The 144,179-nt window shown below is 41.4% G+C and overlaps 1 protein-coding gene across 5 annotated transcripts; it reads right to left on the reverse strand.

Annotated features, from left to right (window-relative positions):
• Nucleotides 1–42,725: 42,725 nt before the first annotated feature.
• On the reverse strand, nucleotides 42,726–113,348 carry MELK (maternal embryonic leucine zipper kinase). 5 transcript variants are annotated; one of them, XM_020878220.2, is made up of 18 exons: nucleotides 113,233–113,348; nucleotides 108,126–108,221; nucleotides 106,422–106,507; nucleotides 104,268–104,384; nucleotides 103,242–103,385; nucleotides 101,968–102,036; nucleotides 100,115–100,207; nucleotides 95,024–95,122; nucleotides 79,241–79,309; nucleotides 77,616–77,714; nucleotides 71,947–72,033; nucleotides 64,246–64,374; nucleotides 59,963–60,085; nucleotides 53,517–53,748; nucleotides 50,526–50,622; nucleotides 49,257–49,425; nucleotides 46,016–46,119; nucleotides 42,726–43,242 (listed from the first exon to the last, which is right to left on the reverse strand). In XM_020878220.2, exons 2-18 carry the CDS (start codon nucleotides 108,181–108,183, stop codon nucleotides 43,065–43,067), a joined length of 1,953 nt encoding a protein of 650 aa, XP_020733879.2. In that variant the 5' UTR covers nucleotides 108,184–108,221; nucleotides 113,233–113,348; the 3' UTR covers nucleotides 42,726–43,064. The 5 variants fall into 5 exon arrangements, with proteins under 5 accessions (XP_020733879.2, XP_020733881.2, XP_020733880.2 ...); XM_020878222.2 differs by lacking the exon at nucleotides 77,616–77,714; XM_020878221.2 differs by lacking the exons at nucleotides 108,126–108,221; nucleotides 113,233–113,348 and adding an exon at nucleotides 107,493–107,576.
• Nucleotides 113,349–144,179: the final 30,831 nt, after the last annotated feature.

Genomic DNA, 144,179 nt, shown 5'->3' on the forward strand with positions numbered 1-144,179 from the left:
TGATTTTTATTTTCTTCTTTTTGTTTACCCATATTTTCTGACTTTTATAACAAATGTGCATTGGTTGTATAATAATAATAATAAAAGGAAACAAAGGGTTTAACACACTCACACATACACACAATAATAAAATTTGAATCTGAGATGCTGACCAAAGCTGAAGCCAGGACCCAGGTCTGGCTATGGAGGGAGATTGTGCCCTGCCGCAAATGGGACCTGAGGGTGGGCCTCTGCTCTTTGTTGCAGGCTGGAGTCAGGCAGAGCAGGCAGAACAGGATGTTGGAGAAGGGGCGGTGGACTGAGGTGGTGCCCTATTGCACTCTTAGGTCAAGTGATCTGGACAGCTGCCAGCGCCATGGGCACTCCCTGGCTGTCTCAGGCCTGGCTTTAGGGCAGAAGAGAAGTAGGAACCATATGTACAAGGATATGTTCTACTAGAACAAAAACTGAATTTCTAGCGTCTGAGCTTGGCTCCAAGAAAGGCAGAGTGGACAAAGCCAGGTCCACCCTAGATTCACCAAGTGCTCTGTCTCAATGAGGCCAGATAGCATTCTGGCCATTTGCTAGGGCGTTTGCTTCCATGTCCCCTAATAACATTTGTTTTTGCCTCACTCACATTACCGAAGAGGCAGAGGTGATTTCAGTAGAAGCAGAGAGCAATTAAAAAGAAGAAGGTGAGAACAAGGTGGGGACTTCCCTGGTGGTCCGGTGGCTAAGACTCCATGCTCCCAATGCAGAGGGCCTGGGTTCAATCCCTAGTCAGAGGACTAGATCCCACATGCTGCAACTAAAGATCCTGCCAAGCTGCAATGCTCCCACTAGGATCTGATGCAGCCAAATAAGTAAATATTGGGGCGGGGGGTGGAGAGCAAGGGGGAAATGTTTAAAGCAAAAGGATTGGGACTGATGTCTTGTTTGTCAGTCATTTTTTCCTACCCCAAAGGACATTAAAAACTCCCTGTACTGCGAGAGAAGAAGATCAAAGATTAGATACTGGAGGGGTCCTTGAGAAGGGCCCAGATGTCTGCCCCTCCCCTGGCTGCACCCATGGTTACAGGGATAACAGAAATCTCAGGTGAGTTTGGAGAGATCTGAAAGTTGGGGAGACCTGGGCCTCTTCCTTGGGGAAGGCCAAGGAGGCACAAACCTGGGAGAGAACCCATGTCCGTGTGTGGGCAGGAGGGACAGAGAGAGAAAGCTATGGGCGGCGTGCCCGAGCAGAGAGGGCCCCGGGGAACGTCGAGGAGCTTCCTGTCGTGGGAGAGAGCAGCGGGATTTTCCCACGTTCCTCAGCAGCCTCTGATGTAGCTGACATTGCAACACTTCTGGGAAGGTCTGCCTTGGGAGGGAGGGCTGGTGGAACCAAAGGCTGAAGGCATCAGCCACAAGGGCTGGCAGCACTGATTGTCTCAAGGGTTGACAGCTAGGGTGGGTGTCTCCCAGAGCACAGACAGCCCCCAGCTCATTTTGCAAAGACCCTAAGTGGACTCCCACCCAAAATTTAGACAGTTCAGCAGCTGAAGAGTAGGGAGAGAAACCCCAAAGTAATGAGATCACTTGGAATTCACTGAGACGAACTTCTCGCCTTGCAGCTCAAAAGAGAAAGCATGCCCTGTGAAGAAAGACAAAGTCTCCATTCTTGAAAACCCAAGTGTGTGGCCTGAGACGGGTGAGAGGACAGTAAGTTCCCACTGAGCACCATGTCCTATGGATCTGCACTTTCTGGGGTGTTCAGGTGGCCAGCAGAAAAGGCCAGGGTGGACAGGAGTGGAGAGATGGAGAGGGCAGGCTAACCAAGGCCCAGAAAAGCCGTTGGCTGGAGAGAGACAAAGTGAAACAAGGCGGTGCTTAGGGCACCACATAACCTCATGGCAGAGCCAGGCTTGGGACTCAGCTCTTTCTAACCCCAGGCGGTGCAAGTGGCCGCAAGACGAACAGAGCAGAACGGGGTGGATGTTTGAGAACTGTAGAGCCATCTTGGGGACATGGCTGGGTGGGCAGACAGTCTCCCACTCCAGGCAGCTCTCAGAAGACAGCCCGTAACTGGGGTTTCCAGGAGCTCAGGTGCACGCTGAGCCAGCTGCCTCCAGCCATGGTATCCTGTTAATAACTGTGCTAACTGTCCCCACACACGTCAGCACTAATATCCCACACAGCCTTCCAGGACCTGATTTATCAGGATGGAGGGCACACTCTTAAAGGGTCATAGCCCACTGCGGATCTCCACTTCTTTAGCGGTAAGTGGCGGAACATATTTTCTCTGCTAACACGACTGTATGTTAGAGGATAGATTATTTTAAGAATCAAGACTAAATTGAAACAAGGCAGGCTTGATTTTCTTCCCCCAGGACCATAGGAGAGGGTCATCTATCAGCGTGATGTAGTGGGCACAATACTAAAGAGTGACTGCAAATCTCAGGGTGGAGGACTCCGTTCCAGCACTGATCTACCAAAGTGACCTTGGGCAAGTCACTTACCCTCACCGAACCTCAGCTTCCTCATCAACAAAGTGGGGAACACTGTTCCCCATCCTGGTGCATAAAATGGTCTTACAAATATATCAGGGCAACACAAACTGGACATTTTACCAGGAAGTACATGTACACATATACATGGCTGGTAAATACCGAAGAAATGTTCCAAATTTCTAATCAACTTAGAAATAGAGGTTAAACCAGCTAGAGGACATTTTTGATTATCAAATTGACAAATATTTAAACGTGATAAAAGCCAGCATCAGTGACTCTGGAGAGATACAGGCACTTTCAAACACTGTTGCTGAGAATATAAATCAGAACAACCTTTGTGGAGGGCAAACTTGGCTGTTAAAAGGAGCTTACCCTCTGATTCTGTAACTTCAAACCCAGGCATTTCTCTGAAGGAAATAATAACTGTGTAAACAAAGATGTAAGAACTTTAGGAACTTTTTCCCTGTAATTTTATCCCAATTATAGGAATCTGCTTATAATAGTGGGGGTTAGGGGATAAATTATCTAAATATCTGATCTTTAGGGGTTGGGTAAAGGATATTCCAACCATCTAATGGAACATTATGTATCCAGTTTAGCTGTCAAAATAATTAGTGACACAAAATTATTCCTTGTTAAGGTGTTTTTTTTTTTTAAAAGCAGGCTATAAGATAGAATCTATAGTGAAATCTATGGAGGAAAAAATACTAGAAGAAAATACACCAAAATATGGACAATGGCGAGTCACTGGCGATGGGCTTCTAAGAGATTTTTATTTTCTTCTCTTTGTTTGTTTGCATTACCTACATATTCTATAGTGGGCTTTAGACTCTTAATTTTACAGCAATAAAAGTTATTTAGGAACTATCCTTACTCTATCTCCCGAGGGATGGCATGAGGATCAAGTTGGCGATACTAAGGCGCTAGGACCACAGAGAGGATCGTGATTCCACTGCCCTGCATGAAACCCCTGCCCTGGGTCAGACTTGGTCATGCCCTTCTCGGGCCTCCATTCACTTATTTGTGTTCTTCTCTTGGTACTGACCACATGCTGTCTTCTCTTAGATTATTTCACACCCATTTCTCCCTGTGACCTGCGAGGTCACTGGGGCAGAAGCCACCCTGTTTCGAGTTTGTCTCCCGCCCAGGGCTTGTCCTAGATTTACTACCCCCTGAGTGTCCGTTGAGTTAAATAAAATGGCCGTCAGCTAGAGCTGGGGCACCTCGGATGCACATCCTGCTTGCTGCCTTCCAGAGGGGTCAGTTGCCCTTGTCTGTGCCAGCCCCAGCAAAGCCCATATGCAGCACCTTCCATCTCACCAGCCTTCTTCCTGGAAGCCTGTTCGCAGCTTGCTGGCGCAGTGAAACCTTACCTATAGCACCTCCTCTGTGGGGAGCAGAAGTGCCAGGCCACCCCGGAGGCGAGTTCCTTGGGACCTCGTGACAGCTCAGGAGGGGGCGCAAGGGCTCTCAATCCCATTTCACAGACAAGGAAGCACAGGCTCTGAGGCTTAGAATGAGTTGCTCAGAGGAGCCTATGCTTCCAGACTCGAATCCCGTGCTCTAGCCCTGTGCTCAGGGCAACAGAAACCCAGACCCAAATGGGTACTCTGAAGTCTTCACATAGTAGCAGATTCAGATCCAACACTATCCTTCACTATCCATGTAGCTTTAGGCAGCGCCCTTTCCCTCTCAGAGCCTGTTTTCTCATTTGTAAAGAGGTGCTAATAATCTCTGTCTCAGAGGGCTGTTGAGGGGATTACATCAGGGGGGGAGGCTCCTCACAAGGATCCAGCACAATGTATTCAAGTGGCCTCAGGTCGGGCAAGCCTTGACGGAGGGCTGCCTTCAGACATGGCTGCCCAGGTGGGCTTTCTTTTGTGCTTCTCCAAGGGAATGGCTTTGCTCTTCATGTGCCCTGAGATCAGAAGGCACTGCCTAGGAGGCTGATGGCGATGCTCCTCCCCTACCTCTCACCCCAAAAGGGCTCCAAATTCCTTCTACAGCTTCTTTACTGGGCAGAGGGAGGGGGCGGCAATAATAAGAGAAAGAGAGTGGGAGGCTGAAAGAATACATTTCTGCCCCTGACTCACTGTGAACACATCACTTCTGGAGTGGAATGAGTCACATCCCTCCTAAAATATCAGAGCCTGATGCCAGGTGTGAATCTTACCTTACATGGCAAAGTAGACTTTGTAGACATGAGTAAATTACAGACCTTGAGATGGAGAGGTTACCCTCAATAATGTGCGTGTGTCCTAAATGCAGTCACAAAGATCCTTATATGAGAGAGGCAGAGGGAATTTGACACAGATGATAAGGCAATGTGAACATGGAGGCAGAGATTGGAGTCATGTGGCCACGAGCCGAGGAGGGCTAGCAGCCACCAGGAGCTGGAAGAGGCAAACGATGGATTCTCCTTTAGAGCAGGGAGTGTGGCCTTGTGGGCACCTTGATTTTGGCCCAGTGAAACTGATTTTGGACTTACTAGTCTCAAGAAGTGTGAGAGAATACATTTTTGTTTGAGGCCGGTCAAGTTTGTGGTCAATTTGTTACAGCAGACATGAAAAAACAAATGCACTTACCCTCTCTCAGCCCATGGAAAAGTTCTGTGATGACATGCGTGTATAAATAAACTCTCAGGGTTTACTAGGTCAGGTCAAACGAAGCTTTCAGTTAAATAATGAGGAAAGTGACTCACTTCTGGGTTGCGGTCTGCAATCATCTGATGTCAAAGGTCACCCTTTTCAATGCCAGAGGCCAGTGCAGGACTGAGCACAACCGGATACTCTGCAGTGAGGCAGCAGTCCTCAGAAGCGCTCCACCCAGCCCCGAGACCCTGCACCCGGCCCGGTTATAAACCGTGCACTCTTCTATGTCAAGGGCACTACGGCTACTTTTGTTTGAGAGAAAGAGTTCTGTTTCTCAAAGGAGCAAAAAAGAAAGAAAGAAATCTTGGCATAGTCCCTAAGAATGTAGTTTTAGGAAGCAAAACAGCAGAAGAATGAATTATTAAAACCACTAGTCTAGTCCAGTCCTTCCCACACATACCAAGAAACCCAGTGCCCAGAGAGGAGACAGGGTCTCACCCAGGGTCGTGCCAGCAAGCTAGGAGAGGTGGAGAAGTGGCTATTGTTTCATTTCTAGAATCACATTATTTCGGCTCTGCCTCCAGCACAGTCAGCAGCTGGACTTGGGGTACATCTCAGTCCTTCTGACTCCCCACACTCACACACACTCATAACACTCACACACTACTAGATTCCTCGCACTCCGTGGTGTGCCAGCTTTCATCCTCAGGAAGTCACCATTGGGCTAGTTTCCTGGGGTTGCTATAACACATCCCAGAAACTGGGAGGCCTAAAACAACAAAATGCATTCCCTCGTGGTTCCAGAGGCCAAAAGCCCAGAACCAAGGTGCCGGTGGGGTCATGCTCTCTCTGAAGGCTCCAGGCGTTCAGGTTCTTCTGACAATCCCTGGCACTCCTCGACGTGTGGCTGCGTCACTCCATCTCTGCCTTTAACATCACAGGGCCCGCTCCCCTCTGCGTCTCTCTGTTTCCTCTTCTTGTGAGGACATCTGTCATTGGATTAGGTTCCACCAGTGTGATGCCATCTTGACCTGACTACATCTCCCAGGGCCCTCTATCACATGACAAGTCTAGGCAGACATGAATCTTAGAGGGACATTACTCAACCCAGCACAGCCATTTGGGCTCTTTATCCTAGCAAATGAATAGCAGAGGCTTGAGAGCCTAGTCTTAGCCAAATTCTTAAACATCTGAAGGATTTTCTCTGTACCTCTCTTTCTGCTCTGTATGGTAGTAAAAGGAGGCCCATTCTACTCTTTCTGGATTGTGCATCCAAGGGTGAAAAATGAGTTCCCAGTCCCCTCACATAGCCCTGGCACAAAGGAGGAAGCTGGGAACATTTGTTGCACAAATGAAAAAGACATCGTGGACACAGCCTGAAGAATGCCTTTCCTGGAGATGGAGCCGCAGCCACTTCTAGCTTGCTGGTGTCACGGCAGGCAGCTGAGATGCTGAGAGTCCTCAGGATTCAGAGGCTCTGCCTGAAGGAGCAGGAACAAGACTGGCATCCGGCAACCAGCCAGCAGGGCTCAGAGTGGGTCTTATGGCTGCAGCCCCTGAGGGTTGAGTTTGGCCCCACTCATCCAGCAGACTCCCAGAATCAGAGCGTTTCTGATTGCAAGGGCTGAGGAAACATCTAGTCCAACTCTTCTTTGTGTCGATGGAGAAACTAGCACCCAGATAGGAAGGGCCTTGCCCAAGCTCACACACAGTTGGGATCCAGGACTCCAGACCACTCCGTGGGTCAATCTAGTGCTGCCTGCCTTATTGATCTGCCTGGAATCAATCCTTAACAAGTTAATTCAACAATGAGCTTTTAAAGGGATCCCTTCTTCGTTGAATTTGATGTACACAATGTATATCCTCTTTGACCTAATCATAGCTCTTCCAGAAACGGACCTCAGATATGCATAAGGATGTTCACTGTGGTGTTGTTTATAAGAGAGAAAAATTGGAAACAACATACATTTCAACAGTATAGGTCTCAGAGGAGCCTGATGGGCTACAGTCCAAAGGGTTGCAAAGAGTCAGACACAGCTGAGTGACTAAGCACACGCAGTTTAATCATTGATGGCGTATTTGGTTTTGGAATATTGTGCAATCATTAAAAATAAATTTTAAGAAGACACAAAGAAAATGTTTATGATATATAAAACTGGGGAAATAATACCTATAGTTTGTTCCTAATATTCCAAAATTTTACACACACACACACACACACACACACACACACACACACACATATCTTGATACCTAAGCAAAGATGGTCCTTGTTTGGAGTCACAATTTCGGGCATTCTACACCCTAAGTTTCATAAACACTCACACATGAATAGTTATCCCAGAAGACATGGGTGTTTCTGTTTCCTGGGATCTGATGCTTGGTGCTTCAAAGCGGCACCTTAAACACCAACTTGCAATTAACATCACTTAAGCCCTAGGAAATACATCTCCATTTCTGGTCCTCCATTTGTGAAACAAAAAGGGACTGAGTCCCAGGGCCACAATACTGTCTGGGGTGAGTTGCTGCTGACACCAGAGACGGACACTGCCTCAGCGCGGAGGCAAGATTTGAGCACTGGATATGCTTAAAGAAAAGACAAATTAATTTGTCAGATACTTCCTCTCAGATAGCAGGAAGTGCAGTCTTTTCTTGCATAACAAAGTATCATCTCCTAGTAGTGCGAAGTGTCCATTTCCTTGCTGTTCTTCTTCTTGTAACTCGTGGTTCCAGGACTGCTCACTAATTAACACATTTGCAACAGCTGCACAGAACAGCTGAGGAATGTTCTACAATAGCAAATAATTCATTTTACTCTTAAATTTGTATCCATGTAGGTCTAAATATAATATGCATGAAGCATGATGCCAGTTCTTTATATTGACAACTAAATGGACCTTGGCCATTAAAAATAGCATCAAATTTTACTATTTTGAATATTGAGTTTAATTTACTCAAACATCTGAAAATTAATTAAAGTTTTCAGCTTTATGGGAATAATTTTATCTAAATTTTCAACATTTACTAATTATAATTTGAAGTTTGCCTTCTCATCTTAATAATTTTGAATCTTTTAGAAGAAAAACAACTTATTTAGGAAAATGATTTAAACATGTGGTTTATGGGACTCCAATAGTATGCTTGCCCTTGTCCCTCAAGTGTACAGATTAGGCCTGTGTTTAGAAAAAGATCCTGAGAAAAAATATTTCAGAATTTTAAAGGAGGTTGAATATAGATTGCAAGACTGCCATGATTTTTATTTCCTTCTTTTATCTTTTATTTGTATTTTCCCAAGTTTTCCACAACAAAAAAACAATATTACTTGTCGGAAAAGGGACTTCTCTGGTGACTCAGCAGTAAAGAATCCACCTGCCAATGCAGGAGATGTGGGTTTGATCCCTGGGTTGGGAAGATGCCCTGGAAAACAAAATGTCAACCTATTCCCATATTCTTGCCTGTGAAACCCCATGGATAGAGGAGCTTGGCATGCTACAGTCCATGGGGGTCACAAAAGTGTGGAACACGACTTAGCGTCTAAACAACAACAAAGTTGGAAAAAACACAGTATATTTTCAAGTGATGCATATTTTCCAGATCAGCTCTCCAACCCCACCTCAACAAGGAATTTCTACCCTCAACCAGGATCCTGGAACAGGTTTCTGATTGTACCCCTCTACTCTCATGACCACACCAGACTTCCAGGAGGAGGGACCCCAGGGGAGCTCTACCTCAGACCACTCAGCGTTCTCCCCCTCAGCCAACGTCGGAGTCAGGTAATGAGACCCATAAAGGAGCTCCTGGATGCCCACGGACCACGATCCTGGCACAGCATTTTCAGCCCAAGGTTTTCCGGAGCAGTTAACTCAGTGCTACTTCTGGGCCCTGAGTAGGAACCAGCTCCCTCCCCAGAGTTTGCAGTGACCACACTGCCCCCACTCAGGGCTAAAACCCCCACACCTGACCTTCCAGAATTCTCCTCTGACCTTACAGGATTCTCCTCTGGAAGATGATCAAGCAGACAGGGGGTGAGCGGAGATGCTATGATGGGGCTATTCTCAATTCCCCAACAGACGGAATTTCCCCGTGTAGGGAATTAACAATAACGGGGGAAACATGTTTCTTCAGAGAAAACAGCAGTGGGATGTTCTCCCTGGCTCCCATCCAATCCCGGTCTCTGGCATCTGCAATTTCCCTTGCCCACTCCCGGGCACCTTCACCACCCCCACTCCCAGTGAACTTAAGTGAGGCTATGTTCCCTTGTCAGGCCATCTCACTTCGAGGAAATGCTTCCCAAAATTGGGAGAGGAAGCATTTACACCTTCGGGGGCCCCAAAGGGCAAAGCTGGGAGGACCTCAGAGCTGAATCAACCCCTCTCTGCATACATGAGGCTCAGATTTCCACCAAACACTGGCGCTAGGTCACAAAGCAATCATGACCCAAGGGGAACCCATGAATTTTCTCTTCCGGTACACTGGACAGCCTAGAACGTTCCTTCACATTGTGATGTTTGAACCCTGGGGACTTCCCTGGCCAACCAGTGGTTAAGACCCTGCTGCAAAGCAGAGGACACGATCAATCCCTGATCGGGGAACTAAGACCTCGCATGCCACACAGCATGGCCAAGTAAATACATAAATAGAATACCTGCCACATTCTTCAAGAAGATGTGTTTACACTTCAGGGTTTTTTAGAAGATTATCTCCACCGGGATGCTTGCCCTGAGCTATAAATTGAGCAAAGGCAGAGACTACAGTGCCTAATTCACCACAGTGGCCTCAGGGGGTTCCAGCGTGCTACCTGGTTCACTGAAACTAGATGGACGTTTGCTCATATTTTCACATCTCTGAAAGGGGGTTACAACTTGCAGTCAACAAACCACAGGTCAAAAGTTTAATTGGCAGCCTTTTTTTTTCCTTCATAGATCCATCATTGTGCACCAGACAATTGATGCATCTTAGATTCAAAGAAATATGGTAAATACGACAATCGTGGCCAAAACATATTTGTCAAATGAATAAATGTACCAAGTGCTATGCTAAGGGTCTACACCTATTTCATTTACTTCTCCTCAAAAATCCTCCTATGAAGGAAGCAATATTATTCTCAGTTAACAGGTCAGAAAACTAAACCCTAGCGCAGTTAAGACACTTGCCCAAGGTCACACAGGGCACCAGGTGGACCTGTAATCACCCCAGAAGAATGCGGTTCCCTTGTCAACAAGTAGGGTAACCAAGCAGCTGGGCTGGCCCCGGTCTGAGGGGTTGCCTGGAACACGAGAATTTCAGAGCTAAAACTAGCAAAGTCATTGACAAACCAGGATGCTTGGTCACCTTGCCACCAAGTCCAAGAGTCCCCCACCCCTCCGCCTCCATCTCCTCCAGGGCCTGACCCCAAATAGGCCCCTAGAGCCGGCAGGATTCCCACAGCTGAGTCCCCTCTGAATCAGCGGCCCCTCCACTGTTTGGTACTAGGGAAGCCACCTATGTCCCCGCTTCCCTCAGTGTCTGCTGTCAACAGGCAGAAAATCCAGATGTTCACTGGACTGGCTGGGCTGTTCTCACAGCTGATGACGGCACATCTGACTGGGTTCTTGAAGCTTCACTGAAATCAAGTACCAGGCTATATCTCCTTAATTCCTATTTCATGCTGCTATATGAATTTTGACAAGAAGCTCAATGTTTTCAGGCTCTGAGACGGTGATAATATTGGCACATTCAGATCCAAGAAAAAGGGTCCATTCCCTTGAAAAGCCTCCTAGCCTTGCTGACCAAGGTTGCTGGAATCCACGTCCTAAGGCCCAAGTTTGTTTACAAGGTCAAGTTGCCCATGGGCAGAACTTCTCATTGGTGGGGGGACCCCAACCTGAGGCGCTTGTTATTGGATTGACCAAAGAGTTTGTTCAGGGTTTTCCATACACTCTTACAGAAAAACCAGAATGAACTTTTGGGCCAACCCAATACAATGCAGACTCTAGGCCTTGGCCCAGACTTGATAAATCAGCCTCGAGGGATGGAGGCCAGATATCTATATCTGAAACAAGCTCCCCCAGTGGTTCTGATACATGCCAAAGTTTATGAACCACAGTAGAAGACAGTATCGGAAAATCTTGTGACCTCATGTCACCTTACTCAGATTCTCATATAGTTGGGCCCCCATTCAGGTGGGTCCAGACACTGGTGCCCCAACCACGGGGACCCCTGACCCGACCCTTGACCCTAGATCCTTCCTTCTGGGTCTGTCCCTGCTGTCCCCACAGTTGGCCCGGAGGTATTAAACAGCTCTGTTCCCCTCAGGGGGTGAAGCCTGCAGGACCTGGGAAGACTGCAGCCACAGATCAGGCACTCATAGGCGCAGCTGACCAGAGCCGAGCGCTTCTTTAGCATCTCCGGTCCTTCTCCCAACCAGCTTCACAGGGAACCGGGCTCCCCGTCCTCTCTGCCCCAGCCACCCCTGCCTCTGCTCACCACTTTCTCCCCTCCCCTGACCTGCTGACTCCTAGGGCTCCCCAGCGCCCTACAGGGACTCTGTTGCGGTACTGGTGGATTTTACATGAGAAATGAATATATCACTCTAGGTCATCCCACCCTGATCACAGCTCCATCCATGGGGCCACTGGGTCTGGGCTTTGCCCTTGCCCTTTGCTCGGGGCTCAGCCTGGCACGTTGTAGGAACCAGTAAATAACTGGATAAATGGACTATGAATAAATCCCCACATGTCCTGATGAAGCAAGAACTACTTTTATCCCCAGTTTCACAACTAAGGAACTGAGGCAGAGATGAAGAGATGTACTGCCCAATGACTATCTGGCAGAACAGAGCTGAAACCCATTCTTTGGGTCCCAGATCCCCAAGTTCTACCTCCACTTCTGAGAGGGCTCAGGAGGAGACAGACCTGGGCTAGTTTGGCAACTGGTTTGCTGTCTGTCCTGAAACCTGGCAATGTCATTTTAAAATCTCCCCTCTTTCTCCTAGATTTCAGCTTCCGCTTCTCTTTCTCCTCTCTCTCCCTTCCCAGACCTCACCTGCCCACTGTGTCCACGGCCTGATAGAGTCACAAAGACCCAGTGATCTCTTAATGAGGGACTTCTTTCTTTTTTTAAATATTTCTTTATGTATTTGGCTGCACTGGGTCTTAGTTGTGACATTTGGGATCTTTTTTAGTTGTGGCACATGGGACCCGGGGCCAGGGATTGAACCCAGGCCCCCTGCATTAGGAGCACAAAGTCTTAGCCACTGGACCACCAGGGAAGCCCCTCTTAATGGGGAACTTCTCAAAATAAAGGCAGAGTCATGCTGAATACTGAGAAAGCCTACCATCAGGCTCAGATGATTCACTGGCCACAGTGAGTTGGAGAAACAGAGATAAATAAATATTGAGAAGAACTAGTGCCTTTTTGGTTTAAAGTCTGTCCTCAATATGAAAGAAAAATAAATTAAAAAAAAAAAAAAAACCGCTCCTGAAGATGAAGAAAAAGAGTATTTGGAAAACTTAGAGAAACAGATATAATAATGATAATTGGAAACTGGCTTCCACCCTTTAAAACAAATCCTGATGAGATGCATCCTGAAGTGTAAACAGATTTGAACAATAAACTTATTGAACCATATACAATCATTTCTGGAGAGAAATGGATGAGCGGTTGGTTAGACAAATGGAAGAGGTGTGAATGATTCTTAATACTCTGATCTGGCAAAATGGTCCTTGGAAATTAATGGAACAAAAAATTATACCGGGGAAGAGAAGCATCATCAGGAGAAGGCACTAAACATAGGAACCATGAAATGAAAACGCATTCTTATGTATAAGAGAATTAATGAAATGAATTTAAGAAAAGGTCAAGTTGGGGAGAATATCGGATGGGCTGCATTTGCACAAAGACCCTGAATTTACTGTGGCCTTTAAAGCACAGGACTTTGGAAGTTCAAAGTCCCAGAGAAAATCATCCATTTCATGCTTTTTTTTCACATGAGGACCTCAGGTCCAGAGAGGTTAATGACTTGTCCAAAGCCACACAGCAATGAGGGTACCAGTCTTTTATGCTACACTGATGCGACATGTGGATCAAGGAAAGTCATGCTTCCATTTACTCTAAACTGCAATTTAGCAACTAAAACTACACTTCTGAAGGTGCTGGTAGGCATGAGACAGGCCTAGAGGAGCTGACTCAGGAGTCTCCATGCAGAGAACATGCTCTCTAGAGTCAGAGAAACCTGGGTTCAAATCCTGACTTTACCACCAAACAGTTATGACCTTGCACGTCATTCTACCTTTCCGAACCTCACTCTTCTCTTCAGTAAAATGGGGCCAACACTGCCTACTTTGCAGAATGAAATGAAATATCCCAGGAAAAGCACCTAGTACTTGGTAGGAACTCAAGAAACAGTGCTGATGTTATAGACATGACCAGAATTCATTGTCTTAAGATTCAAAAGTTCACCAAAAACAGGGTGGGGGGGGGACCCTTTAATGGCAATAGAAGGAAAGTAAAGCATTATGACAGATTGTCTGATCCACCCCCCAAAAAAATGAGAAATGGAGTGTGTCTCAAAAACTTGCTAACTTTCCTCAGAGAAACCAAATGGCCCAGGATTGCGGAAAAAAATACACTCAGTCAGTGTGCACCACCTGGGGAAAGCATCTCTTTATAGTTTGGTTCTTGAGATACTCTTGAGGATTTGGACTGCCCTACCCCAGCTCATACCCTGAGGGTCCCTCTGCAGAACAGTGCCCCTATAACTAGTGGGGCCCACTCTGGGAGAGTGGGTCCTTTGTCAGGCCCTCCACCCCCATCCCTGGGTGCGGCTCAGGGAAAAAGGCCAAGATGGGCCCTGATGAAGAGACTCCACTTACTATCGCAGGAGAGCACCAGGGAGGCACTGTCCTCCCAGAGCTGTCTCAGGAGCAGTCAGGAAGGGGCTATCTGGCTAGGGCACAGGATTTTGCAGAGGGCAACTATGAAAAATACCCACAGAGCTCCTGAGGTCTGCAGAGCCTATAGGGGACTCCACTCAGCAGCCCTATTTGCAAGGGAAATATGTGCCTGGCTAAGAACTAACTCCTGATCTATTCCTATGAGAAACCAAGGTGTATTTAGCTGGAATTATTTTCGCAAAAGGCTGCTATAATGAGTTTAACAGCTTATTGCCCAGTAAACTATCATGCTTTAGCTCTGTACAGATGTGAACTAAGAACTTGCAATCCGCAGGACAGACAGACTCAGGCACTCCAAGCTAAGACCATATGGCCATAGTTCTTTAGATCCTTCAGAATAAGCTTCCTGTTGTGACTGAATTAACTCAACAGCAATGACATCCAGTTCAAATCCCACCATATTCATAAAGCTTCCCAGATTCTCCCATCAGAATCAGCTTCTTTCTCTAGATCCTGGGGCTCTGTGTTGACCACTGTCTTTCTGGAATTTAAGAAGACGTGTCAAAAGATAGCAACTGAGGTCAGGAAACATCTTTTCCTTCATCCCCAATGCCTTTAGCAGCATCTAGGTAGGTACCTGGCACGTGGTCAGGCCTAAGAAGCATTCTAATAATTAAATGAAATGATTGTGGAAAATGTAAGGCTGGGCCAAAAGGACTCAGAAGCCAAATTTTCCAACAGTGACTTTATTGTTTTTATTTCCCATATTCTTGGTAGGGAAATTCAAGGTAGTTTATACCAAGGAACTTATAGTAAAAGGTAATGGACTCTGCATTCAGTTATGGCTGGAGAGTTGACATCCTAGCTCAGTGGGCTGCCTAAGGGAGGGTGGATAAGACTGTTCTTTGGTAATGGATGGACCCAGGGTCAAACTCTGACTCTACTGCTTACTAACTTGGGCTTCATTTTCCTCATCTGTAGCTAATAGATAACAGTGTTTGCCTTGTAGGATGCAGTAAGACTTAAATGTGATAATGTGCAAAGCACTTAGCTCACAGGAGGCCATAAGCACCATAGTCCCCTTCTCTGATGATGTTTTAAAGAGACATGGTGGGATAGAAAAGGGTGCAGTCTTCAGAGCTTCACTGCCCTGGACTAGGTTTGAAACTTCCCTTCCCCACATGTACTTGTGTGACTTTGAGCAAGTTGTTTATCTTATGCAAGCCTCTGTTTTCTCATCTGAGAAACACAGTATGTATTTTATGTGTTTGAGGGAAGGTTAAATGAGATTACTTAAATGCTGAGACTAGTGCCTGGAACTTATTCAGTCCTAAACAAGTGGGTGCTATTATGTTCTTCCTTAGGCTGTCTCAAGGCGTTTATCAGGCCCACAGTCAGAGCCGGACTTTGTGGTGGGCTCTGTGGATTTGGTGGTCCTGGCTGAGTGGGCCTGCCGAAAGGCCAAGGATCCAGTGTATGGCAGGAAAATCTCTGATTTGGTCAGGACCACGGACAGCTCCACGGGCACTGCAGGCTGGACTGTGGAGGTGCCCCAGAGGTTCACAGTTCCTGACGCTGTGTCTTTCCAGGGGATACCAAGAACAGATAGCTTTAAGGGAATCTATTTCCTGCTCATCAGCTTCCATAGGAAACATTTCCTAAAACTGATCTGCCTGTGGTGAAAGCATCATGCCAGTTTTCCATTTCTGTCTTCCCTTTTCTATAAAACCCCTTCTATTTTACAGACTCATGCATCTTTTCACCCTGAATCTTACGGTGCACTGTGCATTGAATCCCAGCTTCTGAGACATCAAATAAAGGGATAAGCCAACAAGTGGTGTTCTCAATGTCACCACTAATCAAGGTTCTACAAATATCCCTCACCAGGGCCACCATATAAAGCTGTGCAGGTGGTCCACTGCATAATTTCTGGGGTTGCCGTCTACATCGTAGTCTATGTAAATGACTCTCCCTGGAGACACAGATTGAGGGGCTGTATGAGGTGGTCTTCCCCGATCCATCTCATTAAGAGAAACACTTCTAGTAAAATTTAACTGTTTAATAATTATCAAAATTTGCAATACATTCATGTTATTTTTTTATTTGTATTACTAATACTTGAAGTGATAGTTCAGAAGAACCTTTTAATTCTTAGAAGCTTATGGTCACAAAAAATAAAAGAATTCAATTTATATACATCTTTTTGTAGCAGAGAACTATGATAGGAAAATCAATAAAAGACTTTCAAGCATAAAAATACATTACATTGGAATAAAATTCTGTGGGGGAAGTGGATTGGAAATACAATTTCCTACTGTTAAATAAGAGCTCATTCGTGTATTTTTTTAAAAGGATGGTCATGGGTCTCAAATTGCGATGATATTTGTATTTTATTGGATACATTCAAAATTGTAATGTGAGAGTTTTATCTTAAACTATCTATATTTAAAGTAACCATACATTACATCTTTTGTAATTATTTTTAATTGTTTATTTAAAAGCATTTAAAATTGCTTCAGATAGTCTAAATGTCAACTTTTAAATGCTCAAGAAGGGATATAGGTTTTTTAAATTATTTTAGGGAGTATTGAGGAAAAAATGGCTAATTCCACTGATATTAACCCTATTTTAGACACTGGCCTGTCCTGGCAAGTGGATGCCTCCTCTGCACAGCAGAACAGGTATCCCACATTGGAAGCACTAGTTCTTTGCTTTTCTTTAGGCCAAGCTCTGGTTCAGGGGCTGGGACATCACTATGTGAAAAGGATAGTCTTTGGCTACCAGATCAGATTTGCCTGGATGTCTGCTATCCTTTCTTTCCTCATCACAGAACTCGGGTTTTCTTCTGTGATTCTGGGCAAGGGTTCACCTTCCTTTGGGTTCCAGCAATCTGGCTGTCAGGAAGGGGCCAATCAGACCCCCACACTCATTCGGTTCGGGACTCCGGGTTCTCTTCCACCAGCGCTCCCTCACTGAGAGCCTGATACCATACCTGGTACATTGTAGGCTTGCAGTTAATATGTCTACCCATGTGACAGCCTCAGATATGGAGAGGTCTGCTTTTTCCCAGTAGAAAGTTCCAAAACAAAGCTTTTATTAAAAACTTTAAAAAAAACCTTTTATTTTGTACTGGGGTATAGCCAGTGTTGTCATAGTCTCAGGTGAACAGCAGAGGGACTGCAGCCGTATTTATACATATATACGAATCCATTCACCCACCAACTCCCCCCCGCTCAAGGCAGACACATAACATGGAGCAGAGTTCCATGTGCTATCCAGTAGCTCCTTGCTATCCATTTTAAATATAACAGTGTGTACATGTCCATCCCAAACTCCCTAACTATCCCTTCCCCGCATCCATCCCCTACCCCAACCCACACCAACACCCCCACCACAACCATAAGTTCATTCCCGAAGTCTGTAAGTCTGTGAGTCTCTTTCTGCCAAAACAAAGCTTTTGACCTATTTATATGTATAAACTTTTAGGAATATAGATGAGCTAGAGTGCCACTTATTTAATACATTTTAAAATTTAATTTCACATACATGTAAAGCAACTTATACAAGACATATTACTGTACCAATATGTTGATTATAAATTAATATATTAATTGAAAATTAGCACATTAATATAAAGTCTTACAAGTTACAAATATATCTAGAAATATTGTTTTTCCATATTTACATTTAATTCATGAAACAATTATATTCGTTCTCTTCACATACATCTTTGACATTGGTATCTTTGTCACCACTGGAACCACTTCCCAAGTCATCTGACACAGCTTTCCAGAGAACATCATCTTCACTTCCATTCAAGTCATTTAGGATACAGGCCAGTTTGCATATTAGGATGATGCTGTCACTGGAAATTATACTCCCAACCCCAAGTACCCATTCTCTATTCATGAGCTCTGCAAAGTAACCACTTAGAGTATATTGTCTTTTAAAGCAATCCTTAAAAAGCTTGTTTACAATATTCAACACTTGCAATTATAAGGGAAAATGACTAAATCTACACTTAGTGTTTTTGTCTCCATTTCTGCCTGAGTGACCTTCCTAAGCATTTGAAGCACAGCATTGGTTGAAGTTATCAGGAGCTAAAATGTCATCCACAAATAGTGCTTTGTGGGTTAAAATTAAGTGTTTGAGAGTGAGCCCTGTAACAAAAGAGACTTAGTAAGGACTTGAATAGAAGGTAAACCTCTCTTTTCCGAGAGGTAATGGGTGAGTGACTGAGTGGTGGATGGATAACTGGGTGTTGGAGTCTCCGGCTAAATTCAGTACCCTCTCTCCCAGGGTTGGGCTTCAGAGGGGCTGCCCAGCCCCCCAGTCCCTAGAGTCCTTAATGGGACTCTCGCCCAAGACTGACCCACCAGTACAATGGGTTCCATTTAGGCAGAGAGGCTGACAACAGCCTCATTTTAATCCAGAGCCAAGCCCAAGAAAGGAAGCTGTGTTTACCACATGATTCCTTGGTATAAACTGCGCCTTGGAGCCTTCTCCTCTGCGACCCTGTTACGTCTTCCAGCCAGGCTGAGAGGTGGCTGTTTAGCCACGAGGACACTGAAGCTCTAGCCTTTTTAAACTACATGTATAGAGACATGAAAATTTGGCCAATGATTAATCTCCCAAGTGGTTACAAACAGCCCAGTGGCTCAGAGTTAGACACCCCAGATTTAAATCCTGTTCTTCCACTCAAGAGACATATGACCAGTAATGAAACACTTAATCCTTCAAGGCTTTGCTTTTCTTAACTATAAAATGAGGATAATAATGTCTGCCTCAAAGGGCTGTCATGAGGATTAAAATAATGGTACCTAGCCCAGAACCTTGTACATCTGTAAGAACCTCAAGCTTCAAGACTCAAGCTCTGAGGGCAGAGAACATAATATGAAATGAACCAGATGCTCCTTAGGACAACACAAGTTTTCCCTGGGCAACAAGAGGCCACACTCCTTACCTTTGCATGTATGAAATGCAAAAAAAGAAGATAGCAAACTGGCCACCTTCCCAGACACACAGCAGTTCTAGCAGGGGACTTGGTGTGTGACAACTATGTTAAAAATCATGTTTGCAACTTGATTCTCTTATTACAAAAATGATACAGTTCATTATACAATTATACAGAGGAACGAAAAGAAAATTACAATCACCTCTAATTCCCGGAGATAACTTTAGTTATTATTTTGGTATCCTTCCAATTCTTTTTTGTTTGTTGGTGGTTTTTTGTTTGCTTGCTTGCTTTTCCTCTCTTAATTGCATCATACCCTCCATATTATTTTGTAACTTACTTTTCTCACTCAACACCCTGTGAACAGCTTCCTATAGGTGGCGCTAGTGGTAAAGAACCTGCCTGCCAATGCAGGGGACGCTAGAGACACAGGTTGGATCTCTGGTTTGGGAAGATCCCCTGAAGAAGGGCATGATATCCCACTTCAGTATTCTTGTCTGGAGAATCTCACGGACAGAAGAGCCTGGCGGACTACAGTCCATAGGGTCGCACAGAGTCAGATGTGACTTAACAGGCATGCACATCATTTTAATGATACATAACCTACTAACACGCTCTAAAAAAAAAAACCAAAAATTTTGGGACCCTTTTGAGTTGTTTGTAATTTTTCCCATCACTAAGAAGTCCTCTTAGAATTTTACAATTCATAAAGCACTTACTCCCATCACTTTGAATCTTCTCATTGACTCGAAAAGAAAACAATGTGATTATAATTCTCTCCACTTGACAGGTGATAAAACTGAAGCTCACAAAGAAAAAAAAATGGCTTGCCCAAGGTCACCCAATAACTGGTAAAGCAGTGCCCAGCCTGGGTCTTCTGGATCTCCAGCCTGGCCAACCTCCTGACCCTCCTCCCTTCCCGTCCTCCCTGCACAGAGGAATGAATCCTCCAAAAGATGCCATGCATCTTCCGCCTCCTCCTCTCCAGGAGCAGTGGGTTTAGAGGCACCACTTAACCCAGACCAGAGGCCTTGACCCCCTAATCCAAAGGAGCTCCTCAAATACTCTCCAGCCTCTTACCCAGCTTTCTTTCTTTCTTTTTTTTTTTTTTAATATTTATTCATTTTCTGTCCTGAGTCTTAGTTGCAGCATGTGGATCTACTTCCCTGACCACAGATCAAACCCAGGTCCCCTGCATTGGGAGCATGGAGTCTTAGGCACTGGATCACCAGGGAAGTGCTTCTTTACCCAGTTTTATTTTGATCATTGTATTTATCACTCCTCATTATTTTCTTGTTTATTTACTTGTCTTTTATATAGTTCAGCAGTTTTCAGTAGGACAGAGCTAACCCTCAGTGTGTGTAAAAGAAGGAATGGGTTGTCTCACACCATTATAGCATCTGAACTTTAACCAGATATCCATGTGAGTCAAAAACCACTCAGGATTATCTAAATCTAGACTCAGGCTCCATCTTACACACAAAGGCTTGTATGCTTGGTTTAACTGATACTGACTTTTCCAGGAACAGGAACAGAACCCCCATGGAAAGCAAGAAATTATTATTTGCCTTTCTTCAGCTTGGAGTTTCCTTAGTTCAGAAAATCATGTCGTCAGTGGCATTCATGATATTTGAGTCACAGCTACTATACCTGTATCAGTCCTCATTTGTAGCTGTCACATTCAAAGCAATTCTAAGTATATTTACCAGTATCTTTTTTTAGTCCTTATTTCAAATTGTTAAAGAGAAGATGTCAACACTCAGTTAGACATTATCTCTTTTTTTTATTCTTAAATTCAAACATTCATTATAAGTAAGTGAGCTTCACGGTGCTTTCTGGAATGTCCTTATGATCAAACATTTACATATTGAAATACATATTAGTTTTCTTCCCTACTGGCTCAGATGGTAAAGAATCTGCCTGCACCCAGGGAGACCTGGGTTTGATCCCTGGGTCAGGAAGATTCCCTGGAGAAGGAATTGGCAATCCATTCCAGTATTCTTGCCTGGAGAATCCCATGGACAGAGGAGCCTGGTGGGCTACAGTCCATGGGGTTGCAAAGAGTCAGACACAACTGAGTGACTAACACTTTCACTTTCACTTTAGTTTGATTAAAATTCCTTTCCTTTTATTTCTCTATTACATTACAGTGAAGTGCTATATTGATTTTTAAAATTATGTGAATAAGTAGAATGTGTTATCTGTGAATTTAATTTCAGGATGATAAAGGAGTCATTCAAGGGATTTGAGTTCCAAAGAAGTCTTTAGGTCCGATTGTGTTGAGAACCACTGGTGTGGTCTGTCTCCCCAACTAGAAAATCAGCTGCATGAAGGCAGGGCCTGGTCTGACTGAATCCCCACACTGACTCCTGGCATCCAGAAGAGAAGGGTACTCAATAACGACCCGCTGAATGAACAATGGAAACATTCCAGGCATTATCAAAATTGGGGGTGGGGAAGATATTTATGGGCACAGGTCAGCCTGTGACAAGTTGATTTGGTAACATTTCTGAAATTCTTTTTCTCCAAGAACCAATTGGGGTAGGAACCCTAATCTGCCTGGATGTTGAGAGATTCAAAGAGATCATGGATTTGCAGCCTCCCGGCACAGGGGAGGGCTGAGTAATTGGTTGCTGGTGTTGTTTTTGTTGTTGGATTTCCCAAACAGTGAACCATAATTCTCTATTCTCAGCTACCTGGCATCCTTCTCTGTTCAAAATCCGGTAGTTGTTATTAATATATTTTCCTAAGAACCTCCTCTTCCTATTCATCCCCCTCACCTCCCCCACCGCAGGCCTGCACTACCTTCAATAATCTCACTCTAATTGGACATTGGGGCTGTCAGGATGCCCTTCCAACCCCTCCCCAGTTCCCACCTTGCTCACAGATGCAAAGGTCCCTATGGCTCCAAGCAGAAGCCTTGACCAGGAGGACGAGGAGAGAGCCAGACTCCCCATGGGCGCCATGGCGGGACAGAGCCGGCGCCCCAGACTTCGGCGGCCCGGCCGGGCCTGGCCCTGCTCCCTCTGCCGCCGCCCCCGGGGAGCCGTCTCCAGCCTTCCGCAGTGGCTAGGCCGCAGGTTTATCACACTCGCTGAGAGAAGACATAATCAATTCCCCAGCTGGCACTTTGCGCTGAATACCCACTTTTTCAGCTTGATAGCAGGACTAAATTAGTTATTTAGCAACTAGGCCCTAATTTAGAGCGAGCGAGAGCCTTGACAAGGATCATTGTTCAAGGCCATCCCCCCTTTCCCTTCAGATAGGAGGCCCACAAATCCCCAGAAGGTGATAAATAGACAATTAGAAAATAGATATATTTGGTTAGATCTACAAGGCTCCCCGGTGCTGTCAGCCTCACAATGAAGGGGGCCGGGGTAAATTGGTGGCCAATGAACGCCAGCTGCCCGGCCATCCGTCCTGCAGACACTCAGCCATATGTGGCCATTTACAGGCCGTCCTGAAGAATAGATCGGACCAATAAGACCAGAGGGAACTAAAAATACTTGACAAAGTTGGCTGCTCTTCATTTAACAAGAATAAAATATCTAATGGGGTGTAATGGAGGCCATCAATCACCTACTGCCAGACCCCGCTGTAATACCACACTTTTAACTATTAATGCTACTTTTTTTTTTCTCTCTAATAAGTGGGACAGGCACAACCACTTTGTATACAGGGTGGCTGTTTGGGGAGTGGAGATGAATGGAAGATGCTGGAGAGCTGTGGCAGAGGATGAATTTCGACTGAAAAACAGAAAGAATGGTGGGACTGCAAAGTGATGCACCGTTGTTGAAAACAGCATGGTGGCTCCTCGGAAAGTTAAACGCAGAATTCCCACATGATCCAGCAATTCCACTCCTGGGTTTATACCCAAAAGAAGTGAACGCAGGGACTCTAACATATACTTGCACAACAATGCTCCCAACACCATATTTACAACAGCCAAAAGGTGAAAGCAATCAAGGGTCCAACAATGGATGGATGGATAAATAAAATGTAGTGTATACATACAATGGAATATTACTCAGCCTTAAAAAGGATGGAAATCCTAACACCTGCTCCAACTTGGATAAACCTTGAAGACATTATGATAAATGAAGAAAACCAGATATGACAGGGCAAATATTGCATGATTTCTTTTATATCAAGTACCTAGAATAAGCAAATTCACAGAGATAGGAGGCAAACTGGTGGCTGCCAGGGGCCAGAGAGAGCAGGGAATGGAGAGTTGTTGATTAATGTACAGAGTTTCATTGAGCAATGACCAAAAAGCTTCTGAACTAGATAGAGGTGATCATTGTATTAATACAACATTGAATGTACTTAATGTCACGAATTATACACCAAAATGGTTAAAATAATAACTTATATGTTATGTATATTTCACCACAATTTTTTCTAATTTCAAATAGGAAAGGCAGAGCAGGAGAAACATTCCAGTTCGCTTAAAGAACAGAAAGATCTTGTGAATTCAATTAACCTAGGAGTATCTTTTAAAGTCACCCTAGAAGATTGGTCTTCACTTGGCAAACCGTGTTTTCTTGCGGGGGTGGGGTGAGGTGGTGGTCTCAGTTTCCTTGTCAATAGATAATAGATAACAAGCCTTGACCCCTCTACTCCCCAGAGCTATTTTGACGTCCAAATGAGATGAATGAGACATGAGCATTGTTTGTAAGCTGTTAAGCGCTGCTGTCTAATTTGTCACCAGTACAGCTAAGAAACACTTCAGGAAACCTACTAAGGGTACTTCATCCACGTGGACTGATCCATCAGTCTGAAAAATCCCATGGATGAGAAAGTCAGATCCCCACAGATGGAGACCAAACCCTGTCCACAACCCACCACCCACCTGGGGAGGCTCCCCCTTGCCCACTGCTGGTTTCATGCATTATTCAGTCACCAGAGTCAGCCGACGGTGGCCCTGACGGTGTCCTTCACAAAGTCTGAGGGTGTCTCCAGGCAGGGCAGACGAGTGACAAAAAGCAGAATGGCTGTGAACACACCTGCAGGGAGCAGATGAGCCAGGTGCTGTGGCAGCGTGGGGCTGCGGGCTCTTCGCAGGGAAGCGGGAGAGGTCTGGGCATTAGCGGGACGGTGACGGCTGCAGAACGCCGGCCATCAGGTATCACGGAGACGCTTGTGCTGGGGGTTTCCGCTGTCTTTTTGCCACCCTTTACCACCAGAATGCAAATTTTGGTTTTATTGAAAAGAATCCTTCTATGTCACTTTTAAAGCACCTTTACACCTTTTAACTCATTTGATCCTTGAAACCACTGTGTGCATAAATAGATTAAATATTTCCTTCTGAAACTGAGCACGCTCTGCTTGTGTCCTAGTTCACCAAGTCTGAATTCAACTCAGTCCCTCTGCTCACTGTTTTATATACACTCATGAACCCAGAAGCCCTATATCCCCTTTCTTTTTACACCTGACCCATGTACAATAATTATTAATAATTCAATTAGCAAATTATACTATTAATATTTAGGATTCACAAGAAGCAGAAAATCAACTCAAATGAACTTAAACAAGGAAGAGGAAGTTAGTGTAAGGATTAAAGAGATTCTCACGAAGCCCAGGAACAGGAATGTGCCTGGGACCCAGGAAAAAAACCCAGAAGCTCAGCCTTGGTCACCACACTTTTCATCTCCCTTCTCTGGTTGGTTGTCTATGATCTCTCTCTCTCTCTCTCTCTCTCTCTTATTGAATATCAGTTTTCTATAATTCTCAGGTTCAAAGAGAAGGAAATATGGTTGCTAACAGTTCCTGACCTTTACCTCTTCTGTGTTTAACCACCAGAAGGAAGAAATCTGGCCCTTCTTCCATCCCAAAGTCTAAAAGCCCCAGGAGGAGGCTTACTGGCTTAGGCACCCACTCCTGGACCAGCTGTCAGCAGGAACCACTATGGGAATAGAATAGGGGGGCGGGAGCAATCCTAGAAGAAAAGGTTGGGGGATTAGTGCTAGGAAACAAAACACACGGTTTCTATTACCAAAGACTTCTATGGTCCACCATGTGGGAAGCATTCATTCATCCAAACGTAAGTACTAAGCGTCTGCTATGTGCTAGCCACTGTGGTAGACACTGGAGACAAAGCAGTGGACAAGAAACTACCCCTGTTCTCAGGGAGCTTACAGGCTCTTTGGTAAGGTTGATCATATATAATCATACCTGATAATTTATTGCAACTAGGAGGTATAAAGGAGGAGGACAGGATATATTCATATAGGACACATACCAAAATAGATTAGGAAATATATATAGATAAAATATTATATATATGTATCTTCCAACCTAGTTTGATGGATGAGACATCTTCCCTGAGGAGGTGAGACTGAAGTTATGAAGGATGAATGGCAGTTGTCTGGATAGTCTACTAAGTACTCTGGGAAATTTAAAGATGAAGATCCTATCTTCAAGAAACTTCAGTCTAGCAGGGCAGTGTTTGCTGAAAAGCCCCACAGAATACTGGTTGCATATTAACAACTGTCTGATTTATAAGAAAAGGTTCTATGCTCAAATATGTTTTGGAAATGCTGGGTTGGACAGTTAAACTGTTGTCTTTAGTGCAGAACTTGTTAGAGATTTTTATATGCCAAGGTACCCTGAGAATCTCCAAAGAGATTCTCTTTTCCAATTAAGACAAACCTTTATAAGTAACATCTTCAAATTCAAGCAAAAGTACTCTGTCAGAAAACTCTGTCAATTTATGGAGGGTAAGAGACCTGCCCAAGGACACACAGCTCATTAATGATAGAATTTGGATTCTACTGACCTTCCCACTGGGCCTTCCTCTCCCCTATCTTCCTTGCATGATAGAGGCTGCAAAGGCAAGATAACCACTTCCTCAGCCTTCTTTTTAGCTGTGGATGGCCACATGACCCATTTCTGCTAATAAGATGATAGAAGAATTCTGCTTGAAGACTAGTGAGAAAGATTTTGCTCCTGATGTAAGAGAAACTTAATAGGATGAGTCCTCTCACTGGCTTCCCTTCCTAATTTTGTGTTCTGTTGATAGAACACAGCAGCTCTGGGCTGCTGTGGACATCTTGTGATGCTGAGGGGAGCTATCACCAACACCATGAGTGTAGAAAAGCATAAAGCAGGTGGGAATAGCCATAGCCCTTGATCACAATAAGTTGCTATGACCATCCACCACTCCACTTCTTGCCATGAATACCTACTTAAATGAGGGAGAACGTTATGTTACTTGCTGCCAAAAAAAAAATTCTTATCAATTCAATTCTCATCCCTGCTCATCCAACTTGGACTTTTAAAATATACAATGTCTTGTGGCCTAACGTTATTCTGGTAGAATACCTCTTAGAATAAAAATACCCAAATTTCATAAAGCATTCATATCTTTCAATATATTTCAGTCAATATTCATAAAGGAAAAAATTTAATTAAAAATTAATCACAAAAATTCATCATGACATTATTAACAAAAGGATAAATGAGAAGTCTCCAGTTGTTTTTTTTTAAATATAATTGGTAGATCATCAGAATCCTATACAAAATTTTAAAAAGCAAATCAGGAGACAACAAAAAGGAGGTGTGTCTCAGATGGAGCGGCCCTAATAGAAGCCTTGTCACTGTGCCCAACTATTAACAACCTGATTTATCATACAATGTTGTGAGCATTTTACATCCTAATACAATCATTTGTAACTTAAATTTAAACAGGCAGTTGACTGTGTTTTACTTATGTTTCAGTAAAATTTGGTTGAGAGGTTTGGGTGGCGTATGATACACTAAATTTTTTTCCCATTTAAAATGATGGAAAATTAAATCCAAGTGGTGTTTGTGTGTAAAATGTCTGATTTTCAGGAATGAATTCCTGAAAGCACAGATGTGGTGAGAAAACTGAATCTGAATTGCTTTATAAATGCCTTTACTGAACTACAAATCAATACCCCTCTTGTATTAAAAGTCAATATGATAATTGGTTGTATTAAGTGTTTCTGCATCTTCTGCAGAACAGTGATTATTCATTTGTTCTCCTTAAGTTTCTGCACCACAGAGCCCCAGGCCTAGCTGTGCCTTAGACACACCTGGGGATCTTCTAAAAAATATAGGTGCACATGTGCCACTCCAGTTGGTTTAAACAGAATCTCTAGGGGTAGGGTTCATGCATCAGTATTTTTTTTTTTAACATCCTGGATCATTATTAAGTATACTCAGTCTGAGAACCACTGCTCTAAATAACAAATTCTTCCAAGAACTTAGAAATAGGAAAACACTGATATAACAAGTCTTATAAAACCTACTAGGTTCCTTTTTATCTTGGCTACCAGGAAGCTCAAACAATTATAGTAATTCTCTTGTCCCTGGTTCTTACTTCAGTTAATTCTCTCCTTCCTCCAGATGTTCAGGGGCTGATTCTTTTAAGTCACTTGTATTACAATAAAATCCAAAATCTTCTGTGCTCCATCATCAGAACCCACCCACTCTGACCAATCATTCTAGCATATGACCATACATGAACACACACACACCCAGAGCAGGGCTTAGCCTACTCCAGGGAGCCACACCTCTTGCTTTTGACTTAATCTTTTTTCCCTCTCTAGAAGTTAGATTGCCTTAAACATGTTCTACAGTGGTTAAAACCTTGACTAATCCAATTTTCTACGAATCAGGGTTATCAAATATTAATATCAACCTACTTTCTGTGACTTAAAAAATATTTTACTTTGGGAACAAAATATATGGCCTCATTTATGCTTGAGTTCATCAACCAGTTAAAATTTTTTGTGTTGTTCTTTTCATCAGCTCTGACAAAATGATATGGAATTAGACACCCTGTGAACTGTTTCTTTGCTCTAATGTGTGAGCTGCGCTTCACTAGAGGGTATAAAATAATCCACTGTCATTTCTGTTTTTATCATATTCATTTTTTTGGCAGAGAATTTATTCACTCTTCACTATATAGTTATTTATGTGCTACAATCTCGCATTTTTGCATTCCCCAGAGAATGCACCATTAAAACCCTTAATGTGACACCTCATATTTTTAGTAGACTAGAAAATAGTTACAATTTTAATTTAAATTGAAATGACTATGTAATAGCTGGACAAATCAGTTTGAGATCCCCAGAGCTCTTAATTGTAATTCTCCATTGTTTTCTATGCATAAATTTCTTTTCCAAAGTGTTCATTTTGAAATACTCACTCATTTTTTTTTCAGCTGTTCCATGCTCATTCCAGACTCACTTATTTAATAATTTTCTATGGTTAACAACTTCACGATTAAACTTTAATGTTAAATATAAATGGTTGAAATAATAAGCTTATTAGAGTGTTTAGAAAAGAGAGAGGATTAGACATTTAAGAAATGATGAATTTAAGTATAAAGTGTAAGAATAGGAGAGAAATTCAGTCTGGCCAAGGACAAAGCAGAGACATAGAATTTTTTTTTTGGGGGGGGGTGTATGTATATATATATATATATATACATCATACAAATATATATGTTGCTGCTGCTAAGTCACTTCATTCGTGTCTGACTCTGCAACCCCATAGACGGCAGCCCACCAGGCTCCCCCGTCCCTGGGATTCTCCAGGCAAGAACACTGGAGTGGGTTGCCATGTCCTTCTCCAGTGCATGAAAGTGAAAAGTGAAAGTGAAGTTGCTCAGTCGTGTCCAACTCTTAGCAACCCCATGGACTGTAGCCCATCAGGCTCCTCTGTCCATGGGATTTTTCCAGGCAAGAATACCGGAGTGGGGTGCCATTGCCTTCTCTGACAAATATATATATATATATATATATATATATGACTCTTGCAACCCCATGGACTATAGCCTGCCAGGCTCCTCTGTCCATGGGATTCTCCAGGCAAGAATACTGGAGTGGGTTGCCATTCCCTTCTCTAGAGGATCTTCTCGACCCAGGGATTGAACCTGGGTCTCCTGCATTGCAGGCAGATTCTTTACCATCTGAGCCACTAGGGACGGATATATATATATATAAATAAATATATATATATACACATCTCATATATATGCTATGAATGTCCAAATCTGCTCCAAGGATTGGACAGAGGGGCCTTCTCTGGTGGAATTCAGGGCTGGAAGCAGCTATGAGAGTATGCAGCAACCTACTCATTTTACAAAAGAAGAACACAAAGCTGTAGAAAAGGGAATGATTTTTTTTTTTTTCAAAATCAAATGATGTCTTAGCAAGACCAGGGTAAGAGAAGAATCAGAAGTGAACTAAAAAGGGGGTAAGAATTCTCCTAAAGGCAGTCAGATAGCCTCTTTTCTAGAATCCCCACATCCACCAACACAAGAGTCAGAGCAATAAAGGATATCATAGCCTCCCACTCGCTGTGCTGAGGATATTTCACAGCATCTGATTCTCAGTTTAAAAACGCAAACAAAAGACAACACCTGTGCTCCTGTCAGATCAGATTTTATTTTCACTTGGTCTGGCAATGCTAAGAAGGTAAAAATGTCTCCAATAGAAAACCCGGTAATGCCTCTCAAATAAGTCTTGAAAGGTCTGCTCGGCCGTTTTGAACATTACTGGGAGTAAGGATACCTACACGAGTCCCTCCGTGCATGCGTGCGTGATTAGCTGTTTCAGCCGTGTCCGACCCTGCAAGCCCACGGGCTGTATGTTGCCCGCCGGGATCCTCTGTCCATAGGGCTCTCCAGGCAAGAATACTGGAGTAGGTTGCCATGCCCTCCTGCAGGGGATCTTCCCCACTCAGGAATCAAACCCGTGTCTCCTGCATCTCCTACATTGCAGGCAGGTTTTTTGCCACTGAGCCACCAGAGAAGCCCTTGCCCCTCCATGCCACACCCCGAACCCCTAGGACACACACAGAAGACCTACTGAAGGTTGATTGCTGAGCTGTCTCTATTTAATGAAGAACATGTAAACCAGCTAGACAAGAGCCTTAGATAAATTCTGACAGATACGGGGTCTAACACTGACCCTGCTACTGATTGGCCATGTGACTTTGGTCAAGTTCATTGACTGCACTGGGCCTCAATTGACTTATATAAAATGAGAAGACAAGTCTAAAGGCCTATCTGTTCAGCTCTAATATTCTATGGTTCCGATTCTATCCCTTAATTTCATCTTCACGGTCTTTCTGTGTTTAGTCATTCAGTTGTGTCTAACTCTTTGTGACTCCGTGGGCTGTAATCCGTCAGGCTCCTGTGTCCCTGGAATTTTCAGGGCAAGAATATTGGAGTAGGTTGCTGTTTCCTACCTACTCCAGGGGATCATCCCAACCCAGGGATCAAACCCAAGTCTCTTGCATTTCCTGCATTGGCAGGCAGATTCTTTACCAGTAGCACCACCTGGGAAGCCCTCATGGTCTTTACTTGACATTTATTGAGTGTGTTCTATAGCCTAGACTCTTGTTTGACGGTGGGAATATCAAAGTGAAAAAGACACATCTCCATTCTCCAGAGTCTCAGTCTACTGGAGTGAGATGAACAATAAATAATGTGGAAATTAGTATTATTATTATCTAATAATTAACATTATTAATATGCTGGGACAAGAGATTTAAACTGAGACTATCCCAGGCAAACTGGGATGTACGGTCACTCTAAAGACGGGGATTATAGGAGAAAATAGAGTTTGTGGACATAATAAGTTTAGGTCTAGAAATGTTTCCTTTTAAGTGCCTGTGGGACATCCAAATGGAGGACAATGGAAAGTTGGACTCCGGGGCTGGGAGCTGAGGAAAGAGGACTGGGCCAGAGATTTAGATGTGGGAAGCATCATGAGCCACAGGACAGATAAGAGCATCTGGAAAAGTGTGAAGAGGAGGAAGAGAAATGGCCAAGCCGAAGCCTAGAATTAACATCTAAGGGACAGAGGAAGAGGCTGGAAAGAAGACTGAGGAGTGGAAGGAAAACCAGAGGAGAAGATAATCAAAAGCAGAAGGGGGTTCCAGATGGAGGAAGTGGGCAACAGGGTCAGGGAACAGGAATAAGGTGGTCACTGAATTCAGCAGTGGTGTTCAGGGGTGGTGTCCTTGGGGACTCTACCTCTGGGCAGTTTCCTCCATAGCCACACACTAATATCCCCTTCTGACCATAGGATTTCTCCTTAAACCTCAGCCCACCTGCTTGGAGTCTGTGGGTCTGAAAAAATGGAGATGATATCCGAAGACTGTAGAATCTATTACTTAAAAGATCAAATTGCATCAAGAATTGCTACTTGTAAAGCACTTTGCAAACCAGAAATACCACCCTGAGGTTCTCTTTTTCTCCTATCCAACATCCTTTCTGCCTCCAAGATTCACTATTTGTCCTCATCTTCATTCTCCTTCCCTTGTGCCTTCAGTCTTCATCTTCACAGGTCTTACCTGTCTAGGCTCCATCCAGTTGTTCTTGCCACCAAATCCATGAGCATGTGGTCTGAATTTCTTGCCTTTACTTCTGTTCATGTGGCCCTGAGGTCAAGCTTCCGCCCCACCACACTCTTGAAGCTGCCCCTGGTTCCTCCTTGACACATCTAACGCCCTCTTCTCATTCCTTAGCGTCCTTGTCCTCTCTGTAGCATCAAGCACCACTGTTTATCCCTCTTTCAAAGGTCTTCTCTCTTAACTTAAATGACTTATTGTTTCTTCTCCCATCTCTTTTCAATTCCATTACCTGTTTTTCAGAGAAGTAGCTGACACTGGCTAGATCCAGCTGCAGTTTGCCTGAGGTGAGACAATATCACCCTGGGGCCTGGGGATATGCTGGGCCATTGAAAGGGCCATTTCTTCCTTCCTAAGGCCAGATCCTAGACTTGGACTCTCTATCAAGAAAGCCCTGGGGCTCCCATTCTGCAACATAAAAATCAGACCCTAGATTCTCATGTCAAGAACCACATAGAACTATTGCTTCTCGGGGTTACGAGGGATTCTCAAATGATTTAATTCAAAAGTCACCAAATGCATATAATCCTTCCTTCATAGTCCCAGCTGAGGGCTCAGTGGGTAAAGAACTTGCCTGCAATGCAGGAGATGCTGGAGATATGGGTTTGATTCCTGGGTTGGGAAGATCCCCTGGAGGAGGGCACAACCCACTCCAGTATTCTTGCCTGCAAAGAGTCAGACACGACCGAAGCAACTGAACACAGCACACAGTCCCAGCTGAGGGGCTGTCTTGTTTCTGCTGGAGCATGCCAGGGATAGGGAACTGGCCACTTCTAGGCAAGCATCTTTCTTCCCAAATAGCTAAAGAGAAAGGCCTCCCTCATAGCAAACCTACAAGGGTTCCCCTGTAGTTCAGTTGGTAAGGAATCTGCCTGCAATGCAGAGGACCCAGGTTCGATTCCTGGATCCGGAAGATACCCCTGGAGAAGGAAATGGCAACCCACTCTAGTGTTCTTGCCTGGGAAATCCCATGGATGGAGAAGCCTGGTGGTCTACAGTCCATGGGGTTGCAAAGAGTTGGACATGCCTGAGCAACTCAGCACAGCACATAGCAAATCAAGACCAGCTGCTTCTTATACCTGTGCATTTGGTAGTATTCTTCTCTATACCTAACGGGTCCATCCATAAAAGTTCAAATCTCTCTTCCATAAATCTTCAGATTTCTGAAGATGCGTGTCATATCTCATTCTTGTCTTCCTGAAGCCTGGCCTTTCCTTCCACCATTCCTCACATCACACAGCTTCAATTCCCCTCATGACCCTGACCTACTTTTCTGAAAGTAACCATTTCCAATAGTAAAGTGTGCGTGTATGTGTGTGTGTGTAAGTGAGTAAAAGGAATTTTTTTTAGTTTTCCTTTAAGTAGTTCATTTTTGCAAACATCAGGGAACAATTTCCGAGAGGCAGCATGACATATGATGACATAGGAACAAGGTTACCCAGAGCCCAGCACATCAGACAGTCTGGAAAACCCTTAAGTGAAGAACGCTTGTCTCCATGAAACCTTGATAATTTAAAAGGGACAATGACTATCTGAAGCAGTCAAGGTCTCCATTAAATTCTGCAAAGCTAGACGACTGGGAGGGGGGGCTTCTCACGCAAGGGGACCCTTTGGTCTTTAGCGACATCATTATCTGTGGGTTATTACCATTACTACAAATACTAATACACTTTTATTAAGCACTGGCAATGACCCAGGGCAAGTGAGTTTAAGTTCATATTATATCCATTTTCATTATCGAGAGAAAAGAGGAGAATGAACAAAGGACTGTAATGTGAAATTCTAAAGTAGGAAAAATGAAAAAAGGTTAATTAAAAAAAAAACCCACAGAGTAAAGAGAAAGGCTCCAACTGTTCGTGGTCAGGAGTCATGATGGATGGTGGATCTTGTCACCCTGGACTTGCCCCCTATGATTTCTTTCCATCTCTCTCTCTAAAAAGAGCCTCCTCTCAGCTAAGGACACGGCAGGGACAGGGCAAGGGTGGAGAGAAGGCAGTAGACTTACCTAAGGGCCCCGGAAACTCTAGAAATCAATGTTTCCTAATTCTAACGTCCAGCCCCAAACAGAATCAAATTTAACATTTAAAATACAGTAAAATATAAAAATAAAATGAAAAGACTAAATCCTGAGGGACACTCCCTTGCCTTTTCTTTGCACCCTTGACTCAAAGTATTCCACTCTCACCCTGGCCTTCTGGATGATTTACATGTCTTAGGAAACATATCAGAAATTTCCCACTGGACTTCCCTGTTGGTCCAGTGGTTAAGACTTCAGGCTTCCACTGCAGAGGGTTCCCTGGTCAGGGAACTAAGATCCCAAATGCTGTGTGACACAGCCAAAAAAAAAAAGGAAATTTCCCATTAACCACCAAACTTTTCTCAGTCTCCTATGCAATTACACCTTTCTGCTCTATAACTTTCTGTTTGGTAATTCAAAACACTTTTCTGTGGAAGATATTTCTCTCTATCAAGCAAATGCCTGAGGCTTTTTAGAGTGCATAAGCCAGAATGGGAATTCAGAAAAATAAGCAGATCAGCAGAATGGACATCTGAATACAGTCAGCTTGTTGCCCGAGTCAGAGTGTCCTTATGTTTATATCACCTGTTGAGGTGTTTGTAGCCACTCCATCAGAGCTACTTTTCTTGGCTAAATTTTAATCCATCATTCCAAATTACACATCAAACCTTGGCGTCAGCTAAGAGGGACCCTGAAAGAGGTGTGTACATCTCTGTGGTCTGTGTTTCCATGTACATGTCATGTTTACAGAATCAACAGAGTGACTTACCCACGGTCACACAGCCGTGCCAGGTCTGCGGAGCCCTCCCGGGGCCTGAGTCCTAGCATCCAGTGCTCTTCCTGCCAAAGTGCACAGTCTCATAGACAGTGGCACCAACTCCACAGCTGGGCGTAGAGAGGTCTTCGCAATGCCTCAAATTTCAAATAAGAGGTCATAGCCGGGCCCTTCTAATACGCCATGAGGAACAAGTGCCTTCTGTAACGCTGACTTAGATGAGGACTGGGCAGGAAGGAGACACCAAAAAGCCACTGTGAGCTTCTGTGCATCTGGGTGCTGCCCAGTGTATCTTTCATTGAGACCCATAGCACCTTGATGGCAAGATAATACATGTATTCTTTCCCACATTCCACCTAGTACCAAGTTCAAATTCAGTAAATGTTGCCTGAGTAGCTGAACCAAATGAAGTTAAAAGTGAGTCAATATAGGGGGACACATGTATACCTATGGCAGATTCATGCTGATGTATGACAAAAACCATCATAATATTGTAAAGCAATTATCCTCCAATTAAAATAAATTAATTCAGTTCAGTTGCTCAGTCATGTCCAACTCTTTGCGACCCAATGGACCGCAGCACACCAGGCCTGCCTGGCCATCACCAACTCATGGAGTTTAGCCAAACTCATGTCCATTGAGTCGGTGATGCCATCCAACCATCTCACCCTGTCGTCCCCTCCTCCTCCTGCCCTCAATCTTTCCCAGCATCAGGGTCTTTTCAAATGAGTCAGCTCTTCGCACCAGGTGGCCAAAGTTTTGGAGTTTCAGCTTCAACATCAGTCCTTCGGATGAACAGTCATCAGTTCGTCAGTGCTTCTGATCAAACAGTCATCATTCCTTCTGATCAAAAATTTCTTAAAGTGAGTCAATAACAAATATTCAACAAATGGCATGAGGTTAACTGGCTAATCATTTGGGGGTTTTAAATTTGGTAGAGGAAGGACTAGGGCTGGCCGTGTGTATCAGATCTGTTTTGGCAAGGCCACGCCACAGATTCCAGTGAGGAGGACATTGCGAAGCTTGTCTGTGGACCTTTTCGGGGGACCCTGTGCTGAGTTGTACTCATAGTCTAACAATTCTTGCAATCCCTCTTCATGGAGGGCATTATTTCTTCCATTTTACAATTGAGAACCAGAATCTCTCAGACGCCAAGCAATGGCTCAGTCTCCCAGCTAGGCCATAAACAGAGCTTTTATAGTAATGGCCATTTTAAGCATCTTAAATATTTTAAAATTGCCAACAACTCCAATGCTTCCACTTAATGACATACCCTTATCAATGTGGGTGTTACTGTTGTTGTTAGCACCTCCTCACTTTCTGGCACTAAGAGATGATCCAGACTCATCTTCCATATTTCCAGCCACAGTCCCAGAATCAGCCAGTTCTCCAAGGAGCCCTGGTTCCTTCTTTAGAGAATATTAGGAGCTGAGATCTGAGCCTTAAGTCTGCTTGCTGCTACCAAGTGTCTTTGAAACTTTCTCAGCCGACAGAAGAAATAAATACACACAGGAATATGAACTTGTGTGTTTATATATAGGTTTATGTATTTCTATATGTAACCATCTATATCTATATTAAGGTAAACACTGCATAGATCATTCTAGTTTCCTTCCCTTGTTTATCTGTAAATTCTTACTCCAATGGTGAGAAATCTGGCTTCCACCACCCAAAATCCATTTTTTCAGTTCCAATATCAGAAGTATCAGAATATCACAAGTATCACAAGTGTTAAACTGTGTTCCCATGAGAAACAACTTTATCACTGAGAGTAGAGTGCTTATGTGTGGTTCCTTTTGCACTGAGTCTTACACACTTCCCTCATTTCCGAAGTTACTTAGGTCAGTGCCTTTTCCTCCACTCCCTTTAAAGAGGTCGTTTCATAATCTGTAATACAGTTAGATCCTCTTGTCACAGTGTACATTTCTTCCTGGGTTATCCCACCTTCTAAACGATTTTTAAAAAATTCATATTACAGTCATGCTATAGAATAAAGACTTGTGCCTGTCCCTTACTCCCCAATTCATATGTTGAAACCTAATCCCCAATGTGATGCCATGTGGGGGTGGGACCTTTAGAAGCTGATGTCATGAGGATGAGGCCCTTATGAATGGAATTAGTGCATTTACAAAAGACCCCAGAGAACTCACTCACTCCTTCCTTCATGTGAGGTCACAACAAGTAGACATTTGTCTCTGAACCAGGAAGCAAGCATCTGCCAGTGCCTTGAGCTTGGACTTCCCAGCCTCCAGAACTGTGAGAAATAAATGTTTAAGCCAGCCAGTCTATGGTTCATGGCTATAGCAGCCTGAATAGATTACAACAAATATTTACTCACTGTGCTGAAAGTTTGGTAGATTTTGACAAATGCATATTATGGACCCACCACTAAAGTATCACACAGTAGATTTACCACCCTAAAAACTCCCTGCGCTTTGCCTATTCAACACTCCTTGCCATCACGTTGATCTTTTTAAGTCTCCAGTTTAGCCTTTTCCAGAACAACTGCAACCACACAGCAGATAGTCTCTTCAGATTGATTTCTTTCACATAGCAATCTGTTTAATGTTCTTCCATGTCTTTTCATGACTTGATAGCTCATTTCTTTTTATTGCTGAATAATTTTCCACTGTATGGGTGTACCACAGTTTGTTTATCGAGACAAATATTGAAGGACATTTTTGTGGCTTCCAATTTTGGGCAATTATAAATAAAGTTATTATAAACATTCACATGCAGATCTTTCTGTGAAACTGTCTTCAAATCAACTGGGTAAAGACTTAAGAGCACAATTACTGGGTTATATAATGAGATTATGTTTAGCTTTGTAAGAAACTATCAAAATGGACATGAATTGGAACAAACTCCGGGAGACGGTGGAAGACAGAGGAGCCTGGCACTCTATAGTCCATGGGGTCGCAAAGAGGCGGACATGACAGAATGAATGAACAGCAACAAAACAAGTCCAAGGTCGTATTTAATCTGTATTTTTAAAGCATTTTTATCATTTTACCTTTCACATTTAAGTCACTGATACACTTTATTTTTTATATGGTGTGAGGTAGGAGTCCGAAGAACTAAAGAGCCTCTTGATGAAAGTGAAAGAGGAGAGTGAAAAAGTTGGCTTAAAGCTCAACATTCAGAAAACTAAATCATGGCATCTGGTCCCATCATTTCATGGGAAATACATGGGGAAACAGTGGAAACAGTGTCAGACTATTTTTTTGGCTACAAAATCACTGCAGATGGTGATTGCAGCCATGAAATTAAAAGACACTTACTCCTTGAAAGGAAAGTTATGACCAACCTAGACAGCATATTAAAAAGGAGAGACATTACTTTGCCAACAAAGGTCCTTCTAGTCAAGGCTATGGTTTTTCCAGTGGTCATGTATGGATGTGAGAGTTGGACTATAAAGAAAGCTGAGTGCTGAAGAATTGATGCTTTTGAACTATGGTGCTGGAGAAGACTCTTTGAGAGTCCCTTGGGCTGCAAGGAGATCCAACCAGTCCATCCTCAAGGAGATCAGTCCTGGGTGTTCATTGGAAGGACTGATGCTGATGCTGAAACTCCAATACTTTGGCCACCTGATGCTAAGAGCTGACTCATTTGAAAAGACCCTGATGCTTGGAAAGATTGAGGGCAGGAGGAGAAGGGGACGACAGAGAATGAGATGGTTGGATGGCATCACCGACTCGATGGACATGAGTTTGGGTGGACTCCGTGAGTTGGTGATAGACAGGGAAGCCTGATGTGCTGGGGTTCATGGGGTCACAAAGAGTCAGACACGACTAAGCAACTAAACTGAAGTGAACTGAGGTAGGAGTCCAACTTCATCTTTACATGTGGATATCAAAGTATCTGAGCACCATTTGTTGAAAATGCTGTCCTTTCCTCATCAAATTGTCTTGACCTCTTTGTCAAAAATCAGTTGACCATTGTGATAGGCAAAAGAATGCCCTCCAATCAAAGACACTGCAATCTAATTTCTAGAATATATGAGAATAAAGCTTTCAGATAAAGTAGCCAAACAGTTGGTCCTATAACAGGAAAATAATCCTGCATTGTCTGGGTAGACCCAATATAATCATCTTTGTTTGAAGATGGAGGGCGATGGCCACGAGCTGAGAATTGCAAGCAGCCTCTAGAAACTGGAAAAGGAAAGGAAGTGGATCCTACTTTATAAGAAAGGCTTTAAAATATATAATTCTACAGGCCTGTATTACACAATAATCATAATTATAAAAATAAGCTCTTTAAAAAAACATGAAATGAAATCATTGTGGAATCCAGAAGCTGAAAGTCATTCAATTCTTACTCCCTTAATAGACTGTATTCTCCTTACTCAGGAAGACTGTGAACTCGTTACTTTTACTAAAGAGAATCACATAACACACTCAACTGTAATATACTTATTACACTGTAAAGTCTGAAATAGTGATGTTTTTCCTGTGTCTTAACCATTTTGTGTAAAATTGCTGCTATAAGAAAGCAATATTTTAATACATAGCCTATATAATAAATGCTTTATATTTATAATTATATATTATATTTATAATACAATCATGCTTTCCTACATGGCACAATTTCAGGAGAGAGGTATTACCTCCATACTTTGGAGCCCGTCATGCCTGGTTCAAATCCAATGTGCTTTTAAGCTTTATCCAACCTGAAGAGAGTTATTAATTTGCCTTTCTGAGCCTCATTGTTCCCTTCTGTGAAAAGGGATACCACCGGCCTTGAAGAGTTAGTGTAAAGCTAAAAGAGTTAATGTGTGTAATATGTAATACATGTTATGATGATTTGAAAACACTGATTTAAGTCAGGGGTCAGCAAACTTTTTCTGTAAATACTTTATGATAGTAAATACTTCTGTTTTCTTGGTCATACATTATAAAAACCAATCAACCCCGCCACCAAGAGACAAAAATAGACAATATGAGCTAATTTACATTGGCCATGCTCCCATAAAACTGTGCCAAAAAAGACTGCAGGGTGGCCCACAAGCCTGTTTGCTGACGCCTGATACAAATCCAGCACAGTATCCGGCACACAGTGGGCCCTCGGTAGCTGACAGCTCTGTAATCTCCTTTGTTTCTCCCTATCACAGTCAACAAACACAATCTTTTATGGCTCCTGAGATTCAGTCACCATTCTATCATTCCTAACTTCCAAAATATTCAAAACTACCTATAATGATGCCACGAAAGCTTCTGGGGCTCTCTCTCTGCTGCCAACATCCAAACAACTGATTATCTTCCATGATGTTACTGGACCACAGATGCTAAGGTAGACAGGAACTTCAGGACTGTTGGTTCAGCTCATACTTAAATCCCTTCTATGACCCATCTCACAAATAGCTGTCCAACATGTCTGAATACCTCCAATGAAAGGGCAGTAGTCTAAGTGTCTTTTCTCTTGTCTGGTAGCTTGGAGTTTTTCTGAAAGCTCTCTATTGTGAGTTTAAGTTCAATATGGCTCGGGGACTTCCCCGGTGGTCCAGCGGTGAAGACTCACGCTTCCGCTGCACAGGGAATGGGTTCAATCACTGGTCCAGGAACTAAGATCCCACATGCCACGCAGTGTGGCCAAAAGAGTTCAATGCGGTTAAACTTGATAAGCATGTACTGAGTCCCTACTGTATTCCAGAGACTACTACATGCTGCAGACACAAAGATGAATAAAATATGACCTCTACCTCCAACTCTTCACTGGACTTTCTTTGCCTGTTATTCTCACTAAAACAAGACACATACTCTCTCCCCTTCTGAGTCCTCCAGTTTTCAACTCCCAATTCCTTCAACAATCCTTTACAAATTCCCTCATCCTCCTTTACACTGCCTTCCTCTGGACATAAAATCACACAGGCCCTACAAAGAAGCCCAGCCATGGCTGGATGATGGAGAACAAAGCCAACTTACCACTATGTAGATTTAGTGTCAAAAATCTAAACCGTATTTGCCTCTTGAGAACTAACCCAGCCTCATTTACTTAACTACACCTATATCCCTTTAATTCTCCAAATTGTTCTACAGAATTAGAGCTAAGTGATAGATTTTTAGATGATACGGCAACTATTAATATTTTTTCTTAAAGAAAAGGAAGATTTTAGCCCAAATAACAATCAGGGAACCTATTTTAACTTGATCCAGTCTGATGGGCAGCAGAACTAATAACAGCATTTCTAGACTGAATTGATCCCCAAAAAAAGATTTTTAATTTTAAAAAAATTTTAAAGGTAAATATACTAAAAACTCCAATTTAAGGATTGCAATTGTTAGACCAGATGTTTAAAAAAGAAAATAAAATATAAAATAGTATTTCTTATATTAAGGTTAAGCAGTGTTTTTAAAATGTGTCTATGTGATGGATCCTAAAGCAAAATGTGCTTCTTACTATGGTTCATGGTCAAAAGTTATTGAGAATCACTGTTCTAGACCATGCCATCTGCTACAGAAACAGAAGAATGATCCTTCTCTTATGTCTTGTAAAAATAGATAAATTGGGCTTTAGAAAATTAAAACTTCTATTCTTCAAAAGACACCATCAAGAAGTACAAAGACAACCTACACAATAATTAAAAAATTACAAATCATGTATTTGAAAAGAGACTTCTATCTAGAACTATAGAATTCTTACAACTCAACAGTAAAAAAAAACAGCCCAAGTAAAAATGGGCAAAGGATGTAAACATATATTTCTCAAAAAAAAAAAAAAAAAATGTATAAATGGCCAACAGGCACATGAAAAAAATGTTCAATATCATTAGTCATTAGGGAAAAGCAAATGAAAACCATACTGAGATACCACTTTGTACCACTTTGCAGGGCTAAAATAAAAAAGACAATAAGAAATGCTAGAATATAAATGTAAAAAAATTAGAACCCTCATACATTTCTGGTGGAATCATAAAATGATAAGCAATTTGTCACTTTCTCAAAATGTTAGATGACTCAGCAATTCCAATCCTAGGTATACACACAAGAGAACTGAACACCTATGTACACACAAAAACTTGTACACAAATATCCAGAGCAGCATTATTTATAATAGCCAAAAAGCAGAAACAACTCAAACATCCATCAATTGATGGAAAGATAAATAAAAGGTGATATATCCACACAATGGAATATTTTTTTAGCAGTAAAACAGAAAGAAGTCCTAAAATATGCTACAACATTCTGAATCTTAAAAATACTATGCTAAGCTGAAGGAAGCTAGACCCCAAAGGCCACATATAAGATTTCATTTATATCAAATGTCCATAGTAGTCAAGTTCATAGAGGCAGAAAGTAGATTAGTGGTTGCCAGGGGCTGTGGGTGTTGCGGGGAGGTGGGGTCGGGAATTGGGAGTCAACACTAATGGGTACAAGGGTTCTCTTTCAGGTCGTGAAAACTAAAATTAGATTGTGGTGATGGTTGCACAAATGGGAATATACTAAGAACCACTGAACTGTATACTTTAAAGGGGTAATTTTACAGGATGTGAATTGTATTTCAGTAAAGCTGCTATAAAAATTTTTTAAACTCCTTTATCAAAACAGTTTAGTGGAGGCTTCAAGTTCCTTCAAGTTTTTATCACTTATTTCCAGCTAAATTTTTGAATCCTCATCTCCCGCTATCCTCCCTGTAGCACCTTCTACCTGTACCCTAAACACACAAGCCATTTTATCATCCCATGCCTTTGCACATTCATGCTGCCAAGAATGTCATACGGTTTTCTCTTTCTATTGAACTCATGTATCTTTCAAGACCAAATACAATTTCCTTCAAGAAGTCACCTCTTACTCCTCCAGACAAAGTTGATCATGCCCTCTATACTGTAAGTACTGGCTGATTTATGTGCATCTGCCCTTTTAATGGGCTTCCCAGGTGGCACTAGGATGCAGGGATGTAGGAGATGGGGGTTCAATCCTGGGTCAGGAAGATCCCCTGGAGAAGGGAAGGGCAACCCACTCTAGTGTTCTTGCCTAGAGAATTCCATGGACAGAGAAACCTGCCGAGTTACGGTCCACAGGGTCACAAAGAGATGAACATGACTGAAGTGACTCACACATACACAACCTGCTAACAGACTGAACTTGAATTTATTAGACAGTTTGATATTCAGAACTAGAACCTAATGCTTATAAATACTTAGTAAATGTTTACTGAACAAATGAATGATAAAACATTTCCTCACTACTGACGAGAAACACTCCTATTTTCTTCTCCAACTAGTTTAACTCGTAAAATCCATACAAATATAACTTTAGTGCTGACCTTTAGAGACCAGTAAAATGAAATAAAAAGACAAATTTGAGGCCAACCTTGAGACTTATGGAAAATTACTATAAAGTAACATTTCATGGGGGTTCATAGTTTAGATACTTATCATTGTTGACTGAACACACTTACTGAAGTCAACACTCTTTTATTCAACATATTAAATGTGTTGTTTAACTCTGGTAACCACAGCTGTGACTTAGTTAACGATCTCAATAAATCCTACTTAAATCAGAGACAGGAAAAAATTATGCAAATGAATTCTTATCTGTTTTTCTGCCCAAGGCATATTTGATAACAGATAAAACATACTCCAAATAGTCTCTACTTAATAGTCAAGAAGCCATTTGAGGTTTTATTTGGATCAAAATCAAAGAAGAAGAGAAGCCTGCTATGTTCACAAATGATTTTATTTCAGAAAGAAATTACACATTAAAAAGACATAGTTAAGAGCTTACATTCATGTATGAAAGTGACTCTAAGAAAGTAAACAGTTATTAATATATAAAGCGCATGATTTAAAAGACAGTAATAGATAATGACAGATGGCCTTGCCTTAGGTTCACCCACAAAATAGTATCTTTTGTCTAAAAACAAAGATATTGGTCTTTGAGACAGCTTTTTAGACATGAGTTTGTACTTCCAGTGGACTTGAAAAATCAAACCAATCACACCAGGCTCCACATAGGCTATCACACCCATACTCATCAAGCAAGGAGACCATCCATCAATTAAACCTTGCAGCTAGATAGGATGTCTTCCACTAATCTCTTGTAAACCCAGGCATCACCCTTAAGCCGCTGCCTCCTGATACCCACCACATCGGGTTTTTGAAGCTGGCACACTTCTAGTTCAAACTGCATTGTCACTTTGCCAAAATCTGACTGTGTTTGACACTTCAGTGTATAGCTGTGAAAAACAAGATAAGAAGCCAGTTAGCAGGAGAATCATGAATATTCTGTATAATACAAGAGACTTCTAAGCCTCTAGGAGGCCAGTGGGGAAAATGAACCATGATTTCATATTAAGCATTGTAGTACTGCTTACAGTTTCCAGATGACCTAGCTATGCATTAGTGATGGAGTATGACTAGTGTTTCCCCAAAAGCTGAACCAGAATCTTTAAAAAGAAAGAAAGAAAAGCTGAAAAGGCTTATGTCAGAATTCTCCCTTGCTCCAAAGAAAAGTGCTTTATTCAAAGCTATACAAGCCACTTATGCTTAAGAAATCTTCTGGCATCCTTTATGCAACCCTTTCAATGGTGTAACCTGTAAACATTAGGCCATTTCCACAATGCTGACAACAAAAGAAAGCAGAGGGAACATGAAGGATATTTTATTTTGTGCACTTCATCAGAAACTTCTGTCTTTCATACAAATTAAGCTGAAGCCACCAACTGGTTAGTAAGAAACACGTTTCTGAGGTTTTTCTAATAGTGAAGCGAAAGTCGCTCAGTCGTGTCCCACTCTTTGCAACCCCGCGGACTAGACAGTCCATGGAATTCTCCAGGCCAGAATACTGGAGTGCGTAGCCTTTCCGTTCTCCAGGGGACCTTCCCAACCCAGGGATCAAACCCAGGTCTCCCACTTTGCAGGCAGATTCTTTACCAGCTGAGCCACAAGGGAAGCCCTATTTTCTAACAGTAATAAGAGGTTATGATCATTACAACACTTTAGGGCAGAGTTATAAAATATATCGCTCTTTTTCTTACTTGCATCCTTTGGGGCTTGATCTATTAAAAATAAGCAGTCGATACCAGAAATGCCATAAGGTATACCCTGCAGTTAAGGTTTCTGATGGGAAGAGGAAGCACAGAGCGATGTAGTCACATCAAAGATAAAACGTGATTCTTCCTCATTGGAAAAAGACAGTAATGGAATATAACAGAGATTAGTGACACCATACCACTGAAAAGTTCGTTATTCTGTTTTGTCACAAAGAAAGTAAAAACAGGTATGATAAAAAGAAAAATAAGGGATCAAGGCAGACCTTTGGGTGGATCAGGAAGTTCAAGGAACAGATTATTGGTTAATAGCCAGTAAGTGATCTGACAGACTATATGCTAAAGGAAAAATAATTGAAAGCTTTCTCATATAGATGCGGTGAGAGGTTCTACAACTGTGAATAAACCCCAAGCATGAAGAGCAAGTCAGGGTTAGATGTGTTCTAATGACATCTGAAGAAGAAAGCCAGGGTTCACATAAGGAGTGCTTGCCAACACTTAGAGATAGTGAAAAGTAAAATTACTGTTGCAAAAGATTCTTTCTTAAAATCTTCTATTGACTGTTCCGTTTAAATATTTTTGTTAATTTATTAGTGGCTCTTCTTTGTCCTTGTTCAGTCACTAACTCAAGTCCAACTCTTTGCAACCTTGGACTACAGCACACCAGGCTTCCCTGTCCATCACTATCTCCCAGAGTTTGCTAAAATTCAAGTCCATCGAGTCAGTGATGCTATCCAACCATCTCATCCTCTATTGCCCCCTTTTCCTTTTGCCTTCAATCTTTCCCAGCATTGGCAACTTTTCCAATAGGTCAGTTCTTTGCATCAGGTAGCCGAAGTATTGGAGCTTCAGCATCAGTTCTTCCAATGAATATGCAGGGTTGATTTCCTTTTGGATGGACTCATTTGATCTCCTTGCAGCCCAAGGGACTCTCAAGAGTCTTCTCTAGCATCACAATTCGAATGCAGCAATTCTTTGGCACCCAGCCTTCTTTATGATCCAATTCTCACATCTGTACATGACTACTGGAAAAACCATAGCTCTGACTATACAGACCTCTGTTGGCAAAGTGATATCTCTGCTTTGTAATACACTGTCTAGGTTTATCATGGCTTTCCTTCCAAGGAGCAAGAGTCTTTTAATTTCATGGCTGCAATCATGTCCGCAGTGATTCTGGAGCTCAAAAATAAAATCTGTCACTGTTTCCATTTTTTCCCTCTTCTATTTGCCATGAAGTGATGGGACTAGATGCCATGATTTTAGTATTTTGAATGCTGAGTTTTAAGTCAGTTTTTTCATTCTTCTAGTTTAGTGCTTTCATTCTTCTATTAGTGCTTTAATAATGCAATTTTAGAGAGACATAACTAAGTGGAAATGCTTAGAAATATGAACATCTTCAGTAACCAGAAGAGTTCTGGCTGTCCAAACCAAGAGATCATGACCCAGGAGGTTCTGAGGGCAGTTCATTCAACAGTGGGAAAGAGATAAAGTGACATACTTTCTAAAGTACTGAAGACCAATCCTATCACACAGACATCATAAAGAGGAGTGCATGTGTGTGTGTGTGTGTGTGTGTGTATATATATCTCTCTCCTTGATTTGTTTGAGGTATCTCATAAATTTAGATTACAACTTAGAAATATTTTTTTTTTAGAAATATTATTGTTAAGCAGAACATTAAAGAAAAATAGAAGATGCAAAAGAAAACTGGAAGAAATTCAGATTTTTCTATTTTGAAAAGTCTAACTTTGAACGTGGTGACAATATGGTCACTTAAAAAACTTCTAAAGCCCATATAAAACAAAAGAGAATAAATTATTAACACAGACTATCAAAAAAGCTTTTTTGGAAAAAATGAGATGGAAGAAATACATACTTTTAATAAGGGGAAAGGGGACTCAAACTATATTTTCTCAGAGTTCAAAAAACATCAAGTAATAGATGCAGACATGCTTCTTACCCCTTCTGGACAAAGTCAACGTGCTTCTTTGGAAGAACAGACATTATTTCATTCAAGAGTTGATCTGGATTCACTAATCTGGTTGTAGTCACATTATAGTGAGGCTTAAAAAAGAAAAAGGAAGGGTGAGAAGTAAATCCTTACATCAACACAAAGACCATCCTATCTGATTTAGAGATCCCAAACTCCTCAGTATAGTACCATTTCAAGTGGAAGTATTTCAAGACAAACAGAATTTACAACCAACTCTTAGTAAGTTGGACTGAGATGGTACTGGGAGAGCCTAAAGAAATCATGTTTATTAGTAATAACCTCCATATCATCATTTTTATACTTGCATCTTCCTCTCCTACCAGCTTTTTAAATAAGTAAATAAATATTAAATAATGTCTATCTCTCTGAGCTCTATCTATTTCCCCCTTCCTACACTGTGATAAAGATTCCTGCAATATAAACTGTGAGAAAACAAATGCCCTGGAAAATTTCACTTGTATATAGTTGGATGCGTTTCCTTAATTCTTTCTTGATTACTTAAGGAATTTTATAGAATCCCAGGAGCTGAATGGGGTATGACAATTCTATGAAGGGATGAATGTAACAGGTTTTTCTCATTCACTCACAGCGTACTTCTCAGAAATAATTTCATTCCTAATTCCTAATTCCATCCATTCATTCAACAACTGTTTACTGAAGGCTTCCTAGGCGCCAGGCACTGTTTTAACAGGTCCCAGGACAAGAGTCCCTGCCTTCCTAGTGCCACCTTTATTGCCAAACAAAATTACGCCTTCTATGTGTTTAAGATTTAAGTTCTTTCCATAAATAACAAAATGCTGAGGTGGAAAAGACCCCACTACCTTACGTTTCAAATGAAGAACCTATGACCCAAAGAAGAAATACAAGTTTCTTAAGATGGCGTTTCCCAAAATGTGATAAAAAACCATAACTGGACTTGTATACCTTTATTTGGGTCACACTGCAGAGCACGCAGGATCTTAGTGCCCTGACGAGAGTTCAAGCCTGCACCCCGCACAGCAGGAGTATGGAGCCTGAACCACTAGACCACCAGGGAACTCCCCAGATAAATATTCTTATGTATTTGTTCCAATCTGATTTAGAAAAATATAATTAGCAAAACTAATAATATATGGTTTCCTTTTAAATAAATACAAGCTTTTAAAAAGTTAGTCATCTTGATTGTGGTGGTTTCACAAGTACATTGTGTATGCCAAAGTATATGAATTTTACATTTTTAATATATGCAGATTATTGTATGTCATTTATACCTCTAAATCTATTTTAATTCTGCATCACATAATGCTCACTTTGGCAGCACATATACTAAAATGCATCATATAAAGAAAGTATCAGAAAAATAACAGTGCAGATTATACACTGATATGCCGATATAAAGGTGACTATCAAATGACTGGCATTCAGGAACCTCAGTTTCAGGTTATAAAAGGAACAAGAGGCACAGCTGGGACAAGCTCCTCTGTCTCTTGGCTTCCAACTCAGGATTTTTTTCACCAAATTAACTTGGTCTTCTCAAGATAATAACAAACTACACACTTTCAAATCACAATTCAAGTGATTCCTTTTGTAAAATAAAGAAGTGATCTTATTTTATCTATTTAAAATTCAGATTTTTAAAGACTGCTTCCTAAAAGAGGGCTTAACCACATACAGTTTGCTATCTTAAAAAGCTAAGGTGTTCTTCGTACCATCTTTTACCTTTTTTTTTGCCCCATCTCACAGCTTGTGGGATCTTAGTTCCCCAAGGGAGCAAACCTATGTTCCCTGCAGTGGGAGCACTGGACCACCAGGAAAATCCCTTTGTACTATCCTTTTAATTTTCTGTAAGTTTATAATTTTTAACTTAACAACCAGGTGGAAAAATGAGGCTAATCTCCTAAAGCAAGTCCTTTAGTTCTGAAAAACTTTAAACATTAGAAAGGGTTAAAGATCCAAAGTTATATAAAGTTTTAGATGCTCGACATGTGCTAATTAGAACTGTGGTTCTGCTACACTGGGGTTAAAATGCTCAACACTGACAAAAATAATGATATTTGACACTGGAACACCTTATATCAATAAAGCATTTCATATGCAATGTAGCATTTCATACAGTCTTGTTTACATACCCCAACTCTGTGAAGCTTCCAGAGTAGACATTCTCTCCAGTTTTTACAAATAAAGACATTGAGAAAGTCAGAGATCAAATGACTTAGCCAAGCTACACTGTATGAAGCTGAGGCTGCAACCCAGGCTTCTCATTCCTATCTTGTCATTTTTCTCCCACATCTGGAAGCACTGGGAAATGCCTCGAAAGCCAACTAATATCACAGCAGTTCCTACCGAAAAATGCATTCAAGTTCCTAACAGTTTACATAGGTGAACATTTCAAGGATGCTATCCATTAGTATTTGATAACTGCTTAACATCTCAATAATTATATAATTGGACAAGTTTCCTTAATCTTCTTCATTTACTATTCTCATAGAAATGACATATGATCTTCATAATCCCACTGTCAGGGTTTGAAATACCTCACAACTGTCTCCAACTAAAGAAATCTCAGAATAAAAGGATAAAATATGCCTAATAAACAGTCATATGAAACATAAAACTCCAGTGAATTATGTAAGTTCTACAAGGCAACAGACACTAATGGAGAAGTCCTATCTTCTCTCACTTTAAGACAGAACATAAATGGGATCTCAGAACATTCTCCCCTGAGGCACCCAGCCTCCCTTCTGGGCCTGTTGCTATTCTCCTCACACACACCACACTCAGAGTTCAAATTAACTTCCCCTGCATTCAAATATTTTGTGAGGGCCTACAAACACACCCATGTGTCAGGGACTCTTCTGTGTACCAGAAACAGGACAACTCAGCACAAGCTCCCACCCTTAAGACAACTCCTCACATACGCCCCGTGCTTCCTCATCTCCACGTTGCCTCTGAGATTAGTCCCCCTACCTGAACCCGAGTATTTCAATTTCAGTTATCTGTCCCCCCAAAAGACCAACTGTATGTAATTTACCTCTGCATTAAGCCCACTGCATAGCAACATGTATACTTTAGGTGCTCAAAAAATATGTACATATTAGCTAAACAGATGAATAAGTACATTAAAAATACTAATCAATGCACGCATTCAGTTTTTCTTTGGGGGAAAAAAAAATAGTACAATTAGCAGTCAGCTTCTAAAATCCATACTAAAGAATTTCGCCCCACCTACCTTTAGCCTTCTTGGCCCATCTCTGACAGAGCCTTTCCTTTTGCTCCTGGTAAGCACTGTGATGACCTTATCCAACCCCTTCTCGAGGCTGCCAAACACTTTGGTTCCTTTTCTTTTTGGAGTTTCCTCCACATGTACTTGGTTGAGATTGAGTTCTACTGAGCGACACCTGAGGGGAAAAAAAAAAACAAAAACCTCATGAGTAGGAGCTGGACTTCCACCTGTTGGCCCCTCACAGAGGTGATTTTGTCCTGCCTGACAGGTGCCAGGTATGCCCAGGCCAGGACATCTTATTCTGCAGGCAGCAAGAAAGCCATCTCCCACCCGAATGCAGTCATCACCTGTCCCCCGAGCCAAATGCCAAAATTATTTTTCCCCTACCTTTTTTATTTTTAATGTCAAATCTGTAGAAGAGTTGAGCAAAATACATAACAACCATTCACAATCCTTCTAGATTAATATTATATTAATATTTTGTCACATTTGCTTTATGTATATATAATAAATATATTAAAAATAAGCCATCAAAGTAACCCATCTGAGGCTATCACAACCCTTTATTCTAAAACACTTCAGTACACATCATCAATGTATCAATATTTTCCTACAGAACCACAATCTCATTATGATACCAAGAAAATGAGTAACAATGCCATGCGTGCCTGCTCCATCGTGTCTGACTCTGCTTCTGTTAGTAGACATCCACACTCCACTGGCAGGAGTGTAGGGAAAGACAGGCCTCAGCACAGGAAGCCTGGCCCCAGCCTCCCAGCCGGCTGTGTTTTTTATTTTATTTACTTATTGTTGGCTGTGCTGGGTCCGCACTGCGACGCGGGCCTTCCTCTCGTTGTGGCAAGCAGGGCCTACTAGTCTCCAGTGGCAGCGCACGGCCTTCTCACTGAGCGCGGCTTCTGTCGGGGAGCACAGCTCTCGGGCACACAGGCTTCCGCAGCTGCAGATCATCCCAGATCGGGGGTCAAACCCGTGTCTCCTGCACTGGCGGCGGGATGCTTCCCACTGAGTCACCAAAGAAGGCCCTGCTGCATTTTAAGTCAAGGCGTCAGTCCTGCTGCCGCGGAGTCTCAGCACCGCCCCTGAGGAAGGCGTTGTCGACAGACTCAGCATGAGCACAGACGATGTTCATGCAGACGTTCCTGCAGTCCTCGCCAGAATTCCAAGCTGGCTTACCTCAACTGGATTTATCATGTATGAAAAAAGGAAATCTGGTTAGAGACTACAGAGCAAGAGTCTCAAAAACTGAACACTTACCGCCTCTCAGGGCTAATGACTCCTGTTATTAACTTCTCTATTCCTGTTGAATTTACCGGCGTTTTAATTGGGGTTTCTTTCAGGAACTGGTTTCCAGCTATTAGAAAAACAACAAATACAAACCATATGTAGCTTACATGCTATGGTTTCAAAATTTTTATCAATAATGCATGTATCACCTCATTCACTGGCTCAGAAATATTGTAATCACTTGCCCAGTGATGTTAACACTCTAATTCTTTAAAGAAATGTTTCCATGTGATTTATAATAAAAATAAAATCATCTTGCTTTACAAGTGTGACTCTGCTTTTTCTTCACTGTAAAACCATGCTTATGATTTTGTTATAAATATCACATAACAAATCTAAATGGAACATATAAATAATACTTCATGATTACTGATTCTCCTTTCTATAAACAAAAGTCAATCTGTATTTATACCTTTAATTGATATATTACTGAGAGGTGTTAACTCAATTCATAGCCCTTGCAACTCCTGTCAGGCAAAGAGAACAGTCCCCTGTGAAAGCTGACACAAATTATCACAGAGGCTGTGAGCTTTAGTTATTTTTATACTCCACATTCCAGAATTTGGGGTTTTATTCTAGCAGTGTATTTCCAACTGATATAGTTTGTGACAAATCTGCATTAACAATCTGGTTACTGCTAATTAGCTAACTTTTTGTTCGTGATCTAAAAGTTATATACTGCTTAGAAATATAAGATACCACAGTTTTAAACAGAGATTAGGGGTTTTGTTTTATTTATGACTATATAGCATTACTCTCACTGGTTCCCCAAAAACAAGAAAATAAGATTAATCAGCAATACCTATGAAAAGAGTTTTCATCTTTGTGTACTGAGGGTATCTACTACCATACCCTTCAACAAACTCTCATTAAATGGATTAGACAGGATTCAGAAAAATAAAACTAATTCTTAGGTCACAAAATGACTCAGAGGGGCTGCCCTGGCGATCCAGTGGCTGAGACGCCATGCATCCAGTGTAGGTGGCTCAGGTTCGAGCCCTGGTCAGGGAGTTAGATCCCACATGCTGCAATGAAGACCCAGAGCAGCAAAATGATAATAAAAAATAAATATTAAGACTCAGAGCAAAAGTAAAATGCAAAGTGCTAATGGAGGCTATCAACTGGGGCTTCAGCCACTGCTTTTCTTGGCAGCCCTTATGTTTAAAGAAAAATGGCCAAAACCAGCTTCTGACCAATGTAATCTCTCACAGGGACAAGATATATAAATTAATGACACTTTAAGATTATAAATTCCAACTACCTGTATTTTCAAAACTTTCAGAATTATATAAATTTTTTATTTAAAGTCACTAATAGAAGGGACTATTTTTTTTAAATAATTAAAAAAAAAAAAGCCCTGAATGGGTTAAGATGAGTTAAAAGTCCATTCTAGTTCCCTGCCCAACCTCATGACTCACAGAGGACCTTATAGGTATGTTAAGAGAAATAAGAGAAAGAGATGCAATGCAACAGCAGCAATTACTGAGGTCCTACTATGTGCAAATATTATCTGCTTGACACTCATAAATAACCACAGGCTTCCACACATCACACCAAACCAGTCTCATGATTTTAGGGAAAGTGTTGCTTCAACTGGATAATGCTATCAACAGAACTTCCAGCAAATATTCTCACCAAGTGTTTCATAATATCTTTATGTATAAGAAGCAGACTCTAGAACTGGCTATCAGTCAGTTAGCAAACTGGGACCACAATGGCAGGATGTGGGCAGCCATTCACAAGGCAATGTTTCACAGTGTGGATTTATTAAGGTTTTAACTTAACACACAAGTAGGTCACAACTGCTGGAAAGAAAACTAGTAACGTTTAGGTGTCATTTCTTTAAAGTAACAAAGGCTAGATCACAGTAAATAAAATCCCTTCAGGCTCTCTCTAATTTATTCATTTCTTCATTCGACAGAAATGGCCCCCATTATATACCAGGCAGTAGGTTTCCAGCTGGCACTAATGGAAAGGAACCCGCCTGCCAATGAGGAGACATGAAAGACGCAGGTTTGATCCCTGGGTCGTGAAGATCCCCTGGAGGAGGGCATGGCAACCCACTCCAGTGTTCTTGCCTGGAGCATCCCACGGACAGAGGAGCCTGGTGGGCTGCAGACCATGGGGTCGCAGAGAGGAGACAGACTGAAGCAACTTGGCATGCACGCAGGCACCGAGTGGGTACAGATACCAAGCGCGGCTCCAGCTATGTGCCACGCCACGCCACAGGGAGGCAGAGCGCTGTCTCATCCTGGTGAGACCGCGTACTAGACGCTGGACTCAGTTCTAGGCACTATGTTTTAAACAGAGCGACAAAACAGAATGTGCCCAGAGAAGACCAGCAATCAAAACACGGAGGTGTCACCAAGGAGACAGCTTGAATAACTGGTGATGATTAAAATGAAGAGGAAATCAGGGTGAATGAGAGGTCTGTAATATGGACGCGGCTCTAGGTATCCGGAAGGGCATCAGTGACAGAACAGGCAGAACAGGATCAGACACCAGAACTGGAGCTCCAGACGAGTAAGAAGGGCTCAGCAAAGACTTGAACGGAGTCACTCTACGCGGGGGCAGAGGGGCACACAAGGTCTCAGCCTGCATGTACGACCTTGGGCAGGCCCCTTACTCATCCCAGCCTCAGGTTCCTCGGCTGTGAAAAGGGCAAGGGGATTAAATCAGCAATAACTTGCCTTCCACCTTGGATATTCTGTGATGCTGTGATTCAACTCTATAAATGTGGGAAAGAGAAAAACTTAATAACATTTGAGAAAAATCTGAAGTTGATTAATATGCTTTCATTCCAACTAATGCAAATAACATACGCTTAAAAAACAGCCTGGCTTCTCCTATAATTCCTGAGGGCAATGCTAGCCATTTCTGATCTGCTATATGTTTATTTAGCAAGGTAAGAAGAAGGAATTTCGAGATATTTTGCTACTGTTTAATCTAAACAGCAAATACCTTTTGAGGGTGTACTGTAATGATTGGGTGTAGTGAGTATTTCTCTTTTATACTGGTTCTTATTAACTGGAGTCTTTGGCTCAGGAAATACAAAGCACTCTTCATTCTTTACAGTGGACTTAGGAGTATATACATTTTCTTTGTTCTTTAATTTATTGGCAGATGCCCTGCATAGTACTGGAGTTAATGATGTAGATTCCAGGCCATTTGATTCTGTCCAATGCTTGGCAAACTGGAAAAAAAAAGTTACTGGATAAAGCACATTGAAGAAGAAAAGTCAATTTCTTTACAACATGCCTTAATCATTTGCAAATTACCTTGCACCATCTTTATTAAAATGAAACACTATCAAAAGGATATTATTGGTGATACCAGGAAATTTGAAAATGTATATTCAGTTCCCTTTAGTTAGTACATGTATATCACTTTAGGCTGGTCTATTGACAGGTAATTTTCAACATGTTTCAAGATGTATTTAATCAAACACACCCAGATTCTAGGCAATTGAGGACGGCCACAAATAAATCCCTAAGAATTGCTTCCCATATCTAGACTGCCAGTTTGTTTTTAATTTGTACCAAGAAATAAAAGTTTAGTCAATGACCAGCACAGAAAAACTATGTTAAAATGCTCTAACAGAAATGTTGCATAGAAAATACATCTTAATCCTTTCAAATTTATGGTTGAGCTTGCAAAAAAGATAGGAAAATCCTCAGAGGTCAAATGAAAACCAGGAGCATGAATGCAGAAATGTAATCAAGGCTGAAACTGTCTGCTGCCCTACGGGCACCTACCCACTCTCCCACATAATCTACAGCAGGAGATGAGACCTATGCAGGCGCGGAGTTACAGCCAAGCTTCCAGGTAAGCCAGGAGGGGCCAGAACGAAAATGAAAGGGTGGGTAAACTCAGACCTGCCCTGTAAAGGAGTTGGCAAAAAAACCTGTCTGTCCTGGTTATGGCTCTGAACAAGAAAAGAGAGTTTCCTTTAACAATTGCTAAGTAACCACAGGACAGTCTTCACACAGGTTTGGAGCTCAAATTCATATCCCAGAAATTTCAGCCTTAGAATTTAATTTAAAATAGTTCTAGTCCTAAATGGCTGTATTCCAGGAACATGACAAAAGGAAACACAATTCCTATCTGAAAGACAAGCTTCAATCCAGCACAACCTAAGACCTCAACCCTTAATCCAAGTCTCAAAGCATTCCCAGAGTTCCAGAAAAATGAGCCTATTAAAAAAAAACCACAAATGATACAAACACCATGAGCAAAAGTCAGGAGAAAAAAGAAACAAAAGAAACAGACCCAAAAAGATGTAAGGTATTAAAATTATCAAGTACAGAACATAAATATGTTCATATGTTCAAAGTAATAAAAAATTAAAAACATGAAAAGAGAAATGTTAAAGCAATTTTGAAAAAAGAATAAAAATCTCTAGAAATAATGCAATGATAAAAATGAAAAATTCAATGGACATGTCAAATAGCAGATAGATAGAAATGAAAAAAGAAAGTGAATGTGAAATAAATCTGAAGCAATCTAGAATACAGCCTAGAGAGAAAGATACGGGATATATGAAAGAGAATTTAAAATAAACGGAAGACGAAGCTCTATGGTCTAACATGTATCTATTATACATTCCAGGGATAGGTAAAAGAGACAATGAAAAAGCAGTAATTACTCAAGGTATATTATAAAATTAATTAAAAATACAAATCCTCAAATACAAGAAACACAATGAATCGCAAACAAAAAGAAGTCCATATCTATATTTACCAGGTTGTACAACTCTAGAAGACACTACTCACCCAGACAGTACACCTAACAATGAGACTGCAGAACACCAAAAGCAAAGAGAAAATCCTAAAAAGAGCCAGGGAGAAAAGACTAACTAGAAAGCAACCTGACTGACACTGATTCAGTTCACTCGCTCAGTCGTGTCCGACTCTTTGTGACCCCATGGACTGCAGCACGCCAGGTTTCCCTGCCCATCAGCAACTCCCAGAGTCCACCCAAACTCATGAATGCCATGCGATGGCATGCCAGTCGGTGATGCCATCCAACCACCCCATCCTCTGTCGTCCCCTTCTCCTCCCACCCTCAATCTTTCCCAGCATCAGGGTCTTTTCAACTGAGTCAGTTCTTCGCATCAGGTGGCCAAAGTTTTGGAGTTTCAGCCTCAACATCAGTCCTTCTGATGAACACTCAGGACTGATTTCCTTTAGGAAGGACTGGTTGGATCTCCTTGCAGTCCAAGGGACTCTCAAGAGTCTTCTCCAACACCACAGTTTAAAAGCATCAATTCTTCAGCACTCAGCTTTCTTTATAGTCCAACTCTCACATCCATCCATGACTACTGGAAAAACCATAGCCTTGACTAGACAGACCTTTGTTGGCAAAGTAATGTCTCTGCTTTTTAATATGCTGTCTAGGTTGCTCATAGCTTTTCTTCCAAGGAGCGTCTTTTAATTTCATGGCTGCAGTCACATATCTGCAGTGATTTTGGAGTCCCCAAAAATAAAGTCTGTCACTGTTTCCATTGTTTCCCCATCTATTTGCCATGAAGTGTTGGGACCGGATGCCATGATCTCAGTTTTCTGAATGTTGAGTTGTAAGCCAACTTTTTCACTCTCCTCTTTTACTTTCATCAAGAGGCTCTTTAGTTCTTCACTTTCTGCCATAAGGGTGGTGTCTGCATATCTGAGGTTACTGATATTTCTCCCAGCAATCTTGATTCTAGCTTGTGCTTCATCCAGTCCAGCATTTCTCATGATGCACTCTGCATATAACTTAAATAAGCAGGGTGACAATATACAGCCTTGACGTACTCCTTTCCCTATTTGGAACCAGTCTGTTGTTCCAGGTCCAGTTCTAATAGTTGCTTCTTGACCTGCATACAGATTTCTCAGGAGGCAGGTAAGGTGGTCTGGTATTCCCATCTCTTGAAGAATTTTCCAGTTTGTTGTGATCTACATAGTCAAAGGCTTTGGCATTGTCAATAACAGAGAAGTAGATGTTTTTCTGGAACTCTCTTGCTTTTTTTGATGATCCAGCGGATATTGGCAATTTGATCTCTGGTTCCTCTGCCTTTTCTGAATCCAGCTTGAACATCTGGAAGTTTATGGTTCTCCAAGCCTGGCTTGGAGAATTTTGAGCATTATTTTGCTAGCGTGTGAGATGAGTGCAATTGTGCAGTAGTTTTGAGTGTTCTTTGGCATTGCTCTTCTTTGGGATTGGAATGAAAACTGACCTTTTCCAGTTCTGTGGCCACTGCTGAGTTTTCCAAATTTGCTGACACTGAATACTCAACGGTAACTGCAGAAGCAAGAAGACAGTGGAGGAGGAGGAAATAGCAACCCACTCCAATGTTCTTGCCTGGGAAATCCCAGGGACAGAGGAGCCTGGTGGGCTACAGTTCATGTGGTTGGACATGACTTAGCAATTAAACAATTCTTGATTAATTAAAAAATAAACAGATCTCTAGGAGAACAGAGGGGGGGGAAAGAGAGTAGAATAATAAGTTCAAAATGAAGAGTGTAAAATAACTGATAAACTAGAAATCAATATACAGAAAAACTATATTCCAAAAGTGAAAGTGAAAAAAAGACAATTTAGAAAGAGTGTTTGCCATCAATTGTGACTTCCACTAAAGGAAATTTTAAAGGATACACTTCAGGAAGAAAAAAAATAATTCTAGAATGAGGATTTGAGAGATAAGAAGGGTAAGTAAATGAAGGAAAATGTGAGTCAATCAAAACAAATATCAATAGCATTACATTCTAAAAATGTAATTTATGAAATTAAAAATGTATAGGGCCAAAAAAAATTGGACCACAATTACGCAAAATTAACTACTGTAGGAGAATGAGTGAAAGGTTCATGGGACCATAGTATCCAGTGATTTTATGACAAAACTTTTTAAAACTTAAATGAAGCAGACACTAGAAAAAAAAATTCACCAAACTGACAGGAAGAAATTGAAATACTGTGTAGTCCTATAAATACAAAAGAAACTGAATCAGTAGTTGACTAGCTTCTCACAGAAAAATTCCAGGCCCAGATAGTTACATAAGCTCCATCATACATTCAAGGAAAATATAATTAATAGCTCTTAAATACCATTTCAGGGAATAAAAAAGAGAGACTATGTTCCAAATCATTTTAAAAGACAAATTAAAAATAAAATAAAATAAATTATAATCTTAATATCAATCAGATACAATTAATATAAGATGGGATGGGATGCAAGAACAGGGGAAGAAAGCTTTTCATTCTTTATTCAACATAGTTCTGTAATGTTTGAATTTTTTTACAAGATGAATATACCTATGTATTACTTATGCATAACAAAACTAAAATTTTCAAAAGAAAAAAAAGTCATTTAAGAACGAATTGGCCAATCTCACTTAAGAACATAGAAGCAAAAATTCTAAATGAAAATTATTAGTAAACTAAACCCAGCAACGTGTAAAAAAGATAGCAATGCATCATGACAAACTGGGCTTATGTAAAGAATGCAAAATTGTTTTAAAATAAAATCTATTAATATAACATAGACTACATTAACAAATGGAAAGAACAAAGCCAGATGATTATCTCAACAGATGAATTCTATCTAATCTTTTTTCCTGCAACAGAGATCCATAATTTTTAAGCAAACCAGGATAGATGAGAAAATTTTCTTAGTCTGAAAAACATGGGGTGGGAGGCACAGAGGAGAGAGAGAGAAAAGGAGGGTAACAGGAAAAGGGAAAGGAGGACAGAGAACGGGAGGGGAAGGGAGTGGAAAAGAAAAACCAAGCAGCGTATTTAACGATAAAATATTAGCAGCATCATTCCACAGTCGGGAAGAACACAAGATTGTCTGCTATGTTGTTAGGACTACTAAGTACAGTAATAAAATGACACCAAAGGCATGAGAATTGGAAAGGAAGTAACAAAACTATCATTCACAGCTAATTTTTCATAATATGTGAAAGAACATATAAAGTATAAGAATTTAAGAGTTCATGAAAGCTGTTGAATATAAGATCAATACACAAAAATCAATTTCATATCTATACACCAGTATTAGACAGTTAGAAAATGTGACTTTAAAAAGCCTACTATTCCAATAGCAACAAAAAATAAAAGTACTCAGGAATAAATCTAGTAAAAGATATATAAGATCTTTTGGGAGAAATTTATAAAATTTTATTGAAAGCAATTAACTAAAACCTAATAAATAGCAAGGTACACTATGTCTACAGATGAGGGGGTTTGAGAGTACAGACCTCAATTTTTTCCCAAATTGAACATTAGAACCAATGTAATTTCAATTTTTAAGTGTATGTAAATTTGTCAATTTATCAAAAATTTATCAAAATGACTCTAAAATGTACAAGGAAATGTAAAGGAACAAGAAATAGCCAAGATATCCCTACAGAAGCCTAAGATGGGAGGAAACTGGCCATCCAGATAAAAGAAATACTATAAACTGAAGAGGTAAGACAGATGGTAATGGTGCAAATAAACCAATGAAACAAAATATTTCTCAGAAGCAGACATACATAGAACAACTTGATATCTGACAAAAGTGCCACTGTAGATCAATACAGAAAGACTGGACTTTGTAATGGTGCTGGCATAACTGGTTATAAGAGGAAGAACTGATTCCCTACCTCACACCATACAAGAGAATTAATTCTCCATAGAGGAAAGACGTAAATGCGAAAGAAAAAACTTTAAAACTCGAGAAGCAATATGTGTGAATGCATTTATAACTTTTGGAGAATGATTTCTTTTAAAAGATACAAAAGCTACAAACCATAAAGAAAAATACTGACAACTCATTAAAATTAATGACTCCTGCCATCAAAGTATAAAGACAAGTGACAAACTCAGATGAGATACTTGTTCACCAGCAACACACAACCAACGAAGGGCGAGAATTAAACCTAGAATTCCCTCAATACCACCAGAGAAAAGAAACAATCCAATAGGAAAACAGGCAAAAGACACAAAAAGACATTTCATAAAACAGAAAAAAAGACTGGCTGAAAACATATGAAAAGATACAAATGTAATCAAAAAAGTACAAATTAAAACCACACTGAGATATCACTTCTTATTCATCAGATTAGAAAATATTAAATACAAAAAATATCAAGTATTGATAAGTTTGTGGAACAGGGACGTTTAAATTATACCTCATTTTGTAAACAGGAGGGGAGGGGAGGAAAGGAAATTAAAAAAGAGCTGTAAAGTGCTCCAAAATGAAAAGAATTCAACTTGGAAATAATTGGTTTCCTTTCATTTATATCCCAACAATCTCCTGTTAATATTTTCAGTGGTTTAGGAATTCATGAAATTTGCAAGCACAAATTAGATCTCATGTTATATAGCCTAGATATTTTTTATAATTGAGACAACATATTCTACTTTAAATAATAGAAATAACCAACCTGTGGTGTTTGTGGAGTAGCCACACCTCTTGATGAAATGTCTTCACACCATTCATAGTTTATTAATCCAGCCACATAATTTTCGTCACTGGTGATCATATCTTCTAGACTCAAATTCTTTGACTATTCAAAAACAGAAGAACTCAGAAAACAATGCCACCATGATTCAGTTTTAAAAGGTTACGTTACAGGCACAGGGCAAGGCCCTGGAAGCAGAAACAAATGAGAGACAGTATATAGAAGGAGCTCACATCCAAAACTGAAAACAAGAAGTCAAAAGTCTTTAATTCAAATTATTAGATAGGAGAATCTCTGACTCTCAAATAAGATGCCTTGGAATGTTCTTATGTTATATGGCTAAGTAGCTTATCATTATCAGATAATCACTACAACACCAGACAAATGACTCCTTTGCAAATCCACAAATAAGCGGCTCTCTGACAAAGTAGAAAATGGAAGGGACTCTGAAATAAAGGTTTCTTGGTTGGAAGAACATACTGAGTAGTTAGCAATTTCTACTAGGAATAAATTAGCCTTATGAAACATCTCCTGGAGACAAGATATTGGGATCCTATGTTAATAATGCCACCAGAGTCACTTATTTTCCTTCATTCTTCTTCCTCAATAAACTGTGCTCAGTTGCTCAGTCATGTCTGACTCTTTGCAACCCCATGGACGGTAGCCTGCCCGGTTCCTCTGTCCATGGCATTCCCCAGGCAAGAATAGTAGAGTGGGGATCGAACCTCCATCTCCTGCAGTGGTAGGCAGATTCTTTACCACTGAGCCACCTGAGAAGCTAAATAAACTAGGAACGCACTAGATATACCCTAGATTCTAAGACTATGCAGTATCGTTGGATTTTTTATTTTTCTTTCCTTCAACATCTATTTAGCCTGGTCAGGCAACTGTACTTGAATTTCTCACACCCCCAAAATCCCTTCTTTTCTAATTTTCTAATTCAAGGACAAATCTTCTCATATCTAAACTATTCAAGCAGACAATACAATCCCCACCACTAGTCTTTCCACCCTCTCAACCAGTGATGACAGAGTTCTCCAGGGTTGTCAATTTCCATCAACTGGAACTAGTTACACAGAGTGCCAGGCTGAGAAAGATACTAAAACTTACGTCTGGGCTCAGTGGGGAGAAGCGCAGTGCTGTCTGAATGAGGGCTACATCAGGGAGTAAAGGCACACACACACCCCTGACTGAGTAACCCTATATACAGATGGTGAATTCTGAAAATCAGTCAAGTCGGTGATTTGTCATTGTCATGGCTTGCTCAAAAATCCAGTTTCCCATTACCTATAGCATAAAGTCTAACCCTCTGACCTGGCATTTCAAGGTTCTCTACAATCTAGCTTTCAGCTACCCTTCCAGATCACCCATTCTCTCTCTCTCTCTTACTTTTCCCCCTTGAACTCTATTTTAACCAAACAAATCTAATCATTGTCAAAAGAATACATCAAGCACATTTAGGAGACTGAGTTTTTGCTAATTCCATTTATCTTGCCCTAAATTCTGTGCTCCTTCTTTTCTGCTTCCCTAAACTTAACAATGGCTCCAGTTTGAATCACCATAGTGATCATTCCCATGCTCTATAAAGCCCCTACCATACATCTCTAGCGCTTACCTGGTACCCACCATCTACTATGATGTTGTGTTATTTATATGCGACTTGCCTCATCTTATCTGTTAGATAGCAAGCACTCTCCTTCATATAGACTGTTTCCCGAGAGCTAGCACAGGGCGTGAAAATGCTAATGATGCTGAAAATATGTGGTCTTTTTTGTGATTCTCAGATCAGATTGTATTATCATTTCACTGAAAGTGTCATTCATTGATTAATAGTTCAGAATTACTTACTTTTTTTTATAAGGAACACTCTAGAGAAAAAAAGAGCGACTCTATCAAGGAGGAGAATAGCAGGAAGAGACTATATAGCTTGCTTCAAGCCTTAGTGAGTTGCATAAAGATCAGGGAGAAAAAAAAATTTGATTTCTACTTCATTTCTTGTCATTAAAAACTCTCTTTATTGGCTATAAAAATTGACTCAATAATATAAATGCCCAAATAATTAAATTATTGGGTAAATGCTCATTAGATGGAAGATTAAATACCTTCCCAGATCATTTTTACTTGGATACCCTATGACTCATATAAGCATATCAATTGAGACCAGGCCAATCCAGATATAAGAAAATCTAATGGCTCAGGAAAATGTCTAAGACCTTTTAACTAGGGTGTCATAAACTCAAAAACTTAGGGAGTTCCCTGGCAGTCCAGTGCGGTTAGGATTCTGCACGTTCACTGCTGAGGGCCTGGGTTCAATCCCTAGTCAGGGAGCTAGGATCCCACGTGCCACACAGTGCAGCCAAAAAATAAAAAATAAATAAAATAAAATTAAACTGAGGTTTATTATAAGTATGGAGGTATCTAACATCTCTCTGAAATTAGCTTGATCAGAAGCAAAGTTTATGTTTTTGCGTCCTCCTGAACCCAAAGGTACCGACTTGAGTATCAGACTTGAAAGAGTTCGCTCTGTAAGCAGGATGAGGGATGGGATGATTCATGGAGTTGTAGATAAAAGCTCTGCCTGGGCATGGAATATTCACCAACCCAGTATAACCGAGAACAGACCAGAAAAACAGCTCACCCTTTGCTGTCCACCCGAAACTATCACAACACTGTAAATCGGCCATGCTCCAATACAAAGCTAAACTTTTTGTTAAAAGAAAAACAGCCCAGCAGTAAGATTATCTCACTTTAGAGATTTCTTCACACAACAGCCCCTTATACTAACACTTTCAGTTTTTAATTTGGTCAAAAGACCAACTAGGGAGAGAAGGGAGACAGGTTAGGTCTCCCAGGGACAAAAGAACCACTGGACATGCAGCACATGATTGACAAGTGCCAAAGAGAGGTCTGCATGCGCTGTTAAAGGAGCCGCCAGGGCTGCGGGTATGGGTGGATTCGACAAAAGATTATGAAAGGGGTAGCATTTGAAGATTTTTAAAACACAGTTTTGAGAGCTAAAGAAAAAGATATCTGGGAGGTAGGAGGGAGATTCAAGAGGGGGGAACATATGTGCGCTTACGGCTTATGCACATTGTTGTGTGGCAGAAACCCACACAACATTGTGAGGCGATTATCCTCCAATTTAAAAAATATCACTGCGCTCACACAATCATTCGGGCGATACTGGATTCCCGGGTTCCCAGGCAGCACAGCGATTAAGAATTCGCCTGCCAATGCAGGAGATGAGAGAGATGCAGGTTCAGTCCCGGGGAGATGATCCCCTGGAAGAGGAAATGGCAACCCACTCCAGTATTCTCGCCCGGGGAAGCCCCACGGACAGAGGAGCCTGGCGGGCTACAGTCCATGGGGTCGCAAAGAGTCAGACACAACTGGGAGACTGAGCAAGCATACTGGATTCCACGGAGAGGGCACACTCCCCCTCTCTGAGAAGAACAAAAGTACAGTTTTCTAGTGCTAAAATCATTTACACTGCAACCTGAACTCAGGGAAGGAAGATTATATCACAAAGCTCCACATCCATGCGGCAGAGTATTTGGAAGGCAGAATTTTAAGCCGTGGGAAATACAGAGAATCACACAGAAAAGAGACAGGTGAGCACTTAGGAATGACGCAGTGCTTCCACACAGGTGAGGTTTCTCCGCCATTCTACACATTCATGACGAAGGAAAATGAGACAAAGGCCACAGAACAGAAAAAAGTAAACTGGTTACAAGTCATACGAGAGATCTGAGTTGCATGAGCAACATTGACTATTCAAAACATCCTAACCCCCTAACATAAATAAAAGAGTATAAAAATATTCACTGAAACACTTCATTTGCATAAAGCATATGTAATTTGTCTTATAATTTACATTAGATATAAACAAGCATACTAAAAAAGACTGGGAAGACAGTAAAATATAAACTATTTTATCTATAGGTGGCAGTAACTTTATAGATAAATTATATTCTCCTTTAGCATATCTGTGGCTTAAAATTATTCTACAACAATCAGGAGTTACTTTCATGGGAAAAAAGGAGGAAGGGAGAAATTTTGCTTTTAATGCCATGCAGACATTCAAAATTTTAGCACTCAAGCTGAGAATTTCTCGTTTCCCTTAACAGAAATATTTAAATCACAAGACGCCTTGCCTCCAGGTCCTTGACATCAGCAAAGTTCACCTTCCTGGAGTGTATTCACTCATGAACAGTGAGCACATGGCAAGAGTGGATGGCACTCACACAGAAGGTTCTAATATTCACCTTTAGGTTCATGACTGGCGTTGAGCTGGCCTGTCCACAGGAAGAAAGAAGCCTTAAACGAACCGGTTTTCCCCGAGCCTTCTTGGCTAGGAGCAGAAGGTAAGTAGCCGTGAGGTGATCATACTGCCACTGGAGAAAAGAAAATCCAGTTGTTTAGAAGACTAAACTTTCTTTTGACATCATCTTTATTTTAAATTAATATTTTTCCCCAATGTCATGACATTCAGAATTTAGAACTTTTTTTTTAAGCTTTAAAAGCATACAATGAGAAACAACAATCCCCTACACCATACCCCACACACAATTTCCACTCCCTAAAAGGTACCACTTTTTAACACTTTCAGTTATTTTCTCTGTATTTCTAAATCAATTGATTATACAGCTTTAAATTTTGGTTTAGCGTCAGATATTGTCTCTAGCTTTCTTACTATGGAAAAAAGAAGCTCTATTTAGCTCTATTTAAACTCCTTCCTTTTCCCGCAACATATCTCCTTCCTGTACCCTCCTACTATAATTTTATCACAATTTTTAGTTAAATCACATTTATGTTATTATAATAATGAAAATAGTCCTTACAACTAAGTAAAGGTAATGTCCAAAATATTTAATTGGTACCCTGACATCAATCAGAACAGAAGCCAAAGGGTGAGTAGAGTCCGGGGGAACCCCTGCCACGCCAATTACTAAACTTTTTAATTACTGGATGAATGGGAGGTAAGCTTTTTGAGATTCTGCATGTCTGATAAATGACTGCATGCTGCTCACACACTTGATTCTGGCTTGGCTGGGTATGGAATTCCAGGCTGACAATAACTTTCACAGCTTTGAAGGTACTATCCCATGGTCTTCTCACATTAGTACAGTTACCGAAAAATCAAGTCTTTCTGATTCCCAAACCTTTGGGTGTGACCTTCTGCCTCCTGTCTCTAGAAAATCTGGATCTCCTTTTTCACCCCTAGTTTTCTGGAAGTTTACTAAAATAGGTTTTTGTGCAGATTTATTTTCATCCATTTTGCCAAGCCCTAGTTACTTACACTTTCACTTCTGGGATATTTTTTCTCATACTGTTTCTTTGGTTTCCTTCCCCTCCTCTGTTTTTTATTTTCCTGCAGCTTCTATTATGTGTATGTTGGACCCTTCTTACCTTCTCTTCTCTTTGTGCATCTATTTGTCTTTAGGTTCTACCTTTGAAAGATTTCACATTAACTTCATTTTGAAAAATGTCTACTGAGCTTTTCATTTCTCTGGTCATATTTTAAATCTTCAAGAGCTATCTCTTAAAATGTTCTTTTTAAGTCATCTTATTCCTATTTCGAAAAAGAAATAGCTTCTCTTATCTCAAAGAATAGTAATTATTGTTTCTTAGCCATTTTCTTCCACTCCCTGCATTATCTGATTTTTTCTGAGTATCTATACTTTTGCTTCACTCTCTCCCCGACCCCATTGTTTTGATCTTTGACTTTCATGTTAGAGGATGTCCTCAAAGGTCTGGTGACCTCTGGCTGATTGTCTCTAGAAGCAAAGAGCATACTACACAGCTAAAAGACTCTATGTGTAGTTTGGGGCAGTTCATTACCTTGGGGGCTTCTCTCTAACACAGCAGTCCCCAACCTTTTTCACACCAGGGACTGGTTTTGTGGAAGGCAATTTTTTCACAGACAGGGATGAGGGGAGGATGGTTTCTGGATGATTCAAGCACATTTATTGTGCACTTTATTTCTATTATTATTACACTGTGATACATAATGAAATAATTATACAACTCACCATAATGCAGAATCAGATTATCTGGTATTAGATTCTAATAGGTATGCAACCTAGATTCCTCACATATGCAGTTCACAGTAGAGTTCACATTCCCATGAGAATCTAATGCTGCTGCTGATCTGACAGGAGGAGCTCAGGCAGTAATGCAAGCGATGGGGAGCAGCTGCAAATACAGATGAAGCTTCACTTGCCACTCTCCAGCCTGCTGCTCACCTCCTGCTGTGTGGGCTGGTTGCTAACAGGCTATGGACTACACCAGTCTGTGGCCCAGGGGTTGGGAAGCCCTGCTTTAAGGTTAACAGGCAGAATGTTGAACTCCCAACCATTGGTATAATAGGTCTTCTCTCTTGGCTTTTCCCTAAAGATGAGTCTCCCAGTAATTTTCCCAACCCCACTGCAGTTAGGATAAAATTCTGATCCCAGCATTCTCAGAGCTGAGTAGGGAAGGGAGTTAGAGATGGCGGTTCACTGTTCAGTAAGGGGACTGTGTGTGTCAACGCATCCATTTCAGAATGGCTCATCACCCCCACCGGAGCTGCATCTGATACAAGAGCATGTCTTGTTCACTGTCCCTCCAGTCTTCTGCTGGAGGGGGGGAGGTTATCATACAGCACAAGGTAAAGAACGGGACCCAGCAGCCTAACTGCTCCTAACAGAGACTCCAACCAACCTGACTCCAGAGGTTCCTGGGACCTCTGGCTCCTGAGCCTTTCTGGAGGTCCAGGGCGCTAACAATTTGCTTACTGCCTTTTTCCACTCCACGCACTCTGCTTTCTGTTTTCTCCAAAATGCTAGGTCAGCTGCCACTTAGCTATTTTATAACTTCTAAAATTTTACTGACATTTCTTTTATCTCCTCTTTCAATCTTTTCATTGTGAAATGTTTGCCTTTTTATTCCTTTATTATTATTTTAGTGAGGTTTTAGGAGGTGTTGAATATAAACATGTCTGTTCAATCTTCGTGAAAAACTAAAAGTTTCTAAATAATGTACTCAAGACTAAGAGACTCTCTGCCCTGTAAAAGTGTTAAAATTTAAAACTAAATAATATTTTATGCCATGTATCTCTCACAAAGGGGTTATGTCTCACATGTCATCTCTCATATGACCCAAAGAGGTCTACTATCACCTCTGATTTTATTAATAAGTTTTATCTGTTAACATTTTAGGTAGCCACAATTGTAGTATATGCTTTGAAATTTACATAATGGACAAATCAGTCTAGTGGAAGAAGTGTAACACTGTGATAAATTATCATGGAATGTTACCTTTCATTCAGATAGGTTGGGGAGAAGGAAGGATGGGAAAGGTTTCATGGAGAAGGTACTTGGAAACTAGGTGACAACTAATTCTCTACTCTCCAAAAGTTATGTTAAAGATTTTATTTATTTAACTGTTTATTCATTTATTTATTTGGCCGTGTGGCATAGCTTGTAGGGGAGAAGGCAATGGCAGCCCACTCCAGTACTCTTGCCTGGAAAATCCCATGGACGGAGGAGCCTGGTAGGCTGCAGTCCATGGGGTCGCTAAGAGTCGGACACGACTGAGCAACTTCCCTTTCACTTTTCACTTTCATGCACTGGAGAAGGAAATGGCAACCCACTCCAGTGTTCTTGCCTAGAGAATCCCGAGGACAGGGGAGCCTGGTGGGCTGCCATCTATGGGGTCGCACAGAGTTGGACACGACTGAAGCGACTCAGCAGCAGCAGCGGCAGCATGCTTGTAGGATCTTAGCTCCCCGACCAGGTACTGAATTCTACACCCCAGGAAGGAAGCACCAAGTCATAGTCACTGGACCACCAGATAATTTCCACGTTAAACGGTTTTGTCGCACCTTCCACATCTATGGTCTCATGTGTGATAAATGCCTTTTTTTCCCCATTTTTAAAGAATTATATTAGAAAGTTTTCTTTTTAGCAACTAAAACACACATCTTCTTGAATCCCTTGGTTCCTGATGTGTACCTTGTTGAGCAAATCTAATACTTTTCTGCAGCAGCATTCTTCAAATATTCTTCAGACACAAAGAAATTGTGTCTCCCTGTACCCTCAAACTTATACACAATATACCCTAAGACTTGTATCATCATTCTCCAAATACTGCTGAGTCTTTCAAACGTCTTCTACTATTTCTGTATGTTTCCATTTGTCCAGTATTTTCTCTGCATAAAATGGCAAGTATTTTATTACAATATATGTTACTGAGTTTTCATTTACATGGGGGAGGATAAATAAAACCTATTAGATAAATGCCTTTTTGAAAAGGATGCCATAAACTGATTAGAGACAACGTCTCAGAAATAAGTTGCCACTTGCTTGTTAACAATGGCTAACCCAGGCATTGTAAACAATACTGGGAAAATGCTGAGTTTCAGGTGGAGTTTTCTAAACATACCTCAGAGCTTAATAATCATCCTGGAAACTCTCTATTCCCCTAGGCAAAAAAACATCCTTTTAATAACTTTTTTTGCCATAGCCATTGCATACTACTTATTATGATAATATGCACAGGGGAGTTCTGTGTTTAATAACAGATAAATCAATGCATTAGTTACGCTTTCCAGGTGATGTCAATCCTCAAGTCTAACACAACCAATGTCTCTCTTATCTTTTAAGCAGCTCCCTCTTTAGAAAGTCAAATGTCTGAGAGTAAAGCAAAAGGTTTACCTGTTATAAAGAAGGTTCTACTTCCAGGAAATGAAAAACATTTTAAAATCCCCAGTTATTGTTCACGCAAACCAAATGTTAAAGGAAGGCCTGGGCGCCTTGGCTGAGGACAGGCAGCTACTGGATCACAGAGCTTGATAAACTGAGGGACGGCTCAGTCTCCTTCCCCTGACCTTGCTCCTGGGGTGTAGTGGTGTCGTCCTGAATTAATTCTCACAACCACACAGGATTATGACAGACAGTGAAGGGACAGCTCACGAAAGAGCAACTGCCCGAGAAAATCCTGAGTGCATATTTACTGAGCCTCCTTCTTGGACAAGGAAGTCAGGCAGTAAGGCTTTGAAGGTAAGCAAGTTTGTTCTACGTGCAGAACAACACCTGCTGAGGCTGACGTGTCAGCCAAGACATCTGTCTTAAGCGCATGAGAAACAGCACGTAAGGAAAGAGTAAGACAGAACAGTCTCCAGAAAACAGGGTCTTGAGAAAGGAACAACATTTATATTCCCACAATGGGGCCCTCAATCTTTAAACCTCCGTCACCAGAATACAAGAGAGTTTGCACCACAGGGATGAGGGGAAAGGATCTGTCTTTGTCTGCAGGTCCTCGTGTGCACATGGGACCTTTAGTCAAGTTCCCCAACCAGATGACTGGCTGCTCCACAATCCAGAGCCACTCACAGCTGGAAGACGAGGGAGAAAGTGAAGAAAGCAATGAACTGGAAACTCTAGAACCACTGGAGGAAATCTCAAGAGGGTTAAAACAAGATGGCTCAAAATCATGACACATGAGAGATTCTCACTTCCAACACAAAAAGCAGTTTAAGAATGCTCAGGTATATAATATATAAGTGGTAGTTCCAAAAGCTGAATGTTTGTGAATAATATTCTCTCTCTTTACACAAAGATCAGCAGCTCCATACCCAGCATGGATCACATTAAACTGATCTCTGTCCTGTCTAGCTAGCCTGAAAACTAACAGCAGAGTGCCCAAGACATCAGAAGAAAAAAAAAAAAATTAACAAACCATGGCTGATCTCAAACCTGGTTTTCCCAAGGCTCTTTAAACTGGAAAGTACCTAGAACCAATGTGAATTCTCTGAGACGTCCCAGACCAGGATTTCTCAAATTCAACACTGTTGATAATTGACCTGGGTAATTTGTGGCCAGGGCCTATTCTGTGTACCATAGGATATTCAGCAGCATCCCTGGCCTTCACCCACCAGGTGACGTTAGCTCATACACACACCCTAATTGTAACAAGCAAAGATGTCCCTGGAGGGCAAAACCCTCCCAGCTGAGAACCACTGACTCAGACCAGTGCTTCACGATGAATCACTTGGGTTCTACTAAGATGCAGGTTTTGATTCAGTAGGTCCAAGGTGCACAAAGTGAGCTGCATCTCTAACAAGCACAAAGGGACGCTGATGCTGCTGGTCACAGATCACACTTTGAAGAGAGGAATCTAGAGTAGTACCTCCCAACCTCAGTCTACATACTGCAATCATTTGCGAAGCTTTTAAAAAATTCTGATGCATAGGCCACACCCCAGGTCAATGAAATAATAATCTCTGGGGTTGGGATTTAGGCATCAGGATTAAAGTTCCTAGGTGATTCCAATGTTCGGCCAAGGTTTTGAAGAGGTTGTCTACTCATCGCTAGGACTGGAAAATAAGTACATGCCCAGCTTTCAAGACAACTGAGATGATTTAGAGAGATGTAATACAGAAAACTATCTCTATCATGCTTCATTATATTGCTTTATAATTCCTATTTCCATTTCAGTTTCAAGTGTGAAAATTATATGTAGAGACCACACAAAGGACACTATTTTAAAGACTTTTTACCCAAAGATTCTTGACGTTTTGAGTATGTTACTTTTCCGATTCAGATTTTAAAAGTTTGTGAATCTCCTGCCAAAGTTTTTCTGCATAAAACAACATGATACATGGGATTTGCTTTGAAATGTCTTAGCTACAAAGGGCAGATGGAAGACAGTGCTGGGATATAGATAAAACTGGCAAAACGTTAATACCTATTCATTAAAGCTAAAAGATGAGTACATGGAAAATCATTATTACACTAGTCCCTCTATAGATATTTGAAAATTTCTATAATAACAATTGAAAAGCAATTTCTTGAATCCAAAATACAGCTTTCTATTAAAGATCATCCCAAAGAAAAATTCACGTTTATATGAAACTTGTCTGTGAAAACTTCAAATTTTCACTGTAAAAGACGAAGGACCTGGGACTTCCCTGGGGGTCCAGTAGCTAGGACTCCTGCTCCTAATGCAGGGGGCCTGGATTCAATCCCTGGTCAGGGAACTGGATCCCACATGCCATAACTAGGTGTTCTCAGACTGCAACTAAGACCTGGTGTAGCCAAATAAATAAATACTTTAAAAAAAAAAAAAAGAAGGACCTGACACATCTAGCAGCAGTTCCAAATTTTTGCCATTTCCTTTCATCCCACTGAAAAAGTAAATTATCACTGTTTTCCAGATATGTTCCATTTGTCTGATATTGTCTTTCAAAAGACTTACTGTGTCATTCAAAAGAATTCTTTCCTGTCTCCTCACTGAAAAAACTTGTGGCTTAGCAAAGCTTTGGTTAGTTCTTTAAAAAAAAATCTGCTTAAGGCCTTTACCTTTCAAGTTAGAAAAGAGGAAAAAGCAAACACAATTCATAAAAACTGATGAAAGACATGGTACTGAACCAGGAGGTAAGGTGGGTGCAATCCCTGCCCATCATATCAGACTGTACTCAGAGACAGCCTGTTTCCAGCAGAAACTACATATAAGATCTAGTTTTTAAGCATCTGAAACAGCTAAAAATGACCCAACACCAGAAATCATGATAATCATCTCATGTATCTGGTACATATGGCTGGGAGTGATGCGATGCTAATGGGATGCTTTCAGGTAAAATGAAAGAAAGCTCATTGCTATGGCAGAATCACACTTCTGTGTTAAAGAATTTAAAGTTGTCAGAATTGGAACTCTGAAAATTCTCTGGACTCATTTGATCTCTTTCTTAATTTTTCTTCCACTGTAATTCTCTTTGTTCAACCTCATTTCTAAAGAGAATATCTAGCAGACATCAGAAAAGAGTTGAAAATATACACAAACATAAACTAAGTGCAATATAGTATTTTCACCTGGAATAAAATCTTAGGCCTGAAAAATGCTATACTATTTTTAATGTACTGATAAAACAAAAAAAAAAGATGAAACAAAAGATAATACTTTCAAATTCATGCTGTATTACTTACCAGTGAAATTAAATCCTCCATAGTTTGCCTGTTGTTTCTGTGATGTACAGAAAGTTCCGTTACACAATCTTCATCAAGGTGAATAAGCTAGAAAAAAAATTTTATCGATTTTATTAACATTAATAAAATATTTATGGCTTTGAAACCTTTAAATTATGACAATTACCTTGTAAAATCAAATGCCAACATGTAAAAACAACACGAGTTTGTCAAACTCTTAGGTAAGAATAAACATCCTCCACAATTTTTAGATGTAAGCAGATAACAATAGGCAGTTCAAGAAGGTGATGAGGTCTCTTCCCTAGCTCTTCACGGCCCCATCATCATCTGACCGACGTCTCCAATTCTGCGGTGCAGCCCAGGGGCTCTATTCTCTTCCCCTCCTGCAACACAGGGACCGGCATTTGCACCAAAGAGCAGTCATCTAGGCATCAAAAACTAGTGGCTGCACAAAAGACCGCGTAAACAGTGGGTCAGCTTGTAGCAGATGGTCTCCCAGGTTATGTTTGGGTTTGGCGCAAGCCAAGGAGCCCTTCTGACGGTGCCACAGATGCCGTACAATCGTCATTATGACGAAGGTACTGGCAAAGCACAAGTGTTAGAAGGAAGAAGTAATACTGCCTCTACACAAACATTATTTTGATTAAGGACAGAAATGATCCAAGTAGTCTGACCCCTGCATGATAAGACCTCACCAGAGACGTGACCAGAAATAGGTTCTCAGAACCAAACAAGGATCACTGAGAATGAAAAGGCAGGCAGGGTCTGGCCTGTCCCTCCAACAGGAGTTCAGAAAATCACATAGGAAGAGAATTATAAGGAATGTAATTATAAAGTCATATTTCCAATGTAAGAATTCACTTCACAACAACCCCAGTAAGTAAGGTTTCACTTTCTACTTAGTCTTCATCTCCAGAACAGCTGGGATGGCTAGCTTCGTCCTCCTCCCCTAAGATTTGTCTCCTTCTGATTCCTACCCACTGTGAACCAGTACAATCCGACAGCTGACAGGCTTTAGAAGTAGACGACCTTGGTTTTCATCATTTTATCACAAAAGAACTGTGTGATCTTGAGCATGTTATTACGCCGCCCTGTAAAATAGAGATGGCACCTGCCATGTAACGTATGCAAGCTATGTGGAGTACCTAAACGAAGAGGCCCTCAAACAATGGTGAACTATTTTTACTAACAGTCTTAATTCTATTTCCTCTTTGGTATAAGAGCCTTTCATAAATTTGAATATTCCTATTATCAGCAACCTTTCTTCTCCAAGCATTCTCTTTTCCAGTCCCTTTAACCACTATTTCAATGATTAACTCCTCCCAACCATTCTGGTCCTTTCTTTAGATCATAGTTCAGGTTGTCACTGACCCTCAAGATCCAAGAGAGGTTTGCCCAGCAGAAGGCAGAGCACTGCCATGACCTCCCCTTGTTCTGGACACCACAGTTGTCACAACAGACTCAAGGGAAAACCATGCTGCCACCATGAAACTGCAGGGAAACGGTACAAACAATGACCTGCACGACTGGCTGGTGCCTCACGGGCTATGGAGAATGTGGAGACCACAAAGGTTTATACTCATGGTTCCAGGAAAGTCAACAATGCCACAAGTAAGTTTTCTCGTGATTCTTTGACCTTAGCAGTTCCCCAAACTGTAGATTCCCACTTCAGGAAGAACTCAGACTCAGAAGCCCAGACATTTTACAACTCAGCTGGCTATCTTCTCGTTGATATCACTGCTCAAGCATGAAAGACAGGATTTCTGGGGTTCCCACCATGACCTTAGGTTACTCCCATAAAAACAAAAACCTCTCCCCACAGCCTCTTGCTCTGTACTTTCACCACAGGGTATGTGGAGGAAGGGACTTGACGCGGTCTTCTCTGCTGGGCTCTTAGACTGGAACGAATGAAAAGAGTGGGACAAAACACCAAAGTCTGAAAAACATGGCTTCTCAAACTGGGTTTTTCAAACAGGTTCAATACTTTAAGTACTCTGAATTCTCAGCCACACACGCTCCAGTTAAATTAAATACAAAAATGTGTACCAAAAGCTAGCCAATTATTTTGGATTATCCGTGCCTACTACATTTCCTGTTCAGTAGGGCAGAAAATGGAACTGAATATAACTTCTATTTTATACAATACTTGAGTACTAAAGCTACGTGTGAAAATGATAGAAGATCATGTATACAGTTACAGAATAGCATCTCTACCTTAAATATCCAAGTAAATCTGAATTATTTTTTATAGTTCACCCTTGATGAAAGACAATACTGAGGCAGACAAGCGAATACTTCAAAAAGCAATAATCCCTTATAGCTCTTCTGTATATAACTCATTTGATCCCTGCAATAGCTCAGTAAGGCAGATATAACAGATGAATGACATTGCATTTAAAGCACTCTATAAATGACAAAACATAATCCAAACATACAGAAGAGACTGACATTAGAATACCCACATTAGAGGTGAGAAAATGAAGACTCAGAAAAATTTATGCCATTTGCCCAAGATGGGCATTTTTCACCCTAGCCTAGGGTTCTTCCTACCACACCACAATGCCACCTCTCCAAGACTCTGTTCCAATAGCTATTCCAACAGAGACCAGACAAGCAACGCTCACCACAAGGCTACCGCTACACAGAACACAGGACCTGAGTTTCAGCTGCTGACCTGTCAGATCCATTACATTCTGGAGCCCTTCTGCCTGGGTTAAGAGCCTGGTTCTACACTTACTAGCTATTTGACCTTGGGCAAGTTATCTCATGATTCTGTGTTCAACTGCTTCATCTGAAATGGGGACAAGAGTACCCAGTTCAGAGGGTTTATATGAGGGTTAAATGAATTAAGAGAGTTAAAAACAAAAAGCCCTGAAGGGTTCTATCCTAGGGGCTCTATTGTTATACTACAGCGCTATGACTGCACACTCCTCTATCATAGTAAGCATTCAATATACATGAGCAATGATTATACTAATATGTAAGGAAAATCATATACATTTTCAGAACACTCAAAACTATGTATCCTACTTTACACAATGCCCCAATTTAAAATAATCTTCGTGCTGTTGAAATCAGACAGTCTTCATTTTGGCAGCTACTCTGTTGCCAACAGTAGCATATCCTCCCCTGTTAAGGATCATGGCTGAGAAGACATGCAAAGCCCTCCCACACGTGGAGAAATGATGACCCCCAATGGCTGAAAACAGGCACTGGCACCACGCATGGTCACCATCCCGCAAGGGGCACAGCATAGCTCCCCGGCCTGGCTGCCGCGCTGCTCGGAGAGCAAACGTTCTGCTGTCCGTAGGCTCTCAGTTATTGGCATTAAGCTGCTGATTGAAGATCTTAAAGGGTGAAAGGAAACAGGGAGAAGAGAAATTTCAGAGACTGACAATCACAGGAGAGTCAGCAGGGACTTCAGGTCAGGCTGTGTGATCCTCACAGGGGACAGTGAAGGGTGAAAGAAAACAGGGAGAAGAGAAATTTCAGAGACTGACAATCATAGGAGAATCAGGAGGGATTTGAGGTCAGGTTGTGTGGTCCTCACAGGGGACAGACTAGTGAGAAGGGGTTAAAAACAAACAGCCTATTTTTCCAGGTATTTATATTTATTGGTGTGACTCTTCCTGAAAGCAAATATCCTACAGCTGCATCAGGTCTACAATGTGGCGTGTCTCCAAACTATTCTGTTGACCCATTCACAAACTCCACTTCACTGTAGACATTTTAGATGATCAGAAAACATCCCCAATTATCTGATAAGTATTAAAGTATTAAAATATTTCTCCTTTAAAGCATTAAAATGTTTTTCGAACTACATACCTGTGTGAGGCTACATTTTCTTTATATGCTTTAACCAAAACAATGTATCAAAAGAGTGTAGAAGGAGATGAGTTCCCAAGTGTCTTCTATTAAGCTAGACTTTAAAGAAATTTGCAAAGACGTAAAGCAGTGCCACTCTTCTCACTATATTTATTTCTTAAATAGTTATGTTTAACTTATTGATTTCCTTGTCTATGAAAATGGGATAAGAATTGTACCAACTTTGATGCCTACGCCTTCCATACTGGCTCTGGGTTTTGCCTTGTGGCTTGCTTTGGCCAGACATTACTAAGTACAGTGAAAACAGAGGCTTGAAAAATGCTTGAGTGTTAGGGCTTGCCCGCTTTCTTGCTTCTTTTGGAATCTAGCCACCATATCAAGAAGCCCACAGTAACCTGCTGGACACAATGTGACCCAACAAATAACCAGCATAAACAGCTGGGGTTTTTTTGGCCATGCTATGTCACATGTAGGATCTTAGTTCTTTGACCAGGGATCAAAACCGTGCCTCCTGCAATAGAAGCATGGAGTCTTAACCACTGAACCACCAGGGGAGTCCCAATAGCTGGTCTTTTGAGTGAATCTTATACAATCCAGCCACGTTAGAGTCACCAGTTGACTGCAGCCACACGAGTGACCTCAGGTAAGACCCACACAAGAGCAGCCCAGCTGAGCCCCAAATTACTGATCCACAGAAACTGTAAATTATTATTAATTCACTAAATTTGTTTTTTTTAATGTAGCAATAGTTCATTAATATGCCAAATGTGGCTACCACTTACATAAAATAAACTGTAAAGATTTACTGTGTAACACAGGGAACTATCAGTCAATATCTTATAATAACCTATAATGGGAAATAATTTGAAAATATATATGTACATGCATAACTGAATCACTTTGCTGTACATCTAAAACTAATACAGTATTTTTAATTAACTATAATTTTTTTAATTACATATATTCTTTAGTAACGCTCACATTTTTATCAAGTTCAAACTGCCAACTGTTAAAAAATATTCTTAAAACAGTAATGTAGGAATACTTGTTACTATAATTGCTTAAACTTGCATAGCACCCTGTATTAAAGTTCTTTCCTATATATATATTAAACCAACTCTCAGGGTGTAGTGTGGTCTGCAGACCCCGGAGAATCTCCAATCAAAACAATATAACAAAACAGACAATGCAGAAGCAGGTGAGATCCAAGTGCCCTCCTTTAAGCTAGGCTTTAAAGAAACTTGCAAAGATGTAAAACAATGCTATTCTTCCCACATTTATTTTTTAAATAGTCATTTTTCATAAAAATATTCATTTGTGATAAACTGTAACAGGTATAGTACTGTTACTTTTAAGTGAATCAACTAATAAATATTTTAATAAATTAATATTAAGAGCATTAAAGGGGGCCTCAGACTTAAAAGTATGAGAACCACTGCAACCTCGTAACTACTCTGGGAAGTAGACAAATAACAAGTTTAACCTACTTTTTACAGACGAATGTACAGGTTTGGAAAAGTTAAGTAATCTGCCCGAGATTCTCAGAGCACTGTTCACAATCTGACTATGTCAGAGACACCTGGGAGCTTTTTAAATATCCATTAACTGTTGTGGGAGGGAGCACAGGCACTTTTTAAGGTCCTTGTGATTCTCATGTGCCGGCCTGGTTAGGAACCACTGTCTGGGAGGTTAACAGGTGAATGTATAATTCAGTTGCAGTCTCCCAAACAGCAATCTGATGAATAAGTCTACAAAATATATTTTCTTTTATACTTAGACCACATCACTGTACATCCTGAATCCACACAAAGTTTTTTGTTTGTTTGCTTTTTAATTCTACTTACAGGAGCCTTGCTTTGCCATTCAACAGGACAGTTGTAATCGTGCATGATCCAGGGGTGGTTCAAGAGATTTTTCATAGAAATCCGTTTCTTTGGGTCCACCTAGTGGCCATTGAGAGGTAGCTGGAGATTAACATTTCAAATGGAGAGCGTAGAACACCTTTTTCTCCTTAGAACTCAAAATTCATCAGAACAGATGTAAACTTTTATCATCACAAAAATGCTGTCAAAGACCTTAAAATGGCCTTGGAATAAATTCTTTTAAAAAGGGAATAGAAGCAAGAGAGCTATAGCAACCAACACGGCTTAGAAGATGAATGTTCAACAAACATGAACTTCATTGGTATGGACATTATTCATGAAGTTCAGTCAATCTATTGTATGATGTAATAGTCTTTTGCTGGAAAACCTATTCACAGGAAATATTCACCAATTTAATATTCAAGCAGCCACAATGCAGGGCATTCACACTGAATATGCAATCTCTACCTCCGGTGAGCTTACAATCACATAGAACAAGTTGAAAAGCATACCTTTCTTTTCCATTTGTAATTTTCAAATGTGAGGAAAGGAAAATTAATCAACACAGATTAAGTTTTGGGGAGTTCAGAAGAAAGGATGAGGTGTTTTCAATCTCATTATGGAGATTTGGTGGTCTGGCCTACTTAATCAAGGTGGGTGAGCTTGAAGTAAATTTTGAATAAAAAGTAGAGATGGCTTAATAGATGGAAAACTGAAATACATAATAATGAAAAACATACTGCACTAATAAGGTACTCATATTTTCAAAGTGTTTCCTATTAATCTCATTTTATCCACATAACACTATGTAGCAGTGAGGCCAAGCTCAGAATCCCCATTTTCAGGTCAGAACCAGGTTAGGTGGCATGCCTATTGATCTGTAGGGAGGATAACTAGCCTTCAGCACTCCTATCTTTCACCTTCAGAGGTCAATACACCAAATCAGTGATTCTTAAATGTGGACCCCAACAGACCAGCAGCATCAGTGTCATCTGGGAGCTTGTTAGAAATGCAAACTCTTAGTCCTGCCCCAGATCTATAGAATCAGACACTCTCCGTTTGAAGGCCAGCAATCTGGGTTTTACTCAGCCCATCTGGCAATTCTGGTAGATGCTAAAGTTTGAGAACCACAGCACTAGGTCAAGGGCGCACTCAGCTGTACATCAGCTCATTCAAGCCTTTATTCCACACCTACTATACATCTCGCATACAAAGATGCGAGCAAGAAAACAGAAAACAGTGGAGCAAGAGATGATTAAACTGACAGTTCTCAAGAAAAGGGAAGAAAAACCAAATCACCAGACATATATTAGCTGTCTTTAAAAAAAAAAAATGCAGGTCTTCCCTAGAGGTCCAGTGGTTAAAACTTCACACTTCTACTAGGACAGGGGTTCGACCCCTGATCAGGGAAGATCCCACATGCCACATGGTATGGCCAAAAAAAAAAAGTTGCATTTGCAAAGAAAGCACTAGTAGAAAATATTTGCAGAATAGATATAATGAATAGAATTTTTTAAAGGTGATGTGTAAATGTAGTAGCACAGACATCTTAAAATCAAATAACTGCAATAGACTTCTATTATTTAAAAGTAAATAACAAAGATTACCTGTAGCATTTGCTGAAGAAGTAGAATGCTACTGGGAGAGAGCCACTTAGGAACGTCATATTTCCCTCCCTACAAAAAACAAGAAAAGCATTAAAGAGATTAGGTTCAACCAGCCTTAACAAAAATTTCTACAGTTATCAACATGCTAGAGACTTACTTCCAAGCTTGAAGACTTCACCCAACTTTAAGACATGGCAAACATGTATCTTACAGGCCTTTGGAATCTACAGTATTACCAGTGGACAGAAGTATACACTGTAGACATGTTCATACTGCTAAAGCAAATTTTAGTTTATAATCCCAGAAGAATTGTCAGTTGACAAAGTTAGGTCACAGAAAGGTTTATTTGGTAACTGGACACAGGCTGTGGTTACACACGGGTCACGTGTCACCTACAAGGCAGAATTCACTATCACTGAAGAAAGCCACCCCTTTAGGGAATGGAAGAGACTCAGGAGACAAATGCTTACAACCTGTTAGACATGACAGTCACTAAGTCATCAACCAAAACAAGACTAGAGGCTTGCTGAACACTAACACATGATAGAATAGTACCTCTTCACGCAGCCTGTCACACACCCCTCTTTCCCAATTCAAAGGAAATGACAGAATCATTTTTCTTAGCAGAGAACAAATTGTTTAATGATGCTAGGATAACAGGTTAATTGTATGAGAAAATTAAGATTGAACTGTAATTCAAAATCTACATCAAAATTATTTCTACCCAGATTAAAGAGTTAAATGCAAATACAAAACCATGAGAATACAGAAAGCATCGGTGATTAGTTTTTAGAACCTGTCTAGACATGACAGCAACACCAAAAACTATAAAGATTAACAGATGACAAAATTAAAAACTGACATTTCTGTATAGCAAAACACAACTAACAAAGTTAATTAACAACAAAGTGAGTAGGGGAAAGCCTTTCCACCTAAATGACAAAAGACTTACCTACTTTATCATGTACAGAGCTCTCACAGATCACCGCCGACCCTCCTCTCCCAACATTTCCCCTTCACAGCAAATGGCGATTGCCCTACCCACTCCTCAGGTCAGAAACCTTGGATCATGGGCTTCCTTGGGGGTCCAGTGGCTAAGACTTCACACTCCCAATGCAAGAGGCCTGGGTTCAATCCCCATCAGGGAACTAGATCCCACATGCTGCAATTAAGAGTTTGCCACACCACTACTAAAGGTCCTGCTGGCTGCCAAGTAAAGAACTTCAATGCCACAGTGAAGATCTGGCTTCAGGCCCAGCGTGGTCTGTGCCCCAAATCTACCAACTCCTTGCTACCTCTCAAACTCACCTGCTCACTCTCTCCCTCACTCACCAAACTATGATCACAAGTCAAACACAGGGCCTGCCTTAGGTCCTGTGCACATTGTTCCCGCCACCATCGTGCTTTCCTCAATATCAGCAGAGCCTGTACCTTCTTCAGGTCTCCCCTTAAATACCAGTGGTATCAATGAGGTCTCCCCAAACCACCATTATAAATGGCATCCTCATGCACCATCATCTCTACCACCCTTCCAAGGCACCTTCTGTACAGTCCTTATCTCCACTTGCCATACTACATATTTATTTTCTCTATATTTATTTGTTTATATGTCATACTACATATTTGTTTATTTTGTGCACACACACACACCCAGCATATTTATTTTGTTTAAATATGTCATACTACATGTTTATTTATTTATAAACACATATTTGTTTATAAACATGTCATACTACATATTTGTTTATACATTAGAAAATATTCTAACGTATTCTATTTACATTAGAATATAAACTCTTTTAAAAAATCACAGGGATTTTGTCTGTACTGTTCACCCAGAACACTGTCTGGCCCTAACATAAAAGGTGCTCAATTAATATTTGTTGAATAAATGAAGAAATAGGATAAAAGCATATACTCCAAAAGAAAATGGACAAAGAATATTCACAATTCCAAAAACAAGAGCTTTTAAACGGTCAATAAACATGATAACATGTTCAACTAATCTAGTAATAAAAAAGTAATTAATTTAAACAAAAATATGATCTAAATTGATAAACTTCAAAAAAAATTATCCAGTGTTAAGAGTCCAGGGGCAAGAGCACTTATATATACAACGAGAGAGTATAAACGTTTCTGAAGAGTACTGTGGAAATATGTATAAAAAGCATTCAAGATCAAATATCCTTGATCCAGCAATTACACTTCTAGCAATTTATCCTAAGCAAATAAATTGGCATAAAAAAGTTATTACTGTTATGAATAGTAATATTCATCACACAATTGTTTGTGATAACTATGGGGACTACGGAACATGGTCTGGGAGAATCCAGAGGGTCCCCAAAACTAATCAAAGACAAAATTACGTGAATAAGGATCCTGAGTTAGAAATCTATTACAGGTCCAGGGAGACGAGGGTGTTAGGTAGTTAGAATAGGAGAGAGTAGTCCAGAATGGCGTCAGCTAAAGGACAAAGATGGGAAAAGCCCTGGAAAATAGAACAAAGGAAGGTCCAAGGACGGGTGTGAGGACCGCAGGTGGAACAAACAGCCCTCCTGGCGAACCCAATTTACACAGGGCAGGCTCAGGGGGAGGAGAAAAAACACAGAAAAAGAGGTGCCAAAATCGAGCCCCTGGCCTCTCTTCTCAGCATCTTTTGGGTCAGCCCGCCCTCATGCCTCAAGGATGTATTTTCCTTTGCTTGCCAAATAAAACAGCTGTAACACTGGTCCCTCCATTGCTTCAAATGTTTGCTGCGGTGAGACAGAACCAAGGAAATTACAGACTCCCCTGACCACGGCAAGCGCACACATGTGCATGCATGCAGGTACATGCACACGCGCGTGCACACACACACACACCCACACCCAGCAATGACTGGACTAGGCCGGGACGGCAGAGGCGGGCAGGTGGAGAAGCCATTGGCTAGCAGCTGCATGGCCTTCTCTGTCCTCATGAACTGTCTAGGACACAGTTCTCACAGGAACCAGTCCAGCTTAAAGGTGAGGCGAGGAATGGACAGTACAGACCACTCAGAATCTGAGACCTACACGACAGGCTGGACTTTGATTGTGTTAAAGAAACAGTCAAAGTTCCAAAGAAATGCTATCAAGCAATTTATTTAAAAAGAAAACGTGCTAATATTAAAGCAACTCAACCTCTTACTCAGCCTCTCTGATGGGAGCAGACAGGTTGACCTACAAAGTGTTTCCTAGGAAGGGCAAGAGTTTTCATTTTACAAATGACATTTAATGTTATTAAGTTTTTCACTCTCCTTTAGCTAAAGCACTCACTGCTACCTGGAGATCCCATGCCTACAGGCCTTGCCAGGGCACCTACACACATGCCAATGTCAGGTGCTGACGTTTGTTTCTGAGCCGTAATGCGAAGCCTCTAATTCACTTTTCCTTACTACCCCTCATCCAGCAAGCACTGAGCCTCAGTGCTGCCTAGGCTCAGGCTTATCCCTGAGAAGGGGGACTTTTAGATGCTTCAGCCACCTTGCTGGGATTCAGCACCAAGTCACATGCAAGACAGGCCGTGACTTGGCTGGCCCCACTCTCTTATCTCAGCTTTTCCCTATTCCTGCATCCAGATGTCTCTCATGAGTCAAACCCTGGGTACCTGACATGTTCTTTTTCCTGGCAAACCGATCGTTTGCCTGGTACCTCAAATACCATAGCCTGCTCTTACCAGGGTCCTGCAGAAAACAGAGACAGCCTGGGGTTGTCTCTACTATCTACTTACACTGATCAGAGGGTCGTGATCTGAGTCTGCAACCACAGCCTGCACGGTTTCAAGTGTCCTCTGTCTTGCTCACGGGTCAGAACCTCCATGGACTCCAGTGGGTCTCTGCTCATGCTGACTGCTTACTCTCTGGATACCAACTGCACAGGGTTGAACAGCGTCCCCCCAAAACTTAAGTCCACCTGAAACCTGTGAACGCACCCTTATTTGGAAACAGGGGCTTCTGCAGAAGTAATCAAGTTAAGATGTCCTGGGTTAGGCTGGGCCCTAAATCCAGAATAACTGGGGGGCATTCTTATAAGAAGGGGGACACTTAGATGCAGACACACAAACACACAGGCAAGAAGGCCACACGAACACAGAGGCAGAGGCCGGAGTGACACACCCATAGACCAAGGGCCGCCGAGGACCGCCGGCAAATACGAGAAGCCAGCGAGAGGCAAGAGGAGTCTCTCCAGACCCGTCAGAGGGACCATGGCCTGCTGACACCTTGGCTTTAGACTTCTAGTCTCCAGAACTGAAAGAATAAACAGCTGCCATGTTAAGCCACCACCTTGTAGCACTCTGTGACAACCACCGCAGAAAACGAACAGACCATCTCTAAGGGTTTAATTTACTTGCGCTACCTCTCTCCTGCCATCACCTACCCACCCAGGGAGAATTCTGGTTCCAGATTCCAGCCCTTTCTGGTCTGTTCCAACACACAAACAACAGTTCCTAACCAGAACTATGTTAATGAATGCTATGCCATTAAATCCCCAAACTACCATCCAAAACACAAGTACTCTCAACTAAAAATTGCAGAATTCTACAGAAATCAGATATAAAAATGAGTTTTCAGACCAAAGAACTGAATAACAAGAGCCACCAGGCTGATTCCAAGTTTCCCTTCGCCTCTTATTTCTCACCCCTTCAATCACCCTAACTTGAATTCACGAAGTCTCTCTTCATAGATCCCCTGTGCTGTGTATAAGCTAGTACTTACAGAAGCAACACCACCCACAGGGAGGCAGGGAGGACACGTGAACGAGACGAACGGTGCTCGGCGCACTGGACACAGGCAGCGCCGGCAGTCATGCTCTGCATCTGAGCCCGTCTGCCTCTCATCTGCTCCTTGAACCTGTACAACTTAGGTCATTTTTCTGACCCTGTTTCCTAAGAGTAGGCTCTGGAGACAAGCTGTCTATATCCAAATGGAGGACCTACCACTTACTAGCTGTGTGGATGGGCTATGTAACCTCGCTGTGCCTCAGTTTCCTCATCTGAAAAATAAACACAATAATAGTATCAACTCCGTAAACGGCTGCTAGCATTCAATGCCTTAATACACATAAAGCACTTAGCACAGGGCTAGGTGCAGAATTAAGAACTCCGTATCTGCTAGTCTGTACTTTAAGGCTGCCTTCACTACTATTACTGCTACTAGTATTACTACTGTTACCGTCTGGGAAACAAATACAGGGATGCTACTTACAGGGCATTACTGTATGTGGGATGATTCCACTAAAAGGATTAAAAGAGAATGTATGGGAAAGCACTTGGTAAAGTGGCTTGCACAAGAGGCAATAAATGTTTGTTCAATCGGAAATAAAAAGAAGTGGGGGCTACTCAAAGGGCAGAGAGATAGGGCAGACCAAAGACGGCATGGCGGCCAAAGCCACACATGCCAGGGCGCTCAGTATCCAGCACAGTAAAAACGGCGAGTCATTCTGAGGATGCACCCGCCCCCTCAGTAGTGCTCTGCCCCATCGCAGCTGCCTCAGGCTCTCGGGATCGCCTGGTGAGAACAAATCAACCAGTCAAGTCCTGCTCACATCACCCGCCCACTTTCCCAGTTTGGACAGAACAGCTCTGTAGGGCGCCATCGACAAAGGAAGCACGAAGCCTGTGCCCCAGCACCATGACCTGGCATTCTCAGCTTCATCCTCGACACTGAACTAGAGTCCAGAGCTGAGTTCTGCTGCCAGGCTCACCCCAACCGCTTATCTGTACACAGTACTCAAAACCACACAAAGCACTTGTACACATATTTTACCTTGTGCGGTGGGCAGGGGTTACTAACCCATCACACAGGTGAGGGAACTCTGTCTCAGCCAGGAAATCAAATACCCATTCAATGTCATAAGGCACTGGCTCTCCACCGAGGGTGACTCTGTCCCCCGGGGGACACCGGGCGGTGTCAGGAGACATTTCTGATTGCCGTGACTGACAGGCTGCTATTGGCATCTAGTGGGTGAAGGCCAGGGATACTGCTGAACACCCCGCAATGCACACGACCGTCCCCCACCACAAAGAATCATCCAGTTCAAAATGTCAGTGGCGCCAAAGTTGAGAAACACTGTTAGAGTGATAAAGGGGCAGAGACAGTAAAGAAAGATACAATACTTACTGTACTGCACTGGGCTAGAAAGTCTAAGGGTACCTAGAGGTAGGGAGAAAGGTTCCATCTTTAAGTATTCAAAGGATGTGTCTATAAACGGTGAAACAGAAAAGGCCTTAAAGGAGCAGATTCGCTGGGGAAGAGCTCCTCCAACAAAAGGCCCTGTGTCAGCCACGCCCGTGCCCCTCAAGCCTGGTTTACGTCCAGTCTTTGGGGAGCGCTCGTTCATTTAAGAGCTGACTACCTTGCAAACGAGAGCAAGAAATGGGTATTAGAGGGTGAAACTGACTGGGAGGAAGGTGTGCTAATAAGCAAGACAATCCTGGGAATATTGGCGAGCTTGGGATTGTTCATTTTTCACACAGTGCTAAGAAAGGCAGGTGATCTCTCCAACACATAACAGTACTGGAGTCAGCTCTATAATAGTAAAGTATTATCTCATAAAGAAATAACTTGCTCATTTTCTTTAAAATTATAAACCATACTTGTTAGAAAGCAATTTTACTTTCAACTACTCAACTTTCATTTACTAAATTAGTTATATTTCCTTAATGTTGGTGTACCCAGAACTGGAGTACCGTCATGCTTGTCTTCGAAGGCGGTGACAGTGAATGAACACAGGTGACATTAATAAGATGAATACTCAGTCTATTAGTAACCCTGCTGGAAACTGCAATTTAGCATTTTGGTTAAAATAGTCAAAAAACACAAAAGCTAAACAAAGTCTGCCTTTTAAACAAGAGTTACATACAGTATGTCAAATACTGCTGGGTTTTTCAATCAAACCAAGAACTGAGGGAAGCGTTATTCCCAACTGAGGAATTTTAGAACATTCTAGGCAAAGATACATACTGCATGCAAGTGATACGACACCTTAATTAGATTCAACCAGCAGACTGTATTACACTGTGACTCGGAACAATAGTTCTGAGCCAAGATTACAATAAATTTCAAAATCTATAATGTGTGAAATTAAATTCCACAATAATGCATAAAAGTCCTAATTTGAATCAATTTTCAACTTGCAAATACACGAAAAACTAAAAAATGAAATTCAGAGTAAGAGAAGCAAAGAATATACAGTATTAGTAAATAATATTAATTAGGAAGGCTAACTCTCCATTGAACAAGAATTAGACATTTTCTACTCATTGCATGGCAAAAATATTTGATTTACCCCAAATATCAAAACTTGGATCTAACACCTACTATTAGGATATAACACTTTTATGTTATCTTAAGGTAAGTCTTCTCTCCCAAAGGATTCACCCAGAATCCACTAATGCATTCAATAAATGAATAAAAGTAGACAACACTGAAATTTGTATGTTAGTACTAAATCTGTATGTTAGTATGTGTATTGGTAAAACAATACATTAGTAATTAGGAGCATTGGGAATTCCCTGGCAGTCTAGTGATTAGGAGTTCTCAATTCCACTGCAGGGAGCATGGGATTGATCCCTGGTCAAGAGACTAAGTTTCCTCCAGTAGCATGGAGCAGCAAAAAAGAAAAAAATTGACTGAATCAAAAAAAAAAACAACAAAAAAACTTCTGCATAGCCAAAAAAAATCTTAAACACAGAAAAAGGTGATATAATATATTGATGGAATTATGAAGAAATATGCATCTTCATGCTATTGCTGGTGACTGTATAAATTGATAGAACTTTGCTGGGAAATAATTTGGCAATATCAAATAAACTTACTAATTCACATACCTCTGTCCCATATATAAGAGGACATTTCATGCAAAGACAGGCACAACAAAGGACAGAAACAGTATGGACCTAAGAGAAGCAGAGATATTAAGAAGAGGTGGCAAGAATACACAGAAGAACTATATAAAAAAGATCTTAATGACTCAGATAACCATGACAGTATATCATTCACCTAGAGCCAGATATCTTACGATGTCAAGTGGGCCTTAGGAAGCATTACTACAAAGCTAGTGGAGGTGATGAAATTCCAGCTGAACTATTTCAAATCCTAAAGGATGACGCTGTTAAAGTGCTGCACTCAATATGCTAGAAAATTTGGAAAACTCAGCAGTGGCCACAGGACTGGAAAAGGTCAGTTTTCATTCCAATCCCAAAGAAGGGCAATGCCAAAGAATGTTCAAACTACTGCACAATTGCACTTATTTCAAATGTTAGCAAAGTAATGCTCAAAATCTTCAAGCTAGGCTTCAATAGTATGTGAACCAAGAACTTCCAGATGTACAAGCTGGATTTAGAAAAGGCAGAGGAACCAGAGACCAAATTGCCATCATCCATTGGATCATAAGAAAAGCTAGAGAATTCCAGAAAAACACCTACTTCTGCTTCATTGACTATGCTAAAGCCTTTGACTGTGTGGATCACAAAAAACTGTGGAAAATTCTTAGAGATGGGAATATCAGACCACCTGACCTGCCTCCTGCGAAACCTGTTTGCAGGTCAAGAAGCAACAGTTAGAACTGGACATGGAACAACAGACTGGTTCAAAATAGGGAAAGGAGTATGTAAAGGGTGTATATTGTCACCTTATTTATTTAACTTATATGCAGATTACATCATGTGACATGCCAGGCTGGATAAAGCACAAGCTGGAATCAAGATTGCAGAGAGAAATTTCAATAACTTCAGATATGCAGACAACACCACACTTACGGCAGAAAGCAAAGGAACTAAAGAGCTTCTTGATGAAGGTGAAAGAGGAGAGCAAAAATGCTGGCTTAAAATAAAACTCAACCTTCAAAAAACTAAGATCATGGCATCTGGTCCCATCACTTCATGGCAAGTAGATGGGGAAACAATGGAAACAGTGATGGACTTTTATTTTCTTGGGCTCCAAAATCACTGTGGATGGTGACTGCAGGTATGAAATTAAAAGATGCCTGCTCCTTGGAAGAAAAGCAATGACAAACCTAGACAGAGTATTAAAAAACAGAGACATTACTTTGCCAACAAAGGTCTGTATAGTCAAAGCTATGGTTTTTCCAGTACTCATGTACGGATGTGAGAGCTGGACAATAAAAAAGGTTTAGCACCAAAGAATTGATACCTTCAAACTGTAGTGCTGGAGAAGACTCTTTAGAGTCCCTTGGACTGCAAGGAGATTAAACCAATCAATCCTAAAGGAAATCAACCCTGAATAGTCACTGGAAGGACTGATGTTGAAGCTGAAATTGCAATACTTTGACCACCTGATGCAAAGAGCTGACTCACTGGAAAAGACCCTGATGTTGGGAAAGATTGAGGGCAGGAGGAGAAGGGGACGACAGAGGATGAGATGGTTGGATGACATCACCGACTTCAATGGACATGAGTTTGAGCAAACTTTAGGAGTTGGTAAAGGACAGAGAAGCCTGGTGTGCTGCAGTTCATGGGGTCGCAAAGAGTGAGACATGAATGAACAACAACTGACCCATAACTCTTCCAGGAATTTTCCTATAGATATATGCACAATGTACAAAATGACTACTTAGAAACTACTTAAATACCCATTAACCTAGGATTTAGATAAATTAAGGTACATAATTTATCATTTAAAATTTTTAAATTTATATTTTAGATAAATTAAGGTACATAATTTAAATTAAGGTACATAAATTAAGGCTGGTTTAGATAAATTAAAGTACAATACACTGCAATTCTATGAAGTGAATTCTATGAATATATGGAATTTACAAAGATGGTAACGACGACCCTATATGCAAGACAGCAAAAGAGACACAGACGTAAAGAACAGCCTTTTGGACTCTGTGGGAGAAGGCAAGGGTGGGATGACTTGAGAGAATAGCATTGAAACATGTATATTATCATATGTGAAATAGGTCGCCAGTCCAGGTTCGATGCATGAGGCAGCGTGCTCACGGCTGCTGCACTGGGATGACCCAGAGCGATGGGATGGGGAGGGAGGTGGGAGGGAGGTTCTGGATGGGGAACACATGTACACCCGTGGTGGATTCATGTGACTGTATGGCAAAAATCACCACAATATTGTAAAGTAATTAGCCTCCAATTAAAATTTAAAAAAAGGAAAAAAAATCTATTGAAAAGCTCTGAGCTGGGTATGAATGGTAGGATTTCCAACACCGACCGTTAGAAGACAAGACACAGAACAGTGTTTGTGGTATGCTGCCATCTGTATGACGAAACCGGGAAAGGGGTAGCATAAAGAGATAAAATAAAAGATTCCTTACATAGTACAGATTAATCTGGAAAAAATACATAAAAATCTGATATGCACTTTGTAAGGGGTTAAACAACATTATGCCAATAAACAAAAATTTAAACAAAACACATTCATTATGCTCAAAACTGAACTCCTTATCATCCGTGCTCCACCAGGAATCTTCTCCATCTCGGCTGATGGCAGTTCCAACTTTCTAGTTGCTCAGGTTACTACCCTCATCCCATCCATCAGCAAATTACACTAGCAATACCTTCAAAAGACAACAGATAAGTCTAAACATATATCCTGACTGTGGAGGTGGCTACATGAATCTCTGTGTGTTAAAATCTGTAGAACTATCTGTAGCCTGGCTGGCTCAGTAGGTAGAGCATGAGACTCTTAAAATCTGTAGAACTGTTACACACAAAATTTTTATTTTACTCTGTGTTCATTTTTAAATAATTAAAAAAAAAAAAAAGACACCTAGAATTCAACCACTTCTCAGTACTTCAATGGTTACCATCTCTTGTCTGAAAATTACTACATCTCCCTCACCCACCTGCCTGGTTCTCCTCTTTGCTTCTTATAGCCTATCTCCACACAGTAGCCACTGTGGTCTTGATAAAATCTGAACAAGACCAAGTCTGTTTTCTGCTCAGAACCCTCTGGTGGTACCCTATGTCACTTAGAGAAAAAGCCAGAATCTTTGGCAGCTCCAGAGCCCAAGGCAGCTGGAGCTCCGAGCCCGAGACTGGTTTCTATGGCTCTGCGACTTCACTCCGCTCCAGGGGCACGGGCCCTCTGCTCTGCCGTGACCACACCAGGCATGCTCCCACCTACTAGCCTTTGCTCTGCTTTCTTGCCTGAAATATCTCTGCCTCGATGACCACTTGACTAACATCCTCACCTCCTTCTCACCAAATCGTGCTCAAATCTCACCTCCAACTACCTTATTTAATATCTAAAAATGCAACCAGGATCATGGCATCCGGTTCCATCACTTCATGGCAAATAGATGGGGAAACAGTGGAAACAGTGGCTGACTTTATTTTTTTGGGCTCCAAAATCACTGCAGATGGTGATTGCAGCTATGAAATTAAAAGACGCTTACTCCTTGGAAGGAAAGTTATGACCAACCTAGACAGCATATTAAAAAGGAGAGACATTACTTTGCCAACAAAGGTCCGTCTAGTCAAGGCTATGGTTTTTCCAGTGGTCATGTATGGATGTGAGAGTTGCACTATAAAGAAAGCTGAGCGCTGAAGAATTGATGCTTTTGAAATGTAGTGTTGGAGAAGACTCTTGAGAGTCCCTTGGACAGCAAGGAGATCCAACCAGTCCATCCTTAAGGAGATCAGTCCTGGGTGTTCATTGGAAGGACTGATGCTGAAGCTGAAACTCCAATACTTTGGCCACCTCATGTGAAGAGCTGACTCATTTGAAAAGACTCTGATGCTTGGAAAGATTGAGGGCAGGAGAAGGGGACGACAGAGGATGAGATGGTTGGATGGCATCACTGACTCGATGGACATGAGTTTGGGTAATTTCCGGGAGCTGGTGATGAACAGGGAGGCCTGATGTGCTGCGGTTCATGGGGTCACAAAGAGTCGGACACGACTGAGCGACTGAACTGAACTGAATGCCCTTCTTTTTCCCTTTACACCCCTCCATCTATTCTGATTCCTCTTTACTCTGCTCAATTTTTTCTTTTTTCTAAAGCACATGAAAGTGAAAGTGAAGTCATTCAGTCATGTCTGACTCTTTGCGACCCCATGGACTGTAGCCTACCAGGCTTCTCCGTCCATGGGATATTCCAGGCAAGAATACTGGAGTGGGTTGCCATTTCCTTCTCCAGGGGATCTTCTCGACCCAGGGATCGAACCCGGGTCTCTCACATTATAGGCAGATGCTTTTACTGTCTGAACCACCAGGGAAGTCGATCATCTTTTAATATAGTTTATTTATTATACCTATTATCTCTTTCTACCACTATCAGCATTTTTTTCCCTGCCACTGTAATATAAACTCCATGGGGGCAGGGACCTTCCATCTGTTCTACTCACAAATCATGACATATCCCAAGCATCTAGAACAGTGCCTGGCACAGACAGGTGTTCAGAAACTGTTTAAGATTTAAGAATTTCATCCTAAGATGAGTAAGCAATGAGGACGCTGAGATACTGGGAAGCCAGTTCACCTAGGATGATGCATACCGCTTACATTCTGGCTTGAGTAAAATGGAGAGCTTTCCAGAAAGTAACGGGATCTTCCTATTTTAAAATCTTCCCATAAAGAAGTCACTGTCGGAGATGGATTTTCAAGCATATTCCATAACACCGCAAAATTCCAAGCTTAAACCACCTCTCCACACACACACACACACACACACACACACACACACACACACACAATAAACAGTAAAAGGAAGAATAGTCCCCAATTAACTTTATGTGGCTAGTAAAATCTTGAAGCCAAAAAAAAACCAAAAGAGTTCTAGAAAGGAAAACTACATATTAATCTCTGAACAAATTTTAAAGTCCTGGACAAAATATTGGCAAACCAAATTTAGAAATGTATGTCAGTCATAATAGCTAACATTTACTGAGTATTACACTAAATGGACTAACTCATTTAATCCTGACAACCCTGTGTTGTGAATACTATCACCTATTTTACAGATGAAGAAGCTGACACACACAGAGAGGCTAAGTAATCTGCCAAAGTCCATAAGCAGAAAGTAGAGATCCTGGATTTTTCAAATATCAATGAGATTCTGACTTCACTTCTCTGGGGGTTGGACCTGATGCTTTTTAAAGCACCCCAAGTGATGCTGTTATGTTGCCAGGGTTGTAAACCAGTGCACAAAGTCCGTAGCTAAGGCTTCCCCCGCCCTGAGAGTGATACATGGACACAGCCAGGGTGAGAGATGTTTTAGTGAAAATTTAAATATGAAACAAGAAACAGAGAGGAGAAATCAGGGTAACTCTATGACCATGTGTCCCCACATTGTCTTTCTAGAATTCTAGAAGGTTTAAGATTTCATGCTATTAACACCTAACAGATCCATTCTTCTTCATCTTTGGAGAAATTTGTCAGTTTATTTCTTTAGCGTGGAGTACCCCCGACCCCCAAAAAGAGTTTGGTAAAACATACTAGCAGCTTATAATACTAAAGTTATTTTCAGAACAAAAAAACAGAGTGCTACTTTAAAGAAAGAGTAGCAAAAAGCGGGAATAATTCAAGAGGTCAGCCAAATATTTTTCAAAAGTATAACTGGAAAATTGTCCCTGAGCTGCCCAAAGACCAAGCCTCCTTCCCCCGCATCTGTTAACTGAAGCTGAAGCTGCAAAGGGATCTCGACACTGTTCTCCCTGTATCCCGCTGCGAGGCAGGGGGCTGTGGCTCTGCGAGGCCATGACTGCTGTCCCAGGCAGCACTGCTAGTAGAGACAAGGCAATAACTGCTACCCCGCAATCTAGAGGAGGCTTTGTGAGACGGGCTGGGGAGAAGCACGTGCTGTCTCGGCTACCCCGGGAGGCTCCAGCCCACTGCCCCATCCATGCCCCTCTCCAAGGAGAAGCACACGCGCTCACAGTTCCCCAAACCATGAGCAACAGCTTCGGCTAACACCACTTCTCCCTGATCCTGCAGAATCAGAGCTCCTCAGCCTTCAAGAAACTGGCACTACTACGACTCCATCACTTCCCAAAGCTATTCTTGTAGTTTCGGCACTGATTTTTACAGCGTTTTCCAGGGTGGGATACAGGAAAAACTATTAAGTCAAATAAATAACTGCAGACGGAACTCTGGGCCCTTAGCCTTGGTTGTTCTATAGAGCAGGCAACGAGCCAACCGCCTCTGCCACTTTCAACCCTGTGTGCTACTTCCCAGAAATAAGAGCTGGTGTAGGCAGCCTCCCTACAAAAGGGAGTTAGAGACCTAACGGTCCAGACACAGAGAACTTCTGATCATTTCTCCCCATGCTACTCCCATTGTGCCTTTGCTGATACTGTCTACCAGACACGCTCTCTCCCACATCCCTTTCTCAAGTGCTTCTAACCTTTCAAAGCCCAGCTCAAACCTCACTTCCTGTAAGATGTTCTCCCAAATCCCACATCCACTCCTGCATTAACTTCACTTATACCCTGTTATAAAAATAGCATCCCTCACCCTTTCCCCTTTCTATTTTCATTTTTTCCTTCTGAATTTTTAATTTTGCGTTGCGGTATAGCCGATTAACAATGCTGTGACAGTTTCAGGTGAGCAGCGAAGGGACTCAGCCAGATAGACACATGTTAAGGAGTCTGGGAGGTCATGCACACCCTGCTGTATTTAAGATGGATAACCAACAAGGGCCACCGTACAGCACCGGGAATTCTGCTCAATGATATGTGGCAGCTTGGATGGAAGGGGTTTGAAGGGAAAATGGATACATGTATACGTAACTTTTCCCCTTTTTAGATAGCCATATATCTGTCTCCAGCAAGAAATCTGGCCCTGGGGGAAAATGACCAAGTTTCATAGATCTTTGTTCATGCTTTTCAGTATCTCCAAGAAGACCTTCCGGAAGTATTTGTTTAACAGAACGGAATTCCAGTTGCATTGAGAAGCTGCTCTGCTGGTCTGACCTTGGTTTGCTATGGACACAACGTGGTGCTCTTCCTCTTTACAAGTCTTCTTTTGTTAGCGTGCTTTGAATATAACCGTTAAAAAGAATTTTACTACTTTCCTTCCCATATGATTTCTTATTTTTTTTAATTGAATACAGTTCATATAACATAAAATTCACTTTTAAAGTATACACTTTAGTGGTCCTTAATATATTCACCAAGTTGTGTAATCATCACCACTGTCTAATTCTATAATGTTTTCATCAACATTACCAACATTCATCAACATTTCATCAAAGGGTAAAGAAATCCTTTACCCTTAAGTAGTCACCCCCCTACTGCCCCATAATCTCAATCTACTATCTTTAATATATATGATTTTAACAAAACTTACAACACTCTTCATTGTGGTTTTATCATACCTTAAGGCCAATTTTACCTTCAAAAAAAAAGCTTCTCTCGTTTTAACATAACTCAAAAGAAAAATGTGATTTAATATAGCAACTTACTAAGGCATCATTTCAGGATACAAAACAAAAATTCTTACCAGGAAAATCAGCCTACATGTTTACTTTCTCATTTGTTTTTGTTTTGTTAAGCTTCTTATTGAAGAAGTATAATATACATATAGAAAAGGACACCTATCATAGGGTATATCTTGATAAGTTTTCAAAAACGGAATCCATAAATATAATCAGCATTCAGATCAAAAGCCAAACAGAAGCTTCCACCACATCTCTCAGTCACTACCCACCTCCAGAGAGTAACCACTAGCCTTACTTCTAACAGCACAGATTACTCCCGCCTGTTTCTGTACATTTATAAATAGAAGCATATAGTTTGCAGTATAATAAACTCTCACAATGCAACTCTATGCCTTGTAATACTCACCATAATCTTTTTGTACAAAGCCATGACATTATCATCATCAAATGGTAGAAAGCCACACATAAGTACATATAAGAGTATGCCCATGCTCCAAACATCTGCCTGAGGGAAAAAAATCAAAAGACAAAAAATTAGAAGACATTTCAAAATAGCAGTACACAGAATCTTTACAGGGCTGGAAAAGAACTCAGAGATCATCCAATTCAAACCAGCTCATTCTACAACGTGAAGCCCAGAAAAGGAAGGCTCATCCAAAGTCACCCAGCCAACAGCAGGCCACCCAGGCAGGTCTACTGACTCCCAGTTCAGTGCACTCCTCTCCAATGCTTAATAGAAAATCTTTTCCAGTTGGCTGGACTGGGCATGATACGGAAGAAGATGAGGCTAAGTCTCTGATTCTGAAAGAGAAAACTATAGTGCTACTGAGGGCTTACTACATATGAGGATTATGCAAACACGCATGAGAAAGTCAAAACAAGTTTTAAAATTTACTACTGATAATCTGCAGATGTAACTAAGCTGCACTGTAAAGTCCTCTCTATGTAGAGAAACCTTAATAAAATTCAACAAATGACTTTTCAAGGATCAAGGCTAGAAAGTAGCCTGCCAGTACAAATAGCCCTACAAATCTCAAAATCCCAGGAAGGAGTTAACCTTTCTATAAGATAGCCATTTGACCACTGGCTGAGAAGTCAGAGGGCCCACCCTCATTTGAGCCTTGGGAAAACTTTAATTTTTATACTAAATAACACCAACCTCACACCTAGTGCTGCCTACCAAATCACGTCTTATTATTAAGACTCAACAAGGAAACTCTGGATGAACAGTGTACTTTCAAGTGACAACTGATTCTTCTTCCAAGTTGCAGGAGGTCAGAAATTAACCATTTATGCCTGAAAGATGTCAAATGCTTCACCTATAAATGGAGTCTTGGTGGCATGGCACTCCTGACCGGGGTGTTAAAGTTACGGTAAAGGGGCTACACAGGAGGCACGGGTGGGAAAACTATATTGGGTACCATACTGTGAGCGGAAGTGGAGAAAGTGCTAAAGCTCCACTGGGTGGGGGAGGTGGGGCAGACCGCTGTTCTGCCAAGGAGAGAAATCAGGCAGGCTAAGAGGACAGGAAAGGAGATTCGCGGCAGAGGGGGCAACAGGCATAGAGGTGGAACAGCAGAGGCCAGGGGGGCTGGAGCAGAGTGACCAGGAAGAAGAAGGAAAGGAAGAGATCATGCCCTGAGCCTCTGGAGTGGGGGCACTGACCCCAAGGCCCTAGACTACCAGAGAACTAACCCTAGGGAGTATCAAATAGTGAGACTCACACAAAGGAAACCACTGGAGTATAAGAATACAAGACCTGGCATCACCCAACCACCAGCAGCACATCTAAACAACAAACAAAACAAAAATACAAACCCAGTCATCAGCAGGCAGGATTGCCACCTCACTCAGGCTTGCCCATCAGAGAAAAAACAAACAAACTCAGCACAAGTCTCACCCTATACAAAGCTTGCACAAACCAGTGGACCAACCTTAGGAGGTCAGAAACCAAAAGGAAGAAAGAATTCAACCTTGAAGCCTGGGAAAAAGAGACCTCAAACACAGTAAGTTTAAATAAATAATGAAAAGGCAGAGAAATACTATACAAATGAAGGAACAAACCAGAAATACATAAGTCCCAATAAATGAAGAGGAACTAGGCAAATTCCCTGAAAAAGAATTCAGAATGATAGCAAAGATGATCAAAAACCTTGAAAACAAAATGGAGAAAATGCAAGACTCAATTAACAAAGACCTAGAAGAATTAAAAAATAAACATACAGAGACAAACAACACAATTACCGAAATTAAAAATACTCTAGAAGGAATCAATAGCAGAATATCTGAAGCGTAAGAACGAATCCGTGAACTAGAGGACAAAATAGTGAAAATAACTTCTGAAGAGCAGAAAAAAGTAAAAAGAATGAAAAGAACTGAGGATGGCCTCAGAGACCTCTGTGACAATATCAAACACACCAACATTTGAATTGCAGGGGTCCCAGAAGAAGAAGAGAAAAAGAAAGGGTATGAGAAAATTTTTGACTAGATTATAGTTGAAAATTTCCCCAGCATGGAAAAGGAAATAATCAATCAAGTCCAAGAGGTGCAAAGAGTCCCATACAGGATAAATCCAAGGAGAAACACACCAAGACACATACTAATGAAACTAACAAAGACTAAACACAAAGAAAGAGGCCACACAGGAAACAGTGGGCTAATATGGCCTCGTCAGATGCCATAAGAAGAGGTCAACAGAGAGACTTCCTCTGAGAAATCACAAAAGGAATTGGAGATGTTTACTACGGAACATTCCATAAAGCATGACCTGAACCATGAGCAACAGAATAATCTAAATTACTTATTTAAAAAAAGAAGATTCCTAAAGCCCCACCTTAGAAAACAAAACCAAAATCTCTAAATATACTGCCCTGGGATCTGCATATTTTAACAAGTGCCCCCAGACAATGCCTTGGTACACTGTCCTTAAGAAATTATCCTAGAAGGATGGAAAACTGAACTAAAATGGATAAGAAAACAAGATCCTGTGGGAAAACCTTGATGCATTCAAACCAGCAGAGCCTCATCACCAGACCTCTAGGAATCTTGTGAGCATCAGGCATGTGATTACCACTCCTTCTAGGAGACGAGAAAGAGTACAGGTGGGCAGTAAAGCTCCACTCAGTTCAAACCTTGACCCACAGTTGTTAGCTGTGATCCTGCAAAGGCACTTAATTTCTGAGCCCAGTATCTTCATCATCTTTATCTTATGAAACAGAGTAACAGTATCCACTCCACGGGATTTTTGTGCAGATTAAATGAAAATTATAAAAAGGATCTACCGTGTGGAATCCTTGTGCATTATTACAGGAATGTAAAATGCTGCTGCCACTATGGAAAACAGTATGGCAGTTCCTCAGAAAATTAAAAATAGAACTACCATATGATCTAGCAATTCCACATTTGGGTATATATCTGAAAGAACTGAAAGCAAGGTCTCAAAGAGATATGTGTGTCTACCAGCATTATTCATAATAATCAAAAGATAATAGTAATCCTAGCACCCATGGTAAATGCATAAATAAAATATGGTATATACATGCAATGGTATATTACTCAGACTTAAAAAGGAGGGAAATTCTGATACATGCTCCACAATAAGGCTGAACCCTGAAGATATTACACTAATAAAATAAAGCAGTCACACAAAAAAACAATTATTGTATGAGTCCACAATACAAGGTACCTAGCCTAGTCAAACTCACACGGATAGACAGTAGAAGGATAGTTACCAGGGGAGCAGGCAGTGGGGAACGGAGTTACTATTTAATAGGTATAGTCTCAGTTTTGCAAGATTAAAAGAGCTCTGGAGATTGACTGCACAATAATATGAATGTACTTAACACTACTGAATTGCACATTTAAAAATAGTTCAAATAGGAACTGTATCCTTATAAATGGTTAAGATGGCAAATATTATGTCATGTGTGTTTTACCACAATTGGAAGAGAAGAAAAAAAAAAGATCTAGCATGATTCCAGGACTATAATAAATATTCAGTGAAAGTCTGTCCATTTCTTATGATGCCCTGAGAAGGCCACAATATCACCTCTGTGGTATTTCTGCCAAAAATGCATAACCCAAAACTAACCAAACAAATTCAAATTGAGGGCCATTTTATAAAATTACCAGCTTCCCCCAAAATTTCAAGGTCGTGAAGATGAAGAAAGCCTAAGGAAGTCTTCCAAATTAAAGAACAAAGAAATGCAAGCGTGCAACACATGACCCTGGATGGAATCCTGAGCTGGAGGGAGAACAGAGCTGTGAAAGACAGGGCTGGCACAACCAGCACCGTCTGAGCATGAGCTGTGGGTGAAATAAATCGTAGCAACGTTAAACTCTCTGATTTTGATAACTAAAGTGAATTTATTTTGATACCTAAAAGAAGGACACCTTGGGAATTTCCCAGCAGTCCCATGGTTAGGATTCAGTGCTTTCACTTCTGCGGCCCAGGTTCAATCAATCCCTGGTGAGTGAACTAAGATTATCCCACAAGCCACGCAGCATGGACAAAAAAATAATAAATAAATAAGAGAGCCCTTGCTTTTAGGAAATATATACATAGCATCTAATGATAAAGGGGCATGATGTCTCCAACTTACTCTCCATTGGTTCAAAACATAATTTACATGTATATAAACACAGAGAACACTAAAACAAATAGGGAAAAACGCAAACAGCTGTACATTTGGCAAAATATATATAGAAGCTTCTCATTCCATATTTGTAACTATTCTGTAAGTTTGAGATATATCCAAATAAAAGGTCACCAAAAACAAGTTGGTCTTCATCGTCTCATGTCACAAACTAAGTGAACTGGCATATCTCAAAGTCTCTCCCACGTGACTGCCACCAGTTCCAACAGATGCTCCACATAAGCAGTGGACTCTGCAGGCGCATGAAGCAGACCAGCTGCCCTCTGTGACAGTCTCTTCCCGAAGGACACTTAATGTGCAGGAGCACATTAAGATTCAGAAACACCCTGAACTAAAGAACACTGCGCAAGCCCGTATTTCCAGAGCTTCTGACAACATCAGCAAAATCAGGACTCCAAAGAGTGCAAGGGGCTCACTAGCACATGGTAGCCAGGAGCTAGGCAGCAATGCCCAGGGCTTTCTGAGCCTGGGCCTCTTACACGGGACAGTAGGCCTCGGATAAAGTTCAGGTTTTCTCTGTGCTAGACACCATCTCTGCAAACTAAGCCTATAATCCTGGCCTCATACACTACCTGGCTGGAATAATCAGTCTAAATTATGGCACTGTTAAACACAAAACACCAGAAATATATCCCTGTTTCACAAGAATACTATGTATTATTATATTTATTGCAAGCTGTTCATTTCCCTTATTACTGTACATATCTCACTCTCTGACTAGACAACTCTTTAACAAGTTTATTTCTTACCTCGTTACATCCTCAACACACAGTGCCTGACTCACTGCAGATCACCAGTAAACATATACTGATTATATATTGAATTAATCACTGAATAATTACCTCTGATCCCAGATATGATTTGCCTTGTATTAATTCAGGTGCTGCATAAGCAAGACTCCCACAGCAGGTCTGCAGGTGATAATCCTTGTTACCCTGCCAATAAGATAAAAATGAAACACTTATTAACTACAGCCCTTAAGAGAATTAAAACCCTGATAAACATTCTTCCAATATAAGCAAAGAGATGCTAGATAAGAGTTACCCCAAATGATAAGAGACTTTCTGCCGCCAACTCAATACTCTGCCCATGTGCATGCATGCATGCGTGGCTTCCTCTTCTCTGGATTTCCCCACCACCAAAACCTGGCAGGGAAGAAATCCTTCTCCCCTTAGCTCAGTCAAGTCAAGTTCTACTTCCCTAAGCATCCATTTGCATAATAATCAGTTTAGCATACATCCAAGCACCCAAGTCCTCCCACTCCCAAGTACGCAAGAAAAAGATTACTTCTCTAAAGGAGCCTATCTCTAATAGCAAATTTGTACAAATACGTTAAGTTTCTTTTCCGCAAGAGGGAAGAGGGCAAACACTACACAAAGCACAGCCTTGGGAGTCTGTTTTCTAGACTTGGTTATAACACAGATCATGACCTCAGCCTCCAGACCTGTTCAAATAAGGATCCTCCGGTCTCCCACACAAATGTGGAGACATAACGCAAATGATACCACTGCCCAACACTTCTACAGAGTTCCACAAATGGCAAGCGACTTATGAAATTGTAAGATTTCATTTCCAACTGCAACAGCACACCCAGAAGTTAGCTCCTCAGCAGAATGCTGAGGCCACCTTCTCCCAGTCAAGTCGTGCTTTGTGAGATGGAGTCTGTGTGGGTTGAATCCGTGGAGCCATAAATAAAGGCTGCCGGAGTCTGTCACAAACATTCTCCACCGCCTCCTGTGATGAACATGACTTAAACCAGCTTATCGGCTCAAAGGAAGCTTTATCTTTATTGCCTGTCGATCAGAAAAATGCCTTCTTGCATCTGGTTCCCAGACACAAGACTCAACTGACAATCTCTGAAGAGCCCAGGGAAGGAGAGGAAAATCAGAAAGAATCAGACATTCAGCCAAAGGGGCAAAATCTGCCTCCCTCTGCACCCAGCTAATTCTGATTGGGGCAGGAAATAACCAAGGGGCTGAGACAAGTCTGAAATTTCAACATTCTTAATGAGGGTAGACAGTTCATTTTAGAGACTGTAAGTACCATCATTAGAGGACTCAAGAGGAAGCCTCCAATAGCATCCACAAAGGAGAAGGTTCAAAGTCACCTCAGAGAGAAGGTATGCTGGAGAACACCCGTGCTTCACTGTGGAGTGCAAATTAAGGAAACCATTCAAGGTATAAAATTCATTTATTTTTTATTTTTTTATGGTATAAATTTTGAAGTACATATGGACTTTTTCCTTGTTTTATAAGGAAAGGGGATTGTCTTTCAAAATGTAGCTAATTGTTAGTTATATAACCATTTGGATAATAAAGAACAGATTTTCACTAGATTTCCTGAAATGCGTATCTAAACAAAGAAAGGCATCATCTACAGGAACATACTCCAACTGCAAACACATGGTCAACTCAGCATTCATACTGTGATGGCTTCCTGACACCTCAGTCCTGCAAATTCTCTCACAGCATACCCATGGGGTTGTCAGCAGGACCAATCCTGGACCTAGAGCAGTGGTTTTCAACCTTGGCTACATGTTAAGATCATCAAGAGAACTTACAAAAAGCGTGAAATTTAGCATTCTTCTCAATGGATGCAACCAGGTTCACTAAATACTAAATGGAAGTTAGTATAAGATAACAGGCAAGAGGTGCACGGGCAAAGGAAATAAACTCATTTTTATCTCTGCACTTACCTTGGGTTTTGCACAGAGACCAAAGTCAATCAGCTTTAATTTATGATATTCATCAAACAACAAATTTTCCTGAAAAAAAAAAAAAAAGACATTTTCATAACCATACAGTCTTCCTTATATCACATCCTATACAGTCTTCCTTATATCACATCCTACCTCTGCTGCTGCTAAGTCGCTTCAGTCGCGTCTGACTCTGGGCGACCCCATAGACGGCAGCCCACCAGGCTCCCCCGTCCCTGGGATTCTCCAGGCAAGAACACTGGAGTGGGTTGCCATTTCCTTCTCCAATGCATGAAAGTGAAAAGTGAAAAGTGAAAGTGCCATCGCTTAGTCGTGTCCGACTCTTAGCGACCCCCTGGACTGCCAGCCTCCCAGGCTCCCCCATCCATGGGATTTTCCAGGCAAGAACACTGGAGTGGGGTGCCATTGCCTTCTCCAATATCCTACCTCTAGCTACTCCTAAAAGCACTTTAAGGTTGGGTATGGAGTAAAAAAATTAATTAAAAAAAAAAAAAATGAAGTGACAAGAATAGAAGAGGAGAGGAATGTTGATAACTATCCTGCTTCCCCTCAAGACACATTAGCATAAACCACTTTCTCCTTGGCACTCTGAGGCTCAACTATAAGCAAACATAATATGTGCCAAAGGCAAGTTTGAACAGAAAGGGTGAACTCAAATCAAAGAGTTGGATAAAAACAAAGGGAAAAGGACAGAAACTGCCATATCTTGTTAGGGCAATTCTAGATCTCAAACCCTAGTACCAAATTACATTGAAATTCATGTTCACCAGCATGCATATTAGTCAGAGCCTACACACTTAAGAGTAGCAAATTTTTATTCTGCCCTTGAAAAGCAGAGTCTGCCCATTTCACTGAACTGTTCATTTCTGAAGCACAATGAAATTAAAATTAAAGGAAGATGATGTCAGGAAAAGAGTATCAAGAGGAAGATACTCAAAGACAATATTCTCAAAGAAAATACTCAAAACTCTTCTTTCCTAGGAATAAAACCTGAGGTTTATATTCTGCAGCTGCTTACAAAGACATTTATAATGTCACACAAAATTGACAAAGAAATAGAATGCCAATAAGTCCATCCAGAAGAGCCTAGCAGGAGTCAAAAGTCAAAAAGGAAAAAGAAAGATACATTAGGAATGGAACAAAAAAATAAGCAAAGCCCAGATAAATTCTAAGCAGAAGGAACATTTGGAAACAGTGATGACAGGTAACTGATGTCAAGTTCTCAGGTGAGCATCTGTGATGCAGTCACTTACTGGTTTGAGGTCCCTGTGAGCATAGCCCTGGCTGTGCACATATGCAACTGCAGATACTATCTGACGGAAGACAACACGGGTCTCCTCCTCTGACAGGCGATCGTGGGAAATTATGTAGTCAAACAGCTCTCCTCCAGGGCAATACTGCAGGAGCAGCGGAGTCACATAAATATCGTTATTACTTGCAAAAATCAGAGGCATTTAAAATTTAAAAATCATACTTAACTCAGAGATGTTGTTAATTCAACTCATAAGCAAAGGCATGAACTAATTTAGGTATATTCAAAAATACACTCTCAGTATTTAGCGTTTGGAATACTTTTGGTCTTGAGCTATTTTTTTAAATTAATTTATTTATTATTTTTTAGTTGCACTGGGTCTCTTGATGCTTCACGCAGGTTTTCTCCAGGAACAAATTCTAACCTATTCTGTCCACTGAAGTACACCATCACATGAGGAGGATATCACAAAGGATATATTTACAATGTATCTCCAATTTATTATACATGTCTACTTGGTCTAAATTGTTACAGATAGAACTTAAACAGGTAAGCCACTTAGCATTTAATCTTGCAAGTGAAATGAATTTAATACCTCTCTCATAACTACCATAAAATGAAAGAGAATGACCTGAACAAACGTTTGGGTCCCCCAAAAAATTCCTGTGTGGAAACTCTAAGCCCTGAAAATGGTGATTTTAGAAGGCGGAACCTTTGGGAGATGATTAAGACATGAGGGCGGAGTCCTCGTGAATGAAATCAGTGCTCTCATTAAGAGAGGCTCCAGAGAGATCCCTAGCCTTTTCTATCACGTAAGCACATAGCAATAAGGTACCAGCTATGAACCAGAAAGAGGACCCTCACCCGACCACGCTGGTGCCTTGATCTTAGGATTCCCAGCCTCCAGAACTGTGAGAAATAAGTTGCTGTTGCTCATAAGCTACTCAGTCTGTGATACTTGTTACAACAGCCCAAACAGACTAAGACAGAGACAAATAACTTCAGGTCTCTGGAACTTACTACTGACCTCGAGAACCATGAATATGTTGTTGGCTGTCTCTATCACATGGTAGAGTTGGCATATATGCTGGTGTCTCAGGTTCTTCAAGGCGTCAATTTCTGTTTTGACCCGAGGCAAATCACTCTGTGACAAAACATTTTATTAAATGAGCAATAAACTTATTTGGAAAATATTCCAAGCCCCAATCTCAACAACTCTAATACTAAGTAGCAAAAGCAGTCAATGGCCTCAAAACAATTTGCTCAACAATACAGAAATAGAAAACAAAGGCTTATTTCTGTGTACATTTTCAAGAGGACCTGAGGGTTTTACAAAAGAAAAGTTCAATCTGAGGCAAGAATACAACATCCAGAAAAAATAAAATAACCTCACTCCCTTTAGAAGGTTAGCATTCCAAATGAGGAAAACGACAGGAACACCATCCAGTGTGCATGTCTAGGCCACCCCTTCCGTCTCCACAATGTCCATTTGGACTCTGTGTGAGAAGGCGAGGGTGGGATGTTTCAAGAGAACAGCATCAAAACATGTATATTATCTAGGGTGAAACAGATCACCAGCCCAGGTTGGATGCATGAGACAGGTGCTCGGGCCTGGTGCACTGGGAAGACCCAGAGGGATCGGGTGGAGAGGGAGGTGGGAGGGGGGACCGGGATGGGGAATACATGTAACTCCATGGCTGATTCATGTCAATGTATGACAAAACCCACTACAATATTGTAAAGTAATTAGCCTCCAACTAATAAAAATAAATGAAAAAAAAAAAAGAAAACAATAACAACAAAAAAGAAGCATGATGAAACCTATGGCTGATCCATATTAATGTTTGATAGAAACCACTGCAATACTGTAAAGCAATTATCCTTCAGTCAAAAATAAATTTTTTAAAAAAGAAGCCTGCTGAGTTAAAAATTGGTGAGTGTAGATAAAAGGTATTCACTATCTCAGTCTTTCAACTTTTCAAAGAGCTTGAAATTTTTCAAAATAAGTCGGCTGGGAGGAGGATAGCCAAGTTGAAAAAATTTTAAGTCCACAGTAAAGATAAGAATCCAAATATCCATGGAGTAAACAAGTAATATTTTATTTAAAAAAGGGACTCAGTCTAATGATCAGTGGTTTAAGATCCAGTTAACTTAGGGCCATGCAACCTGATATTAGTTCTTAACCAAGAAGTTGTAACTTTAACTATTCTGATATGATGATCTTTTTTTCTTCTTTTTTGGGGGGATGTGGTAATCTGATGACTAAAACCCTGAAAGTAAAAAAAATATTTTTAAAGTCCTAGGAAGTAAATAAAATAAGCACAATAACAACAGGAAATATAAAAGCCAGTTTAGAATTAATGAATTAATATCATCATATTGATGCTTTAGAATAAGTTTTGAGTACTAATATGTTACATTTGATAATAACAATTCACATTTTACCTTTAATTTATTAAGGTGTTTGCTGGGTCAAGTAAATAAGGTACACCAAAGTTATAATTGAAGTTTAAATTTCTTAAGGGAATTAAATTAATCAGTTTTATAACCAACGTTTAAATGATCAAGACAAATGATTTTTAATACCTTTTTATTAGTTTAATAAACATAATATTGAGCACTGAAAACAAAAACACTGAAGGAGAGCCTGAATTGTCAGTTGACAGGTTATTTAAAATAATTCTGATATAGACCACTTCGTGATTTTGGCATATATTTCAGAAGGAGTTCAGAGAATTGAGTGATACTACTATAACATGACATTCTCTTCAACTTATTCATACAAGTTAATCAGCACTTAACATCCTTAAAAATAAAGTAACAATTCATATTAAACCCTGCCAGGCTCCTCTGTCCATGGAATTTTTCAGGCAAGAGTACTGGAGTGGGTTTCCATTTCCTTCTCCAGGGCATCTTCCCAACCCAGGGATCGAACTTACATCTCCTGGGTCTCCTGCATTAGTAGGCAGATTCTTTATCTGCCTGCCAATATTCTTTACCTGAGATAGTCTTTATCTCAGTGGAGCCACCGGGGAAAACCTTTTAAAACCACAGATTTATACATAACTGGCTGTGGAAATGTTATCTTAATAAAAGAGCAATAACTAGAACATTAGAGAAAATTCAGGTTTTAATGCACGAAACTGATTCATAAATATTTTTAAAATAATGTTAAACTTACCCCTAGCGCATTTTTATCCATGATTTTTATAGCTACCATTTCTCCAGTGAGGATATGGCAGGCAAGTTTGACCTTTGCAAAGCCACCTAAGTAAAGGAAAATGTATTATGAAGAGATAAGTGAACTAACTTAAATATCATCAGCTCAGCAAACTGAAAACTCAAGCACAAATACCTTTCCATGTACTTTATAAAGCTCTCTTGAGCTATATTTTCCTGAAGTTTGTGGCCCTTTTTTACATATTGCTTTCAAAGCGTTAGCCATGATCCTAACCTCTCTTTATCCAATGACTGGCTAAAGATTCCTTTTTGCCATTATAGGACATCTTTAATTCTGCAATTAGGAAGAAGTAGAGATTTGTTTTATAATTCTTTAGAAATTTGTTTTATAATTAACATTGCAATTAAACCTCCTTTTTAATTAACATTGTCAAAACACCATATAAATTTGCAGAGACAAAGACAAATAATATGAAACTTCTATTCAGTTTTAAAACTGAAAAACTAAGCAATTATGTTTCAAAATTGGCTCAAAAGCTGGGTAAATATCTACATTCAGGTATCTGAAAGAAACAAACTTAGTACCTCTAAAAAGAAGTTCCCAAAAGTCCCTCCCATGGTGTTCCCCATCTCAGTAAATGGCAAACTCATCTTCCCAGATCAGGCCAAAAGCCTGAAAGTCATCTTTAGCCTTTCTCCTTTGTCTCACACCCCATACCGAACCCATCAACATAGCCCATTGACCTAGGCACTATGACCAAAAAAAAAAAAAAAAAAAAATAGCCCATTGGCTCTGTCTTCAAAAATTTATTCATGTTTATCTTGGGGGAAAGGAGGCAGGCACTGAATGGAAACATTCTATGTCCTGATCTGAACATATGGGCAAATGTGAGCCAAAACGCCACCAAATGTATTACACTTTTCTTATTTTACTATGTATTATGTCTCAATAAATTATATTTATATATACACACGTGTCTGTATGCAGAAGCCCACCCCTTTCTATACACAGAATCCCACTACCTTCAATTCTATCACCATCCATGTCACCACCATCTCCAGTATCACTCACCTAAATTACTGCAGTAACTTCCTAACATGTATCTGCTTCTGCCTTTGCCCTCTCCCAGCCATTTTTTCCACAATCAAGTAGCCAGAGTGATCCTTAAAAACAAAAGGTCAGATCACTCCTTGGCTCAAAACTCTCCAGTGACTTTTATTCTTAATAAAATGAACTGCAAGACCTTTCCTACAACTCACCTCTCTCTTGCTCAACTTTTTCTTACTAAAATAAGTTCAAAATTTTTTAAACTATACAAGTTAGGCTAAAAAGCTCATGGTTTGGCAGAAACCAACACAATATTGTAAAGCAATTATACTTCAACTAAAAATAAGTAAATTTTTTTTCATTTTTAGAGTCTTTATTGAATTTTTTATAACATTGCTTCTGTTTTTTTTTTTTTTTATTTTTTATTGAAAGATAATTGCTTTACATAATTTCGTTGTTTGCTGGAGAGGGTGTGGAGAAAAAGGAACACTCTTGCACTGTTGATGGGAATGTAAATTGATACAGCCACTATGGAAGATGGTATGGAGATTCCTTAAAAATAAGTAAATTTAAAAAAAAGAAAAACAGCTCATGGCTGCCCCATTTCACTCTACTCTCATATGGATGACCTATTCTCTTCAAGAAAAAATTAATTACCTGTCCCAATAGTTTCATATAATTCATAGTATTTGAGAAGTTCATCATAATCTTTCATAGTCCTCCTGGAAGTTTACTCAAAATTATAAAAAGAACCTGTAAGACAAAACAGTACACAATCAAAAAGGGAAATACTAAGAGATTACCTCCTTACTCTTGTAACTACAAATATAAATAAGTCTCACATATTGAGAAAACTGATTAGCCATAGGAAAAAACAAAACAAGATAAAACTGGATTCCTCTCACTCCATACATAAAAATCAATTCCAGATCAAATAAAGACAAATATGAAAAGTAAATCTTTAAAACCTTTTAATAGAATATTGTTATCATTTCAGGATAGAAAAGGGTCCTTTAAATAGGCAGAGAAATGGTTAATCATAAAAATAATCAGACTGGGATGTTCTCATCAAAATTTGAACAATGTTTCCCACAGGGCTTATCCATGACCATGTAAAGAATGTTCCTATGTGAAGCAGTTAAAATTATTTAACATTGATTTTTATTTATTTGGCTGCTCTGGGTCTTAGTTGCTTGCAGGATCTTTAGTTGTTGCAGCATGCCAATTCTTAGTTGCAGCATGTGGGATCTAGTTTCCTGACCAGGGATCAAACCCAGGCCCCCTGCATCAGTAGCACAGTATTAACCACTGGACCACCAGGGAAGTCCCTGAAGCAGTTAAAATGATAACGCCCTTTTATTTGACAGACTGCTGCTCTCACCAATGACACCCCTAGCGCTACCTCATTGCTCCCACTTCCTTCTTCCTCACATAGACAAAAGCTGAAATGCTCCTGCTCTTTGATAGAATCCATTCCAAAACTGGTCCTCGTTTCCCCAGCACAAGCCCAAACCACATAAGCCCCTTTCAACTCACTCTTACTGAGATGCCCAAGACCCTAGGGAGCAGGATTCCTCTTGCTGCAGCAAGCTAAGGACACCTAAAGTTTTTAAATTACAGATGTGTTCCTAATGGTTTGTAGTTCACAGGCCTTAAGAAAAATTGCTAACTTGAAAAAGAATGAGAGGAAGAGAATTCCAGAAAAAAAGAATGTAGGTGCAAAGATCCCAGAGGAAGAAGAGGCTGACATGTCCCGAACTGAAGCTGCTTTCAGAAGTACCAGCATAAAGAAATGCAGATGTGGTGCTGGGACAACTGGTTAGGCATGTGGGGAAAAAGAACACTGCATCTCTACCACACACCACACACAAAATCAATTAAAGACTTTAAAGACAAACGTTTAAAATATATACAGATAAGGCCTTACTCATACCAGACCTATAGCTAGGAGTGGCAAGAGGAAGATCATGAAGATGACAATTAGAAAAGCAAAAAGAATACAGCTTCATGGAAGCCAAGAAGGAAGGGAAAAAAGCAAAACTAGTAAAAGAAAACTTCTAGGAAGCCGATTTCTAAATAAATTTGGAAGCGCTCCTATACAGGTCAAGTCCTGGGACCTGAGTTTAGGTGCTGCAAAGTGGAGCTTTCTTATAGGTAAACCAGCACAGCACACCAAGGGATCTAGAGATCACAAAGGGCTTTGAGCCAAGACCTAGCTAGTGACGAACTCTCCTTTGCTGGTACGACTACTGAGCCCAGAGCTTCCTGTGGCCTAGCAGCGGACTGGGTATGGCCGTACAGGGTTCAAGACCCCAGGACCCCACTCTCTGCACCACTTAGGTAAGTATATGCACAGCCAACTGGGGCTTGGGTAAAGTTCCACCTGGAGAGGACAGAACTCATGCATGTCGTAATTACTACCACTCCGTAGTGGAAACCTGGGGCTGGTGCTCTTTCTAGAGCCAGATAGCCTCCCTTACCACCACGGAGAGTTTTAGCAAATCTGCTGAAGGCTCTGGGATCAGCTATGTGGCCAGCATCATACTCACTAACTTTTAAGTTCTCTGTCCTTCATCCTGGCTCTTCCAGAGCCGAGTGACCAGCATGTTATTAAATCTTAATAATGGTGGTGACTTTGGAAGACCTAGAGTATGGTCTAGTCTCAACCTCAGGACTATGATGAGTTTATAAAGGAAAAGACAGAGTACCAGGGAAGGTTTTTACTATAGTGAACATGGGCCATCTTCTTAAACTGAGGTGGAGAAAACACTGAATAAAATTATCAAAAGCCCAAGAGCCACAGATCTTTTTTTTAATATCCCTTTAAATATCCTCTTAAAATGCTTAAAGCACTCTGATTCCATGAGTCATTTTACTTGGAGATAAAAGGTAGGTTATTTAGCAAGTAAAAAACCTTCAAAAATTTGGTCAGTGAAATAAACCCTAGAGCGAAAGTTTTGGAGGGAAAAATATCAAAACTCAAGAAAACAATCAGCTTAAAAAATGGTTTTAGTAGCAACGTCAAAGTTGAAATAGCAAGAAAGATAGAGATAATGGAAAAAAGACCGAGATCCAGTAAACAATATGTCATTTTCTAGGAAGAACTGGCATTGGACCAACTTAATAAGCAGGTTGAACTTTTCATCTAGCTGAGTCTGCCCGAATAGCTAAAGCAAACAAAAGAAGGAAAGTCAGGTCCTGATGCTAATAGAAAGCTGGTGACATAAAATGAAATATTTCTGCTTCCATTCGAGTGGCAAAAGTTGTTCTAGGCAAGAAGACAGTACAGAGGACATATTTATTCTTCCTGGGCACCTGAGATACAGGATGAGAAATATCCTTAACAGCAGTACGAATTCAGAAACCGTTTAAAGCGCATTTGTCACTGGAGCAAATTGGGAATAAAGTGGAACAACATCTCCAAAGACAGGAATTATAGGACTAAGAACTTTTAAAACAGGTATAAATAGCAGTAAAATACAGAGGTCAATACAAGGGTAAGAAATCTTTGGGATCCTAATGAGGGAGAAGAGAGTGACCAGGATATTGGAAATGGAGGGATGTTAGGCTATAAATCTGTTTAGAAAATTGCCTGATATAAAAGTAGGCTATCACATTCCTTAGAGAGCAGAGCCCCAGCTAATGCAACATTGGGGTATTCAGAACATAGGGGTTAAAGAGGAAACACAGACAGACATTATGAAGCTTAAAAACCACGCAATGGAAAAAGTTCCCCAGTGGCCTAGTGGTAAGGATTCCAGCCTTTCACTGCTGTGGTCCAGGTTCAAGCTCTGATGGGCAACTGAGATCCTGCAAGCCGCATGGCACAGCCAAAAAACAAACTAACAAAAGACCATGAGATGAAAATAGACAAAGGAAAAGAAACAGGTCTTAGGAAATATAAGATTCTAATGGCCACCATGCACATGCCTAAATTCCATACCAAAGACTGGACTATGTTTAATTGCCACTCAGGAAAAGAAAGCAATTGGTATGATGTTGGAACTGATTTTCCCAGATAAAGGACATAAGAGCATCTTAATCAATGTATTGACGGATTTTTCCCAAATGAGTTTTGAACTTTCAGGTTATGGCCTCCAGTCAACTAGCAGAGATCGACCTGCATCAGTGTAAGACTGAATCACATACCTCCTCTTTTTTTCTTCCTTCCATTTGCTTATCTACTCCCTTCCCTCAAATCATGCCATGTCTTCAGAGAAGTAAAACTAATGTGGGCCTAAATTATAACTATTTAACCCAGCTAACATTATTTTTGCTACTGTATAAGAAAACTAGTGTCTATATCGCAAACTGCTATAATGATAGCAGTAGAATTGGTTCTAAATATTCTTAAGTCTCCTCGCTGTTTATCCTCTAGAGTCTGGAAATATAGAATAAGGACATGTGACTGGAGTTATCCAGCTGCTGCTAAAGGAGGTATATGATCAGTTAAACATGGAAGGGAACCTCCCAACTGTGGTTAAAGAAGAAGGAAACGACCCCAATCAGACACCTGATTGTCCTTCTGAATGTGACTAAATAGAACTGGAGCTATATAAAATTGTGGACCTGAACTTTTCAGAGGAAACAAGGAATTGCCTAGATAGTGGGAGGAAGTTTATCGGTAAATTTTATAGGATAGCAACAAATTGGAGGCATTTTCTTACCAACATAGTCTTTGTTTAGGCTATGCTATTACCTGTTGTGTAGCACATTTATGTTATCTAGTGAGCTTGGTAAGACATTGATGCTGAGGATATTTCACATGAGAAGCAGAATACAGAATGTCTTACAATATGACCTTGTAATACATTTAATTAACATCCAGTTCTGTTCCCTTGCAGAGGCTTCTGGGAGCACCAACAGAGAGGCATTCATTCCCAAAGGCAGTAAGAGATTGATCTGATCATCTCCTTGATCCAAAGTAGATATACTGAAAGGATGGATCCACTGGTGAGACAAGCCCATGAAGATGCAGTGAGGGCGTTTCTGACTTATCCCACACAGCACAGAAATAGAAACCAAAATATGAACAAAAAAGTGAGGAACACTAGTCTCTAAGCAAAACTCCAGGCACCTGTGATGCTGCCCCACCTTCCCCCTTTCCCTTGCCATTACCAAAGAGAAATACCAATGGTGAAGCTCAAGAGTTACTCATCCTAGGAATGAGAGGGGCCGGATCACGCCCCGACGCCCTCCTTTGGCAGTCTCCCTTTCCCTACTGGTCTTTCGGTGAGGGCCACTTCTTTTACTCCTGTAACATTCGGTGTATACTCCCCTTTAGTGTAAGTCTCTTAAGCAACTACTTTGAGAAGGTGAAGGAAGAGGAAGCCTTTGGACTCTGAAAGAGGAGTGATAAGACATAACACATTTCCCTTTTCACTGAACTGCCCCAGTAAATTGAGTTGTACGAACAGAAACAATTTGAAATCCTCCTTTGAACGTCTTTCTCGGAGACCTTCAAGGTCGTGCAAACGTGGAATGGGAATTCACATCTATCCCAGCCTCCTAGGTGGCAAGCGCTTCCACTGCACACCTCATCGATAACCCGGAGGCGGGTACGATCACTATCCCCACTTACAGCGGAGAAAAACGGGGGTCGGAAAGGCTAATTATCTCATCCAGGGACCCGAACTCGTAAGGCGGGGGCTGCAGGAAGTCTCCCAAAACTCCGGTGAGCCAGCAGCACCGTGGGCGCAAGCCGCTGTCCCCCGCGCTGCGCACTGCCGGGACCTCGGCCCTCACCCACGCGGGAAGCACTGACCTGAGGGCGGAGGGCAGGGAGGGACTGAACCAGGCAGAAAGACAGACGCAGCGGACCGCAATCCCGGAAAACCTTTGGGACGGTCAGGTTCTGGCCGCTTCCGCCCGCCAAGGGAATCAAACCTCGCGCGCCGGAAGGGGCGGGGGCGCGGCGGGGGCGGGGCTCCTCGGGGGCGGGGCGGCCCCTGCGAGGAGGGGGCGGGGTCGCTCGCCGGCGGAGAGGGGACTTCAGGTCTCGGTGGTCAACCTGGAGTGTGACTGAGGGCACGGGAAGACTTGCCTGGTGGGGTGGACGTACAGACTTTCCACATATTTAAACTTTCTTAAGTTCTCTTTCCTAAAATTAATCTGCGGGGAAGTCACTAGTGGTGAAGGTCCTCGTTTTCGTCCTCCTGTAGCTTCATGGCCCTTCGCTCATCCAGCGAAAAACAAGTATACCTCTGCCTTCTCCACATCTTACTGTATAAACTGTGTTGCCGCGAGGAATGAAATCCCCAGGAGCCATTAGATAACTCAAGGTACCAGAAACACCAACCTAGCTTCACTGTAAAGCCCTTCTAATACGTTTTACCGTTTGGTCATTATTTAGGTGACTTTCACCCGATGTATGAATTACAGTTGTCATGATAACTCGATCCTGACGTAAAAAAAATTATAGCAAGAGGAAAGGAAAAGTATTAAGTATAAATTTATACACGTGTTTTCAGGGGCTTCCACGGTGGCTCAGACAGTAAAGAATCCATCTGCAATGCGGAGACCTGTGTTCGATCCCTGGGTTGGGAAGATCCCCTGGAGAAGGGCAGGCAACCCACTCCACTAACAGAGGAGCCTGGTGGGCTGCAGTCTACAGGGTCACAAAGACTCGGACACGGAGCGACTAACAGCACAGCATACGACAGTAAAAGATTTTCAAGCCAAAAAAAAAAAAAAAAATACGCTAAGATAACATGTGTGGAACGGAAATATGAGTTAAAGGGAAAAGAGGGAAAATAAGCAGTTAAAAAAGAAATCGCATATTTTGTGTATTTTTTAAAATAATAGTAGGTATCAAATCATCTAGTATTTCCAATCCATTGGATATCTTCAAAGGAGTTATCGCTTCACTTTCTGAGGTTTACAGTAAACAGTTGTTCTAAAATACATAAATACAATTAATCCAAAAATTAAAACTTTTGTGGACTATGAAAATCATGAAGAGAGCGTGTGCGGTGGAAAGCGATTCGGTGTTCACAGCCTCGCCCCAGCATTATGACAGTACAGTTGAAACCTAAAGGGCTAGGTTTTAAACATGACACAGCTGTAAAAAGCTTGGAAGCCTTGTAAAGGCAGTTCTATGCAACTTTCACCAGGAATTAGGGTTAGCAAGATCGCAGCGATTCAGCGCTGCTAAGAGGGCAGGGACGGTCCTGGTCATCCAGCCAAGAGCCGGCACAGACGTTTCTCTGGTCCAGTAGACAGCGGGTCCTCGCTTCCCCACCTGCGCATGAGCAGTAGTCGCAGATTCGGAAAGATGGCGGAGGAGGAGCTAAGAGAGAAGATGCCTCTGGTTCTAGAAAACCTCCTGGAAAAGTGGAAGTTTTATCAGGTCCTCGGAGCCATCCAGGCAAAGCTTTTGCAAAAGAAGGTACAGAGGAATGGAAAATCGGTCGTTTTAGCAACTAAAATGGTTCCTCCATGATTCCTAGCCGAAACTGTGTGACGGGGTGCACTGACCACAGACAACTGAAAGTGAAACTTCTTGGCTTGAAAGTGCCGGATAAACATTCTTTGGCCTTTGTTGTAGTCATCCAGAGGATTAATGGGGTGAGTTTACCGGTGGCAGTGGACCAATTGCAAGACAGCCTGAATAAGATTTTCAGTGATGTCTTTGTGAAAGTAACCCTTCAAACCATAAAAACCCTTCCTGTTGTGGAACCTCATGTGGCCTGGGGATTTCCAAATCTGAAGTCTGTTCGGAAACTCACCTATGGAAGTGAACGCATCAGTCAGGTGAACCAGCAGCTGAACTAAATAAACCCAGAACATCTGAAAGCATAGTGCATTTGGAAGCATGTGTTTTTGTTTTCTGGAATTGTTACCCAATATCTTCAGTTTATTTTCTCCTCTATCTTCAGAAACTGGAGAGGGAAAGTTCAGGGAAAAGATGGTGATATTGGCACCCCAGTTCCAAGGAAAAATTCCTGTGTGTTTTCTGTGTTGGTCGCTTTCCACCTCTGAAACCAGCCAAAGACTCATGCCATGGAGGAGGGATGCTTTGTCACATCTTCTATCCTAGAGTTAATGAATGAATACCTAAGCATGAATACAAGACAGCAGTGGACCAACCCCAGGGGGCTACTTGAACTTATTAAGAATGCCATGGTGGATTACTGAGTCCCTGTGCCGTCTATGAACCAGGGAAATGCCCACCATTTAGTTCTGCTGGGCTTCAAGATGGAATTTTCTGGTTTTCCTGATGGTTTCTTAAAACCCAAGTCTGGAAAGAGTGAGCCAGTTTCTTGATTTGGCATGGATGAAATTAGCACCATTTGGTCTTTCAGGCCCCAGACAAGCAGCACATCTGGACCCTTTCCTTATATATTCTAGAATCCAGAAGTATTGCCCTCTACTCTGCAGGTAGACCAGCACTCGTGGAGACCTTAGTCTTAAAAAGGGGTTCTGATCGTGCTTGTGTTTGTCATTGGTGTCCATCCCTACATGGGCCTTGCCTCTGCTGCTATCACTCATAGTTGCTTCAACTTGCCATCTAAGTAGGCGGCGAGGGTGTGCCAGGCCAAGCTTAAGAGCTAAAAACATGCTTAACTATTGTGTTCCCTGGTCCTTTAAGATCGGCTCTGCTGCAGTTTGGGTTCATGGAGCGCTCAAACGTGTTAGTCCAAAATCATCCTGCTTGCTACCTGACAGGTCAGTAAATGGAGAGATGAGTTGTTGGGACAAGGAATGGGGACTTTATTCAGAAAGCCAATAAGCCAAGAAGATGGTGAGCTTGTACCCCAAAAAACTGTCTTGCCTGTGTTGGAATTCAGGTTTCTTTTATATTGATAGAAGGAGTAAAGTCAAGTATTTCTGGGTTCCCATCAGCCTTCAAAGGGGCTGTGTTAGTTGTTCACAGGTGGGCCTGGTCAGCAAACAAAGGTTTCTTAGCTTAATGCTCATTACCTGGGAGCAGATTCCCAGACATGGGCCGTTATGTATAATTTAAGTTTATAGGCAACATCCCTTTAGTGATGAACTTGTAATAGAATACAAAATGTTCTTCCCTGTTACGCACATAGCTGTGAGATTGAGTCGGAGGTATTAACAGTGCCTTAAAATGTGTCAGATTATAAGGTAATTATGTTGGTTGCCCCAAGAGTTAACCTGCCAGGATTACATGTTATAGATGTTACTTTTATACTGTGAAGCATTGTGAAATCAGGTTACTTTTAAAATGATGTATCAAAAAGTCATGGAAAAAGAGCAGTTGCGAGTGTGGAAGTCCAGGGTTTATATCCTGGATCTTATACTAAATATGAGAATGTTCCCATTCTTACCTGTAAAATGGGGTTAATATAGTCTAGCCTGTCTGTGTCATATGGTTATGAGTACTAAGGAAAATAACCATTTTTAACTTAAAATTCTATATAAGTAAAGGAGGTTATAATTAAAAGTATGGTGTGAAAAATTAGATATCTACTTAAAAGTTTTTCAAAATCGTGTTGAGTGTTTGTATTCAAAAGCATACTTTTTCGAATGATTAATATGCATTTATATACATCATCTCTATAACCAAGTGTCTGCCCCTCCCACATAGGGTAATTCATCTGTTCATTCTATAATCAGTCACCAGTGTCTACTCTATGCCTCACCCTGTTCAGGGCAATGCCTAAGGAAAGAAGAAAAGCGAGATGGCTTCTGCACAAGGAAGCTCAAACGCAGAATTGCCAGATTCATAGAGCAACCAACTCTAACAAAGGACCAAAGAGAAGCACTGTTAATACAAGTGCACTCATTCATGCTGGTTCAAACTCAAAATGGGGACCAATTATTTCTAACAAAGGGACTGAAGTATTTTGTACTGGAGTGTTAGGCCTTGGGGGAAAAAATAGAAAATTTTGAGGAGGGAAGAACTTTCCCCAGATGGGGAATTCTGTGTGCAGAAGCACAGAGGCAAGAAAACAAGTCTCCTGGAAGAAAGTTCTGTTGGATGGAGTACAGGAAACGGGCGTGGCGGAGAGGAAGAGCCAGTAATTGGGGAACTCTTGGTGAATGGCTGGCCTTGTGTGCCGTGCTTGAGTGGGGAGGGGTGTAACCAGGAAAGAGAGATGAGCAGTTGTGCATTTCACAGAAAGCCCAGGCAGCCACTCTGCCCACATGAGTATCCGTGCCTAGAGCTGTGCTTCCCCGGTGGTGGAATGAATGCCTAGGTGTCAGCACCATTTGTGGCTGAGTCATCAGTGGGGACAGGAAGCAAAGTTCTGTTCATTACAGTGTTGTTTCTCTTCTGAAGCCATTGAGGACCTCAGGCTACAAATCATGCCTTGATTCTTATATCCAATCCAAGAGAAAATGGGAAACCACACAAAATTCAGTTTGGGGCCATCGTTCTGCTGGAAGAGGAGATAGCGCAAAAAAACCTATTAAAAATACTTCAGGAATTTGAATGTGAAAGCTACTTCGGGAGTTTGTTAAATTTCCTAATTTTGATAAATTGTGGGTGTGTATGAGAATGTCTTTGTTCATAGGAAAGCATGGTGGGAAGATGATGGTGGTGATAGGACAAAATGTAGAATTAGTGAATCTGGGGAAAGGGTATATGGGAATTCCTTGCTGTGTTCTATTCTTGCAACTTTCTAATAACTTTGAAATTATTTCAAAATTAAAAGTAACCCCAAATGTCAACAATGTTTCTTTTTTTTCTTATTATATATTTATTTATTTGGCTGCACCAGGTCCTAGTTGCAGCACTCAAGATCTTCGATCTTCATCTGCAACATTCAGGATCTTTTTTTTTCCATGCAGGATCTTTTAGTTGGCATGCAGGATTTTTAGTCACAGCATGCGAGCTCTTAGTTGCAGCATATAGGATCTGGTTTCCTGACCAAGGATCAAACCCGGGCCCCGCCCCCCTGCATTGGCAGCATAGGGTCTTAGCCACTGGACCACCAGCGAAATCCCAGGAATATGTTTCTTAATTCTGTTTATCCCTTAGCACTTCCCACAGGGTCTTAAAATTACTATAATTAAAAATGTTTTATCACTTTCTTTTAATATTAAAAAAAGATTTGATGTATGTATTGATTGATTGATTTGACTGTGTTGGGTCTCCATTGCTGCCCATGGGCTTTCTCTAGTTGCGGCAGGTGGGAGTTCCCCTTCTTTGCGGTGCTCCAGCTTCTCAATGGGGTGGCTTCTCTTGTAGAACCCGAGCTCTAGGGCACAGGCGTCAGTAGCTGTGGCGCATGGGCTTAGTTGCTTTGTGGTATGTGGGATCTTCCTGGACCAGGGATCGAACTTGTGTCCCCTGCATTGGCAGACGAATTCTTAACCACTGGACTACCAAGGAAGTCCCTACAACGTTTTTAGCTCTTGAATTCCATTCTCTGCTAGACGGTGTACTATAGGTTGTATATACATTATTTCTAATCCTGCAGAATAGGTATTCTTATTCCCATTTTACAAATGAGGACACTAGGTTCAAGAAGCTTAGATATCTGCTAAGAATGAGTCAGGAATCCAAAGACCAGGATTTTTCGGCTATAATTCTCAGTTAATTTTTGCTGAATGAAATTTTAGAGAAGTTTGAACAATTTCAGGTGCCATACAAATACAAGAGACTTTATGAATTACTGAGAATGATAATGAACACTCTGACCTAAAGAACACCTTCATCAATAGGCAAAGGCTAAGTATTAGTGGGATACTACGTAACCAGTTTTTCAAAAGAATTAGGTAAATATATTGCCATTAGGGTCCTAGATAAAATTGCAACGTACTGGAGACATATTTACACTTTTAAAAATCCATTATTTATCCAGAATTCAAATTTAACAGCATTTTGTATTTTTATTTGCTCTATCTGGCAACCCTAAATGCCATGAAATGATGTCTGTTTTTTAAGTAAACAAAATAAGCTGCTTACTTAAACAAATTGTGCAGTGCCATTTGTGTTTAGAGAAATGTGTAAGTATAGGAAAATGTCTGGGAGGTTATACGTTATAGTGTTAATGTTCACTCCAGAAAATGGAATTAGGGTAAGGTATGGAAAACAGACTTAGTTTTTACTTTCCATACGACTATATTGAGGCTTACTATATTGCGTGTATTTTAATTGAAATCTTTATTGAGATTATTGTAGATTCATATGCAGCAGTAAGAAATAATGCAGAGAGTTCTCTTGTATGCTTTGCTCCATTTCTAACTTGGAAAAAAAATCCCTCTTTTTTTCTAAACTGCTACTTATTCTGAGCACTTTTGACGCCTATTAAGTATCTACAATTCAATTCCATTCTGACACTCTCTACCTGAAATTAGCATTAGCGTAAGAGCTTAGTCCTGTCATGCGAGTGTATGCGCCTCAGTTCTTTTCTCGTCACAACAAAAATTTGGAGTGACGGACACTAAAGCCCCTTGGCGGGTCACAGCTCTCGGAGGACAGACCGTGTTCTAGCGCTCAGGTCTCGAGCGGACCGTGTTATAGCTCTTAAATAAATCAGTGTTACAGCTCTATTTATTTAGATAATAGCAGGAAAATCCATCTTTGAGGCGTGAGAGCACGTCGATCCAGAGACGCGAAGAGAAGATCGCCCCATCGCGCAGGGGAGAGGGAGCAAAAAGGAGAGAGAAGAGGGCTTTGGCTCCTTTTTAAATGTTTCTCTGTCTCTGGGCCTGTCTTACGTAAGTTGGGCTTAGGCAGGCGCGTTGTTGGTTTTACCTGAGGTTCTCACTCCGGTCCTCGGACCTTCCTTTGTTCTATTTTCGGGCTTTCCCTTGCAGGTCTTTTAGCCACCTCCATTTTGGACTCTCTTTCCTTGTTCTAACTACCTAACATAACCGTTCACCTGTTGAAGGACATCTGGGATGATCACAGTTTGGGGCTCTTAGCTCCCTGGTGGCTCAGTGGTAAAGAATCTGCCTACCAATGTAGGAGACACAGGTTTGATTCTTGATCCAGGAAGATCCCACATGCCACGGAACAGCTAAGCCCACGCACCGCAACTACTGAAGCCTGTGCACCTGGAGCCCACGCTCCGCAACGAGAGAAGCCGCTGCAATGAGAAGTCTGTGCACTGCAGCTGAAGAGTGACCCCGAAGACCACAGCTAGAGGAAAGCCGGGCAGCAGCAAAGACCCAGCACAGCCCAAAATAAAGAAAACTATTTCTAAATAATTTATTTTTAAAAAATTACAGGGCTTCCCAGGTGGTGCTAATGGTAAAGAACCTGCATGCCAAGGCAGGAGACAAGAGACGCAGTTCAGTCCCTGGGTCAGGAAGATCCCCTGGAGGAGGGCATGGCCACCCACTCCAGTATTCTTGCCTGGAGAATCCCATGGACAGACGAGCCTGGTGGGGTGCAGTCCATAGAGTCATGACTGAAGGGACTTAGTACATATTTTTTAAAAAATTTTTTAATGTTTATGAGTAATCTTCTGTATGAAATAAACAACAGAAAAATCCCTGTTTGTGAACAGTGGTTTCAGAGCTAGATTATCCTCTCTGAATGGTCTGCACTCCCAGAACCTGGGAACCTGGGCAGGAACTGTTGCTCTCATTGGAATTAATAGAATTTATGAAAATGACCGAAATTTAGAAATCTTGCCCACTCAAGGCATTAAATTGTGTGTGTTGCCAATAAAATAGAGATGTTTCCTCAAATCTTTACCAGAACAGAAACCAGCCAACTAAGATGGTCACAATGATCAGAGAAACACTAATCCAGGAAACGTAAGTTATCAGTGACAAAAGTGGGGGAAAAGAAACAAAAGAAAAATGAATGAGACCTAATTAAAACTAAAATCTTTGCAGAGCAAAAAAAAAAAAAAAATCTATCAACAAAGCAAAAAGACAGCTTACTGGATGGGGGAAAATATTTGTAAATGATATGACCAATAAGGGGTTAAGATCCAAAATATACAAATTACTCACACAACTGAGTATCAAAAAAACAACCTGATTAAAAACATAGGCAGAACACCTGAATAGACATTTTTTTCAAAGAAGACATACAGATGGTCAATAAACACATGAAAAAAATGTTCAACGTTGGTAATCATCAGAGAAATGCAAATCAAAACCACAATGAGATATCACCTCACACCTGTCAGAATGGCTATCATCAAAAAAAAAAAAAAAACCACAAATAGCAAATGCTGGTGAGGATGCAGAGAAAAGGAAACCCTTGTATACTGTTGGTGGGAATTGTAACTTGGTGCAGCCATTGTGGAAAACAGTATGGAGATTCCTCAAAAAACTAAAAGTAGAACCACATATGATCTAGCATTTCCACTCCTGGGTATATAGCCAAAGAAAATCAAAACATTATTTCAAAAAGGTACATGAACCCCAGTGCTCATAGTAGCATTATTTACAATAGACAGTATATGGAAGCAACCTAGATGTCCATCAACAGACAAATGGATAAAGATGTGATATATATACAGTAGAATATTATTGAGCCATAAAAAAGAATGAAAAGTTGTCATTTGCAACAACATAATGGACCTAGAGAGTAATATACTTAGTGAAATAAGTCAGACAGAGAAGGGCAAATACTATGTGATATCGCTTGTATATGGAATCTAAAAAATAAAATCAATGAATATAACAAAAAAGATGCAAACTCACAGATAAAAAGAGCAAACTAGTGGTTCCCAGTGAGGAGATGGAAGATAGGGGTAGGGGATTAAGAGGTACAACCTAGTATGTATAAAATAGGCTATAAGGGTATATTGTATAGCAACATGGAATATGGCTAATAGTTTCTAATAACTTTAAGTGGAGTAGGATCTATAAAAATTTTGAATCACTATGTTGCATACCTAAAACTATATAATATTGTAAGTAACACATCAATTTTCTTGTAGAAGTGGAGAAGGAAACGGACCTGAGTGTCGCATCAAGGAAAGAAGACCAACTTTTAAGAAATAAACACCGTGTTTCCCGTGCCTGTGGCTGGAAGACTTGACCCCAGGGGAGAGGCTGAGATGGCAGGGAGGACTCTGAGCCCGTTCAGAGCCAGGAGGGACCGCCCCACAGCAGCCTCCCGTCCCCCTGCCTCTCTCAAAGCCTGCCCTCTCTGAGCAGTTTTCTGGCAGCTGAGAGTGGCCAGTCCCCACATGTCTACTGTCCTCCTGTGAAGGAATCTGCAAGCTCCAGCTTTCTCTAGTAGTCTTCTAGGAGTTTGGTGACTGCTGTAAGCACCCCAAAACTGGGGTCTTCTGAGTCTGTGGCACCTGAGTTGTAGTTCCCAGGAGAATGCACACTCTACCTCTGTGATCTTACAGCCTTATGCACACATCTCCAGTAGTGCACTTAGCAGCAAGGCTCAAGGTCAGCTGGTTGCATGGTGCTCCCCCAGAGAGACTCTCTAACTCTGGAGACCAGAATCCATGTCTGTGTGGCTTATCCATCTTGATACATGGTAGAAGATTAGTAAACTTTATTTTTTAAATAGTGCGTGTGTGTGTGTGAAAGAGAACTCAGCTTAATTTTTAATTTAAATCTCCATTCTGCCAAAGTAGCAGAAACATAGTCATTTAGAATCCACCCTTCAGTTTCTCCCCATCCCATCAAGATGATGGAGGTGAGCATCTGATCTTTGGTCATCATGACAGCCTTGGTCATCATAGTGACAGCCCATGCCAGTGACTGTCACTACTACTCTCCTTCCTGAGAGCCAGGACCTTCACCCCAGAAGCTCTTTTCCCCTCTGTGTCATCTAACAGTAGGGGAATCAGGCTGCTCCCTCCTTCCAGATTTCAGGTTTGCCTCTTGGGGCTCTGTCCAGAAGGCAGGTCTTGTCTCTTGGAATGCCACCAAGATCTGCGTCATCAGGACTTCTGCTTTGTCTTTTCTTTCTTCCAGCCTTAGGGAAACCTCTGTTTGAGGGAGGGGTTTGCGAAGCCCTGCTGTCTTCCGCAAAGGTTTTATCAATTCTTGAAGTCTTCTTTATGGAAAGGCACACATTTTTGGACACAAATGCAAGAGAGACTCCTTTGATTTTTCTTTCATATCTATCACATTCCTTCCCTAGGGACATAAACAACAAAAAAGGGCAGCACTTTGAATGAAGGAGGGTGTTGGGGGGGATGAGTTGAGGGGAGAATAGTAAACCACATGGAGAAAGGAATATCGTTAAACATCACAAAAATGTTCAGTTCAGTTGCTCAGTTGTGTCCGACTCTTTGCAACCCCATGGACTGCAGCACGCCAGGCTTCCCTGTCCATCACCAACTCCCAGAGCCTACTCAAACTCATGCCCATTGCATCGGTGATGCCATCCAACCATCTCATCCTCTGTCATCCCCTTCTCCTCCCGCCTTCAATCTTTCCCAGCATCAGGGTCTTTTACAATGAGTCAGTTCTTCGCATCAGGTAGCAAAAGTATTGGAGTTTCAGCTTCAGCATCAGTCCTTCCAATGAATATTCAGGACTGATTTCCTTTAGGGTTGACTGGTTGGATCTCCTTGCTGTCCAAGGGACTCTCAAGAGTCTTCTCCAACACCACAATTCAAAAGCATCAGTTCTTCGGCCCTCAGCTTTCTTTATAGTCCAAATCTCACATCCACACATGACTACTGGAAAGACCATGGCTTTGACCAGATGGACCTTTATTGGTAAAGTAATGTCTCTGATTTTTAATATGCTGTCTAGGTTGGCCATAACTTTTCTTCCAAGGAGCAAGAATCTTTTAATTTCATGGCTGCAGTCACCATCTGCAGTGTTAGGTTGTAATAATTCAATACATAAATCATAATGGAAGAGAATATAAAAAGAATGTATATATGTGTATACCTGAAGTCACTTGCTGTACAGTGGAAATTAAGTCAACATTGTAAAACAACTGTACTTCAATTTTTTAAATAATTTTTTAAAAAACCTCAATGCATTTTAAATGACATGAATGAACATCCACACCTACCAAGGAAACAGGGATCTTGCATTGTCTCCCAGCTCCAGTTCAGCTGCAGTACTATGTGGGTGCCTGAGATCATGGCCTTCAGAAGAACAGATCACCTGGAGGGTCATCTTCAGTAACCAGAGCCCACAGAGCAGCCTTCTTAAAATAGCTTTAACTTTCCATTCAGAAGCTATTCATGCCAGCCAAGAGTCCCAGAATCCCTGAAACTGGGCTGTAGGGTGGACAGCCCAAGCTGTTCATTCTGAGGAATATTTCCAGGTTCAGGCGAGGCAGCAGGTCCCAGGGCAGAAAGATCGGGGCCAGCATGCTAGGACCAGACGGGCTGCGGCCGAGCCACTCTGGCCTGTCCTCTTGGCCTCTGTTATGCACTGAGTCCTCTGCAACAGTTATTGTGGACCCCTCCTTGTCATGAGTTCATCCCAGCAGAGCTTCCTCCACTCTGCCTCTCTGGGGTGTATGTAGATCTGAGCTGAAGGACAGAGAGAAGGGCTGTGACGAAGAAACGGCCGTGGCGGCAGTAAGAAGGCTCATTGACAGTCTTTTTAAACCTCCAATCCCGCAGGCACGATACCCACCCTGCCCTGGAGAAGGCCATGCAGACCCCTCAGGGGGATCCTAGGGAGCCCACCCACCATCAACCCCCAAGTCCAGAAGGGGCTGCGCCAGGCCTGGAGGTTTCCAAATCAGGGCCTGGACTCTGAGATTCTGCAGTGAGCAGGAGTGTGCTGAGAGCTTGCTGTGTACAGAGAAAGAGGTGAAAGTGATACTGCTCACTCATTAACACACTCAACAAATACTCACTACAGAGAGCACACACATAAGTGATTTCATTTCAGAGGGTGACGTTTGTTGACTAGGAAGATAAGTAGGAAGAGGGAATAGAAAGTGATGCAAAGAGAGAGTTGCTCTTTTTTATTTTTATTGAGATATAGTTGATTTACAATGTTAGTTTCAGGTGTCCAACATAGCAATTTAGGATTTTCACAGATTATACTCCATTAAAAGTTATTATAAGATAATGGCTATAATTCCCTGTGCTATACAGTATGTCCTTGTTGCTCAGCTGTTTTATACACAGTAGTTTGTGTCTCTTCATCTCACATCCCTATCTTGTCCCTCCCTCCTTCCCTCTCTCCACTGGTAGTCCCTGGTTTATTTTCTGTATCTTGAACCTGTTTCTGTTTTGCCATATATAGCAGCGCTGTTTGCTACCGCCAAGGAATGGAAGCAACCCAAGCGTCCATTAACAGACAAATGGATAGAGAAGATGTGGTGGGGACTTAACCTGGTGGTCTAGTGGTTAAGATTCCAAGCTTCTGGTACTAGGGGTGCAGGTGTGATCCCTGGTCAGGGAACTAAGATCCTACATGCCTCACAGTGTGACTGGGGAAAAAAAAAAGATGTGCTATATACATATACAATGGAACATTAGCTGTAAAGTAAGAATGAAATTCTGCCATTTGCAGCAGTGTGGATCGACATAGAGAATATTATACTTAGTGAAATAAGTCAGAGAAACACTGTGTGATATCCCTTACATGTGCAATCTAAAAAATAAAAGAGACAAATGTGTGTAGCAAAACAGAGAGCTGCTGCTTTTGATAAGGCCATCCAGAAAGTCCCCTCTGAGGAGATGACAGGAGAGTGGAGGTGAGAAGGGGAAGAAATAGAGACAGCCACATGAAGATGGGAGAGAACATTCCACACAGAGGGGACAGCAAAGGCGGGCTCCGAGCAGGACCAGGCTCGGCACGTTCAAAGGCCTGTGTGGCTGGAGCCGAGAGGCTGGCAGTCAGGTGGCGAGGTGGGGCCACCAGGTTGCATAAGGCCCTGAAGCTCAGGGAAGTACTTCAGACTTCACTGCACATGTGATGTAGAGTCATGCCTGGGGAGTGATATGACCTGATTTATGTTTTTTAAAATGCAGAAGGCAGTTGTGCAGGCAATCAACTGGATACATTTTGAATATATCCAGCATCCCAAAAGCTTTTCACCATCCATTACTGTCGCTCAGATCCAAGCCACTGTCATCCACTTGGACAACAGTAGTGGTCTTTCTTGATTGGTCTTACTGCGTAAACTCTTACCCCTTCCAGTTGATCGCCTGCACAGCTGCCTTCTGATTTGGGAACGCTGGGTATATTTTGAAGGACTTCCCTGGAGGCTCAGACAGTAAAGCGTCTGCCTACAATGCAGGAGACCCGGGTTCAATCCCTGGATCGGGAAGATCTCCTGGAGAAGGAAACGGCAACCCACTCCAGCATTCCTGGAAAATCCCTACTACAGGTAGGCTGTAGTCCATGGGGTCGCAAAGAGTCAGACACGACTGAGTGGCTTCACTTTCACTTTCCATATTTTGAAAGAGGAAACTTTTGGAAGAATGAGGAAACAGGAAGAATCAAGGATAACTCCAAGGTTTTTGAGCTGAGCAACTGGGTGAATCGTGATACCATCAACTGAGATGGTTATATATAGGGGCGGGGTGGGAGGAGGTCTGGAATCAAGGATTCTATCTGAGGCTTGTTAATTTTGGAACAACAAGTAGGCAGCTAGATACGGTGATTGTGGAGCTCAGGAGATAGGTTGAGACTACACAGTCTGGAGTCACTGTGCAGAGGTGGCATTGAAGCTCCAGGGCTAGATGAGACGGGCAGGAAGGCAGTGGAGATGGAGAAGAGGCTTGTGAACTGCACACCAGGACATGCCACCACGTTGTGGTCAGAAAGACAAGAAGTGGCTGAGAAGGTACAAGGACAAGCATGTGGTGACTGGGAAGCCTGGGGAGGAAGTGCTTCAAGGAGTGCATCAAAAGCTGCCAGGAGGTAACAATAAGATGAGAATGCAGAGTTAACCGTTCACTAGGGAAGGTGGAAACGGTGGTAACCTTTCAGAGAAGCGCTAGGAGCTTGCCTCACTGAAGTGAACTGAGAAGAAAATGAAAGGTGAGGACATCAATGAGTATGAGAGGGTCCCAGCAGGAAGCACAGGCCCGCAGCTGGGGGGTTGTCAGGAAGATGCGCTTTACGGAGGGAGGTGGAGTCAGCCTATTAAAGGGGAAGTTGAGACTCCCAGGAAATAGAACAGTGAGAAGCTGAAGCCTGAGGAGCAGGAGAAGATTGTATTAACTGAGGTTGGGTGAAAAGCCACGGAAGCGGGGTCATCTGGTGCTGAAGTTGAGGGAAGCAGCCCTTGGAAACCGTGGGGTGGGGGAGAAGCACAAAGTATAAACTGGGGTGAATTCAGCTGGAAGCCATTAGAAGCCAGCAGGCAAGGCAGCCTGGTGATAAAATCCACAGAAACCAGCTTCCTGGGGCAGGGACAGGTGGAGAGACGATGGAGGAGAGGGTGGGAAGGGAGCTGGGGAAAAAATTAGCAGAGCTGTAAGTTGGAGGGGGGAGAGGACAGCAAGTTCAGGTGACTCCAGCACAAACCAAAAGAGAATGTTGCGAGGCACAGAATGTTCACGAGAACACTGTGGACACCAAAGCCCAGCCTCGCCACTGTTTTGCTGCTGACACAGTGATGGACTTTCCTGGGGGCTGTGAAAATTAAATGAGATTGTAGATGGAAGGTTCTTGGGTTCAGTGAAGTGTAGCTGTTATTACATGCTATAAACATGCTATAAAGATAAAGCATTAGTATCATGTTTAAAAGTATGTTTAAGAATCACAGTGATTTAATGTAGTTTCAAAAGGAGGAAATCGTGTCCCGCCTCTGGGATCTCTGCCTAAAAGTGGCTCTTGTTCCGCTGCTTGAACCTGCGGCTATGCGTCCTGCTACCGCCTGGGGGCAGCATGCCCCAATCATGGTTTCATTGTTTTGAGGAGCCGACTCCTCTTAGAAGGTTTTGAACAGGGAGGTGGGAGGGGGTTCAGCATGGGGAACACATGTACACCCATGGCGGATTCATGTCAGTGTATGGCAAAACCAATACGATGTTGTAAAGTAAAATAAATAAATTAACTAATTAAAAAATAAAATGCACATATTAAAAAATAAAATAAAAGGTTTTGAACAGAAGGACAGCCAGACATTATGGATCTCCTGATGAAGTGCACAGCGCCACCTCTGAAGCAGCCTTGCCAAATAAGCAAACCTGACTCCAAGTCAGGCTCTGGAACCAACTACCAATTTACAGAAAATACAGGAAAGAAAGAACCGTGTTAATCAACCTCATGAGGATGCAAAGCAGCAAAACCAACACCTTGGTTTCTTTAAAGAAAAAAAAAGTGAGGAAAGAGCGAGGCTGGAAGAGGAATCTTTCAATTAAAAGGGACTGAAGAGACAAACTCAACATGTCACGATAAAGAAGCACTGAGGGAGATGTAATGCTGACTGGACTTGGGGTGATATTAAGTAATCACTGTTAATTTTTGGAGGGGGGAGAGTGTTGGCCTGGTAGTTATATTTTTTCAAAGGGAGTATTTTAATATCTCTTTTTAGAGATACATATTGAAATATAGATGTAATGATACAATGCATATACTTCAGAATAATCTGTGGAGGGCAAGGGGAAGAGGAGGTGGATGAGGAAGTGAAAACAAAATTGGCCATGAGTTAACTGCTGTTGAAGTTAAGCGGTGTACCTGGAAGTTTATTATATCCCTGTGTTATGGGCTGTATATCTGTGTATCCCCGATATTCTTATGTTGAAGCCCTAACATTTATGATGTAATAATATTAAGGAGTATTAGGGGATCATGAGGATGGAGCTCCTATGATGGTATTAGTGGTCTCATAAGAACAGGGAGAAATACCAGATCTCCCTCTGGTGAGTGTACAGAAAGAAGGCCGCCGTCTGCAAACCAGGAAGACAGACTTCACCAGAGCCCGACGATGCTAGCGCCCTGATCTGACGGACTAGCCTCCAAGACTATGAGAAATAAACGTCTGCTGTTTACGCCACCCAGCCTATGGTGTTTTGTTAGGGCAGTGCAAACATACGGTAGTTGTGGTCAGCAACATGTCAGTCACAGGGAAGCTTTGTAAAATGCAGAGTCTCAGGCCCCACCCCAGACCGCTGAGTCAGAATTGCAGTTTAACAAGCTCCCCAGGTGAATCACAGGGACACTTAATGCTTAAGAAGCATCAGATTACATTCTTCTTTCTACTTTGTGTAAGTTTGAGATGTCCACGGTAAAAATGTAAAAATTAAGAAATTATAAAAAGAAAATGTGTACTGTATAGCAAGTATTACATCAAAGATGCTCATTAGGTATTGGTTGGGATGAACCAGATGCTTCTCAGATAGCAAATATTTCTAATTTTCTTATAAAAAATAAATATGTCACAACTTCAGTGTGTTATGGTTAAAAATATAGCACATATCAGTATATTTAATCTTTGCAAAAAGTCTCTAAAGTAACCTTTTGCTACAGATTTCAGCAGTGAGTAAAATAAAATTTAGAGAGACCAAGTGACTCATCCAAGATCTCACAGGTTCTAAGTGGAAAAAACCAGGACTTCTAACTCCAAAACCCTTTCTCTTTTCTACCACTACACCATAATTCTAGGAATTGAAATGTTTCCCTGGCTTTTGTAGTTTGTTTTTATATAATTTGATTTGGGTTTTAGTCTTTTATACGTCTGTTTTTGAAATTTCCTCTTATAATAGGGTTTGTTGGACCAGTTACTTTTACTTCCCCCTTTGCTTTCTACTGACTCTCTGCTGGGAATATAATGCAGCTCCATCTTTTCAATCTTTCTTTATTCAAAAGACAATTTGTCAAAAGACAAAACCTCAATCCTTAAATTTATCTCATTCACAGAATCTTGAAACTTTAGGATTAAAACGAGTAAGTTATGAGAATAACATCAGTGTTTCATGAATTTGTGTGTTGAAATCCCTTGGGGGACTTTAAAAATTCCCAGTGGAATTAGTCTGTGAGGGAAGGACCCAAGCATAAGTTCCCCAGGCAATCCCAGTGGGCAGTCTAGTTTGAGAACGAGTGACCTAGCTATTCTCATTGGAAGCAGTGCTACCTAAGAAACATTACAGAAATTTGTGGAGGAATTTTGACTGCAAAATATTAAAAATGGCTAAAATTTAAAATAAGTGATGGTGAGGATACAGAGAAAATGGATCACTCATACACTGCTGGTGAGAATGCAAAATGATGCAGCTGCTCTGAAAAATAGCTGGATGGTGTCTTTTAAAATCAAAAATGGACTTAACATGTGACCCAGCAATTTCACTCTTAAGCATTTATCTCAGAGAAACGATTATTTATTTTCACACAAAATCATGTCCATGAATGTTCAAATGTTCATAGCAGCTTTATTCACAATAGCCCTAAATTGGAAACTGCCCAAGTGTCTTTCAACAGATGAATGGTTAAATAAACTGTGGTACATCCACACCATGTGGGATGGCTAATTTTACGTGTCAACTTGATGAGCCACAGGGTGTCCAGATTAAACGTTGCTTCTGGTTGTGTCTGGATGAGATTAGCATTTGAATTGGTGGACTCAAAGCAGATTACCCCTCCCCGCCACTCCCCCAGTTTAAGTGGGCATCATCCAATCCATTGAGAGACTAAATAGAACAAAGGCCACGGGAGAACAAATTCGCCCTTTTTTTCCTGCCTCACTGCTTGAACTGCTGGGATGTCCCGTCTCATCTTCTACCCCTGGACTAGGATTTATGCCATCAGCTCACCTCTTCTCAGGTTTTGGGACTCTGACTGAATTACACTTCTGGCTTTCCTTTTTCTCCAGTTTGCAGACTGCAGATTATGTGCCTTCTCAGCCACCATAATTGCATGAGTCAATTCCTCATAATAAATCAATCTCTTTCCATACATATATATATATATGTATATGTTTTTCTCTCTGTATCTATCTGTATGTATATATAGAAGGAATGAGAGAGAGTATGTTCTGGGGGATCTGGAGATGTGTGTCCTGGCTGAATTTCAGGATTGAAGGGAACCAGCAACTGCCACGTACTGATTCCTGTCTCTATGAGGGATGGGGTCTAATGTGGCTATCTTATCCCTCTTATCCCCACCTCACCACTATGCGTTGCACATCTCACAGCTAGACATGATTTAAAGGATAAGCTCCTAGACTTCAAACCAAGGCCTTAATAGAATGAGACTTTGCGGGGAGGATGTGAGTCTGTTTTACGTGTGGGAGAGATGTGAATTGTGGTCAGAGGAGTGACTGGTAGATGGTCTCTGAATATGGCTTTCATTCATTCCTTTCCTCCCTGTCCTTGCATGCCATCCCTCTATCATGAGGTAAATTCTGCTTCCTCACCCCTTGAATCTAGCTGGCCTTGAGACTTGCTTTGGCCAAAAGAATATGGCAGAAGTGTGTCACTGAGCCTATACTTTAGCAGAACTGGCTGGATGCCCTCTTATAAGCCAGCCACCATGTAAGAATGAGATTCACCTGAGACCACCATCCTGTGAAGATACTTTCCTCACAGGAAACCCAAGGAAACCTGGAGAAAGACTGTGAAGGAGCGCTGAAGCTGCTTCCACTGCCCAACTGCCAGCTGAACGCACCTGAGTGGCCCAGCTGTTGTCATGCAGAACAGAAGCACCACCCAGCCAAGCCTGGACTTAATTCCCGACCCATAGACTCATGAGAATGATTTGGTTGTTTTTTTTACTTTTTAATTTAATAAATTTGAAGTCTTACAGTTGGAAGCAGAGGGGGTTTTTCTTCCCCTCCAAGAGTACCCTGGAGGGAGATCTCCACTCACACTCCCTCACACACTCACACTCACTCACTCACAATTCCTGGCCAGAACCCAGGGATGGGAGGTGGAGACCTGTTCACTTGCCACCTCGAGCTGGCCTTGAGCAGGTCCCTATAGCGTCTTCCACGACCTCAACACCACCTCGCCCAGCCCTTGACAATATCCAGAGCATGTCCTCATCCTCCTGGACCTTCACTATGAAATGGGCAGGGATTAATGTGTCCATTTTGTAGCTAAATAAAACTGACTCTCTGAGAGTCACCTGCTCAAAGCAGCTGAGGATAGAAAAGAAAGTCTGGATAAAGCAAGATGGGGATGGGAAGATTTAAAAGTGTAAATTTAAGTTAAGGAGCGGGAGAGTATCATTGCTAACCCCCTGGTGGACTGTGATCTCAGACCTCAGAATAATATGTTATTGTTTTAATCATTGAGTTTTGGGGTGTTAGGTAGCAAGAAATAGCTATTCTCAATGGCTCGAGGCCTCCCCTGCTGAAAAGCAAGTACTATTACTTTAATAAACAGGTACGGGTAAAAACTTTCCAACATATAATATATTATATGTTATAATATAATATATATATATATATATATATATTATTGGGAGGCATATAATATATTGGGAGGCTTCCAGGTCAAAATTGGACTCCGTTTCAGCAGATTCATTCCAGAGAGGGAAACTAGGTACACAAATGGAATTCTTGAGAAAGACCTGCCAAGGCGATTTGTTCCACCTTATGAAATTCTTCTGGCCACTCCCGTGACTGTACTTTGTACCAGACCACCCATGCGGATACGCACATCTCTTTGCAAGCCTGCCAGGAGACTGGAGACAAGCCACAGCCACATCAAAAATCCTAAGAGCTGAGAAGCCACAGCCACATCAAACGCTCTGAAAACTAAGTACTCCTGAGTCCTCTCCAAATCACAGTACCGTCCAGGACTATGAGAGCCAGAAAGGGAATTCCTCAGTTTTCACTGCTCCGTAGTAGCTTTCACCGGGAAAGAGAAGCGACATCCATAACTAACTAGAAAATAGCCACTGTGAAGAGTTCTTGGAGAATTGTGTGGATATGCAGATAAATAACCCGAGGACTAGCTGTGTGAACTGGGAAACCTCAGAGAGAATCCTGCCTATAGGATTCCTTGCAGTCTTTACCTTACTTGTGGTGGTAGTTTGCTGCTGCCTACGTGGAAGGTCTTCCTTCCCCCTCACTCACCTTCCCCATCATACAGTGATGGTGAATAGCAGTTATCCCCAGAAAGGCACACCCACAGCCTAGTGAACGCACAGATATGAATTCGTGGATTGATCTATCCCAAGAGGGGAGAAAATGATGGGGAAATCAGCCCCTCCCTAATGAGACATTGGAAAATATCAGGCTGGCAAAACTCAAGTGTCAAAAATATCTCTAATGTTTTACTCACCTGCACAAATACTGTAATGCTTTTATAGAAATTCTAAATATTTTTCTGGGCAAATGACTGTGACTTATTTCAAGTTAATGTTATTGCTACTCTTTCAAAAATGCTTTTTAAAAAACAAAGCTAGACTATTTATATTGGAAATTTTGAAATATGTGCAACAATGGACCAGAATAGTATAATGAACCCATACTCTCATCAACAAGCTACAACACTTATCAGCTCATGGTCATTCTGGTTTCATCTGTTTGCCTGCCTAGTACCCTTGCCTGGATATTATATCTTTTCATATAAATATTTTAGATGTCTCTAAAAATGAGAATTATTTTTAAACCATAACCACAATGCTATTCTCACATGTAAAAAAGTCTATAAAACTTACTTAATATAATCAAATATTCAGAGTGTGCATTCCCTTAATTGTCTCATTTTTACCAGTTTGTTCAAATCAGGATTCAAAGTATAAAGATCTATACTTTGTAATTGGTGGCAAGTTTCTAAAATCTCTTTTAACATATAGGATCTTTCTTATTATTTTTCTCTTGTGATTTTTTAATAAGAAATAGGACCAATTATCTATAGTGTTTGTAATCAAATAGTCTTTTTGAAATTGGCTAACTTATGACAATTTTTGAAATTGGCTGACTTTTGCTGTATGTCCACCACGGAGAGTCATAATGCCTCATCTGCCCTGCTTATGTCACAAGGTCCTCCTGCAGTTTGATACTACAGTCACAAGGGGCTTTTGGAGGAGACTGAGGTTTTACTGCTGGATAAAAGAGAAGTCTCTATTTCGATGGGTTAGGGAATTAAAGCTTCATAGTCCTAACCTCTGTCTGGTGAGCAGGCCCTTCTTCCCTCCCTTCTTGCAGTGTAGGTGCTAGGAATAGCAAGGTCTTGTTTTTCGATTCAGAGTCTAAGATCTGAGTTCCAAAACAGTTCACTACCAGCTGACGGCCTAGGATCTTGAACTTTCCCCCAGAGTAGTCCTCATATCCCCACATTTCCCCTGAACAACCAAACAACATTTATTAAGGAGATGGCAAGTAGAAACTTCAGTTCTCAAATTTACGTTTCAAGAAGTGAAACTTTATTCCAAAGAAGACATACAAAGGGCTAATAGGTCAATGAAAAGGTACTCAGTGTCACTAATCGTCAGGGAATTGGAAGTCAAAACCTCACTGAGATACCACCTCGCACCTGTTAGGATGGCAGCAGGGAGGCCTGGGGTGCTTGCCGTCCGTGGGGTGGCAGAGTCAGACATGACTTAGCAACTGAGCTGAAAGTGAGGTGAGGGCGTGGAGAAAAGAGAACACTTGTACACTGTTGCTGGGAATGTAAGTTAGCACAGTCATTAGGAAGTTCCTTAAAGCATTAAAAATTGAGGATTCTCTGGCAGTCCAGTGGCTGGGACTCTTTCACTCTTGCACTTTCACTGCAGGGGTCCTTGTTCAATCAATAGCAGGGAACTAAGAGCCTTCAAGCTACATGGCATGGCCAAAAAAAATAATTAATTAATTAAAAAGAGAATTACCATATGATCCAGTAATCCCACTTCCGAGTATATAGTCAAAAAACTGAAATCAGGATCTAAAAGTGATATCTACAGTCCTATGTTCATTGTAGCATTATTCACAATAAGCAAGACATGGAACCAGTTTTAATATTTAGGACTTTTCTTATTCTTTTTCTCTTGTGATTTTTAAAAAGAAACAGGTCAACAGACAAATGAATAAAGAAGCGGTGAGATATATACATATATGTTTATTTACATATATAAGTTAACCCTTAAACTTAGATTCTTTTTTTTAATAAATATGTTCCACAGTGCTGGACTTTCCTGGTGGCTCAGTGGTAAAGAATCCACCTGCCAAAGCAGGAGAGGTGGGTTCAATCCCTGGGTTGGGAAGGAAATGGCAACACACTCTGTTATTCTTGCCTGGGAAATTCCAAGGATGGAGGAGCCTGGTGGGCTACGGTCAAAGGGGTCACTAAAGACGGGTTGCTAAAGAGTTGGACACAACTGCGCGACTAAGCAACCACAGTCACAGTACTACTTGATCTGTGATTGGCTGGATCTGAAGGGACTCTCACCAGGAGGGCTGGCTGTAAAGCTACGCGCATGTTCTCGACAGCAAGAGGGTTGGTGTCCTTAACATCTGCCTTGTTCAAGTCAGCTCTATAAAGGGAAGTGTTATTCATCCATGAAAAGAAAGAAATCCTGCCTTTGTGACAACATGGATGAAGCTGGAAGACACATGCCTAGTGAAAAAAGCCAGACACAGAAAGACAAGTACTGCATGACCTCACATGACCTCATTTCTACTTAAATCTAAGAGGTTCAACTCAGAGAAGCAGAGAGTTGAGTGGCTGCTGCCAGGGGCTGGGGGTAGAGAAAATGGGGAGATATTGGTCAAAAGGGACAAACTTTCATAACTGATGAGTAAGATGGGTCAGTTATGGCAGTCTACTGTACAGCATGGTGACTATAGCTAATAACACTATAATACTATGAGGAGGGTTTGGCAACCAACTCCAGTATGCTTGCCTGGAGAATCCTGGTGGGCTACAGTTCATAGGGTCGCAAAGAGTTGGAAGCAACTTAGCATGCACACACACACTATAATACTATATTGTATATTCGAAATCTGTTGAATAGATCTTAAATGTTTTTACCAGAACAAAAAAGGTTACTATGTGAGGTGATGAATGTGTTAATTAGCTTATTTGTGGTAATTGTTTTACAATGAATACGTAAATCAAATTATCACATTGTATACCTTAAATATATATAATTTTTATGTGTCAGTTATACCTCAGTAAGGCTTAGAGGAAAAAAAATAATTTATTTTTTCTGGACCTAAGTTCTGTTTTTTTCTGTTGTTTGTCGAAAGCCACTCTCAGTCACCTGGGAATCCTGCATCTTTCCTTTTCTAAATGTTGCCATCCCTGAGATATGTTTCTCCCCCATGAGCTGCAGTCCTTGTCCCACGTTTGCTATCACATCTGCCTTTGATCCCAATCATGTGACTTTGAATTCAACTCCCCTTCAGCTGCCTCTGTGCCCTTCTCAGGCCCATGGGGATCAGGCAGCATCTGAAGGCCATGCAGAGTCACAAGGATTTTGAGCTGCGGGCTGAGGCCCTGCCTACTGAGCTTCTCAAATTTCTTTGGTGCTTTAGCAACACAGCACCACCAGGAGGGTTTCTGATTCAGTGGGCTTAGAATGAGGTTGAAGAATTTACAATTCAAACAAGCTTCCAGGGGATGTTGATGCTACACGTATGAAGATAAGGCTTTGAGAGCCAGGGGCCTGGACTTACTAGGCAGTCACTAAATTCTCCAGTTTTACCCCTCTCTTGGGCTCTAACCCGTAACGGGGTCGACCATCTGCATTCAGGTTACCCAAACTGGAAGTTCTGTAATTTGATACTCTTTACTCCTTACCTGCCCAGCGGGGAGGTAGGGAGACTGGGGTCACTCTTTGTGAAAGACCCAAAAAGTCTACCCTTTTCTCACTTCGCCAGCTGTCCTCCTCTCCCATCCACAGAATCTTTATCTAGACCAAGAATCAGCAGATTTCTTCCGTAAAAGGCCAGCTAATAAATATTTAGGCTTTGCGGGCAGTAAGTTTCTGTTATAATTACTCAGTTCTGCTACTGGAGTGCAAAAGCAGCTATTAACAGTAGACAGGTGAACAGCTGTGATTTTACATTTCAAAAAACCGTATGGACCTTGATTACGTCTTTTTTTAATGCAGTTTTATTTATTTTTGGCCGCGCTGGGTCTTCGCTGCTGCACAGGCTTCGCTCCCGTTGGGAGACCGAGGGCTCCTCTCCAGTTGCGCGGCCTTCTCTTGCTTCAGGGAACGGGCTCTGGGCGCCCGAGCTCCGGGAGTCGCGGCTCCTGGGCCCTGGAGCACCAGCTCAGGAGGTGTGGTGTAGAGGCTTAGTTGCTCCGCAGCCTGTGGGATCTTCCCGGATCAGAAATCAAACCCAGGTCTCCTTATTCGTCTCATGTTGAGTTTTATTAATAATTTAAAATTGTAAATCATTTTTAGCTCGCAGACTTTACAAAAACAGGCATTGATTGGACTGGATTTAGGCCATGGGAAGAACTTGGCCTACTGGCCATAATTTGCTCACCATTAACCTTAGATCATAACTTCTGCACAACGTTTCCCAAACTGGAAATCTGGCTTTTTTAGGGATGGAACTTGAACTTGATAGTAAGTCACAAGCACATGGGATTGTTGCAGAGAAGAAGCCAATTCTGACTTCCTGTCGAAAATTGTTTCTTTGACTTGCTTTTCATTGTTTTTGTTATTATAATCATACATAAGGGCCTGCTTCAGAGGACCCTGCCCCTCTGCCTGACTGTAAAGTGCCTGTTCAGCTCCTAGAGAGATAATCTCACCCTGCCCACCTGTGAACAGCTACAACAAAAAGAAGAGATTAACACCCCCCCTTCCAAAGACTGGCCAATCCCAAAGATGTTTTGGAAGACTGAAGAACCCTTCACTTTACTTACCCACTGTCTCTCCCTCTCTATTCTGCCTTTTGACTTTAGTTCTTCATTGCTTTTCTCTCTCTGACTGTATAAAAGAACCTGGCCTCCAGGCCTTGACAAGATGGTTACTCTGAGACATTAGTCTGCTCTCTTCTTGGTCAGCCAGTTTTCCGAACAAAGTCAGATTCCTTGCCTCGACACTTCATCTCTTGGACGCATTGGCCTGTTGTGCGGCGAGCAGAGTGAGCCTGGACTCAGTAACAGGATGCGTCCACTTCAGCTTTCTTGTCCAGTTGGCTCAGTCGTATCCAGCTGTTTGCGATCCCATGGACTGCAGCTCGCCAGGCTTCCCTGCCCTTCACCAGCTTAGGACAGGAAGTAAAGCTGACTCTTTCATCTCACTTTAACTGTTGGGTAGAGACTGTATCTAGAGCTGAGGGCTAAATCCTCACTTTATTCCAAACATGATTATTATAGATGAGATGCATTTTTGAGAGAGTTACGAAGCCAGGAAAGAAAAGTAACTGACCATGATCTGCAGTTTGATACTTAACTTTGATAAATGCTTGATAAATGACACTGATAAATGTTATTCTCTGAATAACTTACCTATGTGAAAAAGACACGTAATATTCTGTTTAAATGAGCTTGAAGGTTAAGCAAAGTAAATATAAGATGTCCCGTAGTGAATGAATGTCATTCCTTTTAGAGACGTGATTCTCAACCTTAGCTGCATTTTATTCACCTAGAAAACTTTTACAGCTCCAAATTCCATGGCTACACCACCATCATTGAATCAGAATCTTGGGATGAAGACTTCAGAATTTTGGAGAATGTGTATCCAACATTGGGAACCATTACTATAGCATAATATTCAGAATTTCTTCTCTTTTACCAGGTGCACTGTGTCATGTCTGATATCAAAAGACACAATTTGCAATGCTTACATAATCCTGTGTAGTTTAACTCCTAAGTATACGCAGATTCTTTGATTATAAACACTTACCTTTCTGGCCTTGAACCTGTGTGCCAGCTCCAGGTGAACTCCCAGCAGGCTTCTGGATTATGGGTAACCTTGGCAACAAAGAATTCTGCATGTACAAATCAATTTAAAAAATAGCAGAAGATGTGGAACAGACACTTCACAAGAGAGGGTATATGAATAAGTACATAAGAAGTTTCCCAACATTTTTAGTCATCAGGGAAATACATTTTAAAGCCAAAATGAGATATAATTTCACAACTACTGACAATACCAAAAGACTAACAGTGCTAATTATCGGCAAGGACAGAGCAACTGGGACTCTCGTACAATGGTGATGAGAGCATAAAATGGCACAACTACTAAACTTAAACCCTCACTTATCCCATGACCCAGCAATTCCACTCCTAGGAAATAAAAATAAATATCCACTAGAAATACTCAAGAATGTTCATAGTAACTTTATTCATGATAGTCCAAAACTGCAAGCAACTCCAATATCCACCAACAGGGAGATGGATAGACAAATCGTGCTATATTTGTACAATGGAATACTACACAGCAATAAGAAAGAATGAAAAATTAATGCACGCAAAAACACAGGTGAAACTCAGAAACATTATGTTGAGTGAAAGAAGCATGGCACAGAATATGTACTGTGTGGTTCTATTCATATGAGGTTCAAAGAGAGGAAAAACTAATCTATGGTGATAGAAACCAAAGCAGTGGTTTTCTGGGAGATGGGAGGTTCACAGGATTGACTGGAAAGGGGCCGGAGAATGAGTGAAATTTTTGGAGTGATAGAAAAATTCTAAAGCTTCATTGGACTGCTGTTTACCATGTGAATACAATAGTCAAAACTCATAGAACTGTACACTTGAGATCCGTGCATTTTATTGTATATACATTGTACCTCAAGTGAAAAATCATGTAAGAAGAGGGCTGCAGTCCCTAAGACCACATATCATTGATTCCTCTCTTCAGGAGGCTTCTCGACCTTCGCTGAGGTGAGGATGGGCACAGGCCCTGAACAACACTCTGGCCCAGGCTGGGGTCCCAAATCTTCCTCCACATAAGGGCAAGAACCCAGCAGTGGCAAAGTGAAGGATCAATCAGAGTCTATCAAGTATGCCATTCTGCAGTTCTACTGGAGGTTAGGCTGTGTAAAGGAGAGGCTGGGAAACAGAAATGGCCATTGAATGCCAGGCTGAAGAACTTGATCTTAACCATAGGTGATGGAGTCTGCTAGAGATTTTGAGCAGAGAGTTTCTCAAATAAATGCCTTCTTCTTGAAGGTTTCACTGATTCACCTTTCATTTTTCTTAATGCCTTTTTGAATTCAGAGGAATTCATAAAACTTATTAGCCGAAGTTCCTCCTCCTGGATTCTATCAAACTCATAACCTTAGTCTTCTGATGATGAGCAAAAGCATGAAGGCTGCTGTTTGCTTTGGATTCAGACTTGTTTAATCCTTTCTCAGTACCAGGGAGATGCTTTGATGGAAATTTTCCCGAGAAGCTTATACTCTGAGTCCATTTTCCTCATTTCCAATTCATTCCTCACACTCTGCAATCTTATTTCTCTTTCCACTATTCTTAAACCACTCTCATAGAATGCTAACCCTATTAATTAAGACTCTGTAATAGTTTATCACGGTAGAACAAATTACCCCAAACTCAGTTTCATTAAAACTGTGGTAATCATTTATTATCTTCCATGTTTTTTGTGGGTTGGGATATCAGACAGGGAACCACCAGAGTGGCTTGTCTCTGCCCTGTGAGGTCTTGAGTTGCAGCTAGAAGACTTGAAGACTAGAGGCTGGAATCAGTTGAAGGCTCATTCACTCATGTCTAGTGATTGAATCTGACTGTCAGCTGAGACCTTAGCTGGGGTTGTTGGCAAGAATATCTACACATGGCCTCTCCAAGTGGCTTAGGTTCCCTTACAGTATAGTTGGGTGGGTGGCAGAGGCAAACAGAGAGAGTGAGGTGGAATCTTTTCCTTTTCATACCTTAACATAGGATTTCACACAGCATCACCATGCCAAACTTCACTGGTTAGGGCAGTCACAAACCCCTCCCAGACTCAAGGAATGGGAACACAGACACAGTCACGTTGCATGTAGAGAATGTACAATAGGATATAAATACACTGATACAGCCATCTTTGAGAAAAACAATCTGCTACACTCTTTAGCTTTTGTGTTGTAGAAAATCCAAGACTTACTGGCTTAAGCAATGAAGAAGTTTATTGAGTCACATATGTGAAAACTCCAGGGGTGGGCCTGACTCCAGATAAGGCTTGATGAAATCTTAAGCTATCATTCGAACCTGGTTTCTCTTTCTTCATCTCTGGGCTCAGGATGTTCTGTACTAGCTATTGTCTCAGAATCCCCCCTCATAATGACAAGACACTGCCACACATCTTCCATCCACATATCCTCTCTTGCTCAACTGCTTCAGGAAAAGAAAAGTCTGCTTTTCTGATATTTCACACAAATACCCAGGAAATTGAGTTTCTTTGGCTCTAATTGTCCTGAGGACTTGACTTGTGCCCATCTCTGAACAATTTACTGTTGTCAAGGAAATATTCTGTATGAACCAGCTCAGACCTGAGTCACACATCCAACCTCTGGAGCTAGGGGCAAGGTCAGCATCACCCAAAGTCACAAGTCTTCTGCAACAGAGATTGAATGATCCCTACCCTTGGAGTTTTCACATATGTGAGTCAATACACTTCTTCTTTGTTTAAGCCAGTTAGTCTTGGGTTTTTTGTAACATGAAACTGATAGAGTCTGCAGCAGACTGTTTATTCCAAAGATGGTTGCATCCATCTATTCATCTCATTGCACACTCTCCTCTTGCAACGTGACTGATACACCACCCACTGAAAAGTGAGGTTATACTTCTCAGACATCAGGAGTTTATACTTCTCACATCATAAAAAGCCTAGAGTCACGACTTCTCCTGGTGCCCCAGTGACTGAGGCTCTGTCCTGCAAGTGCAGGGAGCATGGGTTCAATGCTTGGTTGGGGAACTAAGATCCTGTAAGCCATGCAGCATGACCCGAAGATTAAAAATAAAAAGCCTAGAGTCATACAGCTACTGGTGTACATCCAGTGGGAAATGATTCAGGGCTGGTAGAGCTGTGACTCTTTTGATCTTTCTACTTTTTCTCAAAAGATAGATGCCCCCGCCCTAGTCATCGTGTCTGACTAGACATTATGACTCCTTTGCGTCTCACATCACATTGCCACTGCTTACTGTAAAAGCAATCAGGAAAGTGAGTATGGGGCAGGGGGTAAGTAAGGGAGAAGAGGGATGGGAATGATGTTAGGTTATTCAACCCACTTCAGTCCCAGACTTGTCACCTTCATCTGAATCACATGGCTCCAATAAGAAGGGCTGTGTCTTCTATAACAAAATTGGAGTCACTTACTGTAAGAAGGCTAATAAAATGCTGGATGGCAAGCGTGAAAAATGACCACTAACTCCATGTCTTTTTAAATTCCTCAAGTCTTTTATTTCTGTGAGAAGCTAAAAGAAACTCTCACAAACTCTTACTGGTAATTGCCAAATTCTGTAGAAGTTTCAGTTCAGTTCAGTCACTCAGTCGTGTCTGACTCTTTGCAACCCCATGAACCGCAGCATGACAGGCCTCCCTGTCCATCACCAACTCCCAGAGTCCACCCAAACCCATGTCCATTGAGTCGGTGATGCCATCCAACTATCACATCCTCTGTCGTCCCTTTCTCCTCCTGCCCTCAATCTTTCCCAGTATCAGGGTCTTTTCAAATGACTTAGCTCTCTGCGTCAGATGGCCAAAGTATTGGAGTTTCAGCTTCAACATCAGTCCCTCCAATGAATACTGAGGACTGATCTCCTTCAGGATGGACTGGTTGGATCTCCTTGCAGTCCAAGGGAGTCTCAAGAGCCTTCTCCAACGCCACAGTTCAAAAGCATCAATTCTTCAGTGCTCAGCTTTCTTCACAGTCCAACTCTCACATCCACACATGACCACTGGAAAAACCACAGCCTTGACTAGATGGACCTTTGTTGGCAAAGTAATGTCTCTGATTTTTAACATGCTGTCTAGGTTGGTCGTAACTTTCCTTCCAAGGAGCAAGTGTCTTTTAATTTCATGGGTGCAATCACCATCTGCTGTGATTTTAGAGCCCAGAAAAATAAAGTCAGCCACTGTTTCCCCATCTACTTGCCATGAAGTGATGGGACTGGATGCCATGATCTTAGTTTTCTGAAAGTTGAGCTTTAAGCCAACTTTTTCACTCTTCTCTTTCACTTTCATCAAGAGGCTCTTTAGTTCTTCTTCACTTTCTGCCATAAGGGTGGTGTCATCTGCATATATGAGGTTATTGATATTTCTCCCAGCAATCTTGATTCTGGCTTGAGCTTCCTCCAGCCTGGCATTTCTCATGATGTACTCTGTATATAAGTTGAATAAGCAGGGTGACAATATACAGCCTTGATGTACTCCTTTTCCTATTTGGAACCAGTCTGTTGTTCCATGTCCAGTTCTAACCGTTGCTTCCTGACCTGTATACAGGTTTCTCAAGAGGCAGGTCTGGTATTCCCATCTCTTGAAGAATTTTCCACTGTTTATTGTGATCCACACAGTCAAAGGCTTTGGCATAGTCAATAAAGCAGAAGTAGATGTTTTTCTGGAACTCTTGCTTTTTTGATGAAGCAGCGAATGTTGGCAATTTGATCTCTGGTTCCTCTGCCTTTTCTAAAACCAGCTTGAACATCTGGAAGTTCATGGTTCACATGTTGCTGAAGCCTGGCTTGGAGAATTTTGAGCATTACTTTACTAGCATGTGTGATGAGTGCAATTGTGCAGTAGTTTGAGCATTCTTTGGCATCACCTTTCTTTGGGATTGGAATGAAAACGTCACCTTTTCCAGTCCTGTGGCCACTGCTGAGTTTTCCAAATTTGCTGACATGTTGAGTGCAGAACTTTCACAGCATCATCTTATAGAGTTTGAAATAGCTCAACTGGAATTCCATCGCCTCTACTAGGTTTGTTCGTAGAGCTGCTTCCTAAGGCCCACCTGACTTCACGTTCCAGGACGTCCAGCTCTAGGTGAGTGTGAGTGATCACACCTTCATGATTATCTGGGTTGTGAAGATCTTTTTTGTACAGTTCCTCTGTGTATTCTTGCCACCTCTTGTTAATATCTTCTGCTTCAAT

This window comes from Odocoileus virginianus, chromosome 18 (genome assembly GCF_023699985.2).
Source record: "Odocoileus virginianus isolate 20LAN1187 ecotype Illinois chromosome 18, Ovbor_1.2, whole genome shotgun sequence".
Classification (NCBI taxonomy): domain Eukaryota; kingdom Metazoa; phylum Chordata; class Mammalia; order Artiodactyla; family Cervidae; genus Odocoileus; species Odocoileus virginianus.

Bases quoted from the DNA above. Each gene is read 5' to 3' on its own strand.
- MELK (XM_020878220.2), bottom strand. From the start codon at position 108,183: ATGAAAGATTATGATGAACTTCTCAAATACTATGAATTATATGAAACT. The intron at 60,086-64,245 runs GTGAATATTAGA...GTTTTTGAATAG, and splicing joins CGCCAGTCATGAACCTAAAG to TCAAAGAATTTGAGTCTAGA. The intron at 50,623-53,516 runs GTATTTGCTGTT...TTTTTCTAATAG, and splicing joins TTACAGTACACCCTCAAAAG to CTGGAAACCAGTTCCTGAAA.